The 141016-nt window shown below is 54.2% G+C and overlaps 3 protein-coding genes across 4 annotated transcripts in view; 2 read left to right on the top strand and 1 right to left on the bottom strand.

The window, feature by feature from the left end:
- MORC3 (MORC family CW-type zinc finger 3) overlaps positions 1 to 30063 on the top strand; it is a 50068-nt gene extending 20005 nt beyond the window's left edge. For both annotated transcript variants that reach the window (XM_080658288.1, XM_080658287.1), the window contains 11 exons: positions 2604 to 2732; positions 2943 to 3062; positions 5881 to 5978; positions 10324 to 10428; positions 12648 to 12770; positions 12874 to 12948; positions 15119 to 15164; positions 17050 to 17213; positions 23542 to 24427; positions 26719 to 26876; positions 28689 to 30063. In XM_080658288.1, the coding sequence (XP_080514414.1) occupies positions 2604 to 2732; positions 2943 to 3062; positions 5881 to 5978; positions 10324 to 10428; positions 12648 to 12770; positions 12874 to 12948; positions 15119 to 15164; positions 17050 to 17213; positions 23542 to 24427; positions 26719 to 26876; positions 28689 to 28842 (2058 nt within the window). In that variant the 3' untranslated portion in view covers positions 28843 to 30063. The remainder of the gene's footprint in view (positions 1 to 2603; positions 2733 to 2942; positions 3063 to 5880; positions 5979 to 10323; positions 10429 to 12647; positions 12771 to 12873; positions 12949 to 15118; positions 15165 to 17049; positions 17214 to 23541; positions 24428 to 26718; positions 26877 to 28688) is intronic.
- A 5205-nt stretch (positions 30064 to 35268) lies between these two features.
- Positions 35269 to 55861, top strand: CHAF1B (chromatin assembly factor 1 subunit B; the record flags this gene model as incomplete). Its single annotated transcript, XM_080655135.1, has 13 exons — positions 35269 to 35394; positions 36585 to 36717; positions 40090 to 40207; positions 40534 to 40637; positions 45703 to 45799; positions 48039 to 48123; positions 49289 to 49382; positions 50329 to 50398; positions 50484 to 50575; positions 51913 to 52066; positions 52240 to 52662; positions 54728 to 54816; positions 55540 to 55861. 13 exons carry the CDS (start codon positions 35269 to 35271, stop codon positions 55671 to 55673), a joined length of 1719 nt encoding a protein of 572 aa, XP_080511261.1. The 3' UTR covers positions 55674 to 55861.
- Positions 55862 to 71865: 16004 nt separating this feature from the next.
- Positions 71866 to 98256, bottom strand: CLDN14 (claudin 14; the record flags this gene model as incomplete). The annotated part of the gene is made up of 2 exons (XM_080655146.1): positions 98226 to 98256; positions 71866 to 72623 (listed from the first exon to the last, which is right to left on the bottom strand). Exon 2 carries the CDS (start codon positions 72574 to 72576, stop codon positions 71866 to 71868), a length of 711 nt encoding a protein of 236 aa, XP_080511272.1. The 5' UTR covers positions 72577 to 72623; positions 98226 to 98256.
- Between the last annotated feature and the right edge of the window lie 42760 nt (positions 98257 to 141016).

The following is a 141016-nucleotide window of genomic DNA, read 5'->3' as shown; positions in this document are numbered from 1 at the left end:
TCTAAAATAAACTTTCATGCATTAAGAATTTAGAACACATTTACATGACTACTGATTATTACAGCCCACTCTATTTTATTTTTTAAAAAATATGTCTATTGATCTCAGAGCAGAAGGGAGAGGGAGAGAGAGAAACATCAATGATAAGAGAATCGTGGATCCGCTGCCTCCTGCACTCGCCCTACTGGGGATGGAGCCAGCAACTTGGGCATGTGCCCTTGATTGGAATCGAACCCAAGATCCTTCAGTCCGCAGGCCGATGCTCTATCCACTGAGCCAAACCAGCTGGGGCCCCACTTTATTTTTAAATATACTTTTATTGATTTCAGGGAGAGAGGGAGGGAGAGATAGAAACACCAATGATGAAAGAGAATCATTGATTGGCTGCCTCCTGCATGCCCCCTACTGGGGATTGAGCCCACAGCCCAGGCATGTGCCCTGGACCAGAATCAAACCCAGCACCCTTCAGTCTGCAAGCTGATGTTCTATCCACTGAGCCAAACCAGCTGGGGCTATAGTTCACTTGTGAAAAAAATGCTGTGCTTGTTTATTCTGTGTGTGGGTTTATTATTTACAACTAGAGGCCCGATGCATGATATTCGTGCACAGGTAGGGTCCTTAGGCCTGGCCGGCGATCAGGGCCGATCTGCGGGGCAATCGGGGTGGGGCGGGGTAGACCTGCTGGCACCCACCTTGGCTGGCCTGTGGACTGAGGGCAGCTCCTGCGTTGAGCATCTGCCCCCTGGTGGTCAGTGTGTGTCATAGCGACTGGTCCTTCTGCCGTTAGGTCAATTTGCATATTAGGCTCTTAATATATATAGGATTTTTTCCTTTTCCAACTTGGAACTGTCCCTTTTATTATTTTTATTTTTGTCTAAATAAAACTTGTTTTTAAAATTATACTAGTGGCCCAGTGCATGAAATTCGTGCACATTGAAAGGGAATTAATTAGAGGAAGTATTTTAATATTGCTATTTGCCCTTTCTCTATAATAGAAGTGTCAGAGATGAAAGAAAATTAGTAAAATGTATATGAAAATCTCCCTCCTGTCAGAGTCTGGGGCACGCTGCGGGACCTAGAGTCAAGTCCCTGCCTACTACCCACACGAACTTCAAAAACACAGGAGACCCAGACCCGGCCAGCCCCACCCCTGTGAGGCCCTCTGAATAGGGGGTGCAGCCTTAGGTCCCCCAGCGCCAGGGTAGGGGGCGTGGCCTGAGGTCCCCCATCAAGCCCCGCTGGGCGAGGGGTGTGGCCTGAGTTCCCCCCATCAAGCCCCGCTGGGTGAGGGGCGCGGCCTGAGGTCTCCTGGCTCGGTGCTGGGGTGGGGAGCATGGCCTGAGGACTCCGGGCCTGGCGCTGGGCCAGGGGGGCATGGCCTGAGGTACCCTGTCAAGCCCTGCCAGGTGGGGGCATGTCCTAAGGTCCCCTGTCAAGTCCCGCTGGGCAGGGGGCGCAGCCTGAGGTCCCCCACCCCCAGCCTGTTGCTGGGGCGGGGGCCGCGGCCTGAGGTCCCCTGTCAAGCCCTGCCAGCTGGGACCATGGCCTGAGTTCCCCCGTCAAACCCCACCAGGCAGGGGGCACAGCCTGAGGTCTCCCAGTCCGGCGGAGGGGTGTGGCCTGAGGTCCCTCATCAAGCCCTGCTGGGCGAGAGGTGTGGCCTGAGGTCCTCGTCAAGCCCCGCAGGGTGGGGGATGCGGCCTGAGGTCCCTCGTCCCAGTCAGGCACCATGCAGCCTCAAATCCCTGCTGTTTGGTCATGATGTTACGGTGTCCCGGCTAATTTGCATATTCATCTATTATATAGATAGATATGTACTTGACAGAAGAGTCAGAAAATGTACATGTATACATTTTTTTAAAATATATTTTTATTGATTTCAGAGAGGAAAGGAGAGGGAGAGAGAGAGATAGAAACATCATTGATGAGAGAATCATTGATTGGCTGCCTCCTGCACGCCCGCCACTGGGGATAGAGCCTGCAACCTGGGCATGTGCCCTTGACTGGAATCGAACCTGGGACCCTTCAGTCCGCAGGCCGACACTGTACCAGGGGTCCTCAAACTTTTTAAACAGGGGGCCAGGGGGCCAGTTCACTGTCCCTCAGACCGTTGGAGGGCCGGACTATAATTTAAAAAAAGAACTATGAACAAATTCCTATGTGCACTGCGGACCCGGGACGCGTCAGCTGCTAAGCAGGACAGGCAGCGGCACCCGGCGGGCCGGATCAATGTCCTCGGTGGGCCGCATGTGGCCCGCGGTCCGTGGTTTGAGGACCCCTGCTTTATCCACTGAGCCAAACAAGCTAGGGCCATGTATACATTTTTCAAAATTGAAATGAGATACCATACATGCTGTTTCGTAACTTTTTCACTTACCATATCAACATAGGTCTATAGATTGTTTTCTGCAAATCATTTTTACTGGCTATAACATGCTGAATTTATTTTTAGAGAAAAGTATATATAGTGCATATTTTACTGAAGAGTTAATGGTCCTTTATGAAGTAAGGTGGTAGCTTCTTTTTAAATGCATGTGTAAGTAGTGTTGAACAAATCTATAGATAATTTCAAAAAAAACAGACAGTGTTTCGTGTCTTTTCAGGCTTACTGCAGCATATTATATCTAAAGCCAAGAATGCAGATCATCTTACGTGGACAGAAAGTGAAGACACAACTAGTTTCCAAGAGCCTTGCTTACATTGAACATGATGTTTACCGACCAAAGTTTTTAGTATCCTTTGTTTGCCTTCTTATGATGTCGTCTGGAGCTGTATTAGCTCTGCACTCCCCTACCACCTTTCCTCCTCTTCTCCTCACACTGATCTGACCCCCTCTAACTTTGCCCCTTCTTCTGTACCTTCGCACTCAGTAATTAATGATATAGAAAGGATGACTTGAAGGGAGGGAGGTGATGTGTTCAGAATTTTCCTTAACTTTTAAGACGAGAACAGTGAAAATTACTTTCGGATTCAACTGCAAAAATAAAGAACATTATGGGATAATGATGTATCATAAAAACAGACTCATCAAAGCTTATGAAAAAGTTGGATATCAGTTAAAGGTAAGCAGGAAATGTCTAACTTTCATACGTTATGATAACTTGTTATTGGGTCAGATGTGAAATGATATGCTTTTTGCCTAATGACTTTTACATGTCAGTGTTTTAATAGTGTTGGTGTGGCTTTTGAACTTAGAATCCTGTGATGATAATTTCTGATTTGATCCTGAGTGAAGTGATGAGGGGACAGAATACTGTGTGTCTGTTTTACAGATGAGGAAACGGGCTAAGTACCGTGCCCTAGGCCTCACCATGCAGATCTTTTGACGCATTTGGATCTGGATCCCTGCTCATTTCCTGCTGGAATGAAATTGGTTGCTTTTCACTAGTGCTGACTCAGTAGCCTGAAAAAACAGTATCTGGTAGGTGATTTACTTTTTTGGAGTTAGTTCCTAAATAAAATAGAGCCTTCCTCCTAAGCCATATCCATTGTAGAGTTCAGTTTCGGGTGATGGACATTGTCCTATGTCATTCTGTTTGTCCTTTACATGTTTTCACAGAAAGGTGTTTTTTTGTTTTGTTTTGTTTTGTTTTTTTTTGGTGTTTGTGTGTTAATTCAGTGATCAGCTCTGAAAATCATCTTCTTAAAGGTCTTATGTCTAGGCATATTTTGTTTTCTAATTCTATGACTTTCATTTCCAATTTATCTTATTTCATTCTGAATTCTTTGTAAAATTATGTGAGCTCTACCTAGTATGATAGTATGACTGGAATGTTAGTCAATGGGTTGTGGCTTGATTACATATTTTCACGGCACAAGCTCAGAATAGAGCATTTTTGCAAAAGTAAATGAATGTCGGGCTCTTTATATCCACTAAGTTTCTGAATTTTACTGGTAATTGGGAATGCATTTTTGGTAATAGGCCTTAGTTATCAAGTGCTTTGGGATTCAAAAGAAATAATTGTATCTGCCACAGAATGTAAATTCTTTTTATCGTTTACCACTTATGAATTTGACTTAAGTAAGAGACATAGCCCTTTTCCCACCCAGTTAAATTTGCATATGTGTAATTTCTGGTTATGCTTGACCCTGCACAAAATAGGCTTTACAACCAATTTTTAATGTATTTTGTTTTTTGTTTTTTTTACCAGATGATGGATTGGACCTAGTATTTGCATTCTGTGGATGTAGTAAACATGATTAAGTCAGATAGTGGTATGATTTCCTGTGCTGGATCTCAGCATAGAGAGATGATCAGACACGGAGCATCAGAGAAGGCTTCTTGGAGAAACTGGTGGTTGACATGAGTCTCAGTTGACTCCTGTGTTGGAAGTCTGGCAGGGGCCTTCCAGGCAGGGACATTATCTTCAAAGGAAGGGAAATAAGGTTCTGAGATGATGCCGTCACTAAGGGAGTAATTTGCTGTGCCTGCATTAGATGATAAGTGGGAAATAGAGTAATGGGGGGGGAGAGGACAATGAGGCTGGAAAGAAGGTGAAACGAACTCCAGATTGAAGGGTACTGTGGTTTATGAGTGTGTGAGAGTATGACCACTGATGGTTCTTCATGGAGTAGGATTATGCTTACGTTTATATGGCTTCATCTCCAGGGTGGGGCAGTAGTAGGTGTACAGTTGTTCATCTGGAAAACAGTACAAATAAGTCATAAGTAATTCATAAATAACAATATAAGAATAAACTCTGGCCCTAGCCGGTTTGGCTCAGTGGATAGAACATCGGCCTGTGGACTGAAGGGTCCCGTGTTCGATTTTGGCCAAGGGCACATGCCCAGGTTGTGGGTGTGATCCCCAGTAGGGGGCGTGCAGGAGGCAGCCAATCAATGATTCTAATCACTGATGTTTCTATCTCTCCCTCTCCCTTCCTCTCTGAAATCTATAAAGAAATATATTTTTTTAAAAAAGAATAAACTCTGTTTCTTGTACTCACAACTATAATCCTACTTTTGCACCACCGGTATTATATTTATGAAAATTTTCATTTTGTAAATTATATTTTCTTTGTATGTCAACCTGGAAGTAAACTACAATTATGCCCAGCTGGCATCGCTCAGTGGTTGAGCATTGACCTATGAACCAGGAGGTCACAGTTCGATTCCCTGTCAGGGCACATGCCTGGGTTGCGGGCTCGACCCCCAGTGGGGGTTATACAGGAGGCAGCTGATCTAATGATTCTCTCTCATCTTTGATGTTTCTCTCTCTCTCTCTCCCTCTCCCTCTCCCTTCCTCTCTGAAGTCAATAAAAATATATTTTAAAAAAGGGAAGTAAACTACAATCAAAATATTACAAAAATATTTGTTATTATAAATTAACAAACCATACTTGATAATCACACAGATAATTAGAATACGACTTGTACTTTGAGATCAGTATTTTAGCTAGCAGAGTAAAAATTAAAAAATAATTTTTACTGATGTAGATTTTCATTTCATTGCCATTAACAACTGGCTGTGTGACTTGGGATAAATGACTTTAATTTTTAAAATGCTGACTTTAAATAAACATGGAGTATTAAGTGCCAGAGCCTTTGCTTGGGCTGTGGATGACTTAGCTGTGGTTTCTGCTGTCTAAGAAGTCGCACCCCAGCAGAGGTGGTCTTTTTCCTTTGTGTGAAACGGGGGGGATATCACTTGTCTAAGTGAATATTGACAACAGTGGATGTGGTTCCGGAGGAAGGCTCTAATACACATAGGAAGTAACTCCCAGAAAAGTGAATTGCCCTACCAGACGATGTTTTTCAGGCTAAATTTCATGAGATAAAATACAGGAAAACGTTTGATACAAGTTATAAATCTTCATGGAGGGGTAATTATGTTAGCATCATGTCTTATGCTTAAAATGCCAATCTCATTTTCTTTTCCAGGCAAACAACATGGGTGTTGGAGTAGTGGGAATTATAGAGTGTAATTTCCTAAAGCCAACTCATAATAAGCAAGATTTCGACTATACTAATGAGTACAGGTGTGTTGCCTATTTAACTTTTTGCCTTTTTATATTTTATTTTGGAAATGCTTTCATAACTTTTTCTAAGGATTTTTTTATCCTATGGATTTTTTTTACATTGTGGGACATTTAAGAAAATGAGTAGATGACATGCTTGCACAGAAGACACATTTAACCGTCGTCGTCCATCCTAGGAATTGTGTCCTGCAAATAGAAATATATTCTCCTGTCTTTACTAATGAAGTACTTCTGAGAGTCACAGAAAATATGGCCATTAATGTTAGTTGTAAAGTAGGGCCGCACAGACAGTCCTAATGAGCATATGTTCTGGAGTAGAATGCAAATGTCATGTTAATATTTGTGGCAAAGACAAATGCCGTTGGCCCTCTCCCCAAATAAAGAAAAAAAAAAAAAAAAAAAAAACGGAAGGAAGGAAATAATAAAGATAACTGCAAAACCAGTGAATTAAGAACCACATATAATATAGAACATAAATATATCACTCAGAGTTCAGTCCTGAGACAGCTAACCCTGTTATCTGAACAGGGATAATTTAATAGAAGGAATTGTTAACTATGTCAATGTAAGAAAAGTTCAAACCTAAAGAGGATTCTTGTAAGTTTATTTGAGCCAACTGTGGACAGTAACCAGGAAGCAGAAGCTCAGAGGACTGAGAAGGCGTCCAGAGAAGGCCGTTTTGTGCCTATTTCATACGTCGCAGTGTGAGGGGCTGGAGAAAGCAAAGGGGGCGGGGGGCGGGGATCTCTGGATGGAAAAGAGGAAAAGGAACGGACACGCTCACTCCTCTTTGTGGGTGCAGGATAGTCAGCAGTCAGCAATGAACGCTAATGAGTACAAACAGGGTTCTGGGGCAGCGATTGTGCCCTGAGGGACCCAGCAAAAGGGAAATTACTGGACATTCCAAAGGTATGTTATCCTAAAAGACAATAGACAGGCTCAATTAAGGGTAAGACGACCTTTGTCAAGGAAGATACGGCCTTGGGACATGACTAGCCACTATAACTAGTTTTTAGCTGGGATGGTTTAATTTCAGACTGTTCTGTGTGGTTGCTTTCGGTGTATGATTTTTAGTATGTGGCCCCCCTTTTTTTGCCCACATCTAGAATAGTAGAAAGTGATTACTAAAAGGGGTAAAAGATAAAAAGAGGAGCTGTTAACCTCTAGGTTGAAAAAGAGGAAACAGTCAAGGAACTAGACAGGGGTGGGCAAAGTTTTTGACTCGAGGGCCACAATGGGTTCTTAAACTGGACCGGAGGGCCGGAACAAAAGCATGAATGGAGTGTTTGTGTGAACTAATATAAATTCAAAGTAAAGGAGCGGAGGGGAGAGCAAGAGAACCCTCCGCTCTTTCGGCTCCGCGGGCCGGATAGAACAGCCGAACAGGCCGGATCTGGCCCGCGGGCCGTAGTTTGCCCACGGCTGAACTAGGAGAATGCCCTCACCCCCTGAAGTCAGAGGTTCCGATCTCTGTGGAGGTCATGAGAAACATCGCAATAAGCCGCCTGCTTGACCAGTGCTGGCCTGTACAGGGGCCTGCTCTGGCCAGGGCTGTGGTGGGCTGGAGCTGGTTGTGAAGACCTGGCTCAGCTGGACCCGGGCCTGCTAGGACTGGTCTGCCGGGGGCAGAGCGAGGTCAGGGCATGCCGAGCTCCTCTCAGGCTGCTGGGCCCAGCCACGTGAGCACTGGAGCCCTGGCAGCTGCCACACCTGGCAGGCCCTCGCACTAGCCCAGCTAACATGGCTCAGGTGGCAAAGTGTTCTAGCGTCACAGAACTGAGCAGGAGGACTGGCTTTGAGGTGGGGGACAATAAATTGATAAGTGACATAATAAAAAGGCTCCAAGTTTCTTCTTGGATTAATCGTCTCTAAGTGTCTGGTAAGACTGAGGGACTAAGGAAATAAAGGAGAAAACCGCAGTTGTCGGTAACAGACATGAAACAGAGGACAATACTGTGGTCTACAGACACAAAACTATGAAAGGGATAGCGTAAGTTTTCATCGTTTTAGATGATAGGAGCACATTCCTTTGAAATTACATCAATTTTTAGAAAAATTATCACATGAAATTCAAAGATTTAGGAAAAGTCCTTTATAAACTTACATAACTTTGGTAGTGAACTCATGAATATGTTACGAGAAAATAAATTGATGTCAATCTTTCCTGATCAAGATATAAAAATCTTAAAATAATGACAAATAGCATCCACTGAAATGTAGAAAGTATGATACATTTAAACCAAGGGCATGTATTGCAAGATGGCATGGGTGGTTTTTAACGTTCAAAATTCAATGTTATTCATCACACTGATTTAGAAAACTGATCGCTATTTTCATAGGTACAGAAAAATCAATTGATAACACCCATTTGTGAGTTAGGAAAAAAAGGGAACATTTACAAAACCATTAGTAGAACGGGCATAGTAACAATAGTTATTTACAAATAATAATACAGAGTATTTACATAAAGAGCAGGCATCATATCTAATGGTGAATAATCAATAGCTTCCCCCCAAGAGTGAGAATGAGATAAAGACATCAGCTATTTACAGTTGTTCTGGAGGAAATACCTATACAATAAGGCAAGAAAAAGAAATGAAAGTTAGAAGGGTTGGGAAGGAATAAATAAAACTTTTCTGCGGATGATAATATGTAGAAAGTCCAAAATTATCTGTAATTGGAATTAAGGAACAAATAATATGTATTCTAAAGTTGCTGGATAAGAAGTATTCAGAAATCAGTGTACTAGCAGCAACAGCTAAACAACATGATATTTAAACAATTCATTAATAGCATCATAAAGACAAGTACTTTAGAGGAAATAAAATACACAAAGACCTCAACACTGAAAACCACAAAACATGGTGGAGTGAAATTTAAGACCTAAATAAGTAGGTGCACTACGTTCAAGAATTGGAACACTGGGAATTGTGAAGTGTCAGTTTTTCTCCAAAATAATTAAATGCAATTTCAGTTTTAAAAAGAACCAAAAACCCATCAGGTGTGTGTGGGTGTTGATAGATAGGCTTAATCTAAACTTCTAGTGGACAGTTAGAAGACTGAAAACAGTTAAGACAGTCATTAAAGAACAACAAAGCAAGAAGACTCATACTACTAAGTAACACTTAGAAAGCTGTAGTAGCTAAGAAAGCGGGTGTTAATGAAAGGTAGACAGTCTAGTGAAATGGAGTAGAGAAGTAAAAAAAAACCTCCACTTTTCACACATATGGTCATCTGCTGTGGCAAAGGTGGCATCAGAGTGTGGTAGGAAAATGGTCATCTTTCCACAAGAGACCAGGTCAGTTGGCTGTCTGTACGGATAACGTGAACTTTAACTCCGGCCTCTCCAATAAAGCAAAGGCCCGTTCTTCTATGGATTGTAGTCCTAAATGAGAAAGGCATACTTTTATAATCTTCAGTTAGGCAGGTTTTTTAAACAAGATGCAAAAAGCTTCCATCATAATGGGCAAAGTGGATAAATTATTACAGTGAAGAAAACAGCAAATGTTGGCAAGATGTGGGGCCGTTGGAGCTCTCACCGTACATTGCTGCGGGATGTAAAACTGTTGATGGATCATTTTTGAAAACTATTAGGCTGTCAAGTAAATGCCCACCCCAGGACCCTGCAGTTCCTCTCCTAGGTATGTTCTCAACAGAAATGGGTGCAGTCTCATGGACTGAGGAGTAGAGGTGATGAGAAAGAGAGACGAAGAACTGTGGCTTTAGTCTTATTTATCTCAGTAGGTCCCATTGATTTGCTTTTTAACATCTTATGGGGCTTGGGGTGGTGAACACACAGGGCAGTAAACACTGATGTATTATACAGTGGTACACCTGCAACCTATGTGATTTTGTTAACCAGTGTCCTGCCAATAAACTCAATTAAGAAAAGACATCTTACTGTGGGAGAAGTGCAAGTCTTTAATTGAGGTACAGAAGCTATTTGAAATATACTTCCTGGTAATGATTGCATACTTTCATACCCCAAAAGTTAGAGTTTGATTTGAATTGAAGCTTGGACAGTTGGAGTTGAAATTCAGAGAGCCTGTGGTTGTCCCCATAATTGGTGGCCGCATTCTTTCACAACAGGGGACCCAAAGTGTTACATTGTGTCTTCCTTCCCAGAGGACCCTCGCTCTGCACTAGGAGCTTAAAAAGGTCCTTTCTAGAAAATTGCTGTTACGTTGAGTGTTTTTTATTAACTGTACTTTTGGGGGTCCTTCGTCCCTACTCCCTACCCTCGCAGTGTCCACGTGATCATTGCTAGGTTTTGCTTTCTCTGTGTTTGACAAAGATTTAATGTTTATCATTTTTTCTTAAATTGGTTTCATAATTTATTTTTCAGGCTTACAATACTAGCACTGGGAGATAAACTGAATGATTACTGGAATGAAATGAAAGTGAAGAAAAATGCAGAATACCCTCTAAATTTGCCTGTTGAAGATATACAGTAAGTTTACATTAAAAAAGTCAACCCTCTCTACTATCCAGATGCGATATTAGAGGGTACATGATTGTGCAGTGTTTACAATTGACTCTAACCCAAAGTAAGGAATAAATTCTGTAATTCAAATCAGCATACCATAAAATGACTTGAGGAATAGGCCCTGGCCAGGTAAGCTCAGTTGGTTAGAGCGTTGTCCCTATATGACAAGGTTTTGGGTTCAATCTCCAGTCAGGGCATGTACAAGGAGCAGCCAATAAATGCAGAAATAAGTGGAACAATACAATGTTTCCTTTCTTCCCTTTCTACCTCTCTAAAAATCAATAAAACATTTTAAAATAGTGAACTAATGAATATATATATTTATACGTAATCACAAAAGATTCATGATGAAAAAGTTTTTACCCATGTGTTGTATTACCTCATAAACCAGTCTTGAGTTTGGATTCTAGTTTTGCTGCTTAAGTAACCATGTGACATTGAATTTCTTACTTAGCCTCTTCTAAGCTTCAATTTTCTCTTAGAATTATAAGAATCCTATATAATAAAAGCCTAATATGCAAATTGAATGAACAGCAGACCGACCGCTGGAACAACTGGTTGCTATGATGCTCACTGACCACCAGGGGACAGATGCTCAATGCAGGAGCTGCCCCCAGCCCACAGGCTCCAGGTCACCCAAGGCGAGTGCCAGCGGGGCCTCCAATCGCCCCACTGGTTAATCCGGAGATCGGCCCCGATCACCAGCCTAGGGACCCTACCCACGCACGAATTTCGTGCACTGGGCCTCTAGTTAAAAGATATGATGCCTGACAAACACTCAGAAGCACACTGAGCACATAGTAATAATCCTGTGAATGAGTACTGATGTGTACTGTATGTACCGATGGGAAGATATTCAAGATGTATAATGAAAAACAAAGATACAGCCCTAACCGCTTTGGCTCAGTGGATAGAGTGTCGATTCCGGTCAAGGGCACGTACCTTGGTTGCAGGCACATCCCCAGTAGGAGGTGTGCAGGAGGCAGCTGATCGATATTTCTCTCTCATCCTTGTTTCAAACTCTCAATCCCTCTCCCTTCCTCTCTGTAAAAAGTCAATAAAATATGTTTAAGAAAAAAGAAAAGAAAAACAAAGATACAACTCAGTGTATTAATTTCCCGGTTTTTTTTGTGTGTGTCTACACATGCAATAATGTAACCTGAAATCAGTTTCTATTTATTTACAAACTTCTGGACTGTTTGAAGTTTCATCTAACTGTGTAAATGCATTTTTTAAAAAAACTACATTTAAAAAGTTACAGGCATTAAGGTGAAGTCTTCATGCTAAATGAGTCTATCAATTTTTTTTACAGGATCAGTGTAATTTTTAAATGATAAAAATAAGGAAGTACTTTATAAACTGGAAGAATATATAAATTTTAAGTTGTTCAGAGATGTGCTACAATAGAGGATAAAAATGTAATACAATTATAAAAAGTTGCCTAAACTGTAGTAATACAACTTGTCTGTTTTCTGTACCTGGTGACTTATTTTGCTAATAAATATACTAGACTAGAGGCCCAGTGCACGAATTCGTGCACGGGTGGGGTCCAGCTGGCCCGGCCCCAATCGGTGGATTGGGGCTGGGCCTGTCGGGAGGAGGAGACGGCAGGAGGTTAGCCAGCTGGCCTAACCCAGTCGGGAACCAATCAGGGCTGGGTTGGCTGGGGGGGGGGGCTGCAGGCAATTGTCTGATGGGCCCTGCCCTCAATTCTCGGGGACGATCGGGTGGGGCTTGCTGGGGGGAGGGGCTGTGGTCCAATCGGGGTGGGGTGGGCTGGCCCACCCCCTGATTAGGCCAGTTCGAGGGTGCAGTGGGCGTCATAGCGACCGTTTGTCTGGTCGTTAGGGCGTTTTGGTCGCTGGCTTTTATATATAGATTTGTCTTTGTAGGTACTAACACTATAGATTTCAGAGCAAGGCATTTGAAATATTTTGAGTTGTTTGATTTTTTTATTATGGAGCAAGTTTAATAGTATGCTATTAAATAATACATTTAAGTCATTTTGCTTAAATTGGTCTGTCATTTTTAACCTTTTGAAGGTAATCAAAATTGTTTTGGTTTAACTTGCTGTACACAATAATAGATGTCATGAGTTTTTATGATGGAAATGATATGGAAAAGCTAATGGAAGTGTAGTTAGCATCCATGTTTCCATGCTAATATTTTTTTTTTTATTACAGGAAACGTCCTGATCAGACATGGGTTCAGTGTGATTCCTGTCTAAAGTGGCGAAAATTACCAGATGGGATAGATCAACTCCCAGAAAAATGGTATTGCTCCAATAACCCTGACCCACAGTTCAGGTACCAGATAGTTGGGCGTGCCCTTTTTTGGAAGGAGGAAATACTGTTCCAGGTGTATGACTAGGCACTGCTGACCTGTTCTTCCTGTGATTTTTCTGACTAGAAATTGTGATGTTCCAGAAGAACCTGAAGATGAAGATTTGGTGCATCCAACTTATGAAAAAACCTACAAAAAGAGGTGAGGGTGGCACTGATTTTTTTTTTTTTTAAATATATTTTATTGATTTTTTACAGAGGAAGGTAGAGGGATAGAGAGTTAGAAACATCGATGAGAGAGAAACATCGATCAGCTGCCTCCTGCACACTCCCTACTGGGGATGTACCCGCAACCAAGGTACATGCCCTTGACTGGAATCGAACCTGGGACCATGCAGTCCGCAGGCTGATGCTCTATCCACTGAGCCAAACCGGTCAGGGCAGCACTGATTTGCGGTGGGAAAAGAATTAATGCGTCTGCAGTATTCGCTGACTTGAACAGCGGGGTGGAGGCTGGGGGTTAGGGGCACCTTAATCCTGCCGTCAAAAATCTGCCTACAACTTAAGTTGGCCCTCTGTGTACGTGGTTGGTTGAATCTGCAGATGTGAAACCTAGGGATACAGAGGTCTGACTGTGTTTATTGAGCAAAAGTCCATGTTTAGGAGTACCTGCATAGCTCAGACCCTTGTTCAGGGGTTGATTGTACAGCCAAAAAGATTATGACCCAAGAAAAGATTTTGTTGGGTGCATAACAGCAGGTGCTTTTTAAAAAAAGTTTATTCTGTGGACACCTGCTCTTTTTGTCATCCATGTTTATTGCTGCTCTATGTACAAGGTAGTTTGCATACAGAATAGTTTGTATTTTGGGGCCACACACAGATGCATCATAAAGTGAATACTGTCCTTTATGAGCTTACTAGAGGCCCGGTGCACGAAAATTGTGCACGGGGGCGGGTGTCCCTCAGTACAGTCTGCACCCTCTCCAATCTGGGATCTCTCTCACAATCCAGGACTGCTGGTTCCCAACCGCTCGCCTGCCTGCCTGCCTGATCACCCCCCTAACCACTCCCCTGCCAGACTGATCGACGCCTAACTGCTCTCCAGCCAGCCCAATTGCCCCTAACTGCCCTCCCCTGCTGGCCTGGTCACCCCTAACTGCCCTCTCCTGCCAGCCTGGTCGTCCCTAACTGCCCTCCCCTGCTGGCCTGGTCGCCCCAATTGCCCTTCTCTGCCGGCCCTGTCACCCCTAACTGCCCTCTCCTGAAGGCCTGGTTGCCCCCAACTGCCCTCTGCTGGTCTGGTCACCCCTAACTGCCCTCCCTTGCCAGCCTGGTTGCCCCCAACTGCCCTCCCCTGCTGGCCCAGTAACCCCTAACTGCCCTCCCTTGCCAGCCTGGTTGCCCCCAACTGCCCTCCCCTGCTGGCCCAGTAACCCCTAACTGCCCTCCCTTGCCAGCCTGGTCGCCCCCAACTGCCCTCCCCTGCTGGCCTGGTAACCCCTAACTGCCCTCCCCTGCCAGCCTGGTTGCCCCCAACTGCCCTCCCCTGCAGGCCTGGTCCCCCCCCAACTGCCCTCCCCTGCTGGCCTGGTCGCCCCCAACTGCCCTCCCCTGCTGGCCATCTTGTGTCCACATGGGTGCAGCCATCTTTGATCTTATGGGGGCGGCCATCTTGTGTCTTGGAGTGTCAGTCAATTTGCATATTACTCTTTTGTTAGCTAGGAAGGATAGCCTTACAGGGAAGGTGAGATGAGAATATTACCACTTAGAAGTTAACAAATACGGTGCAAGGCGTGATCTAGTCCTATTGGGAAGGCCATGAGGAAGATTTCTTCTGGCCCCAGGATGCAGAGGGCAACATGGATCAGGAAAACTCATGAAGGACATTTTTGTAATAGGCCTTGAAGGTAGGATGAGAATGTACAGGCACAATGATTTGTCGGCTTAACTAGAGGAAATATGTGAGTGGGCTTGTGGAAATGGAGGTGGGCTAGGGACGCTAGGTAACGAGTGATGGTCGGTCAGCCTTGGTGAACTTAGACTGATGTGCTGCACACATAGGGCAGAGTTCACAGAACTTTCTGGAACTTTTGATTTATGGTGCACTGTTTAAATCCAGCAGGATGAGGGTAGACCAGTGGAGGCCTGTGTGGTATTCCCATTCCAAGGCCTGTAAACAGTGGGGAGGACAAGCTGAGGCCCGGGGGCGTTAGCGGTGGGAGGTAGCGGTGGAAGGAACACTAACACACCGTTGATTCTGGCGTGCACATTCCAGGGACTTGGGAGTGAAATGTCGAGTCTCTGCAAGACAAAATTGAACAGTCATGGCGAAGTAGATTTAAATATGTTTTTCTTTCTTTTTTTTTTTTAAGAGACAAGGACAAATTCAGGATCAGACAACTGGAAAGGATCCCTCAGGTAATGAAGCCTTCCATTTTATAGCCGTGTCTTATGTTGGGTAGAGATTACTTTAACAAATGTTTTTTGTTAATCCTCACATGAGAATATTTTTCCCATTGATTTTTTTTTTTTTTTTTTTTAACAGGAGTTGCCCAGGGGGTTGGGGGGAAGGAGGGGAGAAAAAGAGAAACATAGATTGGTTGCCTCACAGGCCTCACCTGGCTCTTGACTGGGAATCGAACTCGAGACCCTACAGTCCGAGGGCTGACTCTCTAACCACTGAGGCAAACGGGCTAGGGCACAGATATTTTTAAAGCTTAGGAGTTGCACACAAATTGAAGTGATCTTGTTCTTTCAGTTCAACTATTTCTCTTTTATTGTACCCCTCCTTGCCCTCTTTCGAACCCTGACTTCTTAACCCAACAACTTCATTCAAACTGTTCCAAAAACAAAAAAAATTTTTTTAAATAGAACAAGGGAGAGAGCAATAGAAACATCACCAATGAGAGAGAAACATTGATTGGTCGATCACTTGAGTGCCTCCTGCATGTCTCCTACTGGGGATCGAGCCCGAAACCCTGGCATGTTCTTGATCAGGAATCGGCGACCTCTTAGGTTGATGCTCAACCACTGAGCCACACTGGCAGTGCTAAACTATTCAGTTTTATTATTTAGTTGGGCATCTTTTTTTTTTTTTTTTTAAATATATTTTATTGATATTTTACAGAGAGGAAAGGAGAGGGATAGAAAGCCAGAAACATCGATGAGAGAAACATCGATCAGCTGCCTCCTGCACACCTCCCACTGGGGATGTGCCCGCAACGAAGGTACATGCCCCTGACCGGAATCGAACCCGGGACCCTTCAGTCCGCAGGCCGACGCTCTATCCACTGAGCCACACCGGTTCCGGCATCTTTTTTTTTTTTTTAATATCTAATTTTATTGATTTCTGAGAGGAAGGGAGAGGGAGAAAGGGAAACATCCATGATGAGAGAGAATCATGGATCGGCTGCCTCCTGCACGCCCCCTACTGGGGATTGAGCCTGCAACCTGGGCATGTGCCCTTGACCAGGAATCGAACCCGGGACCCTTCAGTCCATAGGCCGATGCTCTATCCACTGAGCAACACGGGCCAGGGCAGGGCATCTTCTGAGGAAAGGCAGACATTCTTTTTAGAATCCTGTTGCTAGGCAGTCAAGGAAAGGTACGCAGGAACACCCAGGAGCCAGGTTCTAGTCCTAACCTGGACGGAAGCTGTGGCGTTTTCTTTCTCTTCGTTGACCACTCTCCCTACCTTTTTCTTTCTTTCTGATTGCTTATTGGTGCTGAGGAGCCTGTTCTGAGTATGTGACTAGGTGCCCCTACTTGTGTGGGAAGTTTTGGTCTGCTGCAGATGTGTATGTTTGCTTGTCATTATGTTGAAATGTTTTCTTGTATAAAGCTTAGGATTGGGGGTGAGAACAGAACTGGGGGCTAAGAATAGTGAGTTTACTTGTTTTTAAAGGCAGTATCCTTATGACTATCTGTAACTTATTTCTCTTAGAACAAAAGTTTTTATTATATCTCCGTAAGTTGTATATATAGTACAGGGCCAACAAATCTTTTCTGTAAAAGACCAGATAGTGAATGTTCTGGGCTTTGTGGACTACATATAGTCTCTGTTGCATATTTTTCATTTGTTTTGTTCACACCTTAAAAAACATAAAACCGTTCTTAGCTCACTTGCAGGATGGATGTGGCTCATTGGCCTGTTGTATGTTGCTCCCTAGAGTAGCACAGGAAGTGGCAGGGGAGGATAGTTCTCAGCATCTTCTGCATAAGGGGAAAAAGGAAAATAATGTGTTGTGTTTTGGGCCTTGTTCGTTAAAAAAATTCCTTTAAGAATTTTTTTTCCCTCCAACAGATTGATACTGAACTGTTGTTTCGAACAATCTCTTTGCCAAGTCAAAGTTTTTCTCCCGTGAAGGACAGTGTTCCAAGAGGACATATTTCAGAAGCAGCGAACACTTATGCATCAAGACTTGTAAACAACAGGGGTTCACCCCAGTCTGAGCCTGAGAGCAACAGGTCAGTGGCAAAAATGTGCTTCCCATTGGGTGAGACAGAATTAAACAGAGACTTTCCTGGGCACTTGTAGGCACGTCTAAGAAATTGTGGTTTAGGTGCATGTAAAAAGTCTTAAGGACAAGTGACTGCTTATAGTATCTACATGTACTTATCCTATCCCACTTAAGCCACTTATTTAAGTAAATTACAAATATTAATTGTATTTATTGTGGAATTGGATCAAATTTTTACCTCTTTGAGATTTCCTATAGCATGAAATTTTCTGCTTTTTCTTTTTTTACTCATTACTCACGGATGTTTTTACTGATTTTTTTTTTTTCTTTTGAGAGAGAGATAGAGAGAGAGAGAGAGAGAGAGAGGAACATCAATGTGAGAGAGAGATCGATTGGTTGCCTCCCTTACATGCCTGACTGGGAATCGAACCTGCAAATTTTTGTTGTATGGGGCAATGCTCCAACTAACTGAGCTACACTGGCCGGGGCGGTTTCTGCTTTTAGAGTTGTCAGTATCTAAGTAAAGAAGAAAACAAAATAATTAACAGTATACTATATAATAAAAGACTAATATGCAAATTGTCCCCTCAACTCGGGGGAGTTCGACTGGGAGTTTGACCAGGAGGTGGGGCAGGCCAGCCCTCCCCCTGTCCTGCCATGCCCCCGATCAGCCCCACCCCCGATCTGGGCCTGCAGGCCAGATCCCATCTGTGCAAGAATCCGTGTACCAGGCCTCTAGTAATATTATAATGTTAAGTGTGACCTATACATTTTTAGCATAGCCCATGACACTGTATATATATATATATATATATTTTTTAATTTAATAAATCTTTATTGTTCAGATTATTACACTTGTTCCTCTTTTTTCCCCCCATAACTCCCCTCCACCTGGTTCCCACCCCACCCTCTGCCCTTACCTCCTCTGCACTGTCCTCATCCATAGGTGTACGATTTTTGTGCAGTCTCTTCCTGCACCCCCCACACCCCTTTCCCCTGAGAATTGTCAGTCCACTCCCTTTCTATGCCCCTGATTCTATTATATTCACCAGATTATTCTGTTCCTCAGATTTTTAATTCACTTGATTTTTAGGTTCACTTGTTGATAGACATGTATTTGTTGTTCATAATTTTTATCTTTACCTTTTTCTTCTTCCTCTTAAAGAATACCTTTCAGCATTTCATATAATACTGGTTTGGTGGTGATGAACTCCTTTAGCTTTTTCTTATTTGTGAAGCTCTTTATCTGCCCTTCAATTCTGAATGATAGCTTTGCTGGGTAGAGTAATCTTGGTTGTAGGTTCTTGCTATTCATCACTTTGAATATTTCTTGTCTGCATAGTTTCTGTTGAGAAATCAGCTGACAATCATATGGGTGCTCCCTTGTAGGTAATTAACTGTTTTTCTCTTGCTGCTTTTAATATTCTCTCTTTGTCTTTTGCTCTTGGCATTTTAATTATGATGTGTCTTGGTGTGGTCCTCTTTGGATTCCTTTTGTTTGGGGTTCTGTGCGCTTCCTGGACTTGTAAGTCTATTTCTTTCACCAGGTGGGGGAAGTTTTCAGTCATTATTTCTTCAAATAGGTTTTCAATATCTTGCTCTCTCTTCTTCTGGCACCCCCATAATTCTGATGTTGGTACGCTTGAGGTTGTCCCAGAGGCTCCTTACACTAGCTTCAAATTTTTGGATTCTTGTTTCTTTTTGCTTTTCCAGTTGAGTGTTTTTTGCTTCTTTGTAATTCATATCTCTGACTTGATTCTTGCAATCCTCTAGTCTGCTGTTAGGTCTCTGTATTATTTCAGTCAGTGTATGTTTAATTTCTAGTTGGTCCTTTTTCATATCCTCAAGGGTCTCACTAAATTTATCGGTCTTTTCTAGAAAATTCTTGAGTAACCTTATAACCATGGTTTTGAACTCTATATCCAGTCATTTGTTTTCCTCCATTTCTTTCATTTGTGATCTATTTCTTTGTCTCTGCTTCCCTGAGTTGGTACAGTAGCTTTGTGTGCTAGGTGTCTTATAGGGCACAGTGGCTCAGCTTCCCCAGTTAACCTGAGGTGGACACTCTTGGTGCACCCCTTTGTGGACTATGTGCTCAGCCTTGTTGTAATTAAGTCTTGATTGTTGTTGGTCTCACTGGGAGGAATTGACCTCCAGGCCAATTGGCTGTGAGGATCAGCTGTGTCTACGCTGGGAGAACTTCTGTGCTGGAGACACCCTTATGAGACAAGACTTGCAAAATTGCAAAAGCCTCTGTGCTCAGCTTGGATGGGGCGGAGTCTCAGGGCGGAGCAGACAGCTTTAGCTTCCCATCAGCCCTGCCCTATGAGGCCCCTGGGTCTCAGTGTCCCTCGGTAATCGCTGCAAGCACCTCTGAGAGAAAGCTGCCCTCGAGTTTCGCCCGCTGCCAGACAGTCCAGTTTCTCCCCCAGTGAATCTGGATTCCCAGATTCTCGCCTGGAACTGGAGTTCAGCGCAGTCGGGAGCCTCCGCCTTCCTCCCGCTAGAGAAAGCCAGCGGCACACTCAGCAGCCAGTCCTCTCTGCGCGCACTCGCGAGCGTGGCCCCAGACCTCTGCCTTTCGCGGCTCCCCTGAGTTTCCATGCGCTCCTCTCTCTCTTTTTTTTTTTTTAAATATATTTTATTGATTTTTTACAGAGAGGAAGGGAGAGGGATAGAGAGTGAGAAACATCGATGAGAGAGAAACATCGATCAGCTGCCTCCTGCACACTCCCCACCGGGGATGTGCCCGCAACCAAGGTACATGCCCTTGACCGGAATCGAACCTGGGACCCTTGAGTCCGCAGGCCGACGCTCTATCCACCGAGCCAAACGGGTTAGGGCGCGCTCCTCTCTTTTCCCGACAGTCCAGACTCCCCCCGTATGAGTCTGGGTCCCCAGGGTTTCGTCCAAAACTGGGGTTCAGTGCAGTCGGAATTGGAGTTCAGCACAGTCGGGAGCTTCTGCCTTCCTCCCGCTAGAGAAAGCTAGCCAGGCACTCAGCCGCCCGTCCTCTCCACGTGCGTGTCTCCGTACCTCCTCTGCGTCTCTGTGTTCCCCTCTCTTTCCTTCTAGTTGTAGAATTTCCACTCAGCCAGCTTTCCTGTGGTTCTGGATGATGTTCGTTCTGTCTTTTAGCTGTAGGTTTTTTAAAAAATATATATTTCATTGACTTTTTACAGAGAGGAAGGGAGAGGGAGTCCGAAACATCGATGAGAGAGAAACATCAATCAGCTGCCTCCTGCACACCCCCCACTGGGGATGTGCCCGCAACCAAGGTACATGCCTCTGACCGGAATCGAACCTGGGACCCTTGAGTCCGCAGACCGACGCTTTATCCACTGAACCAAACCGGTTAGGACTTAGCTGTAGTTTTGAAATAGTTGTGCGAGGCAACAGTTTAGGTGTTCACCTATGCCGCCATCTTGGTTTCTCGACACTGTATATTTTGGATGAATGGTTGGAGAAGGAAGGGAAAAAAAGGATGAGTGATAGTGGTTTGAACAATTAGTGAGCACTCTTGACTGGAATGACCCGGAAGGCTTCGTGATGAGGTTGTGCTTACTTCAGCTGGTTCCTGAAACCCTGAAAGCACAGGGCCCATTCAGAGGGAATGGAATGAACAGGTGAGGCGAGTGAACTGGTGGATCAGACCGACTACACCTGATGCTTATTGTTGAAAGGGAAACATTGGAACAAGGTTCTCTGAGATAGTGAAGCGAGAGTTTTGCAGAGGTTTTGTGACCATTAAATTCTCCAAGGGATTTGTGATCTTAGGAAAGATAGAAATAATTGCCTTTATGCATATGTACATGGAGCTGACCTTACAGCTCACATTCAGGGGACTTCTTTTGGGGCTGGACTGCTACTTAACTAAAAACTTGTGTGAATTTTTTTAAAACCAGTCTCCTTTGTATCCTTGGTTTTTCTTCATAAATATGGTTCCAGACAAAGTTAGAAAAAGAAATATCTGTAGTTTACAGAGAAAAAATGATGGAATTTATGTTTAAAAGTGACTATCATTAAAATGGAAGAAGAGAATAGAGAAAATTTTCATTAATTTTTAAAGCCTATATTCCTCAAATTCATAGAGTCAAAGTCTGTGACAATGACAAATTAGGAATGAGCCTGGTAAGAAAAATAATGGGGCAATTTCCAATCAACTGGTTAACTCCGGAGACCTGCACAGATCAGAACTTGGAAACACCGGTTCTTCTGAAGGTGGAAAGTAGGCCGAGAACAGGAGGCTTGCTTGCTCTCTTGCTGTGTGGGAAGGTGACCTTGTGGAGCAGTTTTTCTGCTGAAGGTGTCAGTGCGCCACTGTTTTGAAAACAGGAGTGAGCATAAATTTGAATACTGAGCGGTGAGAAGTCCCTCTCTCTTCCTCTGCTCACTGCGTTCCCAAGATAAAAGCTCTGGATGCGGAGTGTTTGCGTGCTCTTGGGTCACAAGCCCAGCCCGCACTCTGAAATAGAAAGAGATGGCCAAGGATCACCATGTACAAATTGAAAGGGAGTGACGAAACCAAGTGACATTTACTGGGAGGTGGGTAGATGTTGGACAAGTAAGCCTCTTAGAACGGAAAGGCAAGCAGTTGGAAGGTAGAAAAAGAGGAGACAGGAAGGTCAGCATCTGAATAGGGAATCCGAAAACAAAGGGAGGTAGTAATGGAAGAAAGACTTTATTCCACTACGTACACAGCATAATGTCTGGGGAAAGCGTCATTCCAATTTTTTTTTGTTTTTGTTTTTAAATATATTTCTTTATTGATTTCAGAGAGGAAGGGAGAAGGAGAGAGAGATGGAAACATCAATGATGAGAGAAAATCCTTCAGGCCCCCTACTGGGGATCGAGCCCACTAAACCCGGGCATGTGCCCTTGGCCAGAATCGAACCTAGGACTCTTCATTCTGCAGGCCGACGCTCTATCCATTGAGCCAAACCGGCTAGGGCACGTCTTGAAGTTTTAGACTCGGGGGAACAGAGCTGCTGTTAGAGAGGAGAAACAAACTGTACAAAGGCAGGGTGAGGCCTGCAGACACACTGAGTGTAGGTGGGAATCAGTGATGCTTCTACAGTTTTGAGAAAGTAACTTCCTACCTGAAAGTCTGTATAAAACCAAGCCAGTAAACACACCAGGTAAATAAAGACATCTTCATCAGCAAAATTTTACATTCTTATGTCCTGTGTACGCCTTCTCAAGATTTTATTAGAATTTGTACCCCTTTGATAGAGAATAAGGCAAGAAAGGAAGTTCTTTCTTTTTTTTTTTAATCCTCCTCTTAGGATACATTTTTTATTTTAATTTTTTATTTTTGAGAGAGAGGAAGTGGGGGAATAGAGAGGAATGTTGATGTCAGAGAGAATCATCGAGCCATTGCCTCCTGTATGCACCCCTACTGGGATCGTTTCTGCAACCTGGGTATGTGCCCTGACTGGGAATCGAACCAGCAACCTTTCAGTGCAAGGGATGATGTTCCAATCAACTGAGCCACCTGGTTGGGGCAGAAAATCTTAAATCAAGGAAACGTGAGGTCTGACACAGAAGGCCTAACCAGGAAACTAGTACAAATATCCCTTTAAAAGTGGCGCAAAAAGTAATCGGTGATAAATTCACAGAAACCTAAGGAAATGAAGAAAATGAGGCAGTTTTTAATGAGGGAATATTGTTTTACATGAAAGGATAGGGCATACTGGTTTGCTTCGTGGCTCACTTGATCACTGAATGTTGATACAAATCATGATGGGCGGATAGGGATGGCAGTGCCGCTCACTGAGCTTTAGAATACAAAGGGCGGACCTGCGGTGGTGGTGCATTCTGGTTTGGATGTGGGTACCTTGAAGTGCCCAGAGGACAGCAAATGAAGAGATGCTGGCAGGATACAGATCTGATACTTTAACGACATCTCAGCAGTGTTTTTTCAGCTGTAGAGGGAGAAGAGGATCTGTACCACATTAACTCATTGGGTAGTACTGTGCAATAATATATCACTGTTTTAAAAAATAAGCATGAGTGCCAAAACCGGTTTGGCTCAGTGGATAGAGCGTCGGCCTGCGGACTGAAAGGTCCCAGGTTCGATTCCGGTCAAGGGCATGTACCTTGGTTGCGGGCACATCCCCAGTAGGAGGTGTGCAAGAGGCAGCTGATCGATGTTTCTCTCTCATCGATGTTTCTGACTATCTATCCCTCTTCCTTCCTCTCTGTAAAAAATCAATAAAATATATATTAAAAAAATAAGCATGAGTATTCAGATTTTAAGGTAGAGTAATTCAAAGTCATCTATTTTGTTCATATCTATATTTCATAACTTCATTCGCATATAAAATCTTTTGCAGCATGAAACGGAGACTTTCTACTACTCGTTCCTCAATTTTGAATGCAAAGACTCCGAGATTGAGTAATCAAGCATTTGAAAATCCAGCTTATAAAGAGGATGATGATGTCATCATCTTAGAAGAAAACAGTACTCCCAAGCCTGCCGTAGAGCATAATGCTGAAGTGAAACCAGAACAGAGTCACATCGAGCAAAGTACTGTTCAGGATGAGCCTATGGGTGACAGTGAACCTTGTGACCAGACGAGTTCAACAGGTACCTTGCCATCCAGGTGTGAGCAGGCAACTGCTGTGGCCACCCAGACTGAAGTCCCAGGCGTGGTGGTTAAAAAGGAAGAGACTATTGAAGATGACCTCAATACAAGAAACGATACGGCTGCACCACCATCCTGTGTGGAAGCTGAAGGGAAGCCACAGGAAATGCAGGAGACCTTTGATAAAGCTGTGGGTGATGCTGGGTGCCAGATAAATGAACTGAGAAATGAGCTGCTTCTAGTTACCCAAGAAAAAGAAGATTATAAAAGACAGTGTCATATGTTTACTGACCAAATCAGGCTGTTACAACAGAGGATACTGGAAATGAATGACAAATACGTGAAGAAGGAAACTTGCCATCAATCTACCGAAACCGATGCTGTGTATTTACTTGAAAGTATTAATGGCAAATCTGAAAGTGTAGACCACATGGTGTCTCAGTATCGGCAAGCTCTGGACGAAATAGAAAGGCTGAAAAAACAGTGCAGTGCTTTGCAGCACGTGAAGCATGAGTGTAGTCAGTGTTCCAACAATGAGAGTAAGAGCGAGATGGATGAAATGGTTGTGCAGCTTGATGATGTGTTTCGACAGCTGGACAAATGCACTGTCGAGAGGGACCAGTATAAAAGTGAGGTGAGTTCTGTCACTCAGCATCCTGGTCGTCATGGGAATCCAGTGGCATCTCAACCTGAGACCACTGCCAGCTGCCGGATTGAAATATATCGCTTAGTACGAATTTCCACTGATTGCATGTCACTGTCCTGGTTCTCTGCTGAGGATTAGGCCTTCTGGGGGCATATGAAAATGTGAAGGGCAGTTTTGGTTCTGAAACTGTCTGGAGGTGATGGGCATTGCTGGGATTCAGCGGTGATGACGCGTCTGGTACGTGTCCTGTAGTGCACAGGACTTTGTTGCTTTGCTTCACAGTGTGCAGTTGTGGTCTGAGCTGGCTTTTCCGGCCCAGCCCTCATTTAGCTAACGTTCAAAGCAGAAGGAAAGAGGAAGATGCTGTTCCTAAAAGTTGTATATTCCATCTGTTGGGACTTAAGTTACCTGGCTAATGGGTGCCTTGGAACTGCAGTCTATTCGGGGGTTCTTTACTGAGGAAGAAGGAGATTTTATTATCAAGAACTAAGTATTGGCCTCTGCACTGCCTCCAGGTCAAATTTGGTAGCTACTTTTTAAGGAAAATTATTTTATGTATCACTAGAGGCCCAGTGCATGAAATTCGTGCACTCAGGGGGTGATGGGGTCTCTCAGCCCAGCCTGCGCCCTCTCGCAGTCTGGGAGCCCTCAGGGGTTTCTAAGTGACGGCTTAGGCCCGCTCCTGGTGGGGAGCAGGCCTAAGCTGTCAGTCAGACATCCTTAGCGCTGCCGCAGAGGTGGGAGAGGCTCCCGCCACTGCCGCTGTGCACGCTAACTGTGAGCCTGGCTTCTGGCTGAGCAGTGGGAGTGCATTGACCACCAGGGGGCAGCTCTTGCATTGAGTGTCTGCCCCCTGGTGGTCAGTGCATGTCATAGCAACTGGTAGACTAGTCAACTGTCTGCCCTCTGGTGGTCAGTGCACGTCATAGTGAGCGGTTGAGCGGCCTTAGCATATCATTAGCATATTATGCTTTGACTAGAGGCCCGGTGCAGGGAATTCGTGCACGGAGTGTGTGTCCCTCAGCCCAGCCTGCACCCTGTCCAATCTGGGACCCCTAGAGGGATGTCTGACTGCCCGTTTAGGCCCGATCCCATCCAGTGGGATTGGGCCTAAACGGGCAGTCGGACATCCCTCTCACAATCCAGCACTGCTGGCTCCCAACTGCTCGCCTGCCTGCCTGCCAGCCTAATCACCCCTAACCACTCCCCTGCCAGCCTGATTGATGCCTAACTGCTCACATGCCGGCCCGATTCCCTCAACTGCCCTCCCCTGCCGGCCCGATTGCCCCTAACTGCCCTCCCCTGCCAGCCTGGTCACCCCTAACTGCCCTCCCCTGCTGGCCCGGTAACCCCTAACTTCCCTTGCCAGCCTGATTGCACCTAACTGCCTTCCCCTGCAGGCCTGATCCCCCCAGCTGCCCTCCCCTGCAGGCCTGGTCCCCCCCAACTGCCCTCCCCTGTAGTCCTGGTTGTCCCTAACTGCCCTCCCCTGCCGGCCTGGTCACCCCTAACTGCCCTCCCCTGCCGGCCCAGTCACCCCTAACTGCCCTCCCCTGCCAGCCTGGTCACCCCTAACTGCTCTCCCCTGTTGGCCTGATTGCCCACAGCTGCCCTCCCCTGCTGGCCGTCTTGTGTCCACATGGTGTTGGCCATCTTTGACCACATGGGGGCGGCCATCTTGTGTGTTGGGAGTGACAGTCAATTTGCATATCACCTCTTTATTATATAGGATTATTATATAGGATTGGTTGAACGGCCTACTGGGCGACCAGACACTTAGCATAGAGGGCTGTTATTATGTAGGATGTGTACATGGTGTTTGAAAGGAGGGTTTTCCTCTGCTAAGTAGAATGTGGAAACAACATGGCCGTTCCGGAAATCCTGCTGACCTCACTGCTCAGTCAGGCTCCGTCTCCGTGTTACTGCGTAGGAGCCGGATGACATCATCGCCCACAGTCAGTCTGAGGTTGTGTTCTAACCCAGAGTGGGGCATGTGCCAGAAACAAGCCACTGTGACATCAGCGTCCTTTAGGCATTTTAATCTTGGTTTCCTAGTTTGCAGGTACCGTATATATTTTTAGTAAGTTGTAATGGACTTTTGTTCCTTTCAATGTACAAAGATGGGAAAATGAAACCAAACATTGAAAGCCATTGGGGGTTTTGTCTAATGTTTTTTTGTGGTAATTTTCATGAAGCAGGTTTTCTACATTTCTTAGCTTAAATTTGTACTTTGATATCCGCATTTCTAAATTTTACAGTAACTTTAATTTTCTTGTCAGGTTGAAATACTGCAAATGGAGAAATCACAAATTCGTTCACAGTGTGAAGAACTGAAAACTGAAATTGAACAATTAAAATCTGCAAATCAACAGAGAGGAACAGATGTTTCAACTTCAAGTAATATTGAAGAGTCTGTAAATTACGCCGATGGGGAAAGGTAATTTCAATTGAGCCACTTTGCTGTGCTGTAGTTCTGGTTATGAGATACTAATTTGCTATCACACATCTAACAGCTACTCTATCCAGAGCAGTTACTGACTGCTGTGACCCCAACATTGTCATAGACAGAGAAAGAGAAGTGCATATTATCATCCTTCCCTTCAGAGACTAACAGTTTAGGTCCAACTTAAGGTGAAATAGGAGCTCCGAAGGACTGAAGCTCTGGATTGGTCAGAGTGGTTTGGAATGTTTGATTTCTTTTACTTTTGTATTTGGCACCATTTCTTTAAGGTCTGCTATCCTCCTTTTACTACTATGTGCCTTCCCCCATCTTAACTTTTGGGAAATCCCACCGTTACTAAAAATTGCCATAGTACAAGTGATTATTAGGAAGAAGTTCTGTGAAAATCAGAAAACAGCAAGTGAATGATTACCCTCACCCTATCTCAGTAACGTATAAAATGGAACTGGGTTTCTGTTTTGATGTGTTTTTGAGAGTGGAGAAGTTCAGGTGGTGTGGGGGACAGTGTTGGTGCCGTGTTGATGGTTTGCCATTCATAAATAGACATTAAGGGCTAAGACTGTGCAACTTTTTTGCTAATATGATAGGACTTCAGAGCTAAAAGGTACTGTTGAGAAATAATCTACTACCCTCACTTGCCATCAATTATATTAGTACTGTTTTCTAGCTTAGTTTTTGAAGGACTTCACTAAATCTGTTATGTGGAGTGCTACACATAAGCATGGAGGGAAGGGTTCAGGAAAAAACTCCCCACTGGTGTTTCTAAGAACAGGAGCCACAGCACCTATGTTGCTTGTAGAAATGCAGGTCCGTGGGCCACAGTGCGGTTTATTAAACTGGACACTGAAACATCCCAGATGACTCTCTTGCACACTAACCTTTGAGTAACTGATGATCTTTTATTTATTTTTTAATCCCCACCTGAGGATATTTTTTCCCCATTGCTTTTAGAGAGAGTGGAAGGGAAGGGCGGGGAGAGAGAGAGTGAGAAAGAGCGACATCGATGTAAGAGAGACAGATTGGTCTCCTGTAAATGCATTTAAAAAATGGATAGTCAGTGACCTTTAGCATGAAGTCTTGCATTTTAAAAAGTCTTGTTTAGCATTAATTAACCCAATGTTTTAAGAGCGTCTTTGAGCACAGAACCATTCCTTTTTTTTAAAAATAAATATATTTTATTGATTTTTTACAGAGAGGAAGGGGGAGGGGTAAGAGTTTGAAACATCAATGAGAGAGAAACATCTATCAGCTGCCTCCTGTACACCCCCTACTGGGGATGTGCCTGCAACCAAGGTACATGCCCTTGACCGGAATCGAACCCGGGACCCTTCAGTCCGCAGGCCGACGCTCTATCCACTGAGCCAAACCGGTTAGGGCACAGAACCATTTCTTTCTCCTCTTACACAGCGATGGATATCTCATAGAACATGTGTTAGGGAACAGTTCTGTCTACTTTTCTTCACAGGCAGCTGAGTCAGAGATGCACTCTTATTCCAACCAGGATTCTCGCTGTTTTGTCACCATTTTCTAGGTGATGAGTTACATATTTTACCAGTCCATGTTTCTCCAGGCTCAAGTCAAAATTGTAAAAGTTGAAGGCAAAGAGCCACTAGTGTTACGAAACACTACTGACTACCAATAGATATGTAATTATTACATTGAATTACGAGTGATTAAATTATAAGTATTAAGCCCTACATGGACATTAAACTGTATTGCAATGTTTATCTAATAAATGTAATATTTGTGTTTTGTTTCTTTAAATAAATGTAATATTTGTATTTGCAGCTTCAAACTGCGATCTCTCCGAGTTAATGTGGGACAGCTGCTGGCCATGATTGTACCTGACCTCGATCTTCAGCAAGTGAATTACGATGTTGATGTCGTTGATGAGATTTTAGGACAAGTTGTCGAACAAATGAGTGAAATCAGTAGTTCTTAAAATCTATATTATGCAAGATAATAAAACTATTTGCTCAGTCCTTTTGGTTGTCCAGCTGTCAAAATGTAAATAATTTTGTTTTATAGATGTGATAGGTGACAGACTGAAGAACCATAATCTTTACTGTATCCTATGCATTCAAATGTGACCACAAACATGCGGACACATTATCACACTGTTTGAAATGCCTGTGAATCATTGATATTGAGCGACTGAATAGCTAACTCATGTTTCTGTTTTAAAATGTAAATATTTGTAACTAAGTCTGCACATATTTTTTTATTGCCCTAAAGGACATAAGTGTTTTTCACCAAGAGGTTTTCAGGTTGCCCCTAACCTTGTGCAATCTTTTCTGGTTTCCCAAAGTGTATTTTTATCTGAAGTGAGGGCTGTGCCATACATAAATGCAAATGGAAATGCTACCTTCGGTTTTCTTACAGAGAAGTTTAAATAGGCATTTGTAAAAAATGGATTAACACTCCTGATAAGTTGTAAGTGAATTGAGCATTACCATTTCTTTTCTATAAATGCTTATCTCCTGGAATATTTTTCTCATGAAAATAAGGTAAGCAGAAACTGTCTCCATCCATTTTGCCGGGATATTTTCTGTGCTGAGATCGCCAATCATCGTTAAAGTGTTTTTATACAACAAAGAAATAATCTTCAGTATAAAAAATTATCAAGCATATTAACTGTCTGAACCATGTTTACTTGGAAGCCCATTTTTGGCTGCTTAGCATGGAGTGGGCACAATAATTGCTAATATTCCTTTTAATGCATTTCCTGTGCAGCCTTTTTTATAGGATCACTACAGGTGAATGTGCGTTGGGGAAGAGTCTTTCTCAAGCACTACTGCATACCTTTCATGGGGTTACAGACTAAGCGTTCTGTGTCCTGGAGGGAGTTAAGCAACAAATTGCCCTAAGATTACAGTATCACATGCCATAAAAATTCATGCTTTCTTGGGTCCCTTGTTTTGTGCAATTTTAAAGAGCTGGCTTTCTATTGAGTTTAACTGTGTATATATAATTAATTTTCCACGACTAAAATGTGCATTATTTTTTCCAATGTTTTATCATTGCTATTTATTTTTACTTTTGTTTCTGAACATTCAATACATGTTTTTTGTATGTATGTTTTATTACATATCTGTCATATAGAATATCAAATTTTTACTGTACATTAAATTCTAGAAAAAGCAAATAAATGAAGATTGTTTTATTTGCTTGATAAATTGAAAGTGTATTTTTGGTATGAAGCTGGTTTTCTGTCACAATTGTATCTGCCCAAAACTTAAAAGTTCTTATAATAAAATAAAAATATATATGATGGCTAACTCTTCAGATATTACTTTTAAAGAATTCTGTATTCAAATTATATTTTGAAAACTAAAATTGTGTTCAGTAAGGACCCTAAGGTTGAGCTCATTTTACTACAGTTCTGTTTAGAAGACTCGGACTGCTTCTATTAGACTCTGAGACGGAGCTCCTGCTGAGCGAGTGTGAGCATGAGTGCTTATAGCTACACTCGAGCACAAATGCTTTCTGTGTCTACACCATTCAGTCTGAAGAAACTGTTTAAATGACAGCAGTCCAAGTTTGTGAATATCTATGTAGCCATTCTTTCTGGAATTTGCTATTTTTCCTTCCTTGTAAAAAATGTATTTTATGGATATTATCTGGCTTAATGGGGAAGTATTTATATATTTTTCATCCTTTAAGAAAATATTGCTAAGATAGATAAGGCAAGCAGATTTTTTTTAACTGTTCTAGTCAACAAAAGAGCAACTTTAGTGAGGTCTCAGGGTCACAGGATTCAAGCAGAAGGCCGCTGTGGGCTGAGGAGGTGGTGGAGGGGCCTTACTCAACCTTCTTCAGGGGGTGCAGGTTGTTGGTGCGGCCGCACTTCTTGAGACAGTTGATAGCACGGGGTTGAGGCTGATCATTTTGTCGCAGTTGTACTTCTGCGGGAGCTGGTGGAAGGACGCTCTGATGCTGCCACCTGCAGAGGAGGCACCAAGTGCAGGGTGGGCTCTGTCTGGATCAGGCGTCCTCAAACTATGGCCCGCGGGCCACATGCGGCCCGCCAAGGACATTTATCCGGCCCGCCGGGTGCCGCTGCCTGTCCTGCTTAGCAGCTGACTCGTCCCGGGCCCGCAGTGCGCATAGGAATTTGTTCATAGTTGTTTTTTTAAAGTATAGTCTGGCCCTCCAAGGGTCTGAGGGACAGTGAACTGGCCCCTGTTTAAAAAGTTTGAGGACCCCTGGTCTGGATGTTGTAATCAGAGAGTTCGGTGTTTGCCCACAAGAATCAGACGCTCCTGGTCAGAGGGATGCCCTATTGTCACGGATTTTAGCTTTGACATTCTCCGTGATGTCACTGGGCTCGACCTCAAGGACAGTGGCCTTACCAGTCAGGGTCTTCACAAAGATCTGCATCTTGGCATTGGAGACACGGCCTGGCTGCCTCATTGAAGAGAAAGATGCTTACGAGTTTGACCAAAAGCAACGTGGACTCTCATGGCATATATCCCATTTAGGTAGAGTAACCTGTCTTGTTTGCTAAATTACATTAGTAAAAGGCTAGTGTAGGAGGGCGGTGTTGCTTAAACTAATTAAAAACAAAATAGCATGAGAAGAGTGCTCAGTCCCAACAAACCGGACCCACTCTAGTCAGCTAAGGCTACAAAATCAGTAAAAGCTACGAGTTGACACAGCAGGCAGGAGTGGTGTGTCATCTAGATGTCCATCACGGGCCCCATATTCCTGATGTGCAGATGCTGCTGATGACGGCACATGGTCCGGATGCTTCATTCCGCTGTCACAGCCCATTCGGTTGTTAGTCATTGAGGAATAGTTAAGATGGCATATACTGGTGGTTTGCACCACCAGCTGCATATTAGAATCACCTGGGGAGTGATGTAGACTCCCAGTCCAGGCTGCACCCCCACTAAAGGTCTTTGGGATTGGACCAGATACCGTTTTTTTGGTGTTTTTTTTTAAGGCCTCCCACTAAGCCGTCAGAGCCAAGAACCATTCATTTGTAGCTGACAGGACCATTTGCAAATGTTGAACTCAGGTGGTTCCTGAAACACTCAGGACAGGTGTGGCCACTTTCTCACTGGAGTGTGCAAGGATGGGGAGGGGGGACAGTCAGAACTGGAACAGAATGGTAGTGAAAAGACTTCCTCACCACCTCCCTAAGGGTAACCACCATTGTGTTTTGTATGTCCTTCGAGAAAATATTAGTTGCACACATTTAAATGCGTTGTTTATATTTGTTTTTATCTCTAGATTTGATATATATTTGTATCAAAGTCAAACAAATATGCTCCTAATGCTCATTTATTTCTTGTCCCTTGACATAAAAAAGGTTACTATGGGAATTAATAAATACCACAAACACGTTTTTTAAAAAAAATGTATTGATTTTTTACTGAGAGGAAGGGAGAGGGATAGAGAGCTAGAAACCTCAGTGAGAGAGAAATATCGATCAGCTGCCTCTTGCACACTCCCTACTGGGGATGTGCCCGCAACCAAGGTACATGCCCTTGACGGGAATTGAACCTGGGACCTTTCAGTCCGGAGGCTGACGCTCTGTCCACTGAGCTAAACCAGTTAGGGCCACACACACTTTTTCAAGTATGTCCTGAGTATAAGTCCCAAATCTTTTAGAAGCCAATATATAAAGAACAAATCTCGCCAAAACCGGTTTGGCTCAGTGGATAGAGCGTCAGCCTGTGGACTGAAAGGTCCCAGGTTCGATTCCGGTCAAGGGCATGTAACTTGGTTGCGGGCACATCCCCAGTAGGGGGTGTGCAAGAGGCAGCTGGTCGATGTTTCTCTCTCATCGATGTTTCTGACTCTCTATCCCTCTTCCTTCCTCTCTGTAAAAAATCAATAAAATATATTAAAAAAAAAAAAAAAGAACAAATCTCAACATTTGTTTGCAAAAGGATAGAGACTTAGTTGATTTCAGTGTCATGACATCCAGGAAGAAAGAGCGGGGAATGGGGCGTAGGAGAGTCACTGGGGGAGGCTTTCTTCGAGGCTGCACAGGGTAGCATTCCTTTTGCGAAATCCCTTAGCCTTGAAGGCCCAGAAACCTGCTGTTAGCACAAGGGGAGTGTCCATCTGCCAAGGCCAATGTCATATCCGCCAAGCTCCCAGACTATGCAGCCAGGACTCCAGTTAATTTACAATGAGAATTAAAATAGCCTTGGAAACATATACCATTTGACCTGCTCATTCCCGTTCCAAAACGTCCAGGTCATCGCACATCCATCCTTTCCCATCACAGGTCCCACGGCTCCCACTTGGTGCTCTGCTGCCAACCGTGAGTCCTCATTTCCCAGCTGCTTATCCCAAACTCCATCACCTGAGCCCACTTTAAATGCCCCCTTCTCTTCAAACTTCTTTTGAGCCTTCATATCCAAAATAACCTTGTCCTTGGGACTGTAAGAGCACAAGGTTCCATTCACTTTATTTTTTAAATTTATTTCAGAGAGGAAGGGAGAGGGAGAAACATCAGAGAGAATCATTGAAGGGCTGCCCCCTGCACGCCCCCTACTGGGGATCGAGCCCAAAACCCGTGCATGTGCCCTTGGACCGGAATCGAGCCCAGGACCTTTCAGTGAGCGGGCCGACGCTGAACCGAACCGGCTAGGGCCACTTTACCTTTTTATTATAATTCCTCGCGTACATGACTACAGGAGGTCGAGTCTTTTATTGATTGAAATCCTAGAGACTAACGCAGGGCCCAATACAGGTTGCAGCTCAAAAGTTCGCTGCACCCGTGAAAGACTGGGGAGTCTCGGGCGGTCTGCGTTCCTGTCCCGCAGGACCGCTCTTGCCCTCCTCCTCCCGGCCGGTAAGTTTCCCGAGGGTCGGTCTGAGTCGGCATCAGCATGCGGCCCGGCGTGCAGCCGACGTGCTGGCAATGTTTGCTGAAAAAACGAAATCAACACTGGAAGAAGCGATTGAACGAATGAATGGATGACTCACCCATTCTCCCACCGCGTGCGCGCTCCGCGGAGCCGGCAGGAGCCAGCCAGCCCTGATTGGACGACTCAGCGGCGCGGGACCACCACGCTCGGCGCCCGGGGCGGGGCGCCCTGTAGCCCCGCCCACGGGGAGGCGGGGCCTGCGGCGCGCGGGAATCGGAGCGCGCGCTGGAGCGGCTGAATGACCGGGTCCCTGTGGGTAAGTTCTCCGCGCTGCTGGCTCCCGCGTCCCCGTGGGTCTCTGAGCCGGGCCGGGCCCGACAGGGGCGAGAGGCTCTCGCTGAGGGCAGGCGGCGGGGGTCAGGGATGCCTCCGGAGCGGTGCGCGTTCGGGCGGCCGATTCCCGCCCAGGCCCCGGCCCCGGCCCCGCGCGATCTCCTCCCCGCCAGGACAGGTCTCGGCTACCGGGGCGTGCGTCCTGTCCCGTGCGGCCTGGGGAGGGGGGGTCCCCTGCCCCGGGAGGACCCGTCCCTGGGACGCAGGGTTCCCTCGCTGTCCCGGCCCCTTCCTTTTGCAGCCCCCGGGCAGCCCCCTCTCCCGAATAGTCCCCTCCTCCTGCGGGCTCCTCCTCCTGCGGGCTCCTCCTCCGTGAGAGCCGCTTCCTCCTGCACCCCCTCCTCCTGGGAGCTCCCTTCACCTGGCTGCTAGGCTCCTGGGAAGTGGGGTTCCCTTGCTGGCCCCTCTGGCTCCCTCTGCGCGCCCCAAACCCCACTAAGCGGGCACGGGGGCTCAGCCCGCCGGCCTCCTGATGTTCTCCGCCTGCGTGTTCCATTTTGCTCTTCCAAGTAGCGGGAGAACAAACCCAACAGCCAGGGCTCAACAGAGCATTTAAAAAAATATATATTTTTTATTGATTTCAGAGGAAGAGAGAGAGAAACATCAATGATGAATGAGAGAGAATCATGGATCGGCTGCCTCCTGCACACCCCCTGCTGGGGATGCCCTTGATTGGAATCGATCCTGGGACCCTTCAGTCCACAGGCCGAGGCTCTATCCACTGAACCAAACCAGCAAGGGCTCGACAGAGCACTTCAGGTGCAACTTGCAAGGTGTTGTGTCAGGACATATTGGCATGCTTTCCAGTACAGCGTGCGTTAAAAAAAAAAGTGTTGATTGATTTTAGAGAGAGAGGGAGGGAGGAAGAGAGAGAGCGAGGGAGAAACATGATTTGTTGTTCCACTCATTTTAACCATCCATTGGTTGCTTCTTGGACGTGCCCTGACCTGCGACCCTGCGGGCAACCTAGGCGTACCAAGGATGATGCTGTAACGAACTAAGCTACCAGCGTGCATTTTCAGTGGCTAAAGCTTTCTGGCTCATCGTCAGGGTTCCGATTCCCAACGAGATCTCCTCTCCAATTCATTACCAACCGTTCCCGGCTTTCCTCTGTCTCTGGGAAAGAACGCTGCCCACGACGGGGGAAGATGAAGGTCATCACCTGCGAGATCTCCTGGCACAACAAGGAGCCGGTGTACAGCCTGGACTTCCAGCACGGCGCGGCCGGCAGGGTCCACAGGCTGGCGTCCGCGGGCGTGGACACCGCCGTGCGGGTAAGGGGAAAGCGGACAGCCGCAGCAAGCACCGGAGGCCCCTCTGAGGCAGCCTTCTCCAGCCTCACAGTGAAAGCTAATGCCAGCCAGCTCTAACGACTTCCTCCGCTAGTCCAGAGGGAGCCACTCTCAGGCCCGGAGGGAACCGTGAAACCCAAAGAAGGCTGCTTTCTCCTTGTGTCCTGCTGCCTAGGTTAAGGGGACGTGGATCCCTGTGATTTCAGAACCCGAGCCAGGTCCCTATTGGGGAACGGTCTGGGCTAGAACAAGGTAGGAGGGAGCACCGTCAGCAGTGGGACTGTGGGTTTATGGTTCAGATACCAGTTACTTTTATGTTTCAAAAGAAAAGCTACATTGTCTTCCTGGAAATAAGCATAGCATTATTTTAGTGTGCCAAGTGCGGTGGGTGCTCACTCTTTTTCTTTTCTTTTTTTTTTAAAATATATTTTATTGATTTTTTACAGAGAGGAAGGGAGAGGGATAGAGTCTAGCTAGAAACATCGATGAGAGAGAAACATCGATCAGCTGCCTCCTGCACACCTCCCACTGGGGATGTGCCCGCAACCAAGGTACATGCCCTTGACCGGAATCGAACCCGGGACCTTTCAGTCCGCAGGCCGACGCTCTTTCCACTGAGCCAAACCGGTTAGGCACTCTTTTTTTTTTAATTTTTAATTTTTAAAATTTAAAATTTTTTTTTAATTGAAGTATTACAAATAGTAGTACATATGTCTCTCTTTTTTTTTTTTTCCCCATTGACCTCCCCCCGGCATCCCCTACCCCCCAGTACATGCCTTTACCTGCCCCCGCCCCCCAGTGTCTTGTATCCATTGGTTATGCTTATATGCATGCGTACAAGTCCTTCGGTTGATCTCTTACAGCTCCCCGCCCCCACCAACCTCACCTGCCTTCCCGCTGTAGTTTGACAGTCTGTTCAGTGCTTCTTTGCCTCTGTATCTATTTTTCCCCCCATTTCTTTCCTTTAAAAAATCTTGCCTCTGCAGACTAGAAATAAACGTATAATAACAAAAAATGTTTGAGTCCCAATTTCAATGTCCAACAGTTCAGAGTCCCCGTTTCAATGTCAAACAGTTCCTTACGTGTACATGTCAGCAATGATATCTGGATGGTGTGCCCATGGTGTGGGTGCTCACTCTTAATGCTCTGGCTGCATGTTTTGGTATCACCAGGTCTGGAAGGTGGAGAAAGGACCGGATGGAAAGGCCATTGTTGAGTTTCTGTCCAATCTTGCCCGCCATACCAAGGCTGTCAATGTCGTGCGCTTCTCTCCCAATGGGGAGATTTTAGCATCCGGAGGAGACGGTGAGTGTCGTACTCCAAGGCTCTGCAGAGGCCACATACCCGTGCGTCTCGTGTTAAATCCTGAGGCGTGAGCCAGGAAAGGCTTGTTTGTTTTAGAGGTTGCCGGACCCGTCAATCTTTGGTGTGTGTTCTGGGGAGCAGGAGCAGATGGGGGGCAGCAAGCGCAAACGGAGAAGACCTATTTGAAAATGCCTCCTTGCCCAGTTGCTCGTTCTGGGCTGGCTTGGAGACGGGAGGAGGTGTTTCCCGTCCTGACCGAGTCTCCAGGCGCTGTGCTGGCCTCGCTTGATGGTTAGTGTGTAGAATGTACAAGTGACCACAGTCTGTCCCACTTTTCTGTATCATTAGCTAATTAATTGGCGTAGGGGGTATCGTTCACACGGCCCTCTAAAGTATGTTTGTTTCGTGGAAGTAGGTTGATGACGTTTTCTGCTTGTGCTTATTGGCGTAAAACTTGTCACACGAACTGAAGAAGAGTCTGGAGGCTTTCGCTAGTAAAAAATGAGAGAGACTTATTCAAGCGTCTTACAGTTTACACCCTGGGAACACAGGCAAAAACCCAGAAGTGCTCCATAAAGGAAAGAAAAGTTGAATTTTCCTTATGGTCAAAAGCAGTGGTCAGCCAACCCCGGCTCGCGAGCCGCATGTGGCTCGTGAGCCATGGTTTGCCGACCACTGGTCAAAAGTACATTCTTGAGAATTGTCAGTCCTGCATTCTTAGCCCTGGATTCATCCAGGACGGTCATCAGTCAGGTATCGGACAGGATGATGGATGCCAGGTGGGCTAGAGGGTGGACACCAGGGGTTTGATCCCGCCTGGTGGTCTGGGTAATGGATGTCAGAGCCTGGATACTGAGTCCTTCGGTGGGCAGTCACAGTTATCCGGAGGTCTGGTGTCTGTCCAGGTGCATATCTGGGCACTGGATCTGGACCAGAAAGTTCAGAAAGTTTAAGTTCCCAAGCCAGTTAGAACAAGAATGGAATCTTTCCTCCTGCCTCACCTTCATAATGTGAATGATTTTAGCAGTTTGGTTAAAATGACTCCATCCTATATAATAAAAGCCCAGCGACCCGACGGCAGAATGACCAGAACGACCTGTCAACCAGTCGCTATGACGTGCACTGACCACCAGGGGGCAGACGCTCAACGCAGGAGCTGCCCCTGGTGGTCAGGGCGCTCCCACAGTGGGAGTGCTGCTCAGCTGACCAGGATGAGCGGCTGCTCCCGCTGTGAACCCCGGGCCGACAGGCAGGAACCCGGGCTGCGATCCTCGCCTCCTCACCCCCGGCTCCTCCTCCTCTCTCCCTGCCGCCTCCTCTGGACACCCGCAGACCGCACAGTGCCGCCACTGGGCTTGCAGAGCTGACCCTGGAGGCTGGGAGGCGTGTTTGTGGCTGCCACGGGACTGAGGCCTACTCTGCCACCTCTCAGTGCTATTGTCCCTGGGCCGGGTCCCCACCGGGTCCCCTGGAGAGGCGAGTGCTCTGGCTCCATGGAAGATGCCAGACCAGGGAGCAGCCACTCAGAGGGCAGGTCCACAGCCGCTGGGCTGACCAGGATGCGCGGTCCCACAATGGGCCACGACCCCCCCCCCCCCCCCCCCCGACCCGTTCACGAATCCTGTGCACCGGGCCTCTAGTTTATACATATTCCCTATCTCTACTCTTTCTTCAAACGATACAAAAAAAGTAAATCTTTTTACCATCCTTTAACTCTAGAACAGTCTAGAAGCCAGTGCCAAGTAAAACAAATCTCAGACTTTGTTTGCAGGAGGAAAAGAGACCTGGTTGTTAAATTCAGTGCCCATGTGTCCTGAGGGTGGGCCGAGAGGGGAAGGGTGGCGAGTGGGAGCGCCCCCTGGCGGGGTGGCCTGCAGTCTTCGGTGAGGTTGCCACGGGCAGCAAAGCCCTTTGGCCCTGGAGGCCCAGGAACCTGCTGTTGGCAAGTGGAGTGTGTCCTTATGTCGGGGCGCATCTCTGCTCAACCAGGCTCCCAGGATCCAGTCATAGGAGGGGAATGCCCCCCCCCCCCTGCCCCCCGGCCTCTGGACAGTTCTCAGAGGGAAGCCGGGTCTGGGCCGAAGGTATGTGATGAGCGGGACTCAGAACGAGGGTGGTTAGGGAGCGGACAGTCGACGACGTCAGGCTAATGTATGAGATGCGCCACGACATTAGTAGCTGACACGCGGGCTTACCAAGGGCAGGGCGTTGTGCTTTAAGTGCTTTATGCCTGTTAACTCATTTAATCCTCCCAACAACCCCCTGTTATTATCCCCATTTTATTTTATTTTTCTTTATTTAACAAAATTTTTTTTTAATCCTCACCTGAGGATATTTTCCTATTGATTTTAGAGAGAGTGGAAGAGAGAGGGAAAGACAGAAACACTGATGTGAGAGAACCACATCGATTGGTTGCCTCCTGCACCAGCCCGACCAGGGCCCAGGCCAGAGAGGAGCCTGCAACCGAGGTCCGTGCCCTTGACCGGAATGGAACCAGTGATGCTTCGGTCCACAGGCCGACGCTCTGTCCACTGGGTCAAACCTGCTAGGGCTGGTACCCCCAGGTTACAAGTGGGAAATGGAGGCCTCAAGTGACTTGCTGAAGGTTGCACAGCTAGGAAAGATTTGCCATCCCTTGTGTTGGTGGCTCTTTGTTGCTGTTTTATTTTTTTCCTTTTAATTTATTTAACATTTTTATTTATTGATGAGAGAGAGAGAGAGATCGAGATCGATTTGTTGTTCCGCTTATTGATGATTCATTGTTTGATGCATCTCCGCATGTGACCCGACAGGGATGGAACCTGCAACCTTGGCCTAGGGCAGGGGTGGGCAAACTTTTTGACTCGAGGGCCACAATGGGTTCTTAAACTGGACCGGAGGGCCGGAACAAAAGCATGGATGGAGTGTTTGTGTGAACTAATATAAATTCAAAGTCAAGGAGCGGAGGGGAGAGCAAGAGAACCCTCCGCTCTTTCGGCTCCACGGGCCAGATAGAACAGCCGAACGGGCCGGATCCGGCCCGCGGGCCGTAGTTTGCCCACGGCTGGCCTATGGGGAGGACGCCGTAACCGAGTGAGCTATCCCACCAGCGCGTTTTCCTTTACCCGGTTCTTTCTCCGTTATGCCTTGTGGTTCGTTAGTCGCTTTGCAGTGGTGTTTGGCCCGCCAGGGGACCCTTCTGTTTAAGGCGACTTGTCCAGCTCCGATCTGGTATGAGTTTGATTTGGGGGTTTTAGCTCGGAAGGCAAACCTGTTTTCCCCGCAGCATTCTTAGAAGGGAATGCTCGTGGCCGTAGGTGAACACGGTACCTGTGAGCTCAGGGCCTGAAACCCGGGAGCGAAGGGTGAGCTTGTCCCGTTGAATCCCGCCAGATGCGGTCATTCTGCTGTGGAAGGTGAACGACAGCAAGGAGCCCGAGCAGGTGGCCTTTCAGGACGAGGACGAGGCGGAGCTGAACAAGGAGAACTGGACGGTGGTGAAGACGCTGAGGTGAGGGGGCAGGAGGACTGTGTTCAGCTGACAACGCGTCTTGACTTTTGTATCTCACTTGAAACGTTTTCCTTATGCAAGACAGAAGTAAGAGGACAGTTTTAAAAGAGAAAAGCATGATTAACATGGATTTCCTTAGTTTCTGCTAACGAGTCAAATCGAATCAGTTGTAAAGACACATATCCTCGAATGTGGTCGGTTGTAGCTGTCGCTAAGGTAGTCCCAGCGGCAGTTTCTAACATCCCATCCTAACGAGTGGCCCCTGAGTCTGCCTTTAAACTTTTTATCCTCTCTCTCTCCTTTCCCCCGCCCCCCTCGGATCCCAGGGGCCACCTGGAAGACGTGTACGACATCTGCTGGGCCGCCGACGGCAACTTGATGGCCTCCGCCTCCGTGGACAACACGGCCATCATCTGGGACGTCGGTAAAGGTAGCTGATTCGCTTTTGTTATTACCCGGGGGCGGAGCCTCCTACGTGTCTACAAAGCCTAACCCGCTCTATCTTGAGAGGCATCAGGAGCGTTTCTTTAAGGAGCCCAAGCGGGCTGGGCACAGCAGCTTAGGGGTTAGCCCGGGTGCCCTGCATCCAGCTCAGCTGGAGGCTCCCAGGCAGGAAGCCTGGGCGTAGGGTGGTGTCCCGAGTCCCTGGTGCCGAGCAAGGTGGGTGCCCCGTGCCCGGGAGGCAGCCGTGGAGGGACAGGCTGACCCCTGCCTTCGTGGCACTTAGATCTGGGGAAGACTGGTAAGTCTCCATTCAGGGGCGTTCCCTGCTCCGTGTTGGTAGGCAGGCGCAAGATTCCATTTCAGGAGGTGAAGGCACCGCGCTGCTTTTTAAAAAAATATATATTTTTATTGATTTCAAAGAGGAAGGGAGAGGGAGAGAGAGAAACATCCATGATGAGAGAGAATCACTGATCGGCTGCCTCCTGCACCCCCCCACACTGGGGATCGAGCCCACAACCCGGGCATGTGCCCTGGACCGGGAATCGCCCTCACAACCTCTTGGTGCAAGGGTTGATGCTCAACCACTGAGCCACCCCAGCCGGGGCCTCTCTGCTGTGAAAGAACCTGTCCTCTAGTTGGGGAGGCAGGGGACGCGTGAGAAGTTACCGGAGTGTAAAGAGCAATGAGACCCACCGCTCAGCAGCGCCTGGTGCCCAGCCCTGCAGCCCTTTCCTCAGGCGTGGCGTTTTCCGCCACCCGCTCCCTCCCTTTCCCGTCGCGCAGGCTGGTGATTCTCCCGCAGCCCCGGTGCCCTGGGGGGTCCTGCCGCCACAGTCCCCTTCCAGGCCCTCTGCACCAGCTGCTCTCATCTGGTGCTGTCAGCTACCCATCCTCTGCCTGCCTCGCTCCATCATCCCCTGTCTCTGTCCGCTCTTTCTAACGGAGGATGAGTGTCCCTTCTTCTCGTCCCCAAATCTGGCCCTTGTCCTGGACAGTCCTGCCAGCGCCCCGGGAATGACCTTGAACATGCCAGCACGCTGGGCACTGGCGCGAGTGCTGGGAGAGTACATGAACCAGGTGGCAGCCTCCTATTGGGGTGTCAGGTAGAGGCGCTGTGAGGGTCGGGGAGTGTAGGTCATTCGGGAAGGCTCACGCGTGGGGTTTGAACAGAGGCTTGAATGAATTTGGGGAGCAAGCGGGGTGCGTTATTTTGGGAAGAGCATTCCAGCTGTGGGAACAGCAAGTGCAGAGGCCCTGTGTGTGGAGGAAATGGACAGTGGACAGGAGGCGGGGGCGGGTGGGCTGGGGGTCTGAGGACGGAGCGGGGAGGGCCCAGGCCACGGGGTTGGAGGTTGTATCCCAAGTGTGCCCCGTGGTGCCGAAGGGTTTTGAGCAGGAGCGTAACGGGACTTTAAAAAGACGTCTCCAGGTGGCGTGTGGCAAATCGGTCCTAGGAGAACACAGGTGGGAGCGAGGGACGCTGTTAGTGGTGCCGGAGTGATTCAGGAGGTGACCGTGGCCTAGGCTGGGTGCCAGTGATGGGAGGGGAGTGGGAGGGTTGGGCTGGGACATAATTTGTAGAAAGAGCTGACAGGGTTTGATGCATTGGCTGCAACTCCGAGCTTTTTGACAACCAGGTGAATATTGGAGCCATTTCCTGAGCTGGGCCACGGGGGAAGTGTGGGAATCAAGGTCATGCCTCAGACCTCTGTCTTGTGTGGGGAAAGGTTTTTTTAAAAAAATATGTAACATAGGCAAGTTATTTAAAGTCAATATTTTTTAAATTTTCTATTTTTATTGATTTCAGAGAGGAAGGAATTGGGAGAGAGAAATATCAATGATGAGAGAGAATCATGGATCAGCTGCCTCCTGCACACCCCACACTGGGGATCGAGCCTGCAACCAGGCATGTGCCCTGACCGGGAATCAAACTGTGACCTTCTGGTTCACAGGTCGACGCTCAGCCCCTGAGCTGCGCCAGCCGGGCAAGTGGGTGCATTTTTGTTTAAGGAATTCCTCATGAGCCGGTTCCTGCTGCTGCCCTGCCCGCCGCCTTGGCCCCTCCCCCTCCGTAGTGTGAGTCCCGTCTTCACGCGAGCTCCCAGTCCCAGCTGTCACATCCGTCAGTCGCAGGTCTTTCGGCTGCTCTGCCGATGACATCCGAAGCCCAGGGCCCACTCTCCCATCACAGCCGTCTCCTTCCGTCCTCAACACCTTTTCTTCTCTTCCCGGAGCCCTCGGGCTGAGCCCTGTTTCCTGGTCTGGTAGCCCTGGCCTGTGCTCCCCCGGGGGTCGTTCATCAGCACTCACTTCCCTCGGCCCTTTCCTTCCATCCTTCCCACCAAGACAAACCCCAGGCCGGATCGGGGTGGCGGTCTCCTTTTAGTTCCCAGTCCCAGGCTGAGCGCAGCTGGCTTAACGCCTGCCACCCTGCAGACTGGGCCACTCCCCAGTCATCCTCACCAGCCTCAGGTGGGGTGTTCATGACCCCACCTGGGAGTCGGATCCCGCTCCTGTTCTCCCCAACCCCACAGGCCTCCTTGCGTCCCCTTCGTCACCCCGGTCCCCGTCACTTCAGCAGAATGCCTGGACAGAGTTTAAGGAAGGAGGAGCGGGGGAGTTAGCCTGAAGCATGCGCATTGTACACAGGCAGGTGCTGGCAGCTGTGGGGGCCAACTTTGTGGGTGGTGGGGAGAGGATGCCACAGCGAAGAGGGCTGGGTGCATGGCAGAGGGCTGGGACATGGCAGAAGGCTGGGGGCATGGCAGAGGGCTGGGGCATGGCAGAAGGCTGGGGCATGGCAGGGGGCTGGGGGCATGGCAGAGGGCTGGGGGAATGACAGGGCTGGGGGCATGGCAGAGGGCTGGGGGCATGGCAGAGGGCTGGGGGCATGGATGGCAGAGGGCTGGGGGAATGACAGGGCTGGGGGAATGGATGGCAGAGGGCTGGGGGAATGGATGGCAGAGGGCTGGGGGGATGGATGGCAGAGGGCTGGGGGCATGAATGGCAGAGGGCTGGGGGAATGGATGGCAGAGGGCTGGGGGAATGGATGGCAGAGGGCTGGGGGAATGGATGGCAGAGGGCTGGGGGGATGGATGGCAGAGGGCTGGGGGGATGGATGGCAGAGGGCTGGGGGAATGGATGGCAGAGGGCTGGGGGAATGGCAGAGGGCTGGGGGGATGGATGGCAGAGGGCTGGGGGAATGGCAGAGGGCTGGGGGCATGAATGGCAGAGGGCTGGGGGAATGGATGGCAGAGGGCTGGGGGAATGGATGGCAGAGGGCTGGGGGAATGGATGGCAGAGGGCTGGGGGGATGGATGGCAGAGGGCTGGGGGAATGGATGGCAGAGGGCTGGGGGGATGGATGGCAGAGGGCTGGGGGGATGGATGGCAGAGGGCTGGGGGGATGGATGGCAGAGGGCTGGGGGGATGGCAGAGGGCTGGGGGGATGGCAGAGGGCTGGGGGAATGGATGGCAGAGGGCTGGGGGGATGGATGGCAGAGGGCTGGGGGAATGGATGGCAGAGGGCTGGGGGGATGGATGGCAGAGGGCTGGGGGCATGGCAGAGGGCTGGGGGAATGGATGGCAGAGGGCTGGGGGAATGAATGGCAGAGGGCTGGGGGGATGGATGGCAGAGGGCTGGGGGGATGGATGGCAGAGGGCTGGGGGGATGGATGGCAGAGGGCTGGGGCATGGCAGAGGGCTGGGGGAATGGATGGCAGAGGGCTGGGGGAATAGAGGGCTGGGGGGATGGATGGCAGAGGGCTGGGGGAATAGCAGAAGGCTGGGGCAATGAGGTGAGAGGTGGAGGGAGTGAGCAGAGGGAAGGCCGTCTCAGAGAACTGGGTCCTGGTTTCCCTAGCATGGCCAAGGCTTCATAACTTCTCTCTCTCAGGTCGTCTTGGTGTGCACCTGGTTTTCCTCCTGCCTCCCCTCCCCCGCCCCTCTCCGTCCCTGTGAGTGCTGCTGGGGTTCAGGCCCTCGTCTCCCATCTGCTCTACCCTCACCTCCTAACCAGGGGCACTCTCCAGGGTCTTTTCAAACCTCAGTTTTGCTCTGGCCAGTTTTCTCAGTGGTTAGAGCACCGGCCTGCCGACTGAAGGGTCTCAGGTTCGATCCCAGTCGAGGGCACGTATCTGGGTTGCAGGCTCGATCCCCAGCCCCAGTGGGGGCACGTGTGGGAGGGAACTGGTGGATGTCTCTCTCACATCAATGTTTCTGTCTGTCTCTCCCCCTCTTCCATTCTCTCTAAAAAAATCAATGGAACCCTAACTGGTTTGGCTCAGTGGATAGAGCGTCGGCCTGTGGACTGAAAGGTCCCAGGTTCGATTCCGGTCAAGGGCATGTACCTTGGTTGCGGGCACATCCCCAGTGGGGGGTGTGCAGGAGGCAGCTGATCGATGTTTCTCTCTCATCGATGTTTCTAACTCTGTCCCTCTCCCTTCCTCTCTGTAAAAAATCAGTAAAATATATTTTTAAAAAAATCAATGGAAAAATATCCTTGGGTGAGGATTAACAAACAAACAAAACCCCAAAAAGCCCCCCCTGAGTTTCATCTTTACAACCAGGTCACCCCCTCTTGGCGTTCCTCTTAGCCGCCCTGTGAGTGCCCGGGGCCTTTTCCTTGCACAGGGCTCCTGTCGCCCACCCCCCTTCCTCCTCATCTCGTCAGTTTGCCCCTTTACCTTCCCCCTGGCAGTCCGCAGTGACAGCCATTGCTCCGTCTCCTCGTGCGTCTGCTTAGACCACCCCTTTCCCTTCACTGGCCCCTTCGCCCTCCTGGTCCCGCCTGCCGCGTGTTAGCCTCCCTCCTCTGTGTTCGACGCTCTGCCGGGCGCAGTGCGCCTGCCCGTGGGGTCTCCGCCACCGGCTCTGAGCACCTGGGGGTGGGGCTGTGCAGGTCCTGTGTGGCCGAGCCTGACCCAGCGTTGGGGGCAGTCCCCCTGCCACCTGCCGACGGCAGAACAGGGTCGGGACAATGACCCGGAAGCTGCGGTGCCGCGTTGGTGCTGGAGCAGGTTTCCATTATGCTGTCATGTGCTTCTCTCGTAGGACAGAAGATCTCGATTTTTAATGAACATAAAAGTTACGTACAGGGAGTTACCTGGGATCCCTTGGGCCAGTACATTGCGACCCTGAGCTGTGATCGGTACGTGAGTATTGGACGAATTGTCTTTATATCTGTTTACTTAAAAATTTCTGCCCAGGTATTTTACCACAACTTAGCCAAGATAAGCCGTGGTCTAGCTTTGGTTCTTTGAGTCTCAATTTCATAGAAAGAATTTGTTTTGTTATACTTTCAACATAAGGAAAATTGGAAACTGATCAGGGCAAGTGTCTTACACGGAGTTAGTACCTAGTAAGTCTATAGAATGGGTGGATGTCATAGGTTGACGCTCAACCACCGAGCCATGCTGGCCAGGCTAGGTGAATGAATGCAGAAAGAGCTTGGAATTAGATCTGAATTTCATGGGCAACTTTTAAAGAAAAGGTCTTTTATAATAACTACTAGAGGTGCGGTCCCTCAACCTGGTCTGTGCCCTCTCGAAATCTGGGACCCCTCAGGAGATGTTGGAGAGCCGGTTTCGGCACAATCTCCGCAGGCCAGGCCGAGGGACCCCACCAGTGCACGGATCCGTGCACCAGGCCTCCAGTATGCATATAAGATCTTTGGTTAATCGCTTCCTGCCCTCCCCCGTCCCTCTGCCCTCTGAGATTCATCAGTCTGTTCCATGTTTCCATGCCTGTGGTTTCTGCTCCTGTGTTGAGCGTCTGTCCCCTGGTGGTCAGTGCATGTCATAGCTGCTGGCCGGTCAGCCAGTCGCTTAGGCTTTTATATATATAGACTAGAGGCCCGGTGCACGAAATTTGTACATGGGGGGGGGGTGGCACCCTCAGCCCAGCCTGCACCCCCTCCAATCTGGGATTCTCTCTCAATCCAGAACCACTGGCTCCTAACTGCTCACCTGCCTGCCTGCCCCTAACTGCTTTCCCCTGCTGGCCTGATTGCCCCTAACTGCTCTCCCCTGCCGGCCTGATCACCCCTAACTGCTCTCCCCAGCCGGCCTGATCACCCCTAACTGCTCTCCCCTGCTGGCCTGGTCACCCCTAACTGCTCTCCCCTGCCGGTCTGATTGCCCCTAACTGCTCTAACCTGCCGGCCTGATCACCCCTAACTGCTCTCCCCTGCTGGCCTGATCACCCCTAACTGCTCTCCCCTGCTGGCTTGATCACCCCTAACTGCTCTCCCCTGCCGGCCTGATCACCCCTAACTGCTCTCCCCTGCTGGCCTGATTGCCCCTAACCGCCTCTGCCTCGGCCCCTGCCACCGTGGCTTTGTCCGGAAGTGGCTTTGTCTGGTCTAATTAGCATATTACCCTTTTATTAGTATAGATGACTTAAGCCAGTGGTCGGCAAACTGCAGCTCGTGAGCCACATGCGGCTCTTTGGCCCCTTGAGTGTGGCTCTTCCACAAAATACCACGTGCGGGCGCGCACGTACATTGCTATTGAAACTTTGTGGCCCATGCGCAGAAGTGGGTTTTCGGCTCTCCAAAGAAATTTCAATCGTTGCACTGTTGATATTTGGCTCTGTTGACTAAGGAGTTTGCCGACCACTGACTTAAGCAGAGGTACCAATGGTAGGACTGGATATTGGTTTCCTTTTGTCGCCACTTCGGCGATTTTAAGGAGACTGTTTAAGGAAAAAGTAAATTCCCTTGTGCCTTCTGAAAGGAGGACCTACTGCCATGTGTACTGGTGTAACTGCATTGAGTTTTGTTCTTAGAACAAAGAATTTTTTTAAAAATCAGGAGTGCAAGGCATATTACTCATCAGTCAAAATGGTCCTTTTCAATATTTATCGATTACTGTAATAGCGGGTCTCATTTCAGGTGCCCGGGAATGAGAGTAAGTGGGGGGGCTGGTGTGCGTTTCCCTGGAATCCTCTGTTATGTTCCAGATGGCACTGGTTTCCCGCTCTGTGGGTTCCGGCAGGCAGGAGGCACTGGTTAGCCAACGGGAATCCTCTGAGTTACCAGCCTGCAGATGGCGCTTTCCTTCCTCCTGCAAATCCCTGAGGCTGTTCCACGAAAATAAACCCCACGGCCGTACAAACTGCCGCCGGGCCGAAGGTCCAGGCCTGAGAGACGAGGCCCGGCCTGGAGAAGGTCTTGCCGGGGGAGCCGGGACCTTCCGTGAGAAATGCAGTGATGCCCTACCTGCACCGCGTTAGGGACAGCTTCAGGCTGCTCCTGCCTGCTCCCCTCGTGAGGACGCGGTCAAGGGGAACGTCATTGTAAACGCTTCCCAGGCCACAAGTTACCTAGGCCGTCCTCCGTTTGGGTAACAGACTGCTTCTGTGGGAGACTGACTTTCCTTTCCCTCCAGGACCCTGAGGGTGTACAGCACACAGAAGAAGCGCGTGGCCTTCAATGTGTCGAAGATGCTGGCGGGCGCGGGCGCGGAGGGAGAGGTAGGAGATGCTTGGGCTTTGCGTGGTGGCCGCGCTTCAGGGGAGACGGAGGCAAGTCTGAGCTCCGTGCCTTGCAGCTGAATCAGTCTCAGCGACACCTGAATCCAGTGAGGGTTCCCCTCAGGCAGTCGGGGCTCGGCTAGTGTGGGGGGCCGGCCTGTCTGGGCGCAGGGACGTCTGGGGCCGGTGATGGAGGCTCGTGATTTCCAAGCAGGCTGCACCGGGGAGTCACCTGAGAAGCATTAAAAACTACAGGTGCCTGGCCCCCCCAGAGCGGGGTTGTCAGCCTGAGGCGGGCAGGCCTCCGGGATTCCGAGGTGTGGATTCCGAGGAGTGGATTCCGAGGAGGGGCGTGGGTGGAGCACGCTGGCCGGAGGATCCCGGCACGAGGCACGGAGGCAGGTGGGTCGGGGTGGATGGCCTGGCAGCAGGCAGTGCAGACAGCATCTTGGCAGGAAGATGGAGGGCTCCGGGCGCAGAGAGCAGGGACCCGGCCATCGGCTGGCTCAGGAACAGGAGGGATTTCGAGCTTGGGAAGAACTGGCCCTCGTCCTGCAGAAATGGAGGCTGTGGAGGCAGGCGCTTCGGCAAAAGGGAAGCCGGTTATTGGCACAAAACGGACTGGGCGCCACCCAGGCCTCGGGGGCAGGTGTAGGCCGTGTGGGCCAGGCTGGTGGGTGCGGCGGTCACGTGCTTTGGGAAGCGAGGGGTGATGGTTCCCTGGGTCCTGAGAATTAACGCCCTGATGTTCCTGAAGTGGGGGTGCACGCAGCACTTCCACAGGGTGTTCAGGGAGGGTGGTTTGGAAAGATCTGATTGCCAGTTTAATAATCAACCACATTCTTTCAAAAAGGCATTTATTCAGGTGGAAATTCTCAATTATACACACAGTCATCCTCTTTTTCCCAGTCTCATCCCCACACGAACCAGTTACTCACACCCGTGTACACACACGTGCACACACACATGCGCGCACACAAGCTTTCCTGAACAGAAGGCCGATCCGTTCATGACTGGTGACTCGCAGTCCCACAGGAGTATGGGATTGGTAACGCGCTGTTTCCGTCCTGTTGACGATCATCAGTAATAATGGTCGCACGGAAGGAAACGGCGCGCCTTTCTGGCGCCTGGAGGCCGGGGGTGATGCTCACACTTTGTGCCTCAGGCCAGAAGCTACCGGATGTTCCACGATGACAGCATGAAGTCCTTCTTCCGGAGACTGAGCTTCACTCCCGACGGCTCCCTGCTGCTCACCCCAGGTGCGTGGCGGCCGCGTGTCTCCTCTGGGAGTGCCCGTGTCACATCGAACGTGTGGGTTAGAATAAGGCGGAAACTGGAGTAAAATGGAAGAGGAGGGAACCCCAGGAGGTGGGAGAGGGGAAAAGGAATGTGTTAGTTGCTGTGCAAGTTAACTTTCACGAGTAGTTGACTAAGAAAAAGCAAAATAAGGAAAAGTCTAAAGAACACCCCATTTTGTAAAGTAACGAAACACCCACAACGTGTGTGTATATGGTTGTCAGGGTTACGTGAGCCTGGAGGAAATGCACGCTGGCCAGGTGTTTATCCTGGGGATGGGAGGAGGGATGGGTGAGATGCTGCCGCCCTCCTGGTGGATATGCAATGGTCACATGTGAGAGAATGTGCGTGCGTGTGCGTGCGTGTGTGTGTGTGTGTGTGTGTGTGTGTGTGTGTGCACGCGCGTGCGCGACAGAAGACAAGGAGACGTGTCCAAGAGCAGCCGTGTCTGCCGGTCACTCTCTGCTGGGTCTGGCTGTGCCAAGTGCAGCGGAGACGTCAGTGGGGCGGGCCCCAGAGCGGGTCAGCTCTGCAGGGCTGGGGTTTCGGCAGAGGGCTGTCTCCTGGCAGCTCCTGGCTCGGTCTGGCCAGTCTCAGCCCTCAGACGGCAGCTGAGGTCGGGACGCGGGCACAGAGCTTTATGTTCTTCCTGCCCTGGCTTGGGCGTGGCTCCCGGCGGCTGCGCCCTCAGGTGGCTGTGCCCTCAGGTGAGATGACACCCAGGTGACAGGACCGGTGGGTAGAGCCAGGGCTAGGCTGAGCCCAGGTGTGCGGAGGTTTGTATTTGGTCCCAATCGCATACACACTGTCCAGGGAGTACACTCTCGGGAAAATTACTTTAGAGCAGAATTGGCTGCCTTGGGGTTTGCTGGTGGACAGCTTAATAACAGTGCCTTCCCTCCCTGCCAGCCGGATGCGTGGAGTCTGGCGAAAACGTCACCAACACCACGTACCTCTTCTCCAGGAAGAACCTGAAGCGGTGAGCCCCTGAGGGACCGTCGGGGACGTTTGACCTCTCTCTGCTTTTGTTGAGCAGTGGTCTCTAACCCATGCTTCCTCTCCAGGCCCGTGGCGCATCTGCCGTGTCCCGGAAAAGCGACGCTTGCTGTCCGCTGCTGCCCCGTCTACTTTGAGTTGAGGCCGGAGGCGGAAACAGGTACATCAGAACGCAGTGGTGTGCTGTGTCTCCTATTGGGAGGTCACCAGGGTGGGTGGGGTTTGGACTTTACCTTGGGGAAAGGTGGGCATGTGGCTTTGGCTCAGTTTAGTTACTCGGAGCTGGAACAGAGACTGATGTTAGCAAACTGTGTGTCTGTTGTTGGCAGCGTCTCTAGATTCTAGAACATACTGTCTTTGCTTAGAGCAACTTAATATATATATATATATTTATTTATTGATATCAGAGAGAGGAAGAGAGAAATGTCAATGATGAGAATGATTGATTGGTTGCCTCCTGCACACCCCCTACTGGGGATCAAGCCCGCAACCCGGGCAGGTGCCCTGACTGGGAATTGAACCCTGACCTCTTGGTTCCTGGGTTGACGCTCAACCACTGGCCGGGCATCTCTTTCCTGTTCTTGCTTGGACCTCGGCTCGCTCCCCTACCCGCGTGCACCGGCCAGTGCTCAGCTCAGACGACCGGCCCGCAGGTCCCTGCTGCAGCCCGGAGCCCGGCTCTGGCCCCGCAGCTCAGGGCAATGCGGGCACTGCCGGGTCCCCTCCCTCTGCTGGGCCTGGAGACCAGGCGGTGAGCTGAGGCTGCGGCAGCACTTCCCGCCTTTGCTCCCCACCACTCGGGGGTCGCTGGCCTTCATTGCTGATGGGCAGTCCGTGTCTTAGAAAGTTGGAGGCTAAATTGGGGCCCTGTTACTCCAAGTCTGGAAGCAGAAGCTGTTTTTCACTCTTTAAACTTTTTTTTTAAAAATTTTTTAAAAAATATATTTTATTGATTTTCTACAGAGAGGAAGGGAGAGGGATAGAGAGTTAGAAACATCGATGAGAGAGAAACATCGATCAGCTGCCTCTTGCACACCTCCTACTGGGGATGTGCCCGCAACCAAGGTACATGCCCTTGACCGGAATCAAACCTGGGACCCTTCAGTCCGTAGGCCGACGCTCTATCCACTGAGCCAAACCAGCTAGGACTCACTCTTTAAACTCTTATGTGAATGAATATAATTAACTGGGAAGAGCATGAAAATATCACTTGATACAATGTTTCCACGTGACCCTGTATTTCCTTATCGGAAATTCTCTTCCTTTTGCACCTCGGTGCCCATGCTTGGTGGATGCTGACACGGTGTCATTGGTTCACGCATAGTTCTCGTTCGTTCCTGAATTCATGTATGAATAGGAAGACCTAAGTCCCTTTGCACGCCACTAGTAGAATTACGTCCTGTATGGCGGGGGAGAGGGCTCGCGGGGGGGTCGGTGGTTCCTGTGGGAGCCTGGCTGGTGCTGGTGTCACGGTCCTTCCTGCCCGGTGTCCCGCAGACGGCCCAGTCCAGGGGCCGCTGGTGCGCCTGCCCTACCGCGTGGTGTTCGCCGTGGCTTCCGAGGACTCCGTGCTCTTCTACGACACCCAGCAGCTCTTCCCTTTCGGCTACGTGTCCAACATCCACTACCACACCCTGAGCGACATCTCCTGGTGAGCGGCCGGGCGGGGAGGGGGCGCGGCAGCGCACAGACTCCGTGGCGGCCGCGTTTTCCCTCCGAGGACGCTGCGGCCTTGCCTGCCTTCCATTTCTACTACAGTGAGAGCGGGAGGAGGGGCCGCAGACTTGGTAAAACTTAACCCTTTTCTCCTGCTTTGGGGCCCAGGTCCAGCGACGGGGCCTTCCTGGCCATTTCCTCCACCGATGGCTACTGCTCCTTCGTGACGTTTGAGAAGGGTGAGCTGGGAGCACCTTTCCAAGAGAAGCCGGATCTGAGCACGAGAACTCCTGATATGGCGAAGAAAGCCAAGCGTCAGACCCAACAGGGGTCCTCGCCGGGACCCAGACTGGGGGAGGGCACCCCTGCCAGCAGAACCCCAGACCCCGGCAGTCCCTGCCCAGCACCCGCTCCGGGGAAGCCGTCCGCAGCCCCAGCGCCCAAGGACTCGCCCTCCACGGCTGCCACCGCCAGGGGCGCGGCCCCCGGGCCCTCGGAGGGGCAGAGCCCGCCCAGCAGTCAGACCGTGAAAGCGCCCCCACCCCGGAGGGTCACCCTGCACACCCTGCAGGCCTGGAGCAAGACTCCCCGGTAAGGACACCCCAGATGGAGACGCTGACCGGCCGGCAGCAGGCGAAGTGCCGGCAGCACGACTCTGCTGCCCCAGAGGTTTCTTTTTTTAAAATGTTTTTACTGATCTCAGAGAGGAAGGGAGAGGGAGAGAGAGACATCAATGATGAGAGGGAACCATGGAGCGGCTGTCTCCTGCACGCCCCTCCTGGGGATCGAGCCACAACTCGGGCATGTGCCCTTGATCGGATTCGAACCTGGGACCCTTCAGTCCACAGGCCGATGCTCTAGCCACTGAGCCACACCAGCCAGGGTTCCAGAGGTTTCTTAGCCTCACTCCAAGTGCCGCCTCCTGGCTCACACACCTCTGCGGGGTCCCCACTTCCTACTTGATGCACAGATGTGGCTCCACCCACAGGCCGGGACTGTCCACGGTCACTCCCCTTCCTGGGTGCCTTCCTCTCCAGCCCGACCCCCAAAAGCTGGGTCCCCAGAGCACACTGGGCCTGGGGGCCTCTGACCCTCCCCCCCCTAACCGCGGACACTGCTCCCTGGGGCACTCGCGTCCTCCATCAGCCCTTCTTTCTTGTGACACGTCACATTCGGCTGGGGTTTCGCTTCTGTTTGCCGTGAGGTTTAAGCCCATAAGCCCATCGGGGCAGGCAGAGCCCCTTTACCTGTGGCTCTGGCCCAGCACAGCGGCAGGCACTGCACGGGGCGGGCCTCGAGGCGTCTTGCCGCCAGCAGAGGGCGCCTGGTGAGCGGGGAGTGTCGGGTGGCAGATCATCCCGGTGGCGGCGAAGTGGCGTGTACCCCGGTTCTCATCAGGCAGTCGCAGACGTGCCCGAGGTCCCTGCTGCCCTGCAGAGAGGACCGCCACAGCCCCCCAACCCACAGCCCCCTACCCACAGCCCCCCAGCAGCTGCACTGCCCGGTTTCCTCCCTGGACGTCGGGGAAGTTACCTCCCAGCTCCGTCTGCTGCCTGCTCTCCGGCGCTCCACCTCCCGGCCTTCCAGGGGTCCTCAAACTTTTTAAACAGGGGGCCAGTTCACTGTCCCTCAGACCGCTGGAGGGCCGGACTATAGTTTAAAAAAAAAACTATGAACAACTTCCTATGCGCACTGCGGGCCCAGGACAAGTCAGCTGCTAAGCAGGACAGGCAGCGGCACCCAGCGGGCTGGATCAATGTCCTCAGCGGGCCGCATGTGGCCCGCGGGCCTTAGTTTGAGGACCCCTGTTAGACAGACTGGCCCTTCCGTCTAGACAGACTGCCTGGGGGGGGGGGCGGGGGTGACAGAAGGTGCTGGAAGCACTGGGGCGTCTCTCTGTCTGCTCACTCACGTGACTTCGCTGGCTGGTCCACCGCGGGGGTTGGGGGTGTCCAGCTCCGAGTCGGGTCTCTCTAGACCAGCGATGCTTCGTTTCTCTTCTGTGTTTTTGGGGCGGAGGGAAAGGTGTTCTGGGAAATATTTTCGGGGATTTAAGTTGGTAGTTTTTTTGTTTGTTTGTTTAAATATATTTTTATTGATTTTTTACAGAGGAAGGGGGAGGGATAGAGAGTTGGAAACATCGATCAGCTGCCTCCTGCACACTCCCCACTGGGGATGTGCCCGCAACCAAGGTACATGCCCCAGACTGGAATCGAACCTGGGACCCTTCGGTCCCCAGGCCGATGCTCTATCCAGTGAGCCAAACCGGCTAGGGCACAGTTGGTAGTTTTGAAAAAGGAATAGTTGTTGGACATTCAGGTTGTGGGTTTTAGAAAGAACGGCCTGCAGCAGAAAGCCTTCTGAGCACTGCTCGGCGCACACTGGTGGCCGGCTGAGGGGTAAGCTGGTGTCAGCGCCGGGGTGACGTCAGTGCTGTGGTGAGTCAGTGCGGTGGTGACGTCAGCGCCGTGGTGATGTAACGTGACCGAGCGTGATCCTTGGTCACTAAGCCCGCGGGCGCGTCTGTGTGCAGGTAACGCCTTGCGAGCCATGACCAGCTGCTGTTGAGAGCTTCCTCCGGGTGGTTTGGGATGTGGTGTCAGACGCAGGTCCTACGACACGGACTCACCACGCGCCCTTTCCTTCTCTTAATCAGGAGAGTAAACGTGATGCCCTTAAAGACGGACGCCCCGAATTCTGCGCCAGGCGCTGTGGTTCCCACCCCTCCCACGGAGGTCCCGCCAGGTGAGGGTCTGGTACCGGTCCCATACCCGTGAGGGTAGAATACCTTCTCTTTTCTTTGGGAAATGAACGTTGGCTAATTTTAAGTTGGTTCTGAGAAAGCGAGGATGCGCCGGCCTAGGCCCACCCTGCAGAGCCACTGGCCTGTTTACTGAGCGCACAGGGGAGCTGGGTGCTGCCGGCAGGGGGTGCTGGGGTGCCTCTCGGCCTCAGCGCTAATCCCATGCTGGGCCGGGTCGGGCTTGGTAGGGGGGCGGTCCTGTGCAGTGGCAGGGCGTTCGTTAGCACCCCCAGATGTTCCCATCCCCCCACTCCTGACATTCTGACATGTCACCAGCAGCGCCCGCTGTCCTGGGAGGCACAGTGGCCCCTGGGGCTGAGATCCACTGGTGTAGACTCCATCCTAGGCACATGGGACCTGCCAGGCAGTTTACTCCTTGTCTGGGCACAGAATTTAAAAAATACATATTTTTATTGATTTCAGAGAGGAAGGGAGAGGGAGATAGAAACATCCATGATGAGAGAGAAGCACCAATCAGCTGCCTCCTGCATGCCCCCTGCTGGGGACCGAGCCCGCAACCCGGGCATGTGCCCTTTACCGGAATTGAACCCGGGGCCCTTCAGTCCGCAGGCCGACGCTCTATCCACTGCGCCACACCAGCCAGGGCCAGGATTTGTTGTGTTAGCATCAGCTCTTCCCTTAAAGAAGTCTTGCTTACTTGGCAGCCTCGTCGGTCAACGTTTCAGAGCCGCCTGGAGACGTGCAGGCCAGCCCCCCGGAGCGGAAGCGGCCCAGGCCGGGGGAGGACCGAGGCGGCGCCCAGGGGCTGGAGCCCGGGGGAGACCTGGCTTGTGCTTGAAGGCTGCAGGGCTGGGGACTCCATCGCTCAGGGAAGGGCCAAAGACCCCAGGCCAGGGCGTCCGGGGAGCCTGGCGGGCACCCAACCTGATTTCTGGACCAAGCTGCACGTGGCCCGGCGTCCCCCAGCGAAGGTCTGCTCCTGCCGTCTGTGAGTTTCCCTGAGACGCCGTGTCCCAGGCCCGGCCTCCCCTGACGTTCCTGGACCGGACCCCTTGGACGCTGTCCGTGTGACCACCAGTCGCTGCTCCCTGAAACCCTGTGGCAGCGCAGACCCTCACGGGGGACCTGGTGGGTTCCGGGGTGTTTGAATGGTTATTAGATTTACCTTGTAAATAGTGGGTCAGTTTTTGGAAGTTTGTTGTTTGCGTTTTGATTTTAAAGGTAATAATGCTCATTCTAAACAGGAAACCGGCGTGTGGACAGGCGGTGGGGGCGGGGCACGGGAAAAGTAGGTTGTGGGGGGCAGCTTCGTCCTCCCATCCCCAAGCTCTCTGCTTTGGCATAAAAAAAAAATAGGTTTTACTCCTTTTTAAGGAGAGAGTTGAGATTTTTACTTGAGATTCAATTTGGTATCAAATAGGTTAACTTTTTAGGTTGATTTTTCAAGGAAGAAAAAAGTACCTTAGTCATTTACGCCTGTGTCTCTGCTTTCTCTGCCCCGGGGTGGGGTGGGGTGGGGGTGGGGGGACAGGTCTGTTTCTGCTGGGAAGACTGTGAGGGGGGCTGTCGCTGCAGGAGGCACGGGGTTGGGGGGTGGGGACCCCGCTGAGGATGGCGCCGAGAAGAGCTGTCACCGGGAATGTCCGCTGTCAGCGAAGAGCAGGGGGGCAGGACTCTGATGCTGTCACTCTGGCGTGATGAGCTCGAGGCATGCAGATGCGGGGGCTGCCTGGGCTGCCTTCTCCGGGGTGATCAGCGTGAATGTGGGTGAGGGGCAGGGAGCTGCCACCAGTCTTGGACAGGGACCAGGAGAGGCTCTAACTCAAGTCAGCAAAGAAAAGAATGGGGCCTGGCTGGTGGGTTCAGTGGTTAGAGCGCCGGCCTGTGGACCAGGGGGTCCGGGCTCAATCCCAGCCCTGGTCAGCCCGTGCGGGGAGGCAACCAATTGACATGCCTCTCACACTGATGATTCTCTCCCTCTCCCCCCTCCCCCTCCCCTCCCTTCCTCTCCCTCTCCCCCTCCCCCTCCCTTCCTCTCCCTCTCCCCCTCCCCCTCCCTCCCTCTCTCCCCCTCCCTCCCTCCCTCTCCCCCTCCCTCCCTCCCTCTTCCCCCTCCCTCCCTCCCTCCCTCCCTCTCTCCCCCCCTCCCCCTCCCCCTCCCTCCCTCCCTCCCTCCCCTCCCTCCCTCCCACTCTCTTAAAAATAAATGGGAAAACTATCTGAGCTGCAGGCGGGGCTAGGCCTGTCTGTTTTGACCAGTGGTTCTCAGCCTCAGCTGCACAGGAGCTCCCCTCGCAGAGCTGGGCCTGCGTTCTTCCCAGCCCCTCCCCGTGACTGACACCCCGTGGGGATGGGAAGGGGTGGGGGCCCGTGGGGGTGGGAGGGGCTCCGTGGGGGGTGGGAGGGGGAGGGGCCCCATGGGGGTGGAAGGGGGAGGGGCCCATTGGGGGGAGGGTCCCTATGTGGGGGTGGGAGGGGGGAGGGGCCGTGGGGATAGGAAGGGGAGGGGCCCCCGCGGGGGTGGGAGGGGGAGGAGGAGGGCCCCGTGGGGGGGATGGGGAGGGGGCCGTGGGGATGGTCTCTGGCGGCTGCTCTGCCTGGAAAGCTCTGCTGCTCTGCTTCGCTGCCGGGCGGAGAGCTGTCCAGGCTCCGGGCTGAAGGGGTGACGGGTGTGCTGCCCGCTCTTCAGGGGGAAGGTCGCCTTCAGCGTCCCGTGGCTGGAGGGGCATCTCGGCCGACAGGACCACTGTGGGTCCCGTGTTCTCGGGGGCACCCCGTGGGGGGCACACGCGGTCCTCACGTCTGTCTGCGGCAGGATTGGTGGGTGCGGGCGCCTCCCGCCCGCTGGGCCTGTCTGTGGGTGGGACTCCTGGCTGCTCACTGCCACCAGGACGGGGTGACCGTGTCTCAGGCAAAGCCCAGGGAACCGAGCCCGCCCCGCCGCCCGTCCCTGCCGCCTGTCCCCGCCGCCGGGCACTGGGAGCCTTGGGCACAGGCCCCGCTGCGGCCCAGCCCGAGCCCTCCGTGGCCGTGTGGGCAGGACTCGGCCCGGGTCTGGCGGCGGGTTTGGTTGTGGCTGGTCTCCGGCGGCCCTTCTGTGGGTGGGAGGCCCTGCTGCTGGGTGGGCAGCCGTCTGGGACGACCCGACCTGTGTCCCCGGAGTCTGGGAGTGTGACGTGGGGGCCAGGGGTCTGCTCGCCCCTCCCCCGCCCCCCTGTGTCTGACGGAGGGAAGCCGGTGGGGCTGTGGGGGCAGCGAGGGTGAAGCTGCCATACAGACGGGCCCCACAGGGGTGGGGGCCCCAGCGGGTGACCAGGCCTGGGCCACTAGGAAGGGCCTCAATCAGGGGTCCACTAGGATGGGCACCTCAGCGAAGGTCAGGGCGGGCTCCCTGGCCCCCCAGTCCCCCCCCCCTTAACCCCCCCCTCATCCCCCCTGGTCCCCCTCCCCCTCCCAGAGCACTCTTCCTACGGAAGCAGTAAAACAGTGCCGGGTCCTGGGCTCCGAAAACTTCAAGGGGGAGCATGGGCGCCCACCCTCGAGCCTGGGGTCCCCCAGGGCTCCCACAGCTCCCCTCGGTGTTACTTTCGCTGTGTTTCAGTCTGCTCACTCTCACCTGGTGCATGTGTGTGTGTCTGTCCGTCTGTGCCTTAGAGACACACAGACCTTGGACAAATCACTTCATCTGCAGAAGGTGGATTAGAGCTGTCACAGGACAGAGATGAGAGGGGGATTAGGTGAGCCAGGTCCACCTCCCTCCGTGCACACGCACACACGTGTACACATGTGCGCCCTGCACTCTTGTGGCCGCTAGGTGGCACTGTCCCCACAGGATCTGCCCAGTAGGAGGGCGTCCTGGGTTTGAAGGCTCTGCAGGCGGCTCAGCACCTCCTCCTCCGAGGGGTCTGTGTCCCCGTCAGCCTCGGCCAGCGTGGCCGTGGCTGTGGCCGTGGCTGTGGCCGTGGCCATGGCCGCTGGCTGCAGCCCCTGGTGGCCACACCTGGAGGGCAGTGCTGCACCTGAGGTCCTGCCTGCATCAGTACCCGCCGTGGGCAGCAGAGAACGCTCACGGGGTCCCCTGTACAGCCCTGTTTCCCCCCAAGTTTTGGCTCTGAGAGGCCTGTGAAGCAGCAGTATATCCCTTTAAAAGCTGTGGTAACAAATGCTCAGTAACGATGTGGGGGTCGATACCACCCGCTCTTCTTTTTTTAAAAATATTTCTAAAACATGAAAAGTTGATTTTAGAGTGAGGAAGGGAGCGGGAAGAGAAGCATCAACGTGGGAGAGAAACACCGACCGGCTGCCTTGAGCACGCACCGCCACAGCCGGGCATGTGCCCTGACCAGGATAGAACCGGTGACCTTCCTGTGCAGGGGACGATGCCCCACCAGCTGTGCCACCCGCCAGGGCCCACCCTCTTAAAGGACGTGCTGTCTCCCATGGAACCGTTCGCCGGGAAAGGCATTCCGAGGGCCTGGCATAACTCGGGGTCCCTCCACCCTGGACCAGCGCCCTCGGCAGGCCTGAGAACCGCATGCTGGGCGGGGGGGCAGAGGGGGGAGGGGAGCCGCTGGGTCAGCCTCCAGGCCTGCCCTTCCCCCACAGCCCCTCATCCCTCTCAGCTGCAGCACCCTCACCTGTGGGGTTTTACAACTAAAACAAACCCGGCTCCGGTCTGGCTCTGTCCAGGCCCCGTAACCAGCTGTGGGCGAGGGAGACAGCACCAGGCCACGCACTTAACGGACATTCAGGGGCAGTCAGCACTGAACCGGTTGGCGAGACGTAAAATCTGGAGGGTGCACCAGTGACAGGCTGTGCTCCGAGTTTACTGATTTCATGAAAAGTATCTATAATCTGCTGCCCAAGAGAGGCCGGACCTTGAAGAAAACCTTGCCGCCCGCTGCACCGTCACGCTGCTCCCACCTGAAGTCATAGGAAGGGGTCGACGCTGTCTTTTCTGAGCCGGTCGCACAGCTGGTTGCACACGTACAGGGAAGTGATGAATTTCCATACTTACAGGGAAGTGATGAATTTCAGTTTCTAGTGGTGTGAGTACTCGAGTAAGCCACTAGGGGGCGACAGTGCTAACCCTTAATTCCACTGTCAAATTTATTAAGTAAGTTCATGTATTTTTTTAAAAAAATATTTTATTGATATTTTTACAGAGAGGAAGGGAGTGGGAGAGAGAGTTAGAAACATCGATGAGAGAGAAACATCTATCAGCTGCCTCCTGCACACCTCCCACTGGGGATGTGCCTGCAACCAAGGTACATGCCCTTGACCGGAATCGAACCTGGGACCTTTCAGTCCGCAGGCCGATGCTCTATCCGCTGAGCCAAACCATTCAGGGCTCATGTATTTTTTTTTTAATATATTTTATTGATTTTTTACAGAGAGGAAGGGAGAGAGATAGAGAGTTAGAAACATCGATGAGAGAGAAACATCGATCAGCTGCCTCCTGCACACCTCCCACTGGGGATGTGCCCGCAACCAAGGTACATGCCTTTGACCGGAATCGAACCTGTGACCCTTCAGTCTGCAGGCTGACGCTCTATCCACTGAGCCAAACCGGTCAGGGCAGGGCTCATGTATTTTTTTTTTTTTTAAATATATTTTATTGATTTTTTACAGAGAGGAAGAGAGAGGGATAGAGAGTTAGAAACATCGATGAGAGAGAAACATCGATCAGCTGCCTCCTGCACACCTCCCACTGGGGATGTGCCCGCAACCAAGGTACATGCCTTTGACCGGAATCGAACCTGTGACCCTTCAGTCTGCAGGCTGACGCTCTATCCACTGAGCCAAACTGGTCAGGGCGCTCATGTATTTTTAATGATAGGATTTTAAACCCCACTGTTATGAAAGTATCTATTTGCAATACATTTTTCTGTTTATTCCTTTCTATATAATTACTAATTAATGCTATTTATTTTGAAATTTTAAAAAATCTTTATTGTTGAAAGTATTACATGTCCCCCTATTTCCCCCATGGACCCCCTCCAGCTATTAAATGCTATTTTGTCGTTCCGATGAGTAATGAATCCACGTCATATTTTTAATCAGAGCACTCTAGGGAACGTCACATACATGTAGCTAGGTGTGAAAGGTGTTTATGTTCAATGTAGTCAAAGGTATAATGAGTTTGAAGAAGTGAACCTCAAAAAGGTTTCCTTTATTAATTTTTAAATTAGCAACAAATATGTCCACTGTGCCTCATAACCACACAAAGATATATGCACTAAGGTTTGTTGCAATATTTTGAGATGGAAAACAAGACTGGGAATCATCTAAGTGTCGATCAGCAGGTGAACGGAATTATAATACGACTGTGCCGTGGGGTGTTATGCGGTGGTTGGCTGGGCCAATGTGGGCCGCTGGGCCGCAGCGTGGAGGGTGGGTTGTGGGAGAAATGGCAGGGAAAGGCTACTGCAGTAGTCCAGGCCAGGGGCGGGCCTGGGAAGCAAAGGGGTGGACATATGTGAGTGTTTTGGAATTGAGCCGGCTGGTGCGGCTCAGTGGTTGAGCATTGACCTGTGAACCAGGAGGTCACGGTTCGATTCCCGGGTTGCGGGCTTGATCCCCAGTGTGGGGCAGGCAGGAGGTAGCCGATCCACGATTCTCATCATTGATGTTTTATCTCTCCCTCTCTGAAATCAATTGAAATACTATATGATAAAGGGGTAATGTGCAAATTGACCATCACGCCCTCGCACAAGATGGCCACCCCCATGTGGTCACAAGATGGCCACCACAAGATGGCTGGCAGGGGAGGGCAGTTGTGGGCAATCAGGCCAGCAGGGGAGGGCAGTTAGGGGCAACCAGGCCGGCAGGGGAGGGCAATTAGGGGTGACCAGGCCTACAGGGAAGGGAGGGCAGTTGGGGGGGGGACCAGGCCTGCAGGAGAGGGCAGTTGGGGGCGACTGGGTCGGCAGGGGAGGGCATTTGGGGGGGACCAGGCCTGCAGGGGAGGACAGTTTGGGGGAGACCAGGCCGGCAGGGGAGGGCAGTTGGGGGCGATTGGGCTGGCAGGGGAGCAGTTCGGCGTTGATCAGGCTGGCAGGGGAGTAGTTAAGGGGTGATCAGGCTGGCAGGCAGAAGTGTTTAGGGGCAATCAGGCAGGCAGGCAGGCTAGCAGTTGGGAGCCAGAAATCCTGGATTGTGAGGGGGATGTCCGATTGCCGGTTTAGGCCCGATCCCTGTGGGACATCCCCCGAGGGGTCCCAGATTGGAGAGGGTGCAGGCTGGGCTGAGGGGACCCCCCCCCCCCAGTGCATGAATTTCGTGCACTGGGCCTCTAGTATATATATATTTTTAAAATGACAACTACAGTAAGGAGGTCAGAAGGAAGAAACTTCCAGTTTAAGGTAAGTCTGGGGTGTGGTGTACAGCTTGGTGACTAGGGTTAACTACTGAACCGTGTATTTGGACGTTGCTAAGAGAGTAGATCTTAAAAGTTCTCATCACAAGAACAGAGTTAACACCCATCTGCGCACATAGTCACTAAACCATGGTGGGCGTCATGTCGCGGCTATGCACACTCGGGTCCTTATGTTGTACGATGAATGACCACCACGTATGTCAGTTATATCTCAGACTGGAAGCCAGATGGCAGCTGCAGCATTCCGACGCGTTACTGTAGCTGTGTGGTGGCTTGACTCATGAGGGGAGACCTGGCATCCACGTTGGGAGGGTCCTACGGCTCTGAGCCTCAGAGTGGGAAGCAGCCAGGCCAGCGGATGGCTCATGTCTGCCCCATTTCCCGTAACGCAGAAGGCGGGGACCGAGGCCCACACTCGTGTACAGGGGCCAGATGCCAGATTTGCTTCCAGGAAAACAGCTCCACCCACAGTTCCACTCCTAAATCCACCCCCTCCTCATGCAGGGACCCCGTGCATCGCTGCCTCCTCTCACTCCACCTCTGCCCGAACCCTTCCAGTGACGGGGGGCTCACCACTTTGCGGGGATATCTCCTCCAGTGCCACTTAACCTAGGCGGCCCGTTCTCCCAGCAGTGGCATCACCCAGCTCTGCTGTGTCCCCTGAGCCACACCATGTGGCCTGCACCCTCTTTCCAGCATTTCAGATGGTCCCCCCCCCTTCCCTGTGGGGCTTTCTCTTGCAGGCTGAACGCCTGCAGGAGGAGCAGGGCCTCCTGTGAGTCTCCAGACCCTGCCCCGCCCTGGGGTGGGCGGGCTGCAGCTCGGGGACCGCGCGCGTGAGTCACCGCTGACTTACTCCTAAGGCCAGGCCTCGGCCTCGCTGGGCCCCGGCTGCCTGGCGGATGACGCAGACGGAAGAAACAGCCCCGCGGCCTGTGCAAAAGGCAGGACCCAGAGGGTGTTGGGGGGAAATGGACTATGAGCCGGGGCGTGGGGGCGGGGCCGGGGACACCCACATGCTCTGCCACCCGCCCGTGTGGCCTTTGCTTGTCTCGGTCGCTGTTGTGTGCCTGTCCGCCCAGCAGTGCGGGGAACCGTGCATTTTCTGATGCCACGGGGTCGTCCATGTGCTGAACTAAATGGGGAAATGGAACTGAGAGCCTGGGGGACGCCCCCAAACACCACCTTTGCAGGGGAGTTGGGTCCTCGGGGCACCTTTCCATCTGTCTGTGCTCAGCTCTGCGACCTGCAAATGTCAGCCGGCCCTTCTTCCTCTCCACGCTCCATCCCTTACCACCAGCTACCCGCTCACCCGCCATCCACCACCCCCAACTCTCCACCCTCCTAGTCACCCATCTTCACCCTCCACGCTCCATCCCTTACCACCAGCTACCTGCTCACCCGCCATCCACCACCCCCAACTCCCCACCCTCCTAGTCACCCATCTTCACCCTCCACGCTCCATCCCTTACCACCAGCTGCCCGCTGACCCGCCACCCACTGCCCCCCCCACTCCCGACCGTTACCCATCCCTGCGCCTGGGCTGCTCAGGTACCTGTTGGTGCTCATGTTGAGGCAGGAGCAGTAGTTGGCTTGGGACAGTTCTCATTTCTCAAAAAAAAAATTTTTTTTTTATTTCAGAGAGGAAGGGAGAGGGAGGGAGAGAGAGAAACATCAGTGATGAGAATCATGGATCGGCTGCCTCCTGCACGCCCCCCACTGGGGATGGAGCCCGCCACCCGGGCCTGTGCCCTGACCGGGAATCGAACCCTGACCTCCTGGTTCACAGGTTGGTGCTCAACCCACTGGGCCACGCCGGCCGGGTCCACCCTTTGCTTTAAAAAGTAATCAAGTTATGTTGTGGGCTTTCTACGTTGTTTTTCAAAAACAAACTAAATCTGGAGTTTGTTATCAATTCTTCTGTGCCCCCCCTCCACTCCTGCTCACCCAAGGATATTTGTTTCTGTTGATTTTTTAGAGAGAATGGGAGGGAGGGAGGAGGGGGAGAGGTAGAGAGGAAGAGAGAGACACATCAATGTGAGAGAGACACATCTATTTTTTTTTTTTTAGGGTACTTCCCTACATTTATTTTTTTATTTTTTATTTTTTTAAATTTTATTTTTTAATTGTTTGAAGTATTACAAATAGTAGTACATATGTCTCCTTTTTTTTTTCCCCATTGACCTCCCCCCGGCCTCCCCTATCCCCCAGTACATGCCTTTACCTGCCCCCCGAGAGACACATCTATTGATTGCCTCCTGCACGTGCCCTGACTGGGGCCGGGGATCAAACCTGCCCCCGCCGGGCACGCCCTCCCGGAACCCTCTCCCTCCGGCCCCAGCACCCCGAGGCTCCTGGTCTGCTCCCTGCTTGCTCTGTGCATCTCTGTGCTCTCCCCTCCCGGACCCAGGTCGCTGTCCTGGACTTTCTTCCTTTCCTTGTCTGGTGATTTCCTCTAGTCTATGATTTAAAATTTTTAAAAAATATATTTTTATTGATTTCAGGGGCGGGCAGGTGCATGTCCTTGGCCAGACGCTCTCACCGCTGAGCACACGGGCCAGGGCTTCCACCTTGTTTCCTTTAGGTTTTGCATTAGTTGTTCTACGACTCCCCTTCGAATGCTTGGTTAGCGTTCGCAGACCGTGCTGAGGATATGACTACTACTTTGCCTTCAGCTGTGACCCTTTCCCACGGGGTCCGACATATAATATCCTCATTATTGTAATTTCCTAGATCAACTGCTGTTCCAGTTTGATTTCCTCTTTGAAACAAGAAAAAACAGAGGTTGCTTTTCTTCATTTCCGATGGGTTGGGAATTAATTTTTTTGTTTGCTTCAACTTTATTATTTTTCGTTTTACTGTAGCCTTAGAAGGCGGTTTCTGTTTCGGTTCCTGGAGGTCATTGGGGTTTGCTTTGTGGTCTAATATATTATAAAGCTGTGCAAGTCCTTGTTTTTGAAAAGCCCACATCCCGTGTTTTCTCTTCCTTTTCAGAACACGGAATTCGGTGTGCATGTGTGAGGTCAGCCTGGTGCATCCTGCATCTCTTCTGCTTCCGTGTCTTACTCGATAGGGACCGAGCGAAGGGAGTTAGAGTCTTACTGTCAGTGTGTTTCTGCCGTCTCCCCAGGCCACGAGAGATTTCTGTACATTGTCCATTATAAAAGTCATCAGGATGAAGTGGCCCTTGTCTATGACTTCCTGAGTTTTCATCGAGGTCACGTTTCTCCAACATTAATCCTATATGTCTTCCCGGCTTTCTTTTCGCTCACCATCATTTTGCCCACCGTGTCCCATCATTTTACGTATCATTAACCTATAATTTTGCTTGTAATTTTACTTGTGGCTTTTCTAAGTCACTTAAATTTATCTGATCATATTATCAATTATTACGTTTATCTGGAAGCATTTTTGATGTATCTCTAATACTTGCCATTTTTTCTGTTTGTACCTTTTGCTATGTTGACTTTTTTCTCCTTTGAATTTAGAAGATATATAGTCTGTTTGGGTTTGAGTATTTACTTTACAACAAGGTGTCAATTTCAGTAATACAATCATCCCTCTTTACTTTCTCTTATAAAGATCGGGCCTAAGCAGGCAGGTGGACATCCCTCTCGCAATCCTGGATCCCTTGCTCCTTACTGCCCACCTGCTCGCTCCTTACCGCTTGTCTCGCTGCTCCTTAGCATTGCCACGGAGGTGGGAGAGGCTCCCAGCTTCTGGCTGAGCGGCTGCTCCCGCTGTGGGAGGGCACTGGCCACCAGGGGGCAGCTCCTGCATTGAGCATCTGCCCCTGGTGGTCAGTGCACATCATAGTGACCAGTCATTCCACCATAACGGTCACTTAGGCTTTTATTGTGTAGACTAGGGGCCCGATGCACGAAAATTCATGCAAGAGTAGGCCTTCCTTCCCCCGGCTGCCAGCACTGGCTTCCCTCCAGCACCCGGGACTTGGGCTTCCCTCCTCCCACCGCCCACAGGCACCCAGAACCCCGCTGGCTTCTCCTGAGCTGCCCACAGGCACCCAGGACCCCGGCTGGCTTCTCCTGGGCTGCCCACAGGCACCCGGGACCCTGGCTGGCTTCCCCCGGGCCCCAGCTTAGTCAGGAAGGACATCTGCAAGGACGTCTGGAAGACATCCAGTCTAATTAGCATATTATCCTTTTATTATTATAGATGAGAACATTAATACTCTTGGACAACCTATTCCCCCTTCCTCAATTTTATTGCCTGTTCTGGAGTATTATGCTACTTTATATCATTGTCAATGAAAAATAAGCAAATAGTCCCCTTTTCCCTAGGAATTGCAACAGTTATCTTATTGTAATTAGAATTTTTGCATTAATTGGATATAATTTATATTTAATAGATTCAATACTCAATGCTGATTTTTCATCCTGTAACTTTGCCACTTCTGAGTTATTTAATCTCTCAAATTATATCTCCAAGTAGCTCCTTTTTCCCCAATTTTATTGAGGTACAACTGCAGTACACTTAACTACACATATATAATGTGTACAACTGATCCATTTGTGTGTGTGCGCGCGCACACACACACACACACACACACACACACACACACAGCTGTGAAAGCGTCACTGTGACCGAGCTAATGAGCATTTCCACCGGAGGAAAAGCAGCGACCAATAGGGAGGGCGGACCACCCGAGTGCCCAGTGCACACCTAATGATGTTCTATCGCAAAAATACCATAGAACACACTGACTAGAAAACCACGAAAAGGCATACAAAAAACGGGAATTTCCTGAAATGAAGGAAGACATAAATGTATACATCAAAAGAGTCCTTCACATTTAAAAAAATATTTTTACATTCATTTTTTTGTCTCACCCACTTATACACTCATTGGCACCACCACCTTGGGGTATTGGGACGATGCTCTAGCCGACGGAGCTACCCGGCCAGGGCAAGAGGCCTTCATTTTTGATTTTTTTTTTTTTTTACAGAGAGGAAGGGAGAGGGAGAGAGAGTTAGAAACATCGATGAGAGAGAAACATCGATCAGCTGCCTCTTGCACACCCCCCACTGGGGATGTGCCCGCAACCAGGGTACATGCCCTTGACCGGAATCGAACCTGGGACCCTTGAGTCCGCAGGCTGATGCTCTATCCACTGAGCAACACCGGTTAGGGCGAGGCCTTCATTATTTAGGACAAAAAAAAAAAAGGACAGTAAATTCTGAGTGAAATGATTGACCGTCAAGGTTAATGGGAATATGGTAGAAATAAAGCTCTCTACTAAAGTAAAATTAGTCCAGCATTGGATTTCTCCTTGGCAATTTTATTTCATTTATTTTTTTAAATCCTCACCCAGGGATATTTCCCATGTATTTCTAGAGAGAGAGAAGGACAGAAAGGTGCCTGGGAGCGTGCAGGTACAGCTTCCTGGTGAAACTGCCCCGATGGCCGTGCCCGCCACGTCTGGCCTCCCTTTGCTCTCTTCCTCTCCTCGTATCAGCAGCTAGCTCAGGACAACGGGAACACGTTGACCATAGCTCCGGCCGCATTCGGGCCCTTGGGGGACGTGTTTCTCTCTGTCGTTGACTTCCCTGGTTAATGAGGGGAACCTCCACTTGGGAGCAGGGGTGGGCTCTGGGCACCATATGCAATGCGTCGCCCTGCACTTTCTCCTCCCTGTCAGCTTTCGTCAAGTCCCCAGCCCTGTTTCCCAGCGGGGAGGACCCAGGGTGCCAGGAGGCCTGGCTTTTTGTGCAGCTGAGGTCCCGGGGAGTTCTGTGCTCCTGGGCTAAGGCAACTCCATAAACTAAGTCACCTGTACAGGAGGCGAGGGGCTGCATGTCTGAAGGGATCATGTGGTGGTGTCTCCTGTAAACCACAAGCCACTTGTTGGAGAGCTGCTGAGTGCAAGGCACGGGAATGAAAGTGACCAGGACAGGAGGGTTCACAATCCAGGGGTGGTGGTGGGGAAGTTGTAAAGGGTGACTTAGAAGGAAAACAAACCCCAATACCCCGGATATAAGTGTCAGTCAGGGTAAGTGATTATAGACTGAATAGAGCTGTGTGACTACCACCCAAGTCAAGAGGGGGACCTTTACCAGCACCCAGTCGCCCCCAGTCCCCCTCCCAGTTCCCCACATAATGGCACCAATTTGCACCCTTCTTCCTGGAAGCAATAGTGTAGTTGCCTCGCCTCCTTGTCAGCACTTGATATTGTCAGCCTTTTACATTTTAGCCATCTTAGTGGACATGTGTCGGTGTCTCATCGTGGTTTCAATCAGCACCAGATTCGAGTTAATTTAATTTTTTTGGTTAATCTTCACCTGAGGATATTTCCCCATTGACTTTGAGAGAGAGTGGAAGGGAGGCGGAGTGACAGAGAGAGAGAAACATCGATGTGATAGAGGCACATTGATTGGTTGCTTCCGTATGCCCCCTTACCAGGGCTGGGGTGGAGCCTGCAATCAAGGTACGTACCTTGACCGGAATCTAACCCAGAGCCCTCCAGTCCACGGACTGATGCTCTATCCACTGAGCAACACCGGCTAGGGCACCAGATTCGATTTTAGAGAAACGAAGCCATTGATATTCTCCTGCCTGGGCATTACGGAGAAACTCAGAATTCCCTAGCAGAAGAGTCTGTGGGGTGAGGGATGGAAAGGAGGTGACCCCTCTCTCTGAGGGTCATCTGAGGAGAGGGCTGGGACCAGGTCCTGTCCGGGTTCTAGGGTCCCAGGTGTGGCACTGCGCTCCCATCCCCACACCTCTTCACTGTCCTGGGGCCAGCCGCCTGCTGCCTCCCGTCTGTCCGTCCGTCCGTCCGTCCGTCCATCTGTCCGTCCGTCCGTCCGTGCCCAGCAAGGTCCCAGGTGTGCTCTGACCGAGGCAGGCTCCAGCTTCCCCAGACACCTGTCCACGCCACTCGACCCAAACCCTGCTGCTTTCCTGGCTGCGAGTCCTGCCTTCTCGCTGTTTGTTATGCTGGACGGGAAACGCAGGCAAAGGCTTTATTTTGGAAAAACACCTGTGGTGACTGTCCAAAGCCCAGACCTCCCCGCGGCTGGAGGCGGCGGCGGCGGCGGCAGCAGCAGCAGCAGCAGCAGCAGCAGCAGCAGCAGCGGAAGCTCCAGCGGGAGGGGGTGGGCTGCCTGGTGGGAGGAGAGCCCCAGCTGTCAATCATTTGCCCCGCAGGGGTGGCAGGGTGGGGAGCTGGAGAAAGGAATGGAAGTGTGTGCTGTGCTGAACTTTCCTGGGGCAAAGCTGCAGAGCAAGAGGGGTGAGGAGGACACCCTGATCTGCCCCCGGGGGCTGGTCCCCCCCAGATTTATGGGGCGGCCTCCACGGGCCTTTCCCTGGGCAGGAAATGGGCTGTTTGCTAATGCCTTTCCCTGCCCCACACACCTGCAAAAGCAAGTTGGTAGTATTTTAAAATAATTTACTAGAATAAAATGTCTGTGTTTCCCTTTGGATAGCTGTCCAGGAATTGGCTTTGTGCTTTCTGAATCAAGAAATGGCTTCAAATATACAGGACCTCAGATTTCAGTCTCTCTCTGTTTCTCTCTCTCTGTCTCTCTCTCTCTCACACACACACACACACACACACACACACACACTCACACACTCATACACACACTCACACACACAGTCACACACACTCACACACTCATACAAACACTCACACACACTCACACACTCATACACATACTCATACACACACTCATACACACACACACACACTCACACACTCACACATACACACACACTCATACACACACTCATACACACACTCATACACACACACACACACTCACACACTCACACACACACACACACACTCACACACACACTCACACACACACACACTCAGCTCTCCTCTAAGGTGAGGAACGGTGAGGAAACCATAGGAAATGTGGGGCATGGCCAGCTTTTTTAAACCCTGGAATCGTAGTTAAGCTGACTTACTTGTCATTCCCCGGGGCTTCCTCTGCTTGTCCCCCTCCCCCAGCCCCTCCCGTGGCCGCCAGTCTGGTCACATTGTCTGAAGTTGGTGTTTCCCGCAGAAGAGACGGGCCCTGGGCCTTGGCGCTTGGCCTTGGCTTAGCAGCCCCCTTCCAGGCCCTCGCCCTCCTCTGGGCCACGCAGTGACAGCGGAGGCAGCTGGCTGACACCCAGCCCGGGGGCCCCGGCCACCAGGGAGCTGCTTGGGGGCCTGTCATTCCTTCCCCACAGGGCAGCCCAGCAGCACCCTCCAGGCTGATCACTGTTCATCAGACAAGGAGGGAGGGGAGGGACGCCTGCTGATCCATGAGGGGCCCAGGTTCTCCGTCTTCAGGGAGGAGCTGAGCTTTCCTGGGGCGAAGCTGCAGAGCACAAACATACACCCTCAGGGCACATCATGGGTATGTGCGTGTGTGTGTGTGCATGAGAGAGAGTGTGTGCATGTGTATGTATGTGTGTGCATGAGCGAGTGTGCATGTATGTGTGTGCATGAGAGAACATGTGCATATGTGTGTGTGTGAGAGTGTGCATGTGTGTGTGTGCATAAGCGAGAGTGTGTGTGCATGTGTGTGTGTGAGAGCATTCACAGCTCTGACACGTGAGCTAGGACATGGCCAGCAGGCGTCCTCAGGGTTCTTAAAGCAGCCAGACCGCACCTGCCCTCACCGGTCCTCCTGCGAACGGGACAGTCAGCAGACCCTGGTACCTGCGCTCACGGCCGCTGCCCGTGACATCCTGTGGGGCCTGGGAGTGCCAGCGCTCCTCACGGCTCCCCCGCGCCCCGAGGGCCAGGCCACCTGCACAGCTCATTCCCCCTCTGACTTGCCTCCGGCCTGGAGGGCCCACCGCTCGTGGAGGAACGACTGTCTTTACTTTGTGACTTAGGGCGAGTGTCTCTGTCCCAGGAAGCCCGTGCTGCCTGCCGGCCGCGGGCTAAGCCAGGACTTGGCACCTGTTGGGATGGCTGTTGCTCGAGTGTCTTTTTTTTTTTTTTTTAATGGTTTCTATTGATTTTAGAGAGAGAAGAGAGAGGGAGAGAAGAGAGAGGGAGAGAGAGAGAAACATCCATGAGAGAGAAACAGCAACATGGATCGGCTACCTCCTGCATGCTCCCTGCTGGTAATCGAGCCGGAACCTGGTCATGTGCCCTGACCGCTTGGCGCATGGGCTGACGCTCAGCCACTGAGCCACACGGGCCGGGCCGTGTTTTGGATGAAGATCCGCTGGGCTCCGGTGAGTCTCCCGCCAGGCGTGGCCCTGCTCACTCCTGAGCGATTCTAGGGCTTCGCGAGGCAGAGCCCCACCGTGTGCCCCGGCTCCCAGCGCCTCCGCGAACAGCACCTCTTGGAAACCGAAGCGGAGACTTTGCATTTCAGAAACAACCACATCCAAAGGTTTATTCCCGTCTTGCAAACAAATCCCACGGGCCAACCCCTCGGTGCTTTTGCCTCGCTGTTTCCCCCCCCCCCCATAAATACGTGTAATGAATACAAAGCCAGAGGACTTTAGTCGTCTTTGGTATTCAGAGCGTTTCCCCTCTTCCTTCCCTCATCCCCGTGTTCCCGCCCATCACGTCCACACGCGTCCTTTGGGCACAGAAGCGGCCCAGCCGTAAACTTAGTGTCGGGGTCCTGGCTGCCGGGGCCCCCCTGGGCTCAGGGAGGCACAGGCCCTGGACTCACACGTAGTCATTGAGCCGGTACCCACTGTATGAGGCCGAGGTGACCGAGGGCGCCCGGTTGTCCTTGTAGGCGGCGGGCGGCCGGTAGGAGGGCGCCGTGGTGGTGGCGGCCCGGGGCTGGGCCGGGTAGGGCCTGGAGGGGGCCTCGTCCAGGCAGGACAGGCAGAGCAGAGTGCCGCCGATGAGCGCCAGGGACGAGGAGATGAAGCCGAGGTACAGGGCCTGCCCGATCTCGAACTTCATGCTGCTGGGCAGCAGCGGGTTGTAGAAGTTCTGCACCACGTCGTGGGTGGTCCAGGCCACGGCCACCATGCAGAGCAGGCCGGCCAGGATGAAGAGCGCGCCGCCCAGCACGGCGCACGTGGCCTTGGTCGGCGTGCCCTTGGCGCAGCGCGTGCACTTGAGGCCCACCACGGCGCAGGCGCAGGCCGCGCCCGCCAGCAGGCAGGAGATGACCATGAGCGCCCGGGCCGCCTGCAGGTCCTGGGGCAGCGCCAGCAGCGAGCGGTAGACCTGGCACTGGTAGATGCCCGTGCTGTGCCACACGCACTCCATCCACAGCCCCTTCAGGTAGGACACGGCCGTCAGGATGTTGGTGCCCACGTGCGCGGTCCGGCGCCAGTGCGGCAGGATGGTGGTGACGAGCGTGCCCACCATGCCCAGGAAGCTGAGCAGGAAGCCCAGCAGCTGCACGGCCATGCTCGCCATGGCCCCGCCGGGCAGGGGCCGCGCTCGCTCAGGCGCCCGCAGGGGTCCTACGGGAGCAAAGGGCAGGAGAGAGAGGAAACGGTTAAATATCATCTCGGTGCACGTATTTTTGCCCCGGAAACTGAGTTTCCACAGGCAGTTGGCATGATCATGAATATCTTTTATTTATTTACGAATGGCCCGGTGCACGGATTCATGCACATTCAAAGGAAATTAATTAGAAGAAATATTTTAATATTGGGCTCCCTCCTCTCTGGTTCCGGAGTGCATCACCCCAGAACCGCCGCTGCCAAGTCACTGCAGCTTGGCAGCTCCTGCCCCCTGGTGGCCAGTGCGCATTACATGGACCGGCTGGTGGATGATCGGATGGTCACTTAGCCCTTTATAGATATAGATAGATCTTTATTATTATTTTATTATTTTTAAAATATATTTTACTGATTTTTTACAGAGAGGAAGGGAGAGGAATAGAGAGTTAGAAACATCGATGAGAGAGAAACATTGATCAGCTGCCTCCTGCACACCTCCCACTGGGGATGTGCCCGCAACCAAGGTACATGGCCTTGACCGGAATCGAACCCGGGACCCTCCAGTCCGCAGGCCGACGCTCTATCCACTGAGCCAAACCAGCTAGGGCGATATAGATAGATTTTTTAAAATGCATGTTTACTGATTTCAGAGAGGAAAGGAGAGAGAGATAGAAACATCCATGATGAGAGAGAATCATTGATGGACTGCCTCCTGCACGCCCCCTCCTGGGGATCGAGCCCACAACCCAGACATGTGCCCTTGACCGGAATAGAATGGTGACCTCCTGGTTCACAGGTAGGCGCTCAACCACTGAGCCACGCCTGCTGGGCGACCATGAACGTATTTTAACGAACAGTTTCTGAGACTTCGGTGGAGTGAGCTGCTATGCCTCATTTCCTGCAGGGATGACAGTGAGTCTGGCTGGCCCGGCCCCTCCAGGACCCCGGGGAAGGCCAGCCAGCGCCCATTTCTATCTCTCGGCACTTACCAATCGCATGTGGGCGTGCTGCCTCGTGTCCACCTGCACACACTTCCCCGGCATTGAATCTCAGTCATCCTGCCCGGTCAGTCACCCCTCCCGTGTCAGATCCACAGAGGGGCTGACCGTGTTCGTGTGTCCTGACCCTGGGAGGCCCCTGCGCGCCCACGTAGGAGGAGTGGGGCATCCACAGGCCAGATGCTGCCTCCCAGGACCCCCGGGCGGGACGTGACCTCAGAGTGTCCAGTGGGGCCGGGGGCAGGAACCACCCAGGCTGCCAGCTCCTCAGGCCCTGCCACCAGGACCCCGAACAGTGACCCTCCCGCTGGGCGGGCGTCTCCCTCCCACTCGGCAGAGGGCGGGGCGAGCGGCTTATACACAAGCTGCCCCTGGCTGCGAGGCATCCCAGAGGGTTAGGAACAGTCGGGTCTCGGCAAAATCCAGAGCCCTCTGGGGGCAAGGACTGCGCCCGGGGAAGGGCCTGGCACAGAGGGGCCACTCAGGAAATCCCGGGAAAGCGGGCGGGAGGCCGGGAGGGTGGAGCAGAAATACCCAGTGGAGCCTCTCGCTCCTCCCTCCTGCCTGGGCACCGTGCCCCTCACCCCCTGGGTGAATGGGGCCTCTCTCTGGTGCTTCTCTTCCTCTTTCAAGCGAGGGAGGGGACTTCATGGCCCTCAAGTAGCTTCCGAAGGGACACACCCTTTGTGCCGATGAGGTCATTTCACTGTCCACCACGGGTGAGGCATTCAATAAGCAAAAACCCACTTCCTTCTCCCCAGAGCAGACCCTGCACCTCAGCGGGCAGGCTGCAGGGGGCAGCACCGGGCCGGCAGGGCCTCTCAGCAAGGCAGCCGTTCTCCGCACTCTTTGGGGTCCCACAGCCTCCTTGTCTTCAATTCTGGGGCCCGTGGTGAAGGAAGCCCCTGAATTGCGATGAAGGATTGGGTTGTGACCAACAAGTGACACTTCCACCGGGAGCCTATCCCAGCATCCATATATACGTAGATTGACTTCAGAGAGGAAGGGAGAAGGAGAGAGAGAGAGAGACATCCATGATGAGAGCGGGTCATTGATCGGCTGCCTCTTGCACGCCCCCCACTGGGGATCAAGCCTGCAACCTGGGCCTGTGCCCTGACCGGGGATGGAACCGTGACCTCCTGGTTCCTAGGCCGATGCACAACCCCTGAGCCACGCCCGCCGGGGCCCTCCGTCCTTTTTGAAAAGATGGATTTAGACGTTCATAGGGGCTTCAGTGTCTCAGCACTGTGGGAGGCAGCCCTGGCTCTGCCCTGGGAACAAACAAACCGGGTAACGACCAAGGACAGGTGCCCAGAGGACGCGCTGCGGTCTGGGGGGGGGGGGGCGGGAGGGGGGGCTCGGTTCGTGCTGCTGTTCAATGATCGTTTGCTCAGGACCCGTTTCCTCGCACAAACCGTCTGCCGCTTGGCCCCGCGCTTCTCCTGGCGAGGCTGCTTTCTTCCGGAGGTCTTCCTCCATGCGGCGGGTGTGCGTGCTGGGTGTGGGCGCTGGGTCGGGGCTGGGGAGCCCCCCAATCCCTCTGCCGTCCTCGGTCACAGCCGGGAGGGGTGGGGCCCACAGCGGAGGCGCTCTGATGTGCGGGCAGAGCTGCTGCCGGCCTGCCTGGTGCCCTGGCGCCAACAGAGCTGACCCCCACGGTGCCTGTTCACGGGCCTGAGCGGGGCCTGGCGCCTGCCAGCTCACTCACTCCCCGCGTAACCCAGCGCAGCAGCTGCCGTTCGTTCAGGCGCAGGGAAACCGGCTGCAAGGCGGGGGGGCGGGGGGGGGGCATTCGAGGCCCGGCCTGGCTAGTGCCGTCCATGATTTTTTTTTAAAAATATATTTTATTGATTTCTTACAGAGAGGAAGGGAGAGGGATAGAGAGTCAGAAACATCGATGAGAGAGAAACATCGATCAGCTGCCTCCTGCACACCTCCCACTGGAGATGTGCCCGCAACCAAGGTACGTGCCCTTGACCGGAATCGAACCCGGGACCCTTCAGTCCGCAGGCCGACGCTCTATCCACTGAGCCACACCGGTCAGGGCACCGTCCATGATTTATGTTCTCCCTCAAACACTGTTCTCCTCAATTCAGCAGGCCTGACGCTGGGGGAGGCCGGGGTGGGGGTCTAGGTGTCATCAGTGTGTTTCTCCCTGAGAACTTGTCAGACGGGCCTCGGGCCCACTGCAGGAGTTCCGTGGGGAGGGGACAGCTGCTCTGGGGCTGGGGACTGAGGGGTGGCCCAGGGCCAGGGACTCGCAGCACCGGAAGCGGGACAGTCCCAGGCAAATCAGGACGGGTGGTCCCCTGGGAGCCCGGAGGCTGCGGACTCCTCCAAACGGCCTCGGAGACCCGCCCGAGGCTGTCTCTGGCCGATGGCCGCAGAGGCTGTCCCCTGTCCAGGCCGTTCCGAGGCTTCTCGCGGCCCTTGCTAGTCAAGGTCAACCTCATTAAGCACACGGATGCTCGGGGATTTGGCATAAACACGGAGCCTGCTTGACCCCGTGAGGCTCGGGAGGGGGCCAGTTTATGGGAGTCTATTTATGGGGGACGATGGCTGCTTCTTCAGGAACCACGAGGCGGCTATTTCCAAACGTGCGCAGAAGGCCTTGCTGATGTAAGAAGAGAGTGTTAATGAGCCCCACTCCCAGCCACCCCCACCCCCCTCCCCCAGGAGGTACAGGCGGCTGTTCCTGGCATCAGGCCATGATTCAGCCTCCCAGCGAACACGGTTCCCTTTGGAGCCACTGGATGGAGAAACAACTTCGAATGAATGAGTCGTTTGGAAGCCACCTAAACTCATCTCCGGGCGGAACGCACCCCGGCGTGGCCTCGCAGGAGGGGCAGGCAGTGCGCGTCGGCTCCACGGCCTCGTGGGGGGCCTGGCTTCGCCTGGGGGCTCCCCTTTGCCTGCAGACACGTGTGTGTGCTCATGGAAGCACTGGCTAGAGAGACGCAGGCCCAAGACAAACCGGGTCCGGGGCTCAGGCTCCGAGGGGACCTGTGGGCCGGCGGGTGGGCGGATGTAAGGGCTTGGCATTCCAGCGATACCCGGTGGGTCTTGCCTTTGGGCTCACGAAGCCCCCAAAGCAGGGTCCTGGGTGGGCACGTGGGGCGTGGGGCCCGGCGGTTCCGAGCAGCATTCCCACCGCTGCTGCTGGGAGGCTGCGCCTGGGGGACCTGGGGGCGGGGCCCGAGAAGAGCCGCTCTCATGCTCAGCCTGTCCTCCCAGGAACTTCCTCCTGTTCCCCCGCCCCCCCCGCCCCCCCCCCCACCCCCCGGTCCCCGTGCGGCACTTTCTTAACTTGTCTGACGGGAGACATCCTCCCCGACTCTCCCAAGGGACGACTTGAAGTTGGATCGCCGAGGCCAGTGGACTTGGACCCCACGAGCCCGCTGAGGGTTAACGGGCGGGGTGAGAAGGGTGCTAAGAAGAGACAGTTTGATTTTGGGGGGCGAATGACCTTCCATAGGAGGGCCAGCAGGATGCTCCGATTTGCCCCCCAAAGAGGCGCCAACACCCAGGCGGAAAAGTAACGTGAATGTCCGTGGGGGCGGCTGGGGGCCCATCGGCTGTGTGAGCAGCACATCACGCTTTGCCTCGTCTCCTCCCTCGGTTGTTTAAAGGAGAATGAAAACACCCCAAACCGGCCCCTCCGGCCCTTGGGGAGCTCCGGCCCCGGCCCTGCCCGGCTCGCCTGCCTGGGCCCCGCTGGTCTGCTCGGACCTCCCTCCCAACTGGGTGTGGTCTCAGCAGCTTAGCGGGTGGGCAGCCGGCCGGGACAGGGGACAGGCGTGCAGCTGGCCCGGCCCTGCCCCTGCTTCCTTACCGTCCAGGGCCCCTCGGGCCCTGTTACGATAGGGTTTGTCTCGGGGCACATGGCTCCCGGCTCTTCCCCACCCGCACCGCTGAAGGTGGGGTCAGACCCGGGGCGGAGAAGGCACGTCACCCACGGGGACATAGGGCACAGCCAGGCGCCTTGGAAGTTTCTAGAACCCGGGCCCTCCTGTCTGGGTGAAGCGTGGATGGCTTGGCCACTCACGCCTCCTCTCTGCTCGGCCCAGCAGTGGGTGCGGGTTGAGGGCCATTGGGGACCGGGTCCTCACACCACGCCTGCCCCCGGCTCCTGGCGTGGCTGTGGGTCCATGCGGGGACAGCTGAAATGTGTTTCCTGGAGGCTGATCGGGACAGTGAAGAGCTGTCTTACCGGGACGTGGTCCTCAGACCTCGTAAGAACGCGGCGTTGCCTCCACTTGCATGTTCAGCAGTTTAAGAAAACGTCTGGCTCAGAGCACTCTTGGCCTCGCCCCCCCCCTCCCGCCCCCCAGCCAGTTACTCATTAGATCTTCCCTAAACGCTGGAATTTGAGAACCAAGAATAGCCTCAAGGGAGGTTTGGACTCACCTAAATGAGACACATGAGCAAAAACACCCAATAGGGAAAAGAAAATTACTTCTATGCCATATGGGAATGAAATGGCTTCAACTAGTCATTCCTAAGTACATGCCATCTATACTAATAAAAGGGTAATATGCTAATTAGACTGGGAGACCTTCCTGACGTCCTTCCGGACAAAGCCATGGTGGCGGGCTGAGGCAGAGGTGGTTAGGGGCGATCAGGCCAGGAGGGGAGGGCAGTTGGGGGCAATCAGGCCACAGGGGGGGGCAGTTGGGGGCCACAGGGATCAGGCCTAAACCGGCAGTCGGACATCCCCTGAGGAGTCCCAGATTGGAGAGGGTGCAGGCTGGGCTGAGGGACACCCTGCCCCCCCCCCATGCATGAATTTCGTGCACCAGGCCTCTAGTTCTTCATAACAAGACACTGTGGTTCTGAATCACGTACAAAGCAACGACTCTGTCTCCCAGAATCTCACTCCGGAGGCGCTACTCCAGTCCATTTCCTCATGCAAGTGCGTGTGAATGTGAGGAAGTGGTCAGCATTGCCGTGGGAAATCCATTTCATGTTCACTTAGGATGGGCCGTCCTGTGGGCGTTTGGCTCTGAAAATGAAGTTTCCTTCATGAATATCCCAAACTTTCTGTAACGTTCCCGGGGTTACTTTCCAGACTGGCAGGCATCTGTAGTTTGAATGTACGAGGCCTCTGTGCCACCCACACATGGCCCGGAGGAGCTGTAAGAAGTCAGTCATGTAACCGTCATAAGAGAAAGGCCGAGACAGAATACTTACATGACCAACCTACACTGAGTGGCCAGATTAGTATGATCTCTGAACGCATAATCACCTGGCCCCTCAGTGTATTTGTATCTCAAATGAGCACCAAAAGTATTCTAGACTTTTGCTGGAGATCAACCACCTCTTTGCCCTGAGCTTTCTATCAGCCAGTGCAAAGGGGAAAGCTGATCAGGTGCACAATTTATGCAGGCGTCCTCAAACTACGGCCCGCGGGCCACATGTGGCCCGCCAAGGACATGGATCCGGTCCGCCGGGTGCCGCTGCCTGTCCTGCTTAGCAGCCGACGCGTCCCGGGCCCGCAGTGCACATAGGAATTTGTTCATAGTTGTTTTTTTTTTAAACTATAGTCCGGCCCTCCAACGGTCTGAGGGACAGGGAACTGGCCCCCTGTTTAAAAAGTGTGAGGACCCCTGATTTATAGTATCTTTGATATCAAATAAATGAGGTGCTCAAGAGAAGTACACTGAGTGGCCAGATGATTATGCGTTCAGAGATCATCATAATCTGGCCACTCCGTGTATTACTGACTGGTACTTGGGGCTCGCTCCTGTCGTTCAGGACCAGTGGGGAATATCTTGCCCAAATCTGATACACACGACAATTTACAGGTTAAAAGTTGGCCCTCTGTTTTGGACGAGTAAAGGAAAAGCTATTTTTCATAACAAGCCCTGGTTTGGGGAAAGGCCAGGTCAATGCACATGAAGGTGTGAGATGCGGTTACGGGCGCGGAGGCCATTCGCAATTCAGCGAGATGGAGCGGGCTCTTGGTTTACCGGGAACTGCAGGCTCAGTTACCACAGCCATTAAAACCCTGCACCGTTTCCCAGGAGACATCAACCCTTGCATTCCAAGTCCCCAGGTTTCACTAGGACCCATTAAAAAGGCAGTCGGTCGACATGTAAAAACGAACGATTGGGTTTCATTTAACGAGCGACGTGGGTGCCTGTGCATCGCTGCTTTCCCTGCTGACTGCTGTGTCGGTGTGCGGAGTCGTATTTCATTTTTCAAGTTACAGGAGACCGGAAGCTTGCCACACAAGAAAAGATTAGGAAAGTAACAAACAAACAAACAAACAAACACACCTAACCAGCTGGCGTGGCCCCGTGGTTGAGCATCGACCTGTGAACCAGGAGATCACGGTTCGATTCCCAGGCAGGGCACATGCCCGGGTTGTGGGCTCGACCCCCAGTAGGGGGCGTGCAGGAGGCAGCCCATCCATGATTCTCTCTCATCATTGATGTTTCTCTCTCTCCCTCTCCCTTCCTCTCTGAAATCAATAAAAACTTATTTAAAACAACAACAACAACCCCCCACCCCCCCCAACAAGCACAGGTTCTAAGGATGTTGCCTCCGGGACTAGATGGCAGTCAGGCGAGTCGTAGTTGACCTGTCCTTTGGGAAAGCATTCGATGAGGGCTGCCGGGGGTGCGTGTGCCCCCCAAGGGGCCGAGGGGAAGTCCTAGTCCCAGTGCCTCTCGATGTGACCCTGTTTGGAGGCAGGGTCATTGCCAATGTGATTAGCGAAGAGGGGGTCACACTGGAGGGGGTCGGCCGTGTGAAGACCGAGATTCAGGGAGGACACCAGGTGACAGCAGGCAGAGATGGGGTGATGCCACCACAGGAAGCTAAGGGCTCCCGGCAACACAGGGAGGTGGGAGGGCGGGAGGGACAGAAGCGCCTCGCATCCTTCCACGGAGCCGCCCCGCGGACACCAAGCCGCCTCGTTTGTGGCCCTTGGTTTCGGCGGCCCCGGGACCCCGAGGCGGGGACTCGCTGGGTGACAGACGGCATGGGAGTTACAGGGAAAAAGCTCTCCTGCCTGAATACGGAAGGGGGTCCCCTCCCAGAGAGGCCCTGAGCGCGGCCTGGGGGCTGCGCAGCTGTCACGGAAAGCAACACGTCCCCACCCACCGCGGAGCGCGCCCGGGGCCTGGAGGAGGAAGGGTCTGGAAGCCCTCTGACCTCAGGAAAACTCAAGGGCAAGTGCCAGCTGCAGGGAGCAACCCAGACAGCGAACCTCCCCCCGCCCCTCCCCCCCCTCCCCCGGCTTCTCCAGGCTGGGAAAGCACACGGACTGGGGCCCCCGAGTCCGAGTCGGGCTCCATGTGCGCACTGGGCTGGGCTGCGCCGGGCTCCTCTGACCTTTCCAGGCGGATGTCTGGTTTCTTAACCCCGAGACCATGCACCCCCGGCCCGGGGCAGCCAGGCTTGGGCAGTGGCTCCGAAGCTGCCTGGCTCACGCTGGGATCCGTGGAGCCCCGTGGGGCCTCCCGCGGGCACTCCCGTCGAAACGGAAGTGAAAACACGGATGAGATGGCAAGGTCGTGGGCTTCGTCTGCTTGTGAAGATGGCATCGCTGAGCGCCGAACTGGAAACAGGTCGCAGTGACGGAAGACAAGGCGTCACCTGAGAGCCGAGGTTTCCTCCTGCCGAGTGAGATGCCGGGAAAGTGATGTTGATGCGCCTTCTCTGTAAGTGCGGCCTGCCAGCCGGGTGCAGAGGCTGGTGATATTAACGATGGAGTAAGGCCATCCCAGCTCAGCTCACTGTGTACGCCCAGCGCCGGCCGAACGTCCCATCGGCGTGAACGCAGTGAACCCTTCACAGATGCCCCCGGTGCTGCTGTCCCCACTTCCAGATGGGGGCGGAGGCTGAGGGGCTCAGTGACCTGCCCACGGTCACACCAGGCCAGAGGCCCCGGCCGCGATGATGGGGTGCTGAGAAGAGGGTGGCTTCCAGATACATTTGAAGGGGCGGCTGGCAGGGTCTGCTGATGGCTGAGCTGGGGGTGGGGGAGCCAGCTGTCCATCTTGCTCTGGGGTTTCTGTCTTGGGCAACTAACGGGAAGTATGGAGTTGCCGTGTATTGAGACTGAGGACAGTGGAGGGGGGAGGGTTTGGGTTGGGAGGGTGAAGGATAGGAACGAGTTTCGTTTCGTGAAACACCAATCAGAAAGAATGTATGCACCCCTGTGTCCATAGCAGCGGTATTTACAATAGCCAAGATCTGGAAACAGCTCACGTGCTCATCAGTAAATGCATAAATAAGAAAGCTGTGGCACATTTACACAATCCATCCTCCGGGGTCATGGAAAAGAAGAAAATCTGACTTTTTTTAAAAAAAATATTTTTATTGATTTCAGAGAAGAAGGGAGAGCGAGGGAGAGAGAAACATCAATGATGAGAGAGAATCATTGATCGGCTGCCTCCTGCACACCTCCTACTGGGGATCGAACCCACAACCCGGGCATGTGCCCTTGATTGGAATCGAACCCGGGACCCTTCAGTCCGCAGGGCAATGCTCTATCCACTGAGCCACACCAGCTAGGGCGGAAATCTTACTCTTCGTGGACAGCATGGATGGACCTGGAGAGCATTATGCTCAGTGAAATAAGCCCGTCAGAGAAAGACAAGCACCATATGATATCACTCATATGTGGAATCTAATGAACAAAATAGAGAAAAACAAAATAGAACCAGAGGCACGGATACATGAGCAGACAGCCTGACAGCTGTCAGGGGGTGGGGAGGGGGACTGGGTGAAGGAAGGGGAAGGGATTCCCCAAAGAACATACATGCATGGCCCAGGGACACGGACAACAGTGTGATGAGGGCCAAGGGAAGGGGGGGGCTGGATGGAGACGGACAAAGGGGACACCTGTAATAGTGTCAACAATAAAAATAAAGTAAAAAAAAAAAAAAAGAGTTTCATTTTGGACACGCGTTTGGGATGGACCTCACCACCCAAGTGGGGCACCATCGCTGGAGAGCCAGGTGCAGAGGTCAAGCTTGGAACCGAGACGGAGCCCCGGGAGTGTCCACAGGGAAGGGCAGGAGCCACGGACGGAGTCCAGAACCTTCCAACCTCCGACATCGTGCCAGGGAGGGGGCGGGCGGAGCCAGCCCAGAGGGAGAGAGGCGAGAGGTAAAAAGTGCCAAGTCGGACAGAGTGGTGCCGGTGTCAGGCCCGGGCATCAGATAACCCGCGTCATCGGAGCGCTGAGGAGCCATCGCGGGGCTCAGCACCGAGGGAAACTGGAGACCTTGGAACACAGTTTCGGTGGAGCGATGGGGAGGGGGTCACGAGAGAATCAGGGGTTCAGGAGGGAATGAGCCCGGATAATTCTTTCGAGGGCTGGGACCATCAGGGGGAACCAGGAAACGCAGCAAGAGCTGTAGGATGGGGGGTCTTCCTCTGGGGCCCGGGGGCCATGGACTTCAGGGAACCTGGACCCTGGACGGGGGACAGTTGTATGTTTTATTTCACCCTCTTCTCGCTGAGAACAAGCATCTCCTCTGCTTGTGAAGAGAGGCAGCCGCCGACAGCCACGTGACCGGCGCCTCCGCCTTTATCACCGACAGAGACCACTGAGAGCTTGCGTGTCAGTTCCGACACCCCGAGAGATGGTGCACCCTGACGCTGTTTCCAAAGCATGGCGGCGGGGGCCCCCGGGGTCCTGCGAGGTGACGCAGCAATAGAGGCGCATGCAGTCCTAGGAGCGATGGTTGTAAAACATGTTGATGATTGTACGTCGGTTGTTGTTGACCATGGACTTCCTTCATGGTCCCGGGACCGTGCACGTCTGTAAAAGCCTTGTTTGGGGGAGGGACGCTGGGCTTCACCAGGTTGCCAGAGGCACCCCATCAAGAACCCCCCGCTCAGCTGGGGACGCAGCCGGGAGGGGCTTTGCTGATCTGTTGTTGTCTGGGGGGGGCGGGCGGGAGGAGCCGCGTGCCTCTGGAGGGGCCGTGAGAGGGCCGGCATGGTGACGCTGAAGAGGTGTCCTGGGTGGGGGACCGCGGGGACCCGGGGTGCAGGGCCAGACCAGGCGCCCGCGGCTCCTTCCAGAACAGGGGGCCGTGCAGGGAGCCCGGGGCGAGGCAGTGGGCGCGTGGCTGGCCTCGGATGGTTCCAGTCTTCTCGGGGGGACGTTTTTATGGCCCCCGAAGAGGAATCCGAGTTCCTTCCTTCTTACAGGTTTCTCGGCTGGTGTTTCAGAGGCATCGATCCATCACGCCGCCGGGAAGTCAGGCCCCGGGAGCTTAAGAGACTTTTGCAAACAGATGGCGCCAGATACGAAGAACAGAGGGAAGAACAGAGGCCGCTTCGCATCGGAGTAATTGGGGGCCAGCGGCGCAGGCTTCCGGGACCCACCTGGCTGCCGCCTCCTCACAGCTGCTCCTCGGAGCCACTGGAAGATGCCGAGATGCGAGGTGTAAACCCGGGAGCCCGTGGGAAGGACGCCCGGCCGCTGAGGCCCACGCACTGACCTTCATCCCCGGGACCGGGAGGCGGATCGGGGTCCCCTGAAGCGACTCTGGCCCCGGGGCTGGGCCCAGACGCAGAGCTGGGGTGCTGGGAGAAGGCGGGATGGGCTCAACTCTGGTCCCAAGACTTCAAAGCTAAACCGAGTGATTAAGAGATTTTTGCCCTTAAAGACGGCAGGCATTAAATCTCTCGGTGGGAATGTTCAGCCCAAAGCAGTGCCCGGCGGGGCTCCGAGGTTGGGGGGCCCTGTCAGGGCACTAATCCCGGTCCCTTTCTACTTTGCCTGTGGCCCCCCTGCAGGCTTGGGCCTCCCTGCCCGTCCTGGGGCGGCCGTGGCAGCTGTTGGGGGTGAGGAGCTCAAGGTCACGGCAGGAGGATTAACTCCCAGATCGGATGGCCTGGGATTTCCTGTCCTTGGGACCGTGTTTTACCTTATTAAGGGAGGCCTGTGAGCGTCCCACCCTGCTCCCAGCCGGTGTGTGTGTGTGAGTGCGTGTGTGTATGTGTCTCCCAGCCGGTGTGTGTGTGTGAGTGTGTGTGTGTGTGTGTGTGTGTGTGTGTGTCTCCCAGCCGGTGTGTGTGTGTGTGTGTGTGTGAGTGTGTGTGTGTGTGTGTATGTGTGTGTGTGTCTCCCAGCCGGTGTATGTGTGTGTGTGTGAGTGTGTCTGAGTGTGTGTGTGTGTGTATATGTGTGTGTGTCTCCCAGCCGGTGTATGTGTGTGTGTGTGAGTGTGTGTGAGTGTGTGTGTGTGTGTGTATATGTGTGTGTGTCTCCCAGCCGGTGTGTGTGTGTGTGTGTGAGTGTGTGTGAGTGTGTGTGAGTGTGTGTGTGTATATGTGTGTGTGTCTCCCAGCCGGTGTATGTGTGTGTGTGTGAGTGTGTCTGAGTGTGTGTGTGTGTGTGTATATGTGTGTGTGTCTCCCAGCCGGTGTATGTGTGTGTGTGTGAGTGTGTGTGAGTGTGTGTGTGTGTGTGTGTATATGTGTGTGTGTCTCCCAGCCGGTGTGTGTGTGTGAGTGTGTGTGAGTGTGTGTGAGTGTGTGTGTGTATATGTGTGTGTGTCTCCCAGCCGGTGTATGTGTGTGTGTGTGAGTGTGTGTGAGTGTGTGTGTGTGTGTGTGTGTCTCCCAGCCAGGTGTGTGTGTGTGAGTGTGTGTGTGTATGTGTCTCCCAGCCGGTGTGTGTGTGTGAGTGTGTGTGTGTGTGTGTGTCTCCCAGCTGGTGTGTGTGAGTGTGTGTGTGTGTCTCCCAGCCAGGTGTGTGTGTGTGAGTGTGTGTGTGTATGTGTCTCCCAGCCGGTGTGTGTGTGTGTGAGTGTGTGTGTGTGTGTGTGTGTCTCCCAGCGGCGGCTCCGGAGCCTGCGGCCGGCCTGGCCCGTGGGGAAGCAGGAAGCGGTGCCTCTTGTCCTCCTCCCCTCGGACGGGGCGGAGAGCGTCTGGCCATGACTGTGCCGGGCACACGTGCCATTTGGTGGGTGGTTAGCCGCCCCGAGCACCACACGGCAGCCGGCCGCGGCAGGCATTCAGCACCGACCAGAAACGTCATTTCTGCGCTTTAGGGAATGCTGATCCGTCTGCAGAGCATCTTCCGAGACGCCTCGGCGACCCCCCAGGGCCGTGGGAGGAGCCTTGCCACCCAGGCTGGCACCGAAGGCCGCCCACGGTCCAGCCAGCCCATCGCGCTGGGTCCATGGGCTGTGTGCCCTCTCTGGGTCCGGGCTCCCGGCTCCCCAGGTTTCAGGCTCCATCCTGGTAGTGGGTGTGCAGGAGGCAGCTGATCTTTCTCTCCTTCTCTCCCTCTCCCTTCCTCTCTCCTCCTCTCCCCCGCCAGCACCATCAGCGGGTGTGAGCGATGGCTGCTGGCCCTGATTGCCCCTGAGGGCTTCTCTACCTCCCCATGCTCCTGGGGGGCAATCAGGGCAGTAGCCACCGCTCGCACCCGCTGATGGCATCGGCCCCTCTTGCACCCGCTGACGGCGTCGACCCCTCTTGCACCCGCTGATGGCGTCGGCCCCACTCGCACCTGCTGACAGCGTCGGCCCCACTCGCACCCGCTGACGGCGTCGGCCCCTCTTGCACCCGCTGACGGTACGGAGCTATTGGGGCTGGTGACAGCAGCAGGTGCGAGCAGGGCCGGTGCCGGCAGCGCATGGGAGCGGTGGCGGCGGGAGTGGAGCGGCCGGCAGACAGGAGACTGGGGCTGTGGCAGGAGGGGCTGGGTGGGGGTGCAATGGATGGGCCAAGACCCACCCCTGTGCCCACCGCCGCCTCAGTTCCTTTCAGGGTGCACGAATCCGTGCCCTGGGCCTCTCGTCCTAGATAACAAAAGCCTAACATGCTAAATGTCTGACCATTCATTTGACCGTTCAACCGCTCACTATGATGCGCACTGACCACCAGGGGGCAGACGCTCAGACTGGTAGGTTAGCTTGCTGCTGGGGTCCGGCCAATTGGGACTGGGGGAGACTGGCTAGACACGCCCTGCAGCCTTCCCGTGGCCCCTCCCCAGCCGGCCAACCTCCCGCGGTCCCTTCCAGGCCAGCCGGCCCCGGACTGAGTGAGATGGCCCCTACTGGCCCCAATTGGCCCTGATCGGGACTGGGCCAGACGGACCAAACATGCCCTGGACGAATCGGTGCACCGGGCCTCTAGCATTTTAGTAACTATGTAGGTGCCAGGTGGGCACTGGAAATATCGGGGGTCACTTTGTGAAGTACACGATTGTCTAACCACCATGCTGTTTACCTGAAACTGTTACAAAAAATAGTGAATGTAGACTGCAGTTGAAAAGTAAATTTTAACGAGAGAGAGAGAGAGAGAGAGAGAGAGAGAGAGAGAGAGAGAGAGAGATTCCAGGCCCTGACCCAGACCTGCTGAATCAGGATTTGAGGAGGTGGGTCTGGAACTTGTGTTTTATGTCAACCCGGCCCCAGGCTGGGTGAATCAGGTTGAAAATCACGGATCCAGACATGCGGACAGTAAGTATTGATTCTAGACGGGCCGCGGGAGTCGAAGACAAGCCGGTGACTAACGGTGGCTCAGAGCCAGCGGGGCAAAGCCAAAGCGATGCATGCGTCCTGGTGACCATCCGCGGCAAGGGCTGCCGGTCTCCGAGGCAAAGCAACATCCTCACCAAATGGGGCTGATGGGGGGCCTGGGGGTCTCCCGAGTGACCCGGCAGCAGTTGGAGCCCAGAAGCCCGTCCAGCCTCAGACAGCCCCCCCTGCACCCCCTCCCCCGCCCCCCGTGTTCCCGCGGGTCCCCCAGGGCGGAGAGGAGCGGGCGCTGTCCGTTTACAATGTTGGCTTTGCCTTTGGAGCCCCTCAGGGCAAGCAGGACAGGTTTCCCAGTGGGGTTGACTTGGCCTCGCTGCTAAGTTCCCGCTTCTTAGCCTGTTTATTTCAAGTCAGCACCCGGCCCCGTACCCAGGAGCCCAGCAGGGGTCTAACCGAAATCGGAGGTGGCAAAGGGAACGCTGGGGGCGGATCGAGCTCCCCCATGCTGCCCTCTCCGCCTGGAGCCGACCTGTGGTCTGGCTGCTGCGTTAGGGCGGCCTGGGGCTGGCAGCCTCCACCTCCCGCTGCAGCCACTGCTGCCTGGGCACCGTGACCACCCAGCCGCCGCCGGCCCACCACAGGGTCTGAAGGATTATTTCCCAGGAAGGCCATCTATTCCTGTTCTTGTTGTTGCTGTTAATCCTCATGTGAACATATTTTCCCATTGATTTTTAGAGAGAGTGGCAGGGAGGGGGAGAGACCGAGAAACATCGATGTGAGAGAAACACATTGATTGGTTGCCTCCTGCCCTGACCAGGGCTAGGGATGGAGCCTGCAACAGAGGTACGTGCCCTTGATCAGAATCGAACCCAGGACCCTTCAGTCCTTGGGCTGACGCTCTGCCCACTGAGCCAACCCACCTAGGGCCAATCTATTCCATTTTTAAGCTCCTGTTTTATCTTATTGTCTTTTTGAAAATTGGACTACCTCTCAGTCGCAAATCATGGACCCCTTTCAAACGTTTACTCCCAAGGGTTCAATAGAGAGCATGTTGCACTTTAATAGTAATCGCCACCTCTGTGCCAGCGCCTCCATTTCATCGCCTCACCCAGTCCCCGCAGACGCCTGCACGCTGCGCTGTGGGCCTTCCCAGGTCCCGCTCAGCGATGACCGAACAAGCTGGGGGGTAAGTGAGTAGCCCCCGGGGACCAGCTGAGAGGTGAGGAGCGGGCGTGGCACTCAGCACCACGGTTCTCGGGGGCCGGCCTGCTCTCCACCTGGTGAGGACCCGGGGCCGGAACTTCCTTCCCTGCCTTGGAGGAGGGAGGAACCGTGGGTGGCCGAGGGCCAGCCCTGTTTGCACGCGGCCTGTCTGCCAGGGTGTGTGAGCCACCGGAGAAGTGAGGGAGGTCCCGGTTTCTAGGGACACATCTGCAGGGAGTTTCTGTCCACGTCCCACGTCTCTTTCACCAAAGCGAAAAGCACATTGTGTGGGCGGCAGGCACAGGCTCAGATCCGGTCGGGACACAGGCAGGGCCTTTGGGAGTTGGCCACCGTCACCTGACCCCGGGCGGCCACACTCAGGGGCCTGGGTGTCGCTGGAACCTGGACGGGTGGGGCTGAGACGAGGGAACTGGGCGGGGACTGCTGGGCTTCGGGGAACGGCCCAGGACGCCCACGTTTCCTTCCTGAGGGCCCCCTTCCACATTTCCTGCCGTGTTGACATAGACGCAGCCTCCTGCCCCACACCCACGGGGTCCCCATCCCGATGGATCGATCCACAGTCATTGCAGGCTGTTCCTTTCTTATCAGCAGCCGGGGCCTCGGTCAAGGACCCATAGTTTCTCTATGTGAAGGGACAACCGCAGGCTCCAGCCATCCGGGGCTGTTTTGGTGGAAAGAGGAAATTTGGTGAGAATGTTTTAAGACATTGTCCCTCAGCTGTGAGAGCACTGGATAGAAGAAACGTCCTGTGAATTCTAAAAGTCCTGTTATTCGTTAAATCCAAGGAGCTCTAAAGGGCCAAGCTGTTGTTTAAACACGGGCCCAGGCCTCGACCTTGCACCCACGCTGTCCAGGCTGCGTGCGGTGGGCTGGGAGGGGCTCACGGTCGGTGCTGCCTTGATGTGCTGGACGATCTCCTGCCTTTCCCCAGCGAGCTGAAAGCACAGGAAGGCCAGGCCGGCGTGGCTCCGTGGTTGAGCGTCGACCTATGAACCAGGAGGTCACGGTTCGATTCCCGGTCAGGGCACATGCCCGGGTTGTGGGCTTCATCCCCAATGCGGGGTGCGCAGGAGATAGCCGATCCATGACTCTCTCTCATTATTGATGTTTCTCTCTCTTTCCCTCTCCCTTCCTCTCTGAAATTGATAAAAATACATTAAAAAAAATAAAAGCAGTAAGAAGGACCCACCAAGAGCCACTGGATGTCACCCCACGTGTGCCTGCCGGGAGCCTGAGACGCGTGGCGTTCAGTAGCGTGTACAGGGTTACCAGGCTCACATGGCAGGGTCCAGAACCGCGGAGTCCTTTCTTCCCCAAGCTGTTGCCGGGAAACACTGTTCGGATCCCTGCTGTGGTCTGACGAGTCTCACGTTCTACTATCACACCGGCCAGAAGGTCAGGAGCCATGATGCCGTCTCTGCAGTAGGCTCAGGGGTCGGCCCCATGAGCAGATTCCCTCTCAGCCAAGGAGAGAGAGTCCCAGGAAGCGGTACCGTGACTTCTCCCCTTAGTGACACACAGACATTCCCCCAGAGCGTTGTGGTATGTTAAAGGCGTGTTGCCGCGGTGCCTTGTACATTCTGCAGCCGCTGCTTCACACTCACCCGCGCTCCTGATGTCCCCGGCTGCTCCCTTCCAGTCACCTGCTGTGCGTGAGGGTGTAAGGCCAAAGGCAAGTTGTGCATTGTTTGAGGACACACCAAGTGATGGTGTTTTCAGGGACAACTATTCTCTTGCATAATTATGACCGTTATGAGAAATAAAAGTTGTTTACTATAAAACAAAATGCCGCACATTTCTCAACTACTAAAAAGTCTATATAATATATTTTTAAAAATACATTTTTATTGATTTCAGAGAGGAAGGGAGAGGGAGAGAGAGATAGAAACATCAATGATGAGAGAGAATCATTGATTGGCTGCCTCCTGCAAGCCCCATACTGGGGATTGAGCCCACAACCAGTGCCCTTGACCGGAATCGAACCCGGGACCATCCAGTCCTCAGGCCGGCGCTCTATCCACTGAGCCAAACCGGCTGGGACAAGTCTGTATAATCTTGAAAGCATCTGACTTGAGTGAAGGACAAAGTTCTCGACTGGAGCTGCACAGTGGGATGTAAGAGCCTGGGAGATTCTGACGATTCCTCGCGTGGGGGCCCCACGTCGGACCAACCGGAGCAGGTCTGAGGGGAGGGGAAGCTCTGCAGGTGATGTGCACCGGCCGCCAGGGCTGAGGACCACGGAGCCTCGGCAGTAACGGATTTTTAAACCCATGGGTTAGGTCTGATGAATGTCAATGCATTAATGCAGCATACAGGAGAACAGTCTACCTTACACACACTATAATTAAGTCTTGAATCCAATGCAATTACATGCAACAAATGTAATGCATGCAATGAGTCAATGCATACAAAGCAGGTGACCAATAAATAATGAATTCCTACGTGAACATCCTACAAAATTCCACATCAAAGATCGTATTTTGATGAAACTAAGATGTCAACAATTGTAAGACAAAGTAAAAAAAAGATGACATGCCACATATTACAAGCCACATCCCAATTTAAAAAATGTGCAAAGCAGGAAAAGTAATCTGAGTCTTATAATCGATGAAATTCAGCACTTAAAAATGACTATATGGTAATTTTCTGTCTAGTCCACTCCAACCGTTACATCACTAACTCCCACTAGATGCCGCTGTGACCTGATACTTCAGGCTCCAAAAGGAAATCTGAAAAGCAGTTTTCTCAAAGCACTTAACATTGCAGGAGTGCGCCCCTTTTACAGACAAAAGACTTAAAACCCCCCATTCCCAGGAGCTGTTGCTCCTTGTTTTCCTTGCATGAAGGCCCACCCAAAGTATCTGGCAAGGTGTAAAGTTGTTTAAAAAGTGAACTGAGACGGTTGAATGGTTGATGCAATAGAAGAGGTACTATCACCTCCCTTGCAGCCACACGCCCAGATTTCACACGAGGCTTGTCTGCAGCTGGTTAGAGAGAAGGGTCAGGAAGGAGAAGGCTGATGCCCCACTTAGATCAAATGAAAAGGGAAACCCAAGGGAAAGACACCACGTCTTCCAGGCCGAAGACAGCTGTCCCGGTCCCCTGCACACGGTTCCTGCCCAGGACCCAGCAGCTGGGCGGGAAGGGGCCCTGGGCAGAGCTCTGAGCTTAACCCCACACTCAGTGTTAGCGCTGGGCACGGACCCAGGGCCTCGGCGGCTGAGGACCTGACCACGTTCCCTGTGGGACCAGAATCGTGCGCCCAGCGACGTGGGAGAGGCGGCGGGGCCCACGGGAAGCGGTGCTCTGGGTGCGCACCGAGCGGCCTCCACAAACCGCCCCCCTCCAGGGAGAGCGGAGCAGAAACGGAGAGCAGGCCTTCAAAACGTGGATCAAAAGGACGGATTAAGTGTGTCGATAAATCTAATAAAAAGGAACCGGCTTGCCTTTTGTACGTCTTCTTATTTCATTCTCTAGTAGCTCCATACAATCAGGGGTCCTCAAACTTTTTTTTTTTAATATATTTTTTATTGATTTCAGAGGGGAATAGAGATGGAGAGAGAGATAGAAATATCAATGATGAGAATCATTGATTGGCTGCCTCCTGCACAACCCCTACTGGGGATCAAGCCTGCAACCCAGGCATGTGCCCTTGGCCGGAATCGAACCTGGGACCCTTCAGTCTGCAGGCTGACGCTCTATCCACTGAGCAAAACCAGCCAGGGCTGGTCCTCAAACTTTTTAAACAGGGGGCCAGTTCACTGTCCCTCAGACCGTTGGAGGGCCGGACTATAGTTTAAAAAAAAACTATGAACAAATTCCTATGCGCACTGCGGGCCCGGGACGAGTCGGCTGTTAAGCAGGACAGGCAGCAGCACCCGGCGGGCCGGATCAATGTCCTCGGCGGGCCGCATGTGGCCCGCAGGCCGTAGTTTGAGGACCCCTGCGTAGGTCCTTGAGTTACGTCGGAGATCCGTTCCTATGGTGCGATGTTACGCGATTTTCGCCATAAGTCGGAACCCACCTACATAAGCACCTACGTCACCCATGTGGAGCACATACACAGCCGTAATGAAGTGAAACAGTAAAAAAATTTAAAAGGAAGATAACAATTCCTGACCTTTACTTGTGGTAAATAAATAATAAAAAACATAAAGCACATATGTACGTACGTCGAAATGATGCAACTTTTTTTTTAATATTTATAAATAAATGGGAGATGGCGACGTAACCACGGAATGGCATACGTCGAGTCCAACATAACCCGAGGACTGCCTGTATTTCTAGCATTGTACAAAAGTACGGGTCAACAGGAGACTGGGTTTTTTGAAAGCAGCCTTTCACCCCAGAGAGTGTGGGGAGCATTGTAGGAGGTCTGTCCTGAGCTGTGGGGGAGGGAACCCCGGAGCGAGGACCCTGTGGACCCCTTACTGTAGTAATTTCCAAGTGGACAGCATAGGAAAGGCTGATCGACAGAGCAGTTTGATTGTGAAGGACGGGATGGCTGGAGAGGGGAGAAGAATCCTAAGAACAGCTCACCTTGGAGAGCCCAGACTCTAACCTGAGAATACTCCCCCCCACCAGCTCTTCAACTCTCAGAGACCCTGTGCCATCACCCCAGCGGCTCCCCTTGCCCAGCACACACACACACACACACACACACACACACACACACACACACACGTGTGCGCGCGCACGTGCACACACACATATACATGCACACACACACACACACACACACACACACACACGACAACGAGCCTAACACTGGCTTTGTGTGGGTTTTTTCTTCCCTATATCAGGGAAGTTTTCTGTCATTATTTCTTCAAACAGGTTTTCTATTCCTTGCTCAGTATCCTCTCCTTCTGGAACCCCTATTATGAGGATGTTGTTTTGTTTCGTGTTGTCCCAAAGTTCCCTTAGGCTCTCCTCCTTCTTTTTAATTTTTTTTTTCCAGAAGCTGCTCTACTTGGGTATTTTTTCCCATCTTGTCTTCTAGCTCACTGATGCGGTCCTCTGCTTCTTCTAGTCTACTCTTGATGCTTTCTACTGAGTTCTTTACAGCAGCGATGTCATTTTTCATTTCTTCTTGGTTCTTCTTCATTTCCTCTTGGTTCTTGCTCATATTGTCGAATTTGTCTTCCGTTCTTTTCATCCACCTTATGACCATTTCTCTGAATTCTTTCTCTGGAAGGTTACTTGCCTCCATTTCGTTTACTTCCTTTTCTGGTGATGCCTGCTTTTCTTTCATATGCGGGCTGTTTCTTTGTCTCCCCATGGTCTCTCTTCTCCGGATGTCTGGTTATGTAGTGCTCTCTCCTTATCCCAGGCGAAATCTGACCTTTCCGTGGTGGAGTGTAGAGCTCCTCTGAATCCGCACGTTTGCGCCAATTGGGGACCAGTGTTCTGGGGCTCGCAGCTGTTCGGTGGGTGCCGCAATTGTGGATTTTCAGGCTTCTGATAAGCTCCACTTTCCCTTTCAAGATGGCGCAGACTCCGCGTCCGAGCCCGTGACTCTGGGAGGGGTCCCAGCTGCAGTGGGGGCTGCCCGGTCAGGGGAACCCCGTCTAGCAGTCCCCCACCTTCTCCTGGAGTTTAGCTGTCCCTTAACTTGCCAACAAACACTCCTCGTGCGACCCTCAGCTGTTCTTTCTTTCTGCTCCGGGACAAGGCTCGGAACACATCTGTCTATTCTGCCACCATTCCCCCCCCCCAACACTGGCTTTGGGACAGGATGGATTCATGTGGCCGCAGGGAAAAGAAAAGACAAAGCCACTCAGAATTGCCCACATCGGACAGAGTTAGCTTCAGATGAGAAACGCAGAGGGACGTCCATATGTGCACCCTTCCTGGCTGGGCCCAGCCCCCACGGACACACCAGGCCTGGGGGTGAGGGACTACTTGCTGCCCCGACTTCCATTTTCTTTTTCCAGAAGGTGCCTGTGGTGCTACCCTGCTGGTGGGCTCTTGTTTCTGGAAAGCAATTTGGTGATAACGATCGAAATGCAAATTGTGGATGCTCCTCAACCCTCGGCTGGAAATTCATTCCCTAGGTACCCGCTCCAAAGCAAGGTATCACGCAATACCCAACCCTCACGCACTTCCTCACGGGTGAAAGCTCAGGGTCCTGCACTAGGAGGCCAGTGAAGGCGCGGCCCCCATGCAGTTGAACGGTGTGCGCCCTTGGAAGGTGAACTGCACCCCCAGGCGCTCATGCGGAGGGTCCGGGCTCAGGGCTCAGGGCGGCCCTGTCTGTGTAAGAAGGAGGCACATGCCTCGGATCGGGCAGAGAGCCCGTCAGACGCTCTGTATGTGCAAGCTGCTCACAGTGTCACCGCGAGGAACTGGAGCTCAGGGTCAAGGCTGGGGGAAGCACTTCCTGTCAGTATCACTCCCTTCTAGACCATTCTGACTTTGATTGATGTCAGAGAGGAAGGGAGAGAGAGGGAGAGCTAGAACCATCCACGATGACAGAGAATCACGGATCGGCTGCCTCCTGCACGCCCCACGCTGGGGATGGAGCCCGCAACCCGGGCCTGTGCCCTGACCGGGTCCTGGTTCGTGGGTCAACGCTCAACCACTGAGCCACGCTGGCCTGGCACCATTTTGATTTTTTAAAGTAAAACTATTCATTAACTTAATATGGAACCAAGTGCATATTGTGGAGCATCAAAACTTACACGAAATGGCAGCAACGATCAGCCGAAATAAGGACCTGAACCGGGCAGGGGGTGGGGTATAAAATAGTTGTGCTCTGACGTCAAAGAGACACGGGAGGGACCACAGCTCCTGACTGCGCTCATCCGCAGCTGAGTGTTGTTGGCAGAGGGCAGCCCATCCCGGGGGGCCCAGGAGCTCCGCGGGGAGCTGTGGGGAACCCCAGTTCCGGGCACCCTGAAAGCCCAGAGACAGCTGCCCGGTGATGGGCGGGAGGGCCCTGGTCGGTAAGCCCACAGGCCGGGCCCCGGCCCGCTTCGTCCCAGGGGGACAGGAACACACACGTTTCCTGCGCATTCCACCGCGCAGTGCTGGTTCACTAGGTGCCCCTCGCCAAGGAGATACTTTTCTTAAAACTGAGGTAGTATGATTACTAGCCCCCCGCCCCCCGCCCCGCACCCTCAGTCCATGGCGGGAGGCGCTCCTGCCCCGGCCTTCAGCACAGCGCGGTGCTGTGAACGCTCCGAGAACCGGTTTCCAGTGTCGTCCGGAGGTGGGTGTTTTGCAGAACACTGCCCCTTCCACCTGGGCCGGCCTTCCGCCGCCGATCTCACACTCTAGGTGACAGTCTGACCCGTAGTCGTGTGGACAGGTGTTTGGGGGTCATTCGGGATCAAGAGGCAAAGGAAGGCCATCTTGCTGGACGGCAGGACCCTCTCCAGCAGCTCGAGTGGCCTCAGGGGTGGGGGGCGCAGAGGGGAGTGCAGGGGCCACGCGGACCTGGGGGACAGGTGGGAACCCTTGGCATTGAACGCGTGTCATAAGCGGCACCTCGAGCCTGGGGAGGTGACCAAGGGCATGTGAAAGGGGCGTCAGGGAAGGAGCCAGAATTAACCTTCCCTAACTTCGCGCACCTCCTATGTCATGGCCTCTCTGACCGGCTGGCAGGCCCCAGGCCCCGGGGGGGTGGGGGAAGGGGCAAGCAGGCACAGAGCCACCCCCTGCAGGGACACCGGAGGGCTCAGGCCTCTCAGGGCACTTGCAAAGAAACCAATTTCCTCTCAGCCAGGAGAGCCAGCTAAGGCCTGGACGTCTCAAGGACTCATTGCCGGATGCCCAGACCTTAGTCTCCACCAGACTCCCCTCAGGGGAAGTATCCAGAGAGAGGGGGGCACGCCTGCACAGGGGCTGGAGAGGGAGAGGGAGGGGGGGCACGCCTGCACAGGGGCTGGAGAGGGAGAGGGAGGGGGGGCACGCCTGCACAGGGGCTGGGAGAGGGAGGGGGGCACGCCTGCACAGGGGCTGGGAGAGGGAGGGGGGGCACGCCTGCACGGGGGCTGGGAGAGGGAGGGGGGCACGCCTGCACAGGGGCTGGAGAGGGAGAGGGAGGGGGGGCACGCCTGCACAGGGGCTGGGAGAGGGAGAGGGGGGGGCACGCCTGCACAGGGGCTGGGAGAGGGAGAGGGGGGGGCACGCCTGCACAGGGGCTGGGAGAGGGAGGGGGGGCACGCCTGCACAGGGGCTGGGAGAGGGAGAGGGGGGGGCACGCCTGCACAGGGGCTGGGAGAGGGAGAGGGGGGGCACGCCTGCACAGGGGCTGGGAGAGGGAGGGGGGGCACGCCTGCACAGGGGCTGGGAGAGGGAGGGGGGGCACGCCTGCACAGGGGCTGGGAGAGGGAGGGGGGGCACGCCTGCACAGGGGCTGGAGAGGGAGAGGGAGGGGGGGCACGCCTGCACAGGGGCTGGGAGAGGGAGAGGGGGGGGCACGCCTGCACAGGGGCTGGGAGAGGGAGGGGGGGCACGCCTGCACAGGGGCTGGGAGAGGGAGAGGGAGAGGGGGCACGCCTGCACAGGGGCTGGAGAGGGAGAGGGAGGGGGGGGCACGCCTGCACAGGGGCTGGGAGAGGGAGGGGGGCACGCCTGCACAGGCAGGGACTCGGGGTTCTGGGGACCAGGGCCCCTAATAGCGGGCTCTCGTGTTGCTGAGAGGAGACTGCACAGTTCGGGCAGCAATGAATGCCCTGTGGGTGGGGGCGATGGTGCGCTCCCACCCCGGCCTTCCTTCCTGTTGGGCCTGTGAGTTCAGAGCACTCAGCCCTCCCTCTAAGTCAGCACCGAGCAGGTATTTAGAAAGCGGCGTGCACAGCGTCAGGCTGTGGCCCTGTGTCCGCCGCCCCGGGGCACGGCTGCTGCTGTCCCGTCGCCTCCTGCCTTCCAGGGGGGCAGAGGGGCCTCACGCCTGGTGGGACTGCAGCTGCGCAGCAGGGACAGAGCGCAGGGGCGCTGAGGCTGTGGGACTGCGCCTGCGTGCTGACACTTCCTGTGGGGGCCATCTTGGGAGGAAGCGGAAGCTCACGCCGGAAGCCCAGGGGGCGGGGGGGGGGTGGGGGGGGGAATGGGAGGCCGTGCCTTAGGCTAGGACCTAGCTCAGGGGTAGGCAAACTTTTTGACTTGAGGGCCACAATGGGTTCTTAAACTGGACCGGAGGGCCGGAACAAAAGCATGGATGGAGTGTTTGTGTGAACTAATATAAATTCAAAGTAAAGGAGCGGAGGGGAGAGCAAGAGAACCGGATAGAACAGCTGGATCCGGCCCGAGGGCCGTAGTTTGCCCATGGCTGACTAGCTGCTAGGTGGAGCAGGTGGAGCAGGTGGAGCAGGTGGAGCAGGTGCAGGTGTGGCCGTGGTGGCTTCCACGCGGGAGTGGGATGGGGGCAGGTCTTTGGAGCCAGAGACAGGGAGCCTGGTGCTGTGGCCGCGGGTCTCCGAGGCCTCCCACGAGAAGGTGGGGGCGGCGGTGGGTCCCTGTGGAGGGGGCCTGCCACCCAGAACCATCCCCTGGAACAGCCCGGGAGGCCAGGCTGCTTCTCTTGGGGAGAGCAGCTGGTAGCCCCCCGAGGCCCTGACTTAACCGGCACCTTAGAAACTGGAAGTGCGGTCGCCGCTCACCCCCACAGCCTGGCCGTCCCCAAAGAACGGGGCCTGGGCCCCGCTGCAGACACACCGTCCCCTGCCGGGCCCCCTCGCCGTCCAGTGCGGTGAGCACAGCTCCGGCTCGGCCTGGCCCAGCAACCCCTTCCCCGCCCCCCCTCCGAGCCAGACTGGAAATTCCGGAAAAGCCGAGGCACCTGCCCGCAGAGGCAGCGCTGCAAACTTCTACGCTTTGGGCCAGCTCAGTTCCAACTAGCAACTAGAGTCATAATTATCACGATGCATGTTTACGGGTTTTACCTAATGAATCCCTCGGCGTCCTCCTTTTTGACGGGAGCGCCTTCTACCCACCTCATACATCAGGAGAACGGGGGGCCATGTGGTCCGGCTGGGCGGGGTGGTCGCTGGTGTCGGCAGGAGAGCGGAGACCTGGACTCGCACGGTCCCGGGCGGCTGGGCCTGCGTCCAGATGGCTGGGCCTCGCACCCCCTAGGAAGGTAACACATGAAATTGAGGTGGACCAGACCGTAAACTACGAGGAGCAGTGGGCTCCGGCGCGGAGGGCGGTCCCGGGGCCCAGCCTGGGCCTGTTTCTCTAGGAGAGACGGGCTTGGCGAGAGGGAAAACCCATTTGCCCGGGGCCATTTGGCTCCTCTTTAATTACCAGCTAAACCTGAATATTCCGTAGAGAGACGCCTCCTGAAAGAAAACTCCAAGGTGCTGGGCAGGTTTCATCTTTCCCTTTTGACTCCCAGGGTCTGCAGCCATATCCTATCTAATAAAGAGGGAGTATGCTAATTGACCATCACTCCGTCACAAAGATGGCTGCACCCACAGCTGAGGCCAAGTTCCCATAAGGAGCCTTAACGAGCAATCAGCAGGGACCTGAGGCTACACCCTCCCCTGCCCCCATGGGGCTTGACAGGGGACCTCAGGCCGTGTCCCCCACCCCAGCACCAGGCCAGGGGACCTCAGACCGCACCCCCCACCCAGTGGGGCTTGACCGGGGACCTTAAGGTGCCTTCCTGTCCTGGTGCTGGGCTAGGGGAACTCAGGCTACTCCCCCCGCCCCAGCGCCAGGCCGGGGGACCTCAGGCCGCACCCCCTGCCTGGCTGGGCTTGACAGGAGACCTCAGGCCATGTCCCCCACCTGGCGGGGCTTGACAGAGGACCTCAAGGCACGTCCCCTGCCCCAGTCTGGGCTGGGGGACCTCAGGCCATGCCCCTCATCCTGGCACCAGTCCGGGGACCTGAGGCAACACCCCCTGCCTGGCAGGGCTTGACAAGGGTGGGACTGGTCGGGTCTGGATCTAGCCCAATGGGTGGCGCCAGCCGGGTCTGGGTCTCATGTAATTTTGAGGTGCATGTGGGGGGCGGGGACTTGACTCTGGGTCCCGTGGTGAGCCCCAGACTCTGACAGGAGGAAGGTTTTCATATACATTTTACTAATTTTCTTTCATCTCTGACACTTCTATTACAGAGAAAGGGTAAATAGCAATATTAAATTATTTCCTCTAATTAATCCCCTTTTAATGTGCACGAATTTCGTGCACTGGGCCACTAGTATATATATAAAACCCAAGGTTGGCCTGAAAAAATATTTGTCTACAGGAACACCCACAGGGGTGCTGGGGACCCCAGTGCCAGCGCATGGGGTGGAGCCTGCACGGGGACCCCAGCCGGCCCCTGGAGGCGTGCTCTGACCTCTTTATACAAACCCTCTTAACTGTTGTTGACAGAAGGTATTCTAGGTTTTCTCCTGATTCTATCTTTTTCATCTGCTAGCAATATTTTCTCAACAAAGCAGGGTGAGGGCTGGCCAGTGTGGCTCAGTGGTTGAGCATGGACCCATGAACCAGGAGGTCAGGGTTTGATTCCCATCAGGGCACATGCCCGGTTTGGGGGCTGGATCCCCAGTGTGGGGCGTGCAGGAGGCAGCTGATCGATGATTCTCTCTCATCATTGCTGCTTCTGCCCCTCTCTCCCTCTCCCTTCTTCTCTCTGAAATAAAACAACAACAAAACAACAACAATAGGGTGAGGTAGTGGGTTTAGGGGGAGGAAGAAGGGTAATCAAGGTCGTTAAAGGTCATGGCTATTTCAAGGTAAGGAAGGTGGTAGAAACAGAGGCAGATTGGGGACCTTCCAACCCCAACAGAGGAAGACAGTATACAGGCCTGCAGGACAGCAAATACACGCAGGCTGGGTCCCCGGAGAGAACTGTGCGTGTCTCCCACCCGTGAGCAGCTCTGCCAGGCCCGGTCCCTGCGGCCAAGGCAATTACCACCCCTGTTCGGAAGCACAGCCTCCTATGGCAATGCATTTTCCCTCTCAACCCACAGTAGGCATTTACCTGGGCTTGATTGCATCTCGTCCAATTTTTCATAGGTGGGCGCCCTAGTTCCCCAATTCAACTGTAGACTTCTTAGTGGTAGGGGCCAGAGTTTTCATAATCAATATTAATTACATTGATTGATCAGAATGTTTCCCCTTGTGTGTTATCAGCTGAGGGACACACACTAATTTCAGTCTCATTCCTATCGCTTGCTTTCCTTTCATCGATCCAGGTTTCCTGTTGAGGTCCGCAATTTGAAGTCGTCCCCAGCGCAAAGCGCACATCTGGGAGACAGGTGTTTCTTTCCTTTGCTCCCGCACAAGGGTAATTTTTTCAGCTACTGCAGGAAGCTGGGAAGATTCAGAAGTACAAGGAGCCCACCAGGCCCGAGATGACATTCATGGACGCTATCAACAGGTCTGAACAGCGGCATCTGCTTACAGAGTGATTGCCCCAAATCTGGTTGGTCTGTTTTGAGGCGATAGCCTCATATTGAAGTAATTTCTCCCCACCAAAGGGTCTAGAATAGGCTCAATTGTACTCTATTTTATGTAGTTTTGACTGCCTCAAGAAACCTGGAAAGGGTTATTAATAGCGTGTGTCTGGCCATATGGGTGGCTGTTCCAGCTCCATAGCCTGTGAACACCATTAGGAGCCCTTAAAATGGTTCTCCAGGAAGCACAGGCTGTTAATAACTCGGCCCCGATGCTCCCAGGTGGGCCAAACAATGAGATAATGTATGGCTGCAAGTATCCCAAGCTCTCAGGCTACTTGTTCTGGGGGACTGAGGTGGGGCACCATCCTGAACCCAGAAAACATTGCCCAGGGAACAGTGGGAAACAGTCAACCCTCCCTGGACTTGTCACTGTGTCGACAGACAAAAGAGCAACAGAGAGACTGTGGTGCCGGGTCCCTTCTGACTGGGAGAAGGGCTCCACCCCTGGCGGCCGGAAGCGCTGAGACAGCGTCCGCGTGGGAAAGGGGGAGAGACTCTTCCGTCAATAACTGCTCACTGACTTTCACTTGTAGGAAGATAGTGTAGCAAGTGTTTGGAGAGGGAAAGCGATGCCCTCCGGATGTTTGTAATCCAGCCAGGGAATGAGGCAGGGGACTGAAACGCTGGTTAGGATGCAGAGGAAGGGGCTGTCACCCAATGGGATAATATTCAGCCTTAAAGTCAGTGGAGAGGATCTGTGAGCACTGAGAGCTGCGTGGGACATGCTCGGAGCAGGACGAGATCCCACCTGTGTGAAAACGGAACAAAGCGCCTCTGTGTGTGTGACCATGTGCACATGCGCAAAGGCTGGGGCGGGGGGACAGGCCCAGAGAGACGGTGTCCTTGTGGGAGGGCAGTGAAGGGCACCTTTGTGGTTTTACTCCACACACGTCTGTATTGAAGAAATGACTTAGGACAAGAAAATATATGTTTCTCATGCAAAGGAAAAGAGTGAAAATACAACAACAAAGCGAGTACATGAGAGATGAAGGGTGATGCCCAAGGTTAAGTGTGGTGACCTCACCAACTGCAGTCCCCCCCCCCGCCCGTCCCTTCTTCTTGTCTTCAGAACCCAATTTTGCTCAGAGAGAGGGAAAGGGCGGGACTGGGATGATTTCTCATTTAACCTGGCGGTGGCTGGTTCCCTCGTGGGCTCTGAACACCAGCCCGTGAGGGGCGATATGGTTTTCTCTCCTGGTCTCACCTCCAGCTTGAAGTCAGTCACCCCTCTTGCTTCTTGGAGCTGAGTCAAGGAAGGTTACTCTTACATCACACACTCTGGGGGTGGGGTGAGAAACCGGCCCCAGCTTTCAAACCGATCTGTGGCCAAGTGGTGTGAAGGTGCTTCAGTGACTACAAATATTCAACTCAAACCTCATTAAACATGTTTCCTGAGTCACACCCATTAGGGCGGTTATTGTATAAAACAAGTAAACAAAGACAAAACACAATAGTTGGTGAGGATGTGGGGAGAGTGGAACACCTTGGGCCTGCTGGTGGCTGCGGCCACTGCGGAAAATAGTGTGGAGGGTCCTCAAAAAAATTAAACATAGAAATACCCTAAGGTCTAGCAATTCCGCTCCTAAATATATACCCTGAAGAACTGCAAACAGGGACTCAGATCCCTGAACATCAGTGTTCACATCAGCACTGTTCACAGTAGCCATAAGATGGTGGATGATGGCTGAGCAATGTGGTCCACACACCCACTGGAATGTTAGTAAGGCTTAAAAGGACTGCAGTTCTGATAGATACAATAACATGGCTGAACCTTGGAGGCGTGCTGAGTTACTTAAAGTTAGCCAGTCACGAAAGGACAAATACTGAATTATTCCACAGGTACGAGCTACCCAGAATAGTCAAGTTCATGGAGACAGGAAGTAGGGTGGTGGTTGGAGAGGGAGGAATAGGGAGCTATTTCTTAATGAGTATTTGGGATGATGAAAAAGTACAGCGATGTAAATGTACTTAATGTCACTGAATTTTACACTAAACGTGGTAAAAATGGCAAGTTTTGTGTTACATGCATTTTACCGCAGTTCTAAATATTTAAAAAGCTGTAAAAATAAAAATACCATAAACATTCAGATGCTCAAAAACACGCTCGGCGCTCTCCCGTGGAGACCATCTGTGTGTTCCATTGGCTTCCTCTTGCTTTCCCTTCGTGCCCACCTGGGAATCAAGCTTCTACCAGCAATTCTCGGAGTTTGCTTTTTTTTTTTTTGCAAATATGCCAGTGGTTAGGAAGTTTGTCTCTCCTGCATGGCTCTTTTAAAAATTCAGATTTGCTTTACCCACTCCCATAAGCTTGTGGGGGAATCGCTGTAACCTGCTCTTGTCACAGCCCCGAGATCCAGTTGTTTAAAGATACCTTGTGACGCGCGCTGTCATGATGATGTATTTGTCATTCACTGTAAGTTTTTCATGCTTCTTGTCTGACTTTGATATTTATGAATAAGAATATAAATCACCCTACATACGTCAGTGGCTCTGCTTTGGAACAGGAACTTCCTTCTCTCTCCTCTTTTCAAAGCATCTGGACAGTTTAATCAAAGAGCGTCTTGACACAGCCATCTGGACCTTCCCTTGGTTTTTATATTCATCAAAATTCACAAATGTTACCCACTTGAACCCATATAATAAAATTTTACTCATAAAAATACCATTGGTTCCAAACGGCGTTTCTATAAGATTCAAATTCCAAGAAGTTTTTGCTGATAAAAAAAAAAAAAGACTGTTTATTCAAATCCCATTTGGTTCAATTCAGTGAACATTGATTCAAGCCTTTTTGTTCAATTATTAGCGGAACATGCAGTGAGTTTGTGGGGGATGAAAAGTAAGCGAGTTCAATTTAGATTGTCTGCAGGCTAAGGATGGTTTTTATATTATAAATGTTTGGAAAAAATCAAAAGAAGGGTAATATTTTATGACATGTGAGAAAGTATATGGAATTTGAATTTGTGTCCATAAATAAAGTCTCATTGGAACTCAGCCACAGCTCTTCAGTGGTGTAGTAACTCAGGCTGATTTTGCCCCATCACGGCAGAGCTGACTGGTTCTGACAGAGACTAAAGGCCAAAACATTTGCTATTTGGCCCTCTCCGGGGGAAGGAGGCCCGCCCCTGGGTTAGACAATGGCTGCGTGCCTGTGAAGTGTGAATGGCGAGAGGACCACCATTCATTAAGACCCTGCCAACATTCGGCAACATTTCCACGCTCAGTCCATCCGGCCTGGCGTTTTCTCATCCTGGGCAAAACCGGGGCCCCGAGGGGGCGTTCAGGAATGGGTGGGCACAACCCTTGTTGTTACAAGGATAGGGACGCCATGGCTGCTGACTGGACAGGGATCCGGGGTGTTAAACATCCAGGACGTATGGGACAGCCCAGCGCTGCGGAGAACCGCCTGCCTCTGTCCGTGGCACATCCATCGATAAAGGGTGAGCCACACAGTTACGGGGATGGTTCCTTTCGTGGGTCGGCTTGATTGGGCCGAAGTGCCCAGGCATTTAGTCAAACATTATTCTTCGGGTTTGGAGTAAAGCAGATGGCCCCCATAGGGGGGGCGGGGGGGCCTCACGCACTCAGTTGAAGGCCACAGAAAACAGGACTGACATCCCTGAACAAGGGGTTTTGCCAGCCGACGGCCTTTGGATCCAAAAGGGAACTTCTGAGTCTCCACTTTGCCTAACCTGCAGATTTTGGACTTGGCCACATCACCAGACTCATGGGAGCACATTCCTTAAAGTAAATCTCTCGCTCTCTGTCTCCCCCTATCTACACACACACACACACACACACACACACACACACACACACACACACACACACACCTGGTGTGTTCTGCTTCTGACTAATACAGGTACCCAAATTTCCCACTTTCTGATCTGAAAGTGGTCTTCAGTCTACCTATTCTGTGCTTTTCAAATTTCACCCTTTCTCACATTTCAAAAAATTTATAAATGAGATAAAATGCAAATTCTGTCTTAACGAAGGATAAGAACGTTCACTCTCCTGCAGCCAGGACTTTAATTCCACCAGGCAGAGGCCAGCTGAACAAGCGTGTGCTGAGCACCAGTGACACATTTGATAGACGCAGTTGGGTGTCACGCAAAGCTAAGCTACCGTCTCCGTCCCCGTTCACCCCAAACTCAGGGGAGGAGGCCGACAGGCGCGTGAACGCGGGTGGTGCTGAGAAGCCCAGCAGAGAGTCAAAGCCGTGGCTGTGCCGCGAGGAGGGGCACTCCCGCCAACCACCGCGGCCTTGGCACTGGCAAGACCCGCTTCTGTTTTCCTTCTCCATTTCCCTTCTGGGCGATTTCTCTCCAGTTCAGAACAAGTAAAAGCAGTAAGCGTCTCCGGTCCGGAGCCTCACCCCTCGGCTCCACCACCTTCTCCCCTGAGGACAGGCCTCCCCTAAGGCCGCTGCTGAAAAGAGAGACCCTACCCATACTGTTCCAGGCCCCGTTTCACCTGGATGTAGCTACTTTTTTTTCTTTTTAAGACTTTCTTGTGTTACTTTAAAACACATATATGTTTTTATGGATTTCAGAGGAAAGGAGAGGGTGGGGGAGAGAGAGAGAAACATCCATGATGAGAGAGAATCACTGATCGGCTGCCTCCTGCACGCCCCCCACTGGGGATGGAGCCCTCCACCTGGGCATGTGTCCTGAGCAGGAAAGGAACCATGACCTCCTGGTTCATAGGTCAACGCTCAATCCCTGAGCCACGCCGACCGGGCCTGTGTTATTTCTTTTAATCACCGAAAGTAACTGCACTATTACGTTCTCATTGTGGAGATGTAAACCAGACGGTGGACAAGAGAGTGAAATCCGGAATCTTCTGGACTCCGCTCCCTCCTCCTCGTCTCATTCTTCTTCTTCTTCTTCTTTTTTAAAAAAATATATTTCTTTATTGATTTCAGAGAGGAAGGGAGAAGGAGAGAGAGACAGAAACATCAGTGATGAGAGAGAATCATCGATCGGCTGCCTCCTGCACGCCCCCCACGGGGGATCGAGCCCGCAACCCAGGCATGTGCCCTTGGCCGGAATCAAACCTGGGACCCTTCGGTCCGCAGACTGACGCTCTATCCACTGAGCCAAGCGGGCTAGGGCACGTTACATTCTTTACGGCAACGGACACCTCTCGCCCGGCCCAGCCTTCTTCCTGGCCACCAGGGAAGGCAGCCGCTGAGGTCGATGGCTGGCCAGTGCAGCTTCTTCCTCGCTTCCACCCACTTCTCCGGGACTTTAAAGAGAGTTCACCGTGTATAGACTTGTGTGAGGACACCTGCCTCAGACACAAGGGCCACAGACCCAGAGGCGGTGTGACAGCTTCCTGGGGCCGCCGTGGCAAGGGACCACGAAGAGGCAGCCTCAAACAACAGACAGGGCCTTCTCACAGCCCCAGGGGGCGCCTGGACTCCGGGCTTCGGGAAGGCCATTCTCCCTCGAGGTGCTCAGGGAGGATCCCTGTGGCCGCTCCTGCTGCTGGGGCTGCCGGCAGGCCTTGGCATTCTTGGACTTGTAGATCCATCACTCCAATCTCTGTCTCCGTTGTCATGTGGCCAAGGACATGTGTCCTGTGTCTGTGTCCAAATTTCACTCTAAGGTCAGGGTGCCCGTCAGTGGACTAGGACCCACTCCAGCCCAGTCCCATTTCCCCTGATTTCTACGTCCACACACGGTCACGTCGGCAGGTCTCGGGGTTAACACTGGACATCTCTTTCCAGGGGACACAGTTCAACCCACAACAGATGCAGACTTCATACTTCTAAACAGTCCACCGGGAGCCACTGTGACCCCATGTGAAACACAAGCTCTTTCAGACCTGTGCAGCCCCCACCCCCTCATGTGCCCTGGGTGCTATCAGGGGGCCCTGGTGGCCCCGGACAGAGAGACAACCTGGCCCGCCACCTCCATCGCCCTGAGGCGCTGGGCGGTAGTGAGCCCTTCTGTCTTGGACACCACCCTCCATTGGGCCCGGGCAGGCTCCGGTTCCGCAGGCCTTGGTACCAGCTCAGGCGCTGCACGTCGAGGGGCTGTGCAGAGCTGGCGGCTGGAGTGGCAGCGGCCTGGGGGGAGGCCAGATTTTCTCGCAAAGCTGTCATTTCAGAAAGGAAGAAAAAAATCCACTTTCTTTTTCTTTTTTTTTTTTTTTTTTTGGTAGGTGCCAAGTATCGGAGAAACTTGGCTCTGGCCACAGAATGCGGAGAGCAGGGCTGTTTTGTACGGATCAGATTCTTTTCCAACCACCAGGCCGCCCGCCGGCTCCTGGCAGCATCTGACTCCCCATGGCTGTGGCCAGGGATCGCTCAGAGGCAGCAGGAGGGATCACATGGCCCTGGAGTCTTCCTGGGGAGAGTGAAGAGGGGGAGGGAGAGCTAAGGGTGGGGTGTTTCTAGGATGGTTTCTGTGCTTCCAGCTCACGGACACGGCCAGGAGGAGTGAGTGGCCTACACACACCCCCTTAGTCCAAAATACAGCCTCAGACACACCGTCTCTCAGGAGAGCCACACAAGCCTCTACTTCTGAATGTTCCCACAGCAAAGACAGGTTCTCACAGCGTTCCAAGCAAACCCTGGAATTGAGTCGGGGAGGTGGCCGGGAATTTCGGGGGCCAGGGAAATAGTTCTCACGTGGCAGAGGTGCCTCTATGTGGGCGGATATCTTGGGAGCAAGGAGCCGGCCCGGAGCTGCTGCTCACTCAGGGGTGGGGGCTGGCAGCAGGCTAGGGAGGGCAGAGTGACCCTGGCGCAGAGATGCCGGCTGATGGGGGAGCAGCAGGGCAAGGAGTCAGGAGGCTTTTATCATCCTCAGGTCCCAGCCCCTCACTTCTCAAGGAAAATGTCAGCATTGTTGCAGAACAGTTAGTGTTGGGGAAGAGTTGGTGTTGGGGAAGGGTTAATGTTGGGGAAGGGTTAGTGTTGGGGAAGGGTTAGTGTTGGAGAATAGTTAGTGTTGGGGAAGGGTTAGTGTTGGGGAAGGGATAGTGTTGGGGAAGGGTTAGTGTTGGGGAAGAGTTAGTGTTGGGGAAGGGTTAGTGTTGGAGAATAGTTAGTGTTGGGGAAGGGTTAGTGTTGGGGAAGGGTTAGTGTTGGGGAAGGGTTAGTGTTGGGGAAGGGTTAGTGTTGGGGAAGGGTTAGTGTTGGAGAATAGTTAGTGTTGGGGAAGGGTTAGTGTTGGAGAATAGTTAGTGTTGGGGAAGGGTTAGTGTTGGGGAAGGGTTAGTGTTGGGGAAGGGTTAGTGTTGGGGAAGGGTTAGTGTTGGGGAAGGGATAGTGTTGGGGAAGGGTTAGTGTTGGGGAAGGGTTAGTGTTGGAGAAGAGTTAGTGTTGGGGAAGGGTTAGTGTTGGGGAAGAGTTAGTGTTGGGGAAGGGTTAGTGTTGGGGAAGGGTTAGTGTTGGGGAAGGATTAAAGTTGGGGAAGAGTTAGTGTTGGGGAAGAGTTAGTGTTGGGGAAGGGTTAGTGTTGGAGAATAGTTAGTGTTGGGGAAGGGTTAGTGTTGGGGAAGGGTTAGTGTTGGGGAAGAGTTAGTGTTGGGGAAGGATTAGTGTTGGGGAAGAGTTAGTATTGGGGAAGGGTTAGTGTTGGGGAAGAGTTAGTGTTGGGGAAGGATTAGTGTTGGGGAAGAGTTAGTGTTGGGGAAGGGTTAGTGTTGGGGAAGGGTTAGTGTTGGGGAAGGATTAGTGTTGGGGAAGAGTTAGTATTGGGGAAGGGTTAGTGTTGGGGAAGAGTTAGTGTTGGGGAAGGATTAGTGTTGGGGAAGAGTTAGTGTTGGGGAAGGGTTAGTGTTGGGGAAGGGTTAGTGTTGGGGAAGGATTAAAGTTGGGGAAGAGTTAGTGTTGGGGAAGAGTTAGTGTTGGGGAAGGGTTAGTGTTGGGGAAGAGTTAGTGTTGGGGAAGGGTTAGTGTTGGGGAAGGGTTAGTGTTGGGGAATGGTTAGTGTTGGGGAAGGGTTAGTGTTGGGGAAGAGTTAGTGTTGGGGAAGGGTTAGTGTTAGGGAAGGATTAAAGTTGGGGAAGAGTTAGTGTTTCATTGTCAAAGGCCAGAGGCGGACACCAGGCCCTCACGCTGGAGAATCTTGTACCGATTGCAACGTGCCAGCCAACAATTCCCATTACATTCTTATGCTGCTCACCCCAGCCTTAACTGTGACAGGCCGGGGATGCCAAGCAAAATCTTCACATGCCTCTCTGTGGATTAAATTGACTCCCAACCTCACATAATAGCAGGCTCGCTGGCACCTACGCATATTATCAAATTCATCTTCCTTTCACGTCCAATATAGTCAAGACATCCACACCCCACGCCCAGCCGGCCTGGCCTTCCTTTCCCCAAACCCAGACCCCACTTTATGTGAGAAAACGTGTAATTACCCCGGTGGGCTCGGAGCCTGTCAGGAACTGAGTCAGCCCGCGGGGAGTGACTGCAGCTCCACTGAGCATTCCGATTTGGCACGGGCTCCTCCTTGTCCTCACTTGTTAACTCGGGGAGACAGCTCACGGGGCTGGGCAGGGAGGGGGGCCTCAGGGGGGAGAGATCTGGCAGAGCCCAGAGGAGCAGAGCCCAGCGCTCCCCCGCCCCACCCAGCCCCTCGGAGACAGGAGCACAGGCCTGCCGGGTCCGCTGCCCACATCTCCGACGGCAGGAGGAGGGGTGATGTATGGTCCTTCCAGAGCACAGGATGCAGATGCGCGGGGGAGGGAGACCGGAGACCTGCACCACGGTGCTTCTGTCCCGGGCTCCACACATAAATTACAAACACCACTTCAAACCCGAAGGCGCGTATTGACATTTCTCTCCTTCCCAAACGCTGGTCTTTTGTGCTCAAGGTCAGTGGGCGAGGCGTATAGCTTTCACCCCAAGATGACCTCTCATTCTATTTCCACCTGTGCTGGGAGCCGGCAAACAGGATGTCCGTCTCGGCGACCAGGTCCCAAGCAGGCCCAGACCCCCAGTGCTCCCGCCTGGTCTTTCCTGGGAGCAGGGGGCGTGTGACAAGGGAAGGGGGGGTGAGGCGGTGAGCACAGGGGCAGGCAGGGGTCTGTGCCATTCAGAGCAGGGCACCGGGCGAGACTGTCCCCTGCCCCGTTCTGCCCAGCGGCACTCAATGTCCTGCGTGCGCCCTCCCCTTACCACATGCTCTCACCCTGCCGGCTCCAGGGAGCAGGAAGGTGCCGAGGGCAGCCAGGAACCCCACCGTCACGAAGGCGACCCCCCACTGTGTACAGTTCTGCCTCAGATGGCAGGCCCGCTTCCTGCACAGCCTGTGCTGCTCCAGGCTCCACAGAGCACTGACCCACCTCTGGAACTGCATCTGGCACAGCTAAGTGGGGAGTGTGTGTGTGTGTGTGTGTGTGTGTGTGTGTGTGTCCGTGTTACAAGAAACATTCTTTTTTTTTTTAATTCTTTTTTGTTAATCCTCATCAGAGGATATTTTTCCATTGATTTTTAGAGAGCGTGGAAGAGAGAGGGAAAGACAGAGAGAAAGAGCAATGTGAGAGAGACACATCGATTGGCTGCCTCCTGTACGAGCCCCAACCAGAGGCCAGGCCGGGGAGGAGCCTGCAACCAAGGTACCTGTCCTTGACCGCAATCAAACCTGGGATCCTTTGGTCCTCAGGCCAACGCTCTATCCATTAAGCCAAACCAGTGAGGGTTTTTTTTAAAAAAATTTTTTTAAAAGGAAGAGAGGGAGAGAAACATCCATGAGGAGAGAGAATCATTGACCAGCTGCCTCCTGCACACCCCACACTGGGGATCGAGCCTGAAACCTGGGCACGTGCCCTGACCGGGAATCGAACCGTGACCTCCTGGTTCAGAGGTCGAGGCTCAGCCCCTGAGCCACGCCGGCTGGACCAGTAGGAGCATTGTCTAACCTACGTTTTGTAGATGACTGTGTACACCCAAATGCTTGCGAACTGGGGATTACACTCAGGACGGAACCTGTAATGACTATGAGAATAATCTAGAAGCTTCCCCGTTTAGGTGGAAGGTGAACTGGGCGCCGCCCGTATGACAGACAGTAGGGGACTCCCATCACGTGGCCGCCTGCCCTGAGCCGCGCCAGCCCCGCTGCCCCCGGGACCTCGTGTAGCAGGAACAGGACACGGGCAGCCGTGAGCCAGCCCCGGGCCTGCCTGCCTCCGGGAGGGAGCACAGGGCCCTGCAGACCCGCCCGCTGCGGAGCTGGCTTCCCGCAGCGTCATCGCTGGAACTGGAGCTGCATGAGGGAGACGGGGGGGGGGGGGGGGGGGGGGTCAGTTTCGGTGAGAAGCGGCTCCTCCCGGCAGCGTGGCGTCAGGTGACGGTGGTGGGGCGGGGGGGGGGGGGGGCGCAGATAGCCGGGATCATGTGTCAGAAGCCGCTGGACCGGGCCGCGGGGCGAGGCCGCGGGGCTATGGGAGCGTGACATTCAGACTCCGCGATGGTCACTTCCCGGCGGGCGTGGCTCTGGTTAGGAGGGGGAAGAGGGCCCGTGCGGACACGTCCCGCCAAGGTCTGAGCAGGCCAGGCACACAGGGCTCGGGCCCCGGGCCAGGTGAGCGAGGCCCAGGAACGCACATCCCTCTCGCTCAGCTGCGAGGCCACCTGCCTGACCGGGAGTTCCGGGCCCTCCCAGAGCCTTCTCCGACCCCTGCTGCCCACGGAAGCTGCTCTGGGGCCTTTACCCACGGAACAGACCCTCCTCCCGCGCAGGCGCTCTGGGGAAATGCCCGTCATATCGCCTGGGGGGGAGGATCACCGAGGCCTCCCCACAGGGTTGGCCACACCACCCAACCACCCGTTCAGCACCAACTCCCTAGGCAGCCCCCGCCCCCCGTGACCTCAGAGACACATTAGACAGAGACCCCAATGTCAGAGCGCGTGATGGTGCCTGGAGCCAGCCTGCAGCGTCCAGGAGGGCAGAGGTTGGCCGGCTGCAGTGTGCCCAAGGCATCAGGGAGGAGGGACCAGCGGGCTGCATGCAGGACATGCCGTGGAGGATGAGGAGGCCGAGGCCAATGGCGGGAAAAAGGGGAGGTACTGGGGCAGGGGAGTAGCATGGTGATCAGGGAGGGAGGCTGGGGGTCTGGGAGGGAGGCTGGGAGTCAGGGAGGGAGGCTGGGGGTCAGGGAGGGAGGCTGGGGGTCAGGGAGGAAGGCTGGGGGTCAGGGAGGGAGGCTGGAGGTCAGGGAGGGAGGCTGGGGGTCAGGGAGGGAGGCTGGAGGTCAGGGAGGGAGGCTGGGGGTCAGGGAGGGAGGCTGGGGGTCAGGGAGGGAGTTTGGGAGTTAGGGAGGGAGGCTGGGGGTCAGGGAGGGAGGCCTGAGGTCAGGGAGGGAGACTGGAGGTCAGGGAGGGAGGCTGGGGGTCAGGGAGGGAGGCTGGGGGTCAGGGAGGGAAGCTGGGGGTCAGGGAGGGAGGCCTGATGTCAGGAAGGGAGGCTGGGGGTCAGGGAGGGAGGCTGGGGGTCAGGGAGGGAGTTTGGGAGTTAGGGAGGGAGGCTGGGGGTCAGGGAGGGAGGCTGGGGGTCAGGGAGGGAGGATGGGGGTCAGGGAGGGAGTCTGGGGGTCAGAGAGGGAGTCTGGGGGTCAGGGAGGGAGGCTGGGGGTCAGGGAGGGAGTTTGGGAGTTAGGGAGGGAGGCTGGGGGTCAGGGAGGGAGGCTGGGGGTCAGGGAGGGAGGATGGGGGTCAGGGAGGGAGGATGGGGGTCAGGGAGGGAGTCTGGGGGTCAGAGAGGGAGTCTGGGGGTCAGGGAGGGAGGCTGGGGGTCAGGGAGGGAAGCTGGGGGTCAGGGAGGGAGTCTGGGAGTTAGGGAGGGAGGCTGGGGGTCAGGGAGGGAGGATGGGGGTCAGGGAGGAAAGCTGGGGGTCAGGGAGTGAGTCTGGGGGTCAGGGAGGGAGGCTGGGGTCAGGGAGGGAGTCTGGGGGTCAGAGAGGGAGTCTGGGGGTCAGGGAGGGAGTCTGGGGGTCAGAGAGGGAGTCTGGGGGTCAGGGAGGGAGGATGGGGGTCAGGGAGGGAGGCTGGGGGTCAGGGATGGAGTCTGGGAGTTAGGGAGGGAGGCTGGGAGTTAGGGAGGGAGGCTGGGGGTCAGGGAGGGAGGATGGGGGTCAGGGAGGAAAGCTGGGGGTCAGGGAGTGAGTCTGGGTGTCAGGGAGGGAGGATGGGGGTCAGGGAGGAAAGCTGGGGTCAGGGAGTGAGTCTGGGGGTCAGGGAGGGAGGCTGGGGTCAGGGAGGGAGTCTGGGGGTCAGGGAGGGAGGCTGGGGGTCAGGGAGGGAGGATTGGGGTCATAGGATGTCGAGTAGCCCCCAGGCCAAGGTGGAGAATGCGGGTGACTGCAGAGCAGTGGCACGAGGCTGGAGGGACGAGGGAGCCAGACTGAGGGGGCCTTTGGAATCTCGGCTCAGTCTTCCAATAGTGACTTCCCAAGCAGGCAAATGGCAGGCTTGGAGGGTGGGGATGGCCTGGCCGGCACTGTGGGGTGCCCTCTGGGAGGCGTCCGGCACCCCCTAATGAAGCACCCTGCAAGCTCAGAGCCACCAGCTGCACAGGCTCCCGCAGTGGAAGGCGAGGCCGTGGGAATGGTGCCAAGGAGCCCCAGGTACCGTCCATTCCCTGTGGGGAGCTGTCTGCTGCTAAGAGATCATTGCTCCTTCAGCACGGGAGCGGGCCCCTCCTGGCCAGGACGCTTCCATCGCGGGCCCCACAGCGCGGCCTCTGGGCCAGGGGGAAGGGGCACGTGTATCTTTGCCCCAGTCTGCCTTTTCCTCCACCCCAGTGCTGCTCTTTCCCTCAGGCCCCCAAAGACTCCTGTTCCTTCCTCCTTCCCAGAGCGTTGGAGCTGGAGGAAGCCTGTTTGGAGACCGTTTAGTTCAGCGGTCGGCAAACGTTTCCTTAATGAGCCAGATGTAAATATTTCAGGCTTTGTGGGCCACACGGTCTGTCTCAACTGCTCAACTCTGCCGTTGTCATGTGAAAGCAGCCCTGACAATATGGAAGCAAATGGCGGGCCCGTGTGCCAATAAAACTTTATTTACTGGAACAAGCAGAGGGCCGGTTCTGGCCACTGGGTCATAGTTTGCCAAGCTCTCATCTCGTGTCCAATACCCTCATTTTGCAGATGATGAAGCTGAGCTCCGCAGAGATGAGCCAGGACAGAACCCGGAAGCCAGCTCCCATCTCAGCTGCCTTAACCACCCCAGCTCCTTCCCCTGGCCACGCGGGTTCTGGGGCAGACGCAGACCTGAGAGGCCGGCAGGACCTGTAGGGATGTTTGTGCTTTCAGTGAGGTAGAGAAAATAATAACAGATAAAGGACTTTATCATTATTATTATTATTTTTTGTTGTTGTTGTTGTTAATCCTCACCCGAGGATGTTTTCCCATTGATTTTTAGAGAGAATGGAAGGGAGGGAGAGAGACAGAGAGAAACATGGATGTGAGAGAGACATACCGATTGGTTGCCTCCCACATGCATCCCCAACTCGAACAGGACATCAAGCCTGCAATTGAGGCATGTGCCCTTGACCGGAATCGAACCCGGGACCCTTCAGTCCTTGGGCCGATGCTCTACCCACTAAGCCAAACCAGCCAGGGTTATTATTATTTTTAAAAATACGTTCATTCAATTCAACTTCAAATCCTGGTAGGCAACTACTGGGACTTCAGGCTGGTCAGGCTGGCCCAGTAATAGCACCTTAGGCAAACTTCACCCCAGTTTAATGATGACTCATCTTCCCTGGGGCCTCACCGTCTCCCACTGATAGCACAGTCCAGCTCACGCCTGACGCGGGGTCTCAGCGCAGACGGTCCTTCTCCGCGGGCTGGGCCACTGTGCCCACCTCCTGAGTCACGGGACTTGGCGGGCAAAACCTTGGCTCTAAGGTTTCCCCATAGTTCCAGTTGTGCTCCGTAGTAAGAGCCTCTTATTGTCACTGTCAACCGCAGATGCCGTGCACCCCAAAGCAGAAGAAAGCAAACGCTTTAAGGGGAAAGCTTGGGGATCCAGTACTAAACGGGTCCAGCGCTGGGAAGCTCAACTGTCCTTCCTCTTGGACGTGATCATGTCATATGTTCCAACCACGCTGTCAGCACGTCAGACTTAAAATATTACATGTGGAATAATGACAAATTGCCAGCCTCTCAACACCATCTTTTGATTAATGGGTCCTTCCTCAGAGATGGATCCGTTTGTTTGATTTGCTTCCGTGGAGTGACGAATGACGGTTTTTAAAAATACTTAGCTCCGGCGTTCCCTCCGTGAGATAATTTCCCCGCGCCTCGCACTGGCCCGGCCACAATAATTGGACTTTATCGCCGGCCGTCCAAGCGTGAACTGCGGCTCCCCGGAGAGGCCGGCAGGCTCAGGCGCTGTGGCTTCAGTGATTCCGTGCGGATCAGCTGCCGGGTGCACCCAGCGGCTCCGGCCATGTGGCCGGCCGGCCTCGCAGGGACATTTCCCGTTTCCTGCCTATGACTCACGGAGGGGAACAACGCGGCAGGAAGGCCCGTGCCGGGTAATACGCGGCTGCGGCCTCGTTGTACCTGCACGAAAGATGAACGATTATTGGGCAACCATTTCTTTTTTTTTTTCTAAATATATTTTATTGATATTTTACAGAGAGGAAGGGAAAGGGATAGAGAGCTAGAAACATCGATGAGAGAAACATCGATCAGCTGCCTCCTGCACACCCCCCACTGGGGATGTGCCCGCAACCAAGGTACATGCCCTTGACCGGAATCGAACCCGGGACCCCTCAGTCCGCAGGCCGACGCTCTATCCACTGAGCCAAACCAGTTTCGGCTGGGCAACCATTTCTTAACGCTCCTCCACTGCTCCGGGGAGAAACAGGACGGCCGGCGGGCAGGCCACGCGGCCGGCGGGGGAGGGGGGCGCCCTTGCTAAGGTATGCCTCAGGACATCAAGTTTAAGTTCCTAATTCTTGTTGCTTGTTTTCTTTTCCTTAGAGGGAAAAAAACCCATTTTTTTTCTGCTGAAAACATCCAAGCTCAAGTTTTTAAAAAAATATATATTTTACTGATTTTTTTACAGAGAGGAAGGGTGAGGGATAGAGAGTTAGAAACATCGATGAGGGAGGAAACACCCATCAGCTGCCTCCTTGCACACCTCCTCCTGGGGATGTGCCCGCAACCAAGGTACATGCTCTTGACCGGAATCAAACCCGGGACCCTTCAGTCCGCAGGCCGACGCTCTATCCACTGAGCCAAACCGGCCAGGGCTACCCTTGGGTTTTAGCTTCTCTCTTTGATCGCACCCTTGGAGATAATTTTATTTTTCCCTGTAATTACGGTTGAAGATGAGTAAGTAAAAATGATAAGCTTCTCCTAAAGTATGCATAAATCAAACTAACATGTCTTCAGGCCTTCTTAGGTGCCAGGCAGTGTGGGAAGAGCTGTCCCCACCCAAGTCCTTTAATTGTCACCACTGTCCATTGGGGCAAGGACTATCCTATCTAATAAAGAGGGAATATGCTAATTGACCCTCAAGCTGTCGCAAAGACGGCGGTGCCCACAGCCAATAAGGAGGGAATATGCTAATTGACTACCATGCCCTCAAAGATGGCGGAGCTCATAGCCACAAGATGGCAGCGCCCTGTCCCCTCAGCTCTGCTGGGGCAGCAGGTACGCAGCAAGGGCAGGCCTGCCCCCAGGCGGGCCCAGCTGCACCATGCGCCTGCTTCCAGAGACCAGAGTTCCCCAGTTCTCTCAGCCCCCCAGCCGCCCAGGGCCGGCCCGAGGTGCTGGCAAGCCTCAGATGGTGGCTGCCCAGCTGCCTAGGGTTGCTGAGGCTCTGGTAACCAGGGCTGGCCAAGGCTTGCACTGCCAGCAGTGGCAGCAGCAGAGGTGTGATGGGGCGTCACCTTCCCCTGATTGTTCAATTGCCTCCCACCCCTGAGGGCTCCCGGACTGTGAGAGGGGGCAGGTCGGGCTGAGGGACCCCCCCATCTCCAGTGCATGAATTATTATGCACCGGGCCTCTAGTTTATTATAACCTCCCTTTTCCCCGGAAGGCACGTGAGGCTGGAGAGGAAACCAGCCTGAACCCCCACTTCTAACTTCAAGCTCCCCACTTCTGTGCATTGAGAAAGCCGAGGGCCGCGCTGGGCACCTCTTGTTCCTGGAACATCCCAGCCTTCCCTTCTCAGTGAGAGGGCGGCTCAGTGACGTCCCAGCTGCTGCTCTTCCCACTGGGAGGCGGTCTCCTCCAGCCCGGGTCTCGCTGGCCGCAGAGCTAAGGAGCGGGATGGTCCCCTCCGCATTGCTGGAGCCTGGGGAATGTGGGTTCCCCGGAGCTGTCCGCCCACGCGGTCCCTGCCCTGGAGACAGTGGCTCGTCCTGGGCCCCATTGGCTGGCCAATGGATTTTGCTCAGTAAAATAATCTGCATGTTGGAGGCTGCAGAAGATTCTGGAAGCTGCAGAAGGTTCTGGAAGCAGCAGAAGGTTCTAGAAGCAGCGGAAGGTTCTGGAAGCAGCAGAAGGTTCTGGAAACTGCAGAAGGTTCTGGAAGCAGCAGAAGGTTCTGGAAGCTGCAGAAGGTTCTGGAAGCAGCAGAAGGTTCTAGAAGCAGCGGAAGGTTCTGGAAACGGTTTTCTCCTTCCTCCACTGCCCCCCCATCTCTACCACTGGCAGAACCAGCTCAGAGCGATGTCCCCCTTGCCATGCCCCCAGCACTCAGCGGGAGAGCGCGGACGAAGGGAGGTGGCCTACCCTGCAGTTTCCGTTAGTAACTAAGCCTTTTGTAAACTCCCTTGTAGTCACCCAGATGCTGTTTTGGCTACAGAGAGATGCTTCCTCCTCGCTAGAATCACAAATAACGTGAGCAGGACTCCGCAGGCAAGACACGTTCCTCCCGTTTGAACGGATGTACCTTTTCATACGAGGGTTTTCTTAAATCGACCCCCCACCCCCGTACGTATATCAGACGGTGGTTTTTTTTAATTTTATATTTTATTGATTTTTTACAGAGAGGAAGGGAGAGAGATAGAGAGAAACATCGATGAGAGAGAAACATCGATCAGCTGCCTCCTGCACACCTCCTACTGGGGATGTGCCTGCAACCAAGGTACATGCCCTTGACCGGAATCGAACCTGGGGCCCTTCAGTCCGCAGGCTGACGCTCTATCCACTGAGCCAAACCGGTGAGGGCACGGACGGTGGTTTTTAACAGAGAGAGGATACACCGCTTGCTGGGCCCCTACATCCCATCCCGTCCCGTCCCGGCAGGTGAAAAACTCAGACCCTCGTAGCACAGCCTTCTTGCCAGCTGCTGCGAGCTCCCTGGGAATGAGCCACTACGGACATTTTCCGTGACATTTCCCTTCTCCCTTATTGGCACTTGTCAGGTGTGTGGGGTCTCTGAGAACTCAGCGCCACCTACGATGCGAAACATGAGACATGGACAGTTCTCCATAACGTTCTTCTTGTTCCTTATTTCCACATGCCAGTCTAAGGTTGGCATTACCCGCCCGGCCGGGTGGCTCAGTGGTTGGGCGTCGACCTAGGAACCGGGAGGTCCCGGTTTGATTCCTGGTCGGGGCACAGGCCCGGGTTGCGGGCTCGATCCCCAGTGGGGGGTGGGGGGTGGGGCGTGCAGGAGGCAGCCGATAGATGCTTCTCTCTCATCCTTGATGTTTCTATCTCTCTCTCCCTCTGCCTTCCTCTCTGAGATCAATAAAATATATTTGAAAAATAAAGTTGGCATTCCTGGACACAGGAAATGGATGAAGGGAAGGCAATGCTGACGGCGGTACAGGGTCCACAACACGGGGACCGGGGCGGCCGGCCTGGCTCTGCTCCTGCCCGGACCGCAGAGCGCACTCCCGGGGGCACCACCTGGGGCGGGGGGAGGGGCCTGGACAGGAGGTCAGAGGGGTGAGCACTTCCACGGTTAGTGTACGCCCCCCTCCGCATGTCAGTTAGAGATCAAGTCTCTGCTTCAGGACGCAGCGGCAGGCCAGGTTTGGGAGGGACGTATTTCCTTTATTCTAGAAACAAGCCCTCGGCGGTCAGGACCGCAGCCCCGTGGGAGCCGGCTTGCAGGTCTCCTGTCAGCCACAGGTTGTGCTCTGCACACAGGGCAGCAGCCAGGAGACGCCCCAGGGAAAAGGTGTGTGGGGTCTCTGAGGGGGCGGGCCCCCCGCAGCACTGCCTCTCTCTGTCCTCACCTCACACGGCAGTTTCCCCAGAAAAGCGCAGGTGCCCCACCTCGGGCAGGCCAACCAGCCTTTACTGAGCACCTACTACTGCCAGACAGAGCACAGGGGCGCAGGGAAGGTCAGCAAACATCACCACGGTGCCTGCCTCCGCAGAGGGGCCTGGCGGAAGTGGAAATGAGGGCGGGGCCAGGCCAGGCACCCCAGATGTGCCTTGTGGCCTGGGAATGATTTTGAGCTGGAGACAAGGCCCAACTGACTCAGGAGAGCTTTGTACCTCCCCCTTAACGGCCTAAACCAGTGGTCCGCAAACTCATCAGTCCACAGAGCCCAATATCAACAGTACGACGATTGAAATTTCTTTGGAGAGCCAAATTTTTTAAACTTAAACTTCTTCTAACGCCACTTCTTCAGCATAGACTCGCCCAGGCCGTGGTATTTTGTGGAAGAGCCACACTCAAGGGGCCAAAGAGCCGCGTGTGGCTCGCGAGCTGCAGTTTGCCGACCACGGGCCTAAACCATTGAGATCAGGGGCCTGTGCCGGAAAGAGAGCTGTCACCGGAGAGAACTTGCTACATCATCGGAAGGACGCATGTGCACGGCACGGCGGGTGCTCACCCAGCGCCTGCCCTCCTCCTGCCCTGGGAGGGTCCTCCTTCCGTGAAGTCCCAGACCCCTCCCCTCTGCTCCGGAGCTCAGGGTGCACACCAGCCTCTATTCCTGATGCCAGCGCCTCTCACGACTCGGGGGCGGGGGGAGGGGAGTACGCACAAAATGAGATTTGTGTTTCTCCTGTGAACCTGTCTGCAGTCGATTCATCCGGAGGCCAGCCTAGGACCTAGAGGGAAACCTTTCCTCCCCTACACCAGCATTTATGGGTTAAGGTCAGAGTTAGGGTGAGGACAAGGCCACTTTTAGTTATAGCTAAGGGAAGGCCACATGATAACACAAACACGGTTCAGCCAAATCCGAGTGAGAACAGATACAAGCACAGGTTACAGAGAGAGGGGAGGAGGGTGGATTCTGCCAGAGGCAGAGGCAGGGAGAGGCCCCAGCACAGCTGATGGCTGTGACAGGGCTCTGGGGGGACAGGGCCCCTATTCCAAACAGCAGGAGGCGGTGCACCGGGTGGAGTCAGGGAGGAAAGCCTGGAGGAGGGGAGATGGAAGACCATAGCAAATCCTTGAACAGCACAAATAAAGAAATAAGGGCTACAGTTCCACAGAGGGTCATGAAAAGATCTCCAAGACAGACTGTTGACTAAAAAAAACAAGATGTGAAACAAATTACATTACCTCCCTCCACTAAAAACAATGTGACATCTATCTACATAAAAGCCCACGTGACCGTTCAACCATCCGACAGTCCAACCGTCCGACCGGTAGCTATGACGTGCACTGACCACCAGGGGGCAGACGCTCAATGCACAGGCATGGAAACATGGAACAGACGGATGAATCTCAGAGGGAAGGGGGAGGGTGGAAGGCGGGAAGAGATTAACCAAAGATCTTATATGCATCCTAGAGGCCCGGTGCACGGATTTGTGCACTGGTAGGGTTCCTCGGCCTGGCCTGCGGGGATTGGGCCAAAATCGGCAGTCTGACATCCCCCTAGGGGTCCCGGATTGCAAGAGGGGACCCCTACTGTGCACATGTCTGTAAATGCATTTTTAAAGGTCTCTATAATGCATATGCCCTGAACTATATAGTCTCTACGAGGGGCAGGAGGAAATGAGGCTTGAGGGTGGGGGCCAGGGTGGACTTTAGTTTTTTTCCTTTAATGTTTTTTTTTATGAATTAAGGAGAATATAGTCTGTATTACCTATGTAATGAGGACATATTTTTACATTTAATAAATAATCTATTTACCTTTCATTGTAACACGTGGCACGTAAGGGCATTGCATTATGTCTGTCTCTGCCTAGGTTTGGTACTTCAACGTCAAATGGACTCTGAGTTTGAATCAGAATTCCTGGTGCATAAAACCTAGCACTCACTGAAGAGGAAAGGTGGCTTTCTCGTGGGCTTTTTGTTTATGGGCACAGGAAGAAGTACGGAAAAAATTTATGGGAAAGTCATTGTCTGTACGTTTTCCAGGCAGCCATGGAAACGACATTAAAATGACTTTTTTAAAAAAAAACAACACTTCATCCGCCCAACCACAAAGCGCTTTCCCTGCACAGGGGACACGTCCCAGCAACGCCTGAGTGGAACCCACTAGCAACTGGGTTAGTTCTGCCCAGTGGGACCATGTGACCTTGACAGCCGACCTCCGGTCCCCATCCTGGCACCGTGGCCGGGGACTTTTATCGTGAAGACAGAACACGAGTCTTAAAAAGCGTGCTTCCAACTTACTTTGGAAGTGAGATTGTAACCCAAGTCGTGCAGGACCTCTTATTCAAAAGCTACGTTGGTGGCGTTGAAGAAAAATAAAAACACCCACAAAAAAATATAAAGCTTCTTTGGAAAAGATGGTGGGAAAGAGAAATCAGTCTCTGGACTAAAGGAAATACTGAAGGTGCGACGGGAAATGGATTTGTGCCGACGTGCACAGGGTTCCCCGCTATGCACGCGCAGCTGGGCGGGCCCTGCGAAGTCCCGGGCTACCAGATGGCTCATCTCCCCACCTGGGTCTTGGTGGCGACACAGCGAGTCACCGCGCCCCTGTTCGGTTCCGGTGTGTTTGCCGGCACCGCCAGACTCCCCCGCTTCACATCCGGGCACTGCTCCCGAGTGCTGAGCCATAAAGCTCGATCCCCGAGCGCAGCCGCCCTCCGCCCGGGAACACACTCAGAGGGGCCGGGGCGACCCACACATCTGGCCGCACCTCCCACCAGCGAGTGGGAAGGAGGCGGGCAGAGTGCAGCTGGACAGAGGGACAGGACCGTGAGCGCGGGGGGGGGGGGGGGGGGGTGCTGCTGTGTCGCCCTGCCGTGGGGGGAGCCCAGCACGGTCTCCGTGAGGCACCAGATCGCCGGGGGGCGGGGGGGGGGGCACGGGGGGGGGGGGCACGTGCCCACGGGCCAGGCACTGAGGCTGCGTGGGAAAATGCTCACGGCTTACCATTGTGAACTGAATTTCTGTGCCGCGCACCCCGCTCTGAGCTGTCACTGAGCTTTCAAAATAGTGGTTATGCAGCCCTGGCCGGGTTGCTCAGTGGACAGAGCGTCGGCCTGCAGACCAAAGGGTCCCGGGTTCGATTCCGGTCAAGGGCATGTACCTCGGTTGCAGGCTCCTCCCCGGCCCGGGCCCTGGTTGGGGCTCATGCAAGAGGCGACCCATCGATGTGTCTCTCTGTCTCTCCCTCCCTGCCACTCTCTCTAAAATCAATGGGAAAATAGCCCCGGGGGAGGAGTGACAAAAATAATAATGGTTACGTAGATGCTGTGCTAGCGTGGGGAACACTGGTGTCAGACTGAGCCGGGGACAGAGCAGGCGACCAGGACAACGGCGCGCTGCGGGAATAAACGGCTCACCCTGCCCTGCAGGCGCCCGGCCGGGCCGAGCCCAGCAAAATCGCAGCGGTTCAGCTTCCTGGGGGAAGGGTTTCTTTTAAACAATCCCGTTCTGTTCACGGGAGTGGATAATTTTACCGGATTAACGAAGTTATACCGACGGAAACCAAGCCTCTCCGAGGCAGAATCCGGCTCTGCAGGACTCCCGGCGTCCTGGGGGCGGGGCGGGCCGGCCCAGGCCTCTGGCTGCCTGTGAGGGAGCAATCCAGAGCACAGGACAGCCCGGGGGTGCTTCGGGGCCCCTCCACGCAGGCACACGGCTTTACCGCAAATGCTGAGAGAGGCTGGCGACTGAGGCCTGGCACCTTCCCCCCAGGACGGGACTATGCGCAGCCGCCTCCCCAGCCGCCCCCCCCGCCCCCCCCCCACCTACACCAGCTCCTCTGCTGTGTCTGCCATCCAGCCCACGCACCCCATTTTCACGGCGCTTCCCAGCCCGGCACACGCGTGCTGTGGCCCACGTGCTCGCCCCTCTTCCAACACTCGTGTGTCAACAGCATGAGAGGACCCAGCAGCATCGGCCCAGCCCCGCAAGGAGAGACCCCCACCCCGCCACCCCAGCAACGCAGGACGGAGCCCTCGCAAGCCAGGGGTGCAGCGAGCGTGGTCTCACTGCAGAGTCACAGCCTCGGGAGCGGGTTCTGTGGGAACCACGGGCTTTGTCCGAAACAGGGCAGCGGGAGGGAACTGGCCACACCCCCTTCCATGGCAAAGCGCGTTCTATTAACACGCAGCACCTCTGTGCGGACCCCGGGGTGCTGGGGAAGAGCAGCTGATACAACGATAAGAGAAAGGGTGAAAGGTACTGGGCAAAACTGCTTGCAGGTTATGGTGATGAACGTGGGAACTCTCTCTAAAGACGGGCAAGGAACAGAGGTAGATGCGTGTTAATGCACATACATCCGAATGTGAGCACATGTGTGACCACAAGTTCACGTGGGAGGAATGAAAGGTGCGACAGAGACGGGGTGGGGTCCCCGGACAGTGCTGCACGGGGACTTACTGAGCCTCAGGAGTGGTGAGACCCTGACCTCACTGCAGTTTCTCTGTCTACGGATGCACATCTCTTCTGTGATCCTGTGTGTGTGTGTGTGTGTGTGCGTGTGTGTGTGTGTGTGTGTGCGTGTGTGTATGTGTGTGTGTGTGTGTGTGTGTGTGTGTACCACCTGAGAGCTAGCTGCAGACTGTCACAGGGGTCCTCAAACTTTTTATTTTTTAAAAAAAATATATTTTATTGATTTTTTACAGAGAGGAAGGGAGAGGGATAGAGAGCTAGAAACATCGATGAGAGAGAAACATCGATCAGCTGCCTCCTGTACACTCCCTACGGGGATGTGCCCGCAACCAAGGTACGTGCCCTTGACCGGAACCGAACCTGGAACCCTTCAGTCCGCAGGCCGACGCTCTATCCACTGAGCCAAACCGGTTTCAGCGGTCCTCAAACTTTTTAAACAGGGGGCCAGTTCACTGTCCCTCAGACCATTGGAGGGCCGGACTACAGTTTAAAAAAAAAACTATGAACAAATTCCTATGCGCACTGCGGGCCCGGGACGCGTCGGCTGCTAAGCAGGACAGGCAGCGGCCCCCGGCGGGCCGGATCCATGTCCTCGGCGGCTGCATGTGGCCCGCGGGCCGTAGTTTGAGGACGCCTGGCTAAGACATTTTAATAAGCCTCACACACACCCCCTCTGGCCTGGAAAATCTGACTCCATCTGCCTGGGAAGCACACCTCATACAACAGCGCGTCCAGACCTCGGTCATGGGCCAGTGAAACCGACACCACCTCCTCTGCCGCTGCCCCCGGGTCAGCAGCCCCCCTGTGACAGGGACCCCTCTCCCATCACACCTGCTTCCTAGGAACCCAGGCTCCTGGGCTCCTGGGCCGAGCCTGCACCGGATCCCCCTCAACGTCCCCAAGGCTGGGAGTAAAAGGAACCCCCCCCCGGCCTCTGGGGAAGCACCCCAGAGGCACCTGGATGGTCACGCGTGGGCAACCCCGACTCACCCCTCCTGGGAGCCTCACGGCAGCTCATGGCCGCTCACCATCGATCGCAGCTGCGGCGCGGCTCGCTCCTGTCCCCCCGGGAGCCGCCCGAGCCCGGAGCCGCCCCGAGCCTGGGCCTTGGTGGCCCGCGGGTGGCCATGCAGAGCACAGCGACCCACTGCAAGGGATGAATAATTGACGCGTTGGAATGGAATTACCGCCGTGGGTTCCGGGCCCGCCCGCAGGCCACACCTGTCCTGTGTCCCGGCTGCCTCTCCCCGGGGGACTGGTCTCCTCAGAAACCACACTGGTGCCAGCACCGGGCACCGCCTCCTGGCTGGGAACACGCCTGCACGCTCCTCTGCTTCAGGCTCAGGTGTGTGCGCAGGAAACAGGGCTCATTAGCACCCCCCGCCCCACCACCAGGTCCCCTCCTCCCGGCAGGAAGGTGTGAAAACCCCAGCGGGCTGCCACACACCCCCACCCCTCCAAATAGGGCGCAGGGACCCACCTGCTGGGGCTGGGGCTGCCTCTGGAGTGGAGGGAGCCCCAATTCCCAATCAGAGAGCAAGCCGCTGCTCTCCATTCTCTCCCCTTTCCAGGCATTTTCCCCAGCAGATATTTAGTGAGCACCTACGAGGTGCCAGCTCGGTGCAATAGGGGAGGTGGAGGCCGCAGCGGTCCTGGGGGTGGGGGTGGGGGCAGTAAGGGAACCTCAGTGCGGGGTGAGCAGAGTGAAGGGCCGTCAGGCAAGAGGCTCAGGCGATGCCCTCCTGTCGCTGTGCGCAGACTCTCAGGCGTCCTCAAACTACGGCCCGTGGGCCACATGCGGCCGCTGCCTGTCCTGCTTAGTAGCCGACGCATCCCGGGCCCGCAGTGCGCATAGGAATTTGTTCATAGTTTTTTTTTAAAACTATAGTCCGGCCCTCCCACGGTCTGAGGGACAGTGAACTGGCACCCTGTTTAAAAAGTTTGAGGACCCCTGAACTAGAGATTCAAATGCAGTATTTTAAAGAGTCCGGGAGTGTGAGTGGGTAAAGATGAGGGACGACGTAGATGCGGGGGCCCGCTCTTGGGTCGGGCAAAGAGGCTCCAGTCTCTGGGCCCCCCAGGCTTTTGAGGGTTGGTTGCTACAGGTGACTCGCCATCAGAAGTCAGGCATCTCTCCCAGGGGCAGGTGTGCGTGCAACATTCGGCGAGCCCGGAGGACCCTTATCCCCCGACGATCAGAGACAGCCACCCTGGATGTCACCTTCAATAGCTCGCCGCACCCACAGGACCGCCATTTCCCTAGGTACAAGGGCTCTCTGAGCCTCCGTTTCTCTATTTTAAAAAATATATCTTTTTATTGAGTTCAGAAAGGAAGGGAGAGGGAGAAGCATCAATGATCGGCTGACTCCTGCAGGCCCCCTACTGGGGATCAAGCTCGCCACCTGGGCATGTGCCCCGACTGGGAATCGAACCGTGACCTCCTGGGTCTTAGCTTGATGCTCAACCGCAGAGCCACACCATCTGGGATGAAATTTCAGTCTTAAAGACCGAGTTTGCTTCTGCCGGCATGTTCCCAGGAGACGCCTGGCCATGCCTGTTGGGAGGCTGAGTGGAGGAGGCGGAAGAGAGGTCCCTCAAACTGCGCTTACCCCCCGGTCCTCGCTGAGGGCGGTCAGTTTTTTCGAGAGACCTAAGCCCTCCCGCCAGCTGCCAGAATAAGAGCCAGCGGGGATGGCCTGAGGGGGCCCCCACACCCCCAGGAAGCAGAGGCTGTGGCCTGGGCCTGCCCAAAGGCTGGAGAGAAGCACTCACTCCCAGGGCGCCCGACCTCAGCTCCTGTGATGCTTGCTCCTGGGCTAACCCACAGACACAGGGGAGTTGGCACCTCGTGTTTGTTTTACTCCCCGAAGAATGGCTTTGACCAAATCGCACGTTCGTCTCACCTCATGGGCCCGCTTCTAAAGAAAGTGTGTTCACGCCCGGCAGGAGCGGCTCAGTGGTGACGGTCGACCTAGGAACCAGGAGGTCAGGGTTCAATTCCCAGTCAGGGCACATGCCCGGGTTGCAGGCTCGATCCCCAGTGGGGGGCATGCAGGAGGCAGACGATCCATGAGTCTCTCTCATCATTGATGTGTCTCTCTCTTTCTCTCCCTCTCCCTTCCTCTCTGAAATCAGTAGAAATATCTATATATATAAAAAGCCAGGGACTGGAACGAGTGGTCGCTATGACGCCCACTGTGGCCAGCGAGTCAGCCGGATTGGGAGTGGGGCTGGCCAGCAAACCTCCCGTGGCCCCTCCCTCCATCCAGCCCCGCCCCTGATCACCCCCTCTACCCCAATAGGGGGCAGGGTGGGTCAGCCAACTGCCTGCAGCCCCTCCCCCTGGCTGGCCCCACCCCCAAGGAGCCCCCACCATCCTTATTGGCCTGCAGCCCCTCCCCCAGCCAGCTCTGCCTCCGATCGGCCCCCTAACTCCAATCAGGGGCAAGGCTGGCCGGCCAACTGCCTGCGGCCCCTCCCCTGGGCTGGCCCCATTCCTGATTCCCCCCCCTCCAATTGGGGGGCGGGACCAGCCAGCCAATTGCCTGCGGCTTCTGCCCCCAGCCAGCCTGACCCTATTGGGCCCTGATCAGGCAGGCCAGCTGGCCAACCTCCTGCTGTCTCCTCCTGCTGACAGGCCCAACCCCAATCCACCCTGATTGGGGCCGGGCTGGCCGGACCCCCACCTATGCACGAATTCGTGCACTGGGCCTCTAGTAAATATATATATAAAAAGGAAAGCATGTTCAGGAAACAGATTCTCGGCCGTCCTGAAGTGGGAGGGGCGTTCCCGGAGCCGCAGGAAGCTGGTCTCTGCGACCTCTTCGTCAGGACAGTTGCCCCAGCGATTCCTCTCAGGCCTCATGGCCAGGAGGAGCTGCGCCTGCTCCCACAGCTGCTGTAGTTTCTGTCACTGGACACCAGAGCGCCTGGCGGGTCACGTGATCTCTTTGGGTTGATGCAGGACTCGCCGATCCATTCCCCTCCCAGGTGGACAAGGCATAGCACGTGCGCTTCTGCCCGTCCTCTCCCCGCTGTCTTTGCTCCACTCCCCGTCCCACGTCCCTCAACACACGCACTTACTTTCTTATTGTGAAAAATCCCCAACAAAGGTAAACATTCATCCTCGTTACTGTAAAATATTTCCAACATACATAAAACAGCGGGCGTACTGTCATGAGCCCTATATATCCATCACCACGCTTAATGATTTTCCACTTTGAGCCGATCGCCAAACATTTACTTTCATCTTATTGGGGTTTTGCATCTTTAAAGCCCCGGACGCTTTTCCTGATGAGAGGTGGGGGGGGGGGTGCATTTAACAATCACCACGCGTCACCGGTCTCATCTGGAGGTGATTTTGCACACACTCGCCCCCCTCCCACCCCAGGACATTTGGCAAAATAAGCAGAGACATGGCTGGTCGTTACCTGGGCGGGCAGCGGGGCACTGACCTCTGTTCACCCCCAGGACGCTCAGGACGACCCCACCGCTCAGCGTGACCGGCCACCAACGCCCACAGGGCCGAGGTAGAGAAACGCCCAGAAGATGAAAAGTCGATTCCTGGGAAGTCGGCTCTGAATGAAGCACAGCCCGCATTTTCAAGGTGAAAAGTATCCCAAATGCCATAGGCTGTGTGGCTTATTGCACATGCGTGGTACGTATGCTAAGTCACCAGCCAGAAACACGTCAGCAGGGGCTGTGCTGGGCAGGGGACCGCGTGGCTGGAGGACAGGGCGGATGGATAGAGACTTACTCGATCAACCCAAGAACTCATTCAGAGGTCCTCAAACTTTTTAAACAGGGGGCCAGTTCACTGTCCCTCAGACCGTGGGAGGGCCGGACTATAGTTTAAAAAAAAAACTATGAACAAATTCCTATGCGCACTGCGGGCCCGGGACGAGTCGGCTACTAAGCAGGACAGGCAGCGGCACCCGGCGGGCCGGATCAATGTCCTCGGCGGGCTGCATGTGGCCCGCGGGCCGTAGTTTGAGGACCCCTGGTTATATGCACAGCCCATGGGCATGGGCAATAGGCTAGTGAAGACCTGGGGAGGTAGGGGCTGGGAGGAGGAGGAACAGGGGGGAGAAATGGAAGAAATCTGTGATACTATCAACAATAACAAATATGTTTTAAAAAATGGTGTCCTGCCCAGTCGGCGTGGCTCCGTGGTTGAGCAGTGACCTATGAACGAGGAGGTCAGGGTTCAATTCCTGGTCAGGGCACATGCCCAGGTTGCAGGCTCGATCCCCAGTGGGGGGCGTGCAGGAGGCAGCCAATCCATGAGTCTCTCATCATTGATGTTTCTCTCTCTCTCCCTCTCCCTTCCTCTCTGAAATCAATGAAAATATTTTTTTTTAAAAAAAGATTTACTCTTCACTATATAACTTCGCGTCTTTTATATTTTATAATGTATGTGTGTCTTACCTACTTAAAATAGTGCTTTTTTGAATAACATGGAGCACATGACTGTTTTCAAAGAATGAAAAAACACAGAATTCTATATAAAAGTAAAGATTAAAGATGGCTGTGTAAGGAGACCACAGAGAACGTCCCTAAGGTTTTCCAGGGCTCAGCGAGCCGCCAGGCACAGGAGCGGCCAGCAGAGCCGGGCCGGCGAGGGAATCGGAAACACTGGCGGGCGGCATCTGGCCCCCGTGACGGATCAGTCGTGGGAACGCGGAGTCAAACGCGATGTGCCGGGCCAAGCCACTGACACTCGTGAGCCCTCAGCTCAGGCAGTGGGTCTCCCAGGGCCAGGCAGCGGGGCGGGGTGGCCTGCAGCCTTGTCCGCAGTGCAGGCAGGGAGCAGCCCCGAGTCCTGGGGGGTCCTGCCCTGGCCGGCTAGTGGCCACGGGCCCAGGGAAGTCACTGGCCCTCGTCTGGTCTCCCAGAGGAGACAGCCATGGTGGGTTGAGAGTGGTGTTGGAAGTGATTCTTTCAAAGACCGCCGTTCCCCACAGGAGGGCTGCACCCTTAGTAGGCTGGCAGACCCACCGCTCGCCACCTGCCTCTTCCCCAGGCGCCCCTCCCTCTCCGCTCCACTCCCAAGGTCTTGGGGTTGCTGTGTTCGCCGTGGTCCCCTCTCCCCGGGGCCTTTGCACATGCTGTTCCTTCTCCCATTTACACTCTTCCTTGCGCTCTTTCCCAGTTGATGTCCGCTCCGCTTCTCCCCCTCCAGGAAGCACGCCCTGACTGCCCTCGGAAGTCACTGGGACTCCTTCTCCGGGGCAGATATGTGGTAAATGCCCGTCTCCTCTCTGGCTCTGAGCTTCGTGGAGCAGGGTCCGAGTCGTTTGCTTGCCTGAGCCTGGCTCAGGACCCAGCGCGCACTTGGGACTCTGCAAGGGTCTGTGGACCAAGTGACCCAGTGAGTCAGAAACGACCCTGCCCAGGGCTGTGCCCCCGAGCGCTGGCCAGGCCTCCGGGGTGTGGGGAGGCGGGTGGCCTGGCATCTTCTGTGACTTTCCCAGGGGCCGGGGCCACGTGTGGCCAGGTCTGGTGGAGCACACGCCTGGATCGTACCCTGACCACACCGCGGCCTCTTCCGTTTCCCCCCCTCCTACCTGGTCCTGGTGGAGTAAGGATGCCTCACTGATGCTCAAGTGATGAGTTAATCGCCCCCCGAGGTTGGTCAGGGGTGTGGGGGGTTGGTCAGGGGTGTGGGAGGTTGGTCAGGGGTGTGGGGGTTTGGTCAGGGGTGTGGGGGGTTGGTCAGGGGTGTGGGGGGTTGGTCGGGGGTGTGGGGGGTTGGTCAGGGGTGTAGGGGGTTGGTCAGGGGTGTTGGGGGTTGGTCAGGGGTGTGGGGGTTGGTCAGGGGTGTGGGGGGTAGGTCAGGGGTGTGGGGGTTGGTTAGGGGTGTGGGGGGTTGGTCAGGGGTGTGGGGGTTGGTCAGGGGTGTGGGGGTTGGTCAGGGGTGTGGGGGGTAGGTCAGGGGTGTGGGGGTTGGTTAGGGGTGTGGGGGGTTGGTCAGGGGTGTGGGGGTTGGTCAGGGGTGTGGGGGGTTGGTCAGGGGTGTGGGGGGTAGGTCAGGGGTGTGGGGGGTAGGTCAGGGGTGTGGGGGTTGGTCAGGGGTGTGGGGGGTTGGTCAGGGGTGTGGGGGTTGGTCAGGGGTGTGGGGGTTGGTCAGGGGTGTGGGGGGTAGGTCAGGGGTGTGGGGGTTGGTCAGGGGTGTGGGGGGTTGGTCAGGGGTGTGGGGGTTGGTCAGGGGTGTGGGGGTTGGTCAGGGGTGTGGGGGTTGGTCAGGGGTGTGGGGGGTAGGTCAGCGGTGTGGGGGGTTGGTCAGGGGTGTGGGGGGTTGGTCAGGGGTGTGGGGGTTGGTCAGGGGTGTGGGGGTTGGTCAGGGGTGTGGGGGGTAGGTCAGCGGTGTGGGGGGTTGGTCAGGGGTGTGGGGGGTTGGTCAGGGGTGTGGGGGTTGGTCAGGGGTGTGGGGGGTTGGTCAGGGGTGTGGGGGTTGGTCAGGGGTGTGGGGGTTGGTCAGGGGTGTGGGGGTTGGTCAGGGTGTGGGAGCTCAGGAGCAGGAGCTGAGACTCTCCAGGACCATCTGGGGAACATGAGGAGCCCCTCCCAAGATGACACTGGAGAGGGGTGACAGGGTCTCGCTTCCCTGGTGACGGTGACCCCAGCTGCAGGGCCTGCCCCTTCTCCCATCATGCCCTGGGCATGCTCCAGTTGCTGAGGGTGGTGATGGTGACCTTGTTGTCTGGTGCCCAGCTGGGCTGTGAGCCCCCGAGAGCAAGACTGTGGGAGTCTCCTTCCTTTTCACCCCCAGGCCATGCGCAGCGCCTCGAGCATCGAGCTGCTCAGTGAAGTCTACAGGGAGGGCTCCCCACTTTCTCGTGGGTCGCGTGCCCAGAGGGTTCCTTTTTAAAGCGTGTCCGTCGGCCATGATTTCTGTCAGCATGAGCAGCAGTGGAGATGGAAGGAAAGGGGGTTCGATTCAGCCAGACTCTTCCATTCCTTCAGCTGTTCATCGCACGCATGCCCACACACATGCCCACACACATGCACACGCCCACACACATGCACATGCACACGCACACACATGCCCACACACATGCACACGCACAGGCACACACATGCCCACACACATGCACGCACACACGCATGCACACACACACACACACACGCACACGCACCCCGCAGCTACCGAGAATTCTCGCGGAGCACGCACGGGAGCGTACGGAGTGGAAAGGAGAAAGATGCATTTGGTGCTGAAAGGTGAATTGATGGGAGAAACAGCGTGTGGGCTCCCGCGTGAGGGGAGCTGCAGAGGCCCTGCGGGCGGACGGCAGGTGTGCGGCCCCCTGGGGGACCCCGCCGGCCCCGAGGCCGGTTCCCTTGGCCGGTTTCTAGACCAAACCTGGGGAATGTGTCCTGGGCTTGCACCGGCCCCGAGGCTGTAGGGAGGGGGTGCTCTCAGGACCCCCCAACCTCTCACAGCAGCGAGTGGGGCGGGGCTCCGGGCTCCCCCGCAGGTAGGAGTCACCTGCCCGGGGCAAGGATGCTGAAGCCGAGGAGGGGCCGAATCAGAGAACTCCCCTCCTCCTGCGGGTCTGCACCCTGCAGTCACCTTGGGGAGCCCCCCGCCCCCCCTCCCGCCCCCAGCTTCCTGCGGCAGCCCCTCCCGGCCTGGGGTGCACACCTTTCCTGCTTAGTACTTAGCTTTTCTCCTGACATGGATGCCCCGAAGGCCACGCGTGTCGCAGGTTCTGTGACATCTCTCCCTCCCGGCTGTGGGCTGCAACAACCCCCTGGAGGCATTGCTCACCGCGCTGTCCCCAGCATCCAGGGCACTGCCTGTGCCTGGGCCGCGGGACATGGTCCCTGTCCGATGGCGGAAGGAGGATGAACCCTAGCCAGGCGCGGCCTTTGGGAGCAGTGACGATGCTGTGTTTCCATTCATTTAGACACTGCCTTTCTAAATGCCCTAGAGCCGTGGTCGGCAAACTGCGGCTCGCGAGCCACATGCGGCTCTTTGGCCCCTTGAGTGTGGCTCTTCCACAAAATACCACGGCCTGGGCGAGTCTATTTTGAAGAAGTGGCGTTAGAAGAAGTTTAAGTTTAAAAAATTTGGCTCTCCAAAGAAATTTCAATCGTTGTACTGTTGGTATTTGGCTCTGTTGACTAATGAGTTTGCCGACCACTGCCCTAGAGCACTGCGTGGTCCCACTTTAATTTTTAAAAAATATGTTTTTAGTGATTTTTAGAGAGAGAGGAAGGGAGAGGGACAGAGACATAGAAACATCCATGACCGAGAAACATCATCCATCGGCTGCCTCCTACACGCCCCACACCGGGGATCAAGCCCGCAACCTGTGCATGTGCCCTGACCGGGAATCGGACCCTGACCTCCTGGTTCCTGGGTCGACGCCTGCAGGGAGACAGGTGCGCACAGAGACATGGAGGGAGGAGGCCCAGTGGGCCCGGGGCAGACACTGGAGGAGGCGTCTGCAAGCTAAAGCCCAGGGCTGCCAGCAGCCCCCGAGGGGACGCGGGGGGCCTGGGAGGACTCCCTTGGGGCCTCCCTCGGAGTCAGCCCTGCAGACACCCTGACCTCAGCGATCAGCCTCCAGGTCGCGAGAAATACCTCCTGGGTAAGCCCAGGAGCCCCAGGAAACGAACCAGGGACTCGGTGACCTGGACGACCCCCTCTGGGGCTCCCTGCTAGGAAAAAAGAGGGGGCCCCAGGGAGGCCCCAAGCAGATACCACTGACCCTCGGACAGGCTTTGTCCCAAGCCTCCCCCTCGCACGAGCTGCCGGGAACTCGGTCCACACCCTCCTCGGCACAGGGCTCTCCCTCATAGCCCGGGTCCTGGCCGCCTGGCCTCTCCAGCCCACAGACTCGATCATCATTTTGCCCGGCTGTGGGCAGGTGCCCTGACGGATGGCAGCCCGCGCATGCTCCAGAGAGCAGCTGGGTCCCAACGTCCGGGAAGCTGCTTTTCTGCTCTGGCTCTGAGACACACCTGGGGGCAGGTACCTCCCAGCCAGATCCATCCTAAGGCCCCTCCTGGAGGCCTGCAGGCGCCAGGCGCTATCCCTCAGCCGGCTGTGCTGCAGGTCCCCATGGGGGAGGAGGGGAGGGGGCACACATTTTCACGTGGAAAAAAAAAAAATAGCGTCGAGTGAAGTTCTCATTCGTTGTCGGACATAAACAGACAACCACTCGGTTCAACACCATCTGTCCCTTCGGCCGAGGTGCACTCAGCATGGCCCATCGGTCCTGCCACTCCCCGAGCCAGACCAGCCTGGTCCTTGGCTGCTGTCCTCATCACTTTAAAGGACAGTTGGGAAGGGACGCAGGCTGGGCTGTCTCCCGTGAGATCCCCCCCCCCCCCTCCGCCCCGCTTGCTCACAGTAAGAAATGGGAGGAGTTGGTGGCGTTCCCACGTCCGTCCGTCAGTCATCCACCCGGAGCATTTGCAACCGATTATGTTGTTCGGAGTTGGCGCTGAGGCCCGAGGCATTCCCGGGAGCAGCTCGCTGGCACGAGCCAAACGCAGGCGAACTAGAAGGCACCTCGGAACGTGCGGGAGGGAGGAAAGCTCTCCCGTCATCAGAAAGGAATGGAGACCCGCGTTGCTTTTCTCAGCCGCAAAGCATCCAGGGTCAGAGTAACGAGCTGAGAATGGTTCTGGCAGCTGCCCAGACGCGTGCGCGTCGCTGCCTGCCTTAGCGGACCAACGTGCTGCCCGGTCCCTGTCCCGGTGAAGGCTGCACCCTGGAGCGATGGCTGTGCTTATGGACACGGGACTCCAGGCCACACTCACGCCAAACCGAGTTGACCTGCTGCAGGATTCACTAACCTGCAAGGGCCACTCTTTTAAAAAAAAATAAATATTTTTATTGATTTCAGAGAGGAAGGGAGAAGGAGAGAGAGATGGAAACATCCATGATGAGAGAGAATCACTGATCGGCTGCCTCCCGCACGCCCCACACTGGGGATGGAGCCCACAACCCAGACAAGTGCCCTGACCGGGAATCGAACCGTGACCTCCTGGTTCATAGGTCAATGCTCGACCCCTGAGCCACGCCAGCTGGGCCAAGGGTCACTCTTGACATTTGCTGGCAAGTCATGCTCTCACGGTGGCCTCGTAGAGACAGCCATGACCAAATTAAACGAAGCCTCGTTCCTGAGCCCCATCAGCCCTGCCTTTGGCCAATCTAGCTTATACCGACCATGAAATAAACTGACCGTGAATTTCTGTGACGCAATAGGACAAACAGAACGACTGCCGAGCCCACAGGACCTCCACGTTTTCCTGAAGGGACGTGTCGGAATGCCCACCGTTCTCTCCCCGGAAGGACGGCTTGCCCCCCGCACCCCGTTCCGCCTCTGGCTTGGGGGTTTCTGACCGATTCCAGCTCACCAGCTGTTTCCCGGGCGCGTTGTTTGACCTGCCTGGGTTCTGGGGGTGCAGAGCCCCCCGCCACGGCCTCATCTCCAAGTGGAGTATCTCAGCTGTCCGGCCGCCCAGCCTGGCTGAGATCCCACAGGCCGAGCCCTGGGCACGGGCCGGACAGGCTCGACGTGGAGCCTCCCGCAGAGCTGACCCAGGGAGCCCAGGGGACCGGGTGCCTGCTGTGGTCGGACTCCGCCCCCCGATGGGCTCCCGTTTCCTGAGGTCAGAGGCGCCAGGCACAGAGAAAGGCCGAGGTGAAGGCACGTTTGAGCACAGAGGTTCCCGCTGTGTGCCCCCTGCTCCCCCCCGTGGGGCAGACCCTGCTCCTGGCGCACACAGGCCGCACCTTCCAGCGTTCCTGCTCGCTGCCGCCCTGGGCCGGTGCTCAGGGAACCAACAGCCAACCCAGCACCCCGAGCCTTTGCTCCCATCTCCTGCGCCCGCGTCCCCAGAGCCCTGCACCCACTCCAGGCCCAGCGGTGCTGACAGTGACACCCCTCCCTGCGGCTCTCCCCGACATGATGGCACACCCACCTCCCTGGGTAGCCACGGCAGGACCTTCTACCTCACTGGCACCTGGAGGGAGATAGTCTGGTCCCGTGGCGGTTAGGCACCTGCGTGGGAGAGGAGGGAGATAACGTGGCCGATGCACCAGCCTGTCTGGGGAGGGCGCCTGGCTCCGAAGGCGGGGCCCCCCTCCCCCTTCACCTCCTCCAGCCTCCCCAGCGAGGGACGTGGGTGCTTCCTGCTGCAAGCCTGGCCCCTGGGGCACACAGACCTCGCCCCCAAAGACGGACGCGCTCCTGCGGAACCACGGGACCACGGGCCAGGCCAGAGGTGCCCCACGGGGCAGGGGGGTGGGGAAAGGGCCAGCTGCACACACACGCGCTCAGTTCACGTCAGGCCGGCCTGGCCCTGCGGGCTTCACTCCTGCGTCCCTCCCGCTGTGCACAGAGGCCGGCTGCTGTTATGATTGCCATTCCACGAAGCGGGAAGCGAGGCACAGAGAGGTAAAGAAACTTGCCTGCAGTCACACAGCTGAGAAGACGAACTTGAGATCTGAGGTGGGAAGCAGTATCGTGGGGTGTTAACCACGGCATACGGTGCTCCCCACAGCGGATGGCTGGCGTCCCAACTGTATTTGAAGAACCTTACGGGTGGGGGAGCCAGACCCTTCCCGCGTGCCCCCCCACCCCCGCCACACACACAGGATGGCTATTATCCAGGAGGGCGCCAGTACATCCTGACCGAGAGGCCTGAGGCAGCCTGGGAGGGTCCCCAAGTCTGACGGGTCTGCCATAATCCCCTCTAATTCTCAAGCCTCCCCCAAATCACAGCTCCAGTGTCTCTCACCAGGCTCCTCCCCGCTTATTGAATTGTTTCATTTGTGGGGCGTTCCAGCCGCTGCGGGCGGGGGGAAGGGCCAGCCTGCCGACCTCGGGGGGGCCTGGGAGTGAGCCATGTGGGTGTTGGGCAAAGGAACGGTGGAACACCCCTCACGCTGCCTGCCTGGGACTCAGGGTGCTTTTCCAGCTCACCCGTAACAACACGCCTGACTCAGAGCGTGTTGCTTTTCCTACTTGGAATATATTAGGAGGGGTTTTAAACAAAGTGCCAAACGACAATAGGCTAAACCCGCCCTGGCTTCACCAGAAATCACTGGAGAATACGGGCCGGGGGAGCAGCTGTGGGGCTGTGACCGCACCCGGCTCCACGCAGGAGTGGGCCTGGGAAGTGGGGCTTGGCTGCCGGCGCCCGCCCGGGGGGCTGGGAGGGGGCGCGCCGTGAGGCTGCAAAGCAGACTTAGCCACGACGTAGCCTCATTACACTTAAGAAAACAGGCAGCGCGTTCCAAGGTCGTAAGTTTTCTCAAACGTTTCCCGTGTTCTGTGAGAGCGAGGCGGCGGGAGCCCCTGGGGCCGGGGTGATGGATGAGCGTGGGACGGGGAGCGCGGCCAGGCCCGAGCACGAGCTCGTTACACCCCGGCTGCTGGCGGTTTCCCTTCCCAAGCGAAGACTGGCCGTTGGCGTCTGTGACGCTCTCCAAAGCCAGGCAGGTCCCCCCGGGCTGGGAGCGCCAACAGAGCTGCCGAGGCTGCACAGGCTGGCCTGCCTTTCTGTGTGTGCGTGTACATGTGCGTGTGTGTGTCTGTGGTGTGTCTACTCCGGCCCACACCGCCCCCCCCACCCCCCCACCCCCGCCAGGTCACTCCACACAGTGCGTCTGATGTGGGCTGCCCTCCCAGGGACACGTTCTGAGAAGTCTGGCTTTGATCACTCCATCCCTGCGCCTCCAGTTTTATCTGCAGCGAGGTCACTCCAAAGCATCAGCCCCAATTGCAGCGTTCCTCCGGGACCTCGGCAGGGCTCTGAGCTGTCTGGCCGATGGTGAGGAATTCTTTTTTCCTTTTTTTAAAAAAATATGTTTTTATTGATTTCAGAGAGGAAGGGAGAGGGGGGGAGAGATAGAAACATCAATGATGAGAGAGAATCACGGATCGGCTGCCTCCTGAACACCCCCTACTGGGATCGAGCCCACAACCCAGGCATGTGCCCTGACCAGGAATCAAACCGTGACCTCCTGGTTCAGAGGTCAACACTCAACCACGGAGCCAGGCCGGTCAGGCCGGTGAGTAATTTTATTACAATAGCCTCCCCTTATCCGCAGGGGACCCTCTCCCAGCACCCCGTGGCTGCCGGACATGGTGGATAGTACCCAACCCTATAGACCAGGCGTCCTCAAACTACGGCCCGAGGGCCACATGCGGCCCGCCGAGGACATTTATCCGGCCCGCCGGGTGCCGCTGCCTGTCCTGCTTAGCAGCCGACGCATCCCGGGCCCGCAGTGCGCATAGGAATTTGTTCATAGTTTTTTTTTTAACTATAGTCTGGCCCTCCAATGGTCTGAGGGACAGTGAACTGGCCCCCTGTTTAAAAAGTTTGAGGACCCCTGCATAACCATATCTTATGCTGCCGTACGTTTTTTTCTAACGTACATACCTATGATCGAGTTTAATTTGTAAAGTAGGTTAATAACAACTAAGAACAAAATAGAACCATCATAACGGTAATAAACGTTTGTGAATGGCTCTGGCCGTCATTAAGTGACGCTGGAACACAAGCTCTGACACCCCCCAGCCGTGCGGGCCACCCAGACGCACTGAGGGACTAAGAGGCGCGAGCAGCGTCCACAGTGCGGGGCGGGGCGGGCAGGACGGCACGACGTTTCATCACGCAATTTAAAACTGAGGAATTGTTTATTTCTGGAATCTTCCATTGAATGTTTTCCGACCTCGCTGACCGCAGGTCACTGAAACCTCACGTCCGGATGCCTATGTGTTGGCTGGCGGGTGAGTGTGGCGGCTGCGGCTCACCCTCGGGGACCCTCTCGTCTTCCAGCTCACCGTTCCCGGAGTCCTCGGTGGACAAGGTGCGGCCTCTGGCACGTCCCCTTCCAGGGCCTACATTCCAGGTGGCACAATCTTCCCTTTGGCAGACTCAGCCGGGTCGCAGGTGACCTGGGTCAGAATCTACTCAGCGGCAGAGAGGTGAGGGAGGGAGGGGCTGCAGCGGCCGGGGACCCTGCCGTCCGCTCCATCACACCCCTTGTCTGGGGCCTCAGGGCTCCCCGGTTACGGGCGAGGCCAACGGACCACAGATCTGAGCCCAGCAGACGTGGGCTGGCCGCCCGGCGCCGCCCCTTCCACGCCCGTGACCTCGGCAAGTTCCCCAGCTCGCTCCCTGTGGTCACGGCCACGTGCGGAGCGTGCGGCCGGCGTCCGCGGTGGCCGTCCCCGTGAGCCGGCTGAGCGACATAGACGCGCTCGGGACAGCCTCTCGTGAGCCAGAGGCACCCGTTCCCATGAGCTCTCGCTCTGCCGACCATCGCCGCCGGCCAACAGTCTCAGCAACCGAATGGTACCCCCGGTGTCGTACACATACTGCGCCCAAAAGCCTTTCTGCGGTTGACTTTCAGCGGACGGGGCTGCTGTAGTGTTTGTGTATGTGAGTTCTTCCCCTCGCGTCTGGGGTGATGAAGTCAGTTACCGGAAACTCATCGCATGCGTTTGGGGAGGCCACTGTGGAAGGGGATCCGCGGTGATCGATGTCTCTGACAACGCAGCCTCCTCAGGAGTCAAGAATATTAGGCTCCGTGGATAGAGCACCGACCTGTGGACTGAAGGGTCCCGGGTTCGATTCAGGTCAAGGGCACATGCCCAGGTCGTGGGCTCGATCCCCAGTGGGGGGCGTGCCGGAGGCGGCCGATCAATGATTCTCTCTCATCCTTGATGTTTCTCTCTCTCTCCCCCCTCTCCCTTCCTCTCTGAAATCAATAAAAACGTATCTATTTTAAAAAATACATCTTTCTCTGTCACCGATTGGCCTGGGAATTGTGGGTTTTTCTATGTGGGGTCTGTGTATAGGAATCTGTCTTCATAATGATCGTCATTGACAAGCTGAGGTCATGACACTGACTGAGGCCACGACCTTGGTGTCTTGGGCGTAAGCTTCCCCACTCAGACCCGGCTCTCTGCTCTTGGCTGGGACCCCTGCACCCAAACAGTCTCCTCCTGCTGGCCAGCTCTCACACCTTCGAGGTCAGGCTTTGCAGCCTGTGCGTCCTGATGGCCATACCAGTTACCCCCGGCACCTGTCCCTCAGCAGGTTTACGCAGCCGGGGGTGGGGGTGGGGGCAGGTGCGAAGAGAAGAGCTAGGACCGTGGTCGGCAAACCGCGGCTCGCGAGCCACATGCGGCTCTTTGGCCCCTTGAGTGTGGCTCTTCCACAAAATACCACGGCCTGGGCGAGTCTATTTTGAAGAAGTGGCGTTAGAAGAAGTTTAAAAAATTTGGCTCGCCCTAACCGGTTTGGCTCAGTGGATAGAGCGTCGGCCTGCGGACTGAAGGGTCCCAGGTTCGATTCCGGTCAAGGGCATGTACCTTGGTTGCGGGCATATCCCCAGTGGGAGGCGTGCAGGGGGCAGCTGATCGATGTCTCTCTCTCATTGATGTTTCTAACTCTCTATCTCTCTCCCTTCCTCTCTGCAAAAAAATCAATAAAATATATTTAAAAAAAAATTAAAATAAAATTAAAAAAAATTTGGCTCACAAAAGAAATTTCAATCGTTGTCCTGTTGATATTTGGCTCTGTTGACGAATGAGTTTGTCAACCACTGAGCCAGGAGATGCAGGGAGACGGGAAAATAGACGTTCTCATTACAGCCCCGAGGGCAGCCACCTTCCAACAGAGAGTCTTCATTTTTTTCTAAAACCGATCTGACCTTCCTCCTCGCATCCGTTTTCCCTGGGTTGAAGGGACGCAATGTACTGAGTCTGGTTTAAAACTTAGTCCCGTCCACAACCCAGGGACTCTCAAACTACCTGTGTGGCAACACCCCCTCCCCTCCCCTTTTAAAATTCCCAACTGGTTGCAGACACTTCCATGAAATCCAGCAGAGACGCATTGCTAGAAAAGAACATTTAAAAAGACATAAAAGCTGACTTTTTTTAGGGTTGGTTTCGATAAGCGTACGCTTATTGTCAAATAGCTACACGAGCTTCTGGATGTGCGTGTTTGCACTGCCCGCTCCCGTGCTGGCGACAGGCACTTTGAGGACCTGCCCCCTCCTCAGGCCGTGCTGAGTGGCGTGATCCCAACAGTCTCGGGGGGTTTATCCTAAAATCACCCTTTTTAAAAAATATCTCTTTGTGAAGAGTTTTCTTTCTTTTTTAAAAAATACATTTTTATTGATTTCAGAGAGGAAGGGAGAGGGAGCAAGAGATAGAAACACCCATGATGAGAGAGAATCATGGATCGGCTGCCTCCTGCACGCCCCACAGTGGGGATCGAGCCCGCAACCCTGTGCCTTGACAGGAATCGAACCTGGGACCCTTCAGTCTGCAGGCCGATGCTCTCTCCACTGAGCCACACTGGCCAGGGCTCTCTTAAATGTCTCGATGGATGAAAAGGCAGAGACGAACGCCACGTGACTATGATTGCTGTCCTCACCATCATCGTTGTCGTCCACAGGAGGTGGCATGCCACCAGCCACCGTGCTCATGGGGGTGATTGCCCTGACTACCCAGCCGCCTGCATTTCCACGTGGGAAACAGACACTCCGACGGACCAGGCCCAGGACGGGGAGGTGGGAGGGGGGTGGGGCATCTGGGACAAGGGGCTTCCCGTGGGGCCTGCCCCTGGGCCTGTTAGCGGGCCCCAGCCACCGG

Source organism: Plecotus auritus, assembly GCF_963455305.1.
Source record: "Plecotus auritus genome assembly, chromosome: 2".
Lineage (NCBI taxonomy): Eukaryota > Metazoa > Chordata > Mammalia > Chiroptera > Vespertilionidae > Plecotus > Plecotus auritus.
Note: the sequence above shows the minus strand (reverse complement) of the source record. Positions and strands in the feature narration are given on the sequence as shown.